The 144,179-nt window shown below is 47.8% G+C and overlaps 1 protein-coding gene, 1 long non-coding RNA gene and 1 pseudogene across 3 annotated transcripts; 1 reads left to right on the top strand and 2 right to left on the bottom strand.

The window, feature by feature from the left end:
* Positions 1–30,853: 30,853 nt before the first annotated feature.
* On the bottom strand, positions 30,854–66,356 carry LOC139051353 (sulfotransferase 1C2-like; annotated as a pseudogene).
* An 18,988-nt stretch (positions 66,357–85,344) lies between these two features.
* LOC139051292 (uncharacterized) lies at positions 85,345–94,922 on the bottom strand. Its single transcript, XR_011509316.1, has 2 exons — positions 94,733–94,922; positions 85,345–85,885 (listed from the first exon to the last, which is right to left on the bottom strand). It is a non-coding gene; the product is annotated as an uncharacterized lncRNA (long non-coding RNA).
* Positions 94,923–138,316: 43,394 nt separating this feature from the next.
* LOC139051303 (uncharacterized) lies at positions 138,317–139,688 on the top strand. 2 transcript variants are annotated; one of them, XM_070528305.1, is made up of 2 exons: positions 138,317–138,405; positions 138,659–139,688. In XM_070528305.1, the coding sequence occupies exons 1-2, from the start codon at positions 138,332–138,334 to the stop codon at positions 139,596–139,598; spliced, it is 1,014 nt and encodes a 337-aa protein (XP_070384406.1). In that variant the 5' UTR covers positions 138,317–138,331; the 3' UTR covers positions 139,599–139,688. The 2 variants fall into 2 exon arrangements, with proteins under 2 accessions (XP_070384406.1, XP_070384407.1); XM_070528306.1 differs by lacking the exon at positions 138,317–138,405 and adding an exon at positions 138,480–138,581.
* Positions 139,689–144,179: the final 4,491 nt, after the last annotated feature.

Genomic DNA, 144,179 nt, shown 5'->3' with positions numbered 1-144,179 from the left:
ATAACTGAAGCGCTTCTTCTGGATTTAGTTTGGTAGCAATAACTGTCCAGTCAATTTTGTCAATTGCATCAACAAAATTTATGATATCAAGACGAGACGTAAGATAACAGGGATCTGACCTAGGAGGGTTAGATTTGAATGTGACGAATACAGGGTAATGATCTGATATGTCTATGTCAATTACACCAGACTCTGGTGAAGGCGAAATATTAGTGAGGGCATGGTCTAAGAGGGAGCTGCTTCCTTGAGTGGAAATCCTGGTGGCCGAAGTTATTAATTGCTCAAGCCCAAAGCCAGAAAAACAGTCCGAATAAGCGCATACAGTACTATTGTCGACATCGAGCAAGTTAATATTTATATCACCTACAATTAGGACAGGCTTGTTTTCACTAGTAATTGTTTGAAGAACTAAGCTGAGATGACGAAGGAAATCAGGTATGGAAGAAGATGGAGAACGGTAAATACAGCCAATGATAATTCCGCCACAATAATTTGGAAAAGACAAGGCATCGGTTTCGATCCAAACAGTTTCGCAGTGAAATAGATCTATGGGAAGGGTCCAGTCTACTTTTATATTTAATGTGGGGTGCGACGAAAATCGCGCTACCACCATGTTGATATGCAACACGGTTACAATACTCAGCCTGATAGGCGCGGAACCTATATAAATTGCTATCAGCCGGGCCAAGCCATGTCTCAGTTATGCAGATGGATGAAAAAGTGTGGGAAAGAGAGTCAATGAATGAAAATATGTTATCATGATTCTTACGCAAACTTCGTGCATTGAAGTGAAGCAATGAACAACCAACAGATTTAAGCAGTGACGTAGCTTCAGAAGGTGAAAACAAAGACATGTTTGTGGGAATGATTGGATGCCTAACACACAGACTAATCGCAAATCAGGTTAAGTGATGACGCTGAGGTCAGACTCAGAGCTTATGAAGAACACTTTGCTATTTTCAGTCTTCCGTGCTTTAATCTGGCAGTTGTCTGTCCAAAGGAACTGCCACTTATGCTGCTTCTTTAGAGCAAGAGCTCGGCTGAACAGACGTTTGTTCTCAAATGTGAGATGCCCATTGACATATATAGGGCTATCATTATTACCAGAGAGCCCAATCATAGAGGTTCTCAGGCGCGCCTTACGAGCCTTACGAAGGAAGTCATTCTTCTTCACACGGGAGCAAAATCGAACGATTAAATTTTTATGGGGTGATTTGCTAGCCACCCGATGAACTGTGTCGATGTCCGCCACATCAATTTGACAGTCAATTGCCTCAGCGACAGTGCTCAAAATGGCGGAGCAATCCTCTCCTTGCGTTGACGGGATACCTTTAATTTCAATATTGTTCAGCCTGCTGTACTGTTCCATTGATGCAATTCTTTTTGTCAGGGATTCATTTTGTGCTGTCAAAGCCTTGTTTGTAGCGGACAGTTCATCAAACGTAGTCTTCATTTCTTCATACTGCTGACTGATAAAGCGTACACTATCAGTAAGTTCAGAAATATTGCCATGGCCCTGCTCTTCAAGTTTTTGTACAATCCTTGCAGCAATCTCTTCAACAACAGAATCCAGTTTGCCCTCAAGCAAGGATTCGAGCCGCTCAATCTTTTTGCATAGCTCAGCATTAGTAGGCATCTCACAACCGAAGAAGTAGACACAGCCAAAAACCAAAAACCAGTGAGCAGCAGTCGCAAAAAGAACCGTGACGTAAGAAAATTTCCAGCAAAAAATGAAAACCAACCTGCAGTCAGTAGAAGTAGCAGGAATTAGTGCTCGTTCTCGTTGTTGCGACTGCTGCTCAATGAAGCTGGAGCGGCAGCGGATCCTTTTATATACTCTCCGTGCCAAGGTAGCGCAAGCGCAGCGTGGTCCAGGGAGGTGAAGCACGTGCCAGATGTTTGTACAGATGACTCGATGATGAATGAACTGCGCAGGGCGCAGATGGCAGGAACCAAGCAGACACGAGGCAGCGGCTTAGAAGAATCTGCAGTCAGTAGAAGTAGCAGGAATTAGTGCTTGTTCTCGTTGTTGTGACTGCTGCTCAATGAAGCTGGAGCGGCAGCGGATCCGTTTATATACTCTCCGTGCCAAGGTAGCGCAAGCGCAGCGTGGTCCAGGGAGGTGAAGCACGTGCCAGATGTTTGTACAGATGACTCGATGATGAATGAACTGCGCAGGGCGCAGATGGCAGGAACCAAGCAGACACGAGACAGTGGCTTAGAAGAATCTGCAGTCAGTAGAAGTAGCACGAATTAGTGCTCGTTCTCGTTGTTGCGACTGCTGCTAATAAATAACATCCTAATAAATAAATAACATCCTAATCCTAATATAATAACATAATAATAATAACCTAATATAAATAACATCCTATTTTCTGCTTTGTTATCAATCACCAAGGCACCACAATGAAAACATTGTTGGGTGGACACTCTCACACAATCAAAGCTGCGAGCACAAAATGAAATGCATTAAGCGTCGCCTTAATATTGGAATAACTGATAAGTCAGTTGATGCTTGCTGCAATGCAATTTGATACACACCCATGTGGCCTGAAAACGATCTCCAAGTGCCTCTCTTAGCATCAATAAACTACGTAACGACCACAAGTTGGCAACGTGTGGGCAAGGGTGCCGTCAAAAATGTTGGCAAGACAGAGCGAGACCACGCTGTCATGCGTGCCTGGCAAAGATGGAAAGAGAAATTGCAACAAGACGCTACAGGACTAAGAAAAGAGCATATTTCAATATTTTTTTTTTTGAATGTACACAGAACGGTGCAAGATGTGAAGCAGCACTGACAATTCAATAATGTTGCTGTGCTCCTGCTGTGATGGTTTGTCAGAATATAGTTTGTTGAATTGCAGTGACAAAAGTGTCCAATGCGAAACAGGACAGAAGCATGAAACAATGAAGAGTAGGATGTACGTTTGAAAGCAGCAGCAACAATGCATGTCAGTGATTGTACCACAGTGTGCAACAGCAGAGCACCATGAGGAAATTCAACAAGCTTATAAAAATATGTGGAACCAGACAGAAAGCCAAGAACACATAACACCTACGAAAAAAAGAAAAACAAGAACAAAATAAAAGAAAGAAAAGTGTCAGATTTAAGCGAAGTTTCACACTGACATTTCACCTACTGTTTAGAATGTTGGCAATAATATTTTTTTTAGCCAGCAGTACAAGAACACATCTGGTTTTCTTTGAAGCCACACACTTGCAACATTTACACCAGGTCTCGCAATAATCATCGTACAGCTTCCCACCTTAACTTGGTGTCAGACACAACTAAGGCAGCAGGAGAGCTGGTGAGTTGAAACGCGAGTCCATGCCACACAAACCGAAAAGGAATGGTTTGTATCCAGGGGACTTGGGGTGAACAGGAGGGGGGTGGGGAAACGATCTCCATGTCACTTGTCAGGATTTTGTGCGGGCATGACCACAGCAGAAAAACTAATGGCATCAAATACAGCTGCCATCCAACAGCAGAAGGTCCGTACCAACAAGATGTGACGTCTCAAAGCTAGAGGGTGGTGTTGCACTAGGACGCGCAGCTTCAGTCGCTGCATCGCCACATGCTTCATTTAAGAGGCATGCCCTCCACACAATCCAGACCAGTGCAAGAGAGATTGCGAGTATGGTTGCCACCTGGGATGGGCCTAGTGAGTCATGCGGTGGGCAATGACTGGGCGCAGGCTTTGAGTCATGACAGGGTAGGAAACCAGTGGCGCTGATGGGCTGCTCATGGTGATTATGGTTTGTGCAAGGCTCTGTGACAGGGAGGCTGGCAAGCTGGATGATATTGGCACTGGCACCACGGGCATCATGGGCGTTATGCTCTGTGGTGTGGAAGTCGGGTTGGCTGTGCCACCCAGTGGTGCCATGGGCCCCAACGCAGCCGCTGTTGGGATCACACCCAGTGGCTGGGTACCAGCGGGTGCCTGCTTGCTCAGCCGCAAAGCTGCGTTCTGGTCCAGCAGAAACTCGTTGGTGGCCATCAGGTCAGCCACCTGCTTCTTCAAGTCATCCACCTGCAAGACGGGTGTTACAATTGTTGAGAACTTTAAATGGCTGTGAAAAATTGGGCGTTCTTTGCCCACGTGAGGTTTGAAGATGGTCACCTACCTTTACTACAACACTTCAGGGATAGTCACTACATTAAGGTGTGGTATTCAATTGCTAGTGCAGTATGCCTGTTCCATGAATGGGCACTTATGACATCTCAAAACCATATGCAAGGATTGCATGCAAAGGCCAGTCTGCTAAATACATGCATCTTCAAGGAGTTTTTTTTCTTTCAACACAGTGACAACTAGGATATCGAGGCAATTGATCTAAGAAAATTACTAATTAAACATTGTACAGGAACATGTGGCAATGTCACAGCTTCAAGCTGTCTTTTTCTTGCCAATGTTTAATTGCAATTTATTTGCAGAGCACACAGGTCAACCCATAGAAGCATCAATGAATCATTTATTTATGCATGCAGCAATAAACATCCCATATAGACTTTTCCAACAGCTCCCTGTTTGTCTCCATAATGTTCCCTGTGCTGCAAGCTTATGTGGGCACATGATCAAAAGCTCTAGGGACTATGGAAGCACATGCCCTATGTGCCACATGCAACAGTTTCCAGAAGTGCATGTTTGTGCTCCGATCAAAGGCTATACAGAATAAAGTAAATTAATCGATTACAATTTGTGTGCACCTTACAATTATATACCAAAACGTTTGTTAGAATTAGATCATCTGCTTCTGATTTCATTAGCTATAGCTCTTTTCTTCTTTCAATGATTTCTTTACTGCAAATTTCTAGTTAGTCTATTTGTCACTTATTCCTTTCTCAACTTCCATGTCATTTTACATGTCCTCATTTGAAGTCATTACACAATAAATTCTGAAGCAATTTTATGAAGAGCAAATGGCAGGGCTGTACTAATGCTTTCATAACATGCAAGTGAACAAAGAAGAAGATAAGAAAAAAGGAGCTTTGCTTAAGTCAACTGTATCTGCTCTCCTAAAATAAGACATCCCTTCATGCCTGTAGCACACACCAGGTACAAAAACTGGCTGTACAAGGGCTGGGAATCTACTACCTGGCATTCCTACTGTTTGTATGTGGTTATTTAGGAAGTACAGCTAGCTTTTTCCCCTTTTTTTGTATGAACGACTATGCTAAACGGAAAGCAAAACCTACACAAGCTCTTAAACAGTGTAAAAAGTGCAGAGTCCGTGAAAGTCAACCAGGTGTTGCCTTGACAAGTGGGATAGAACTAGCACAGAAGCTTGCTCCACCACTGCAAATCGCAAGACTGGGAGTCAAGTGCAAGGGCTTCTCAAGTGCAGTGCTGTCAACTGCTGTGCAGAGCACACAAGCAGCCTGCTCCACTCTATGGGGTGACTGCAGCATCCGAGATTGTGCGCCTAGACGCACGCACAGACTAATAGACATTGCAGAACTCCTTTTCACAAGTGGCGATGCTGATAACCTAACATGCACTTGGCCTTATGGCACTCGCAGTCTTGCTGCACCGCGATGCCGTAGAGCGATGCGCCTGTGCTGACAATGCGTGCCCAATCCTTTTGCAACAAACGATGTGCACTTACTGAATGTTCAAGATACCGTTCCTCTTCCACTGTCAGTCGAGAGGCCATGACAACAGTGGCAATTCATCAGTGGTGTTTGGTATATATACAGTTTTTCTAGCCACTAGAAATCACTAGATGTAGTCACTTGTAGGCTGATAACAGTCCCCGAGATCAGTAAACACAGATGCGATTTTTTTTTCATATGATGGGATGTGAATCGTATGCATTATCAGCCCACACATAATTCTATTGCCCTGTTGCCACAGCAAGACAGTGCTCCGAGACAAAGCGCACATCCGGCAAAACAATAGCGCTTACCAACATCACTGCTGGTTTAAAGCAATGCGTGCAGCTCTACGTTTTTATTAGGTATGCTCCTGCGTGCATCTCGGACCAAGGAACCGGCCCAAGGTGTTACCCTGTAGAGCGAAGCGTCAGATCATGCGCTCTATAAAGCAATGGACGGCACTGTACAAGTCCAGAGTCTAGTGAACAAGATGAAAATAGTGCCAGAACATGAGCTTCCACCTTAAACTGTGTTTAGTCTGTACCTTGTACTTTGAAATTGAGAAACTTGTGCTATACATATGACATGCTCGAAGAAGTTTGTAAAGATTGTTAAAGCCTTGTTTCAGCGGCTGTAGCCTCGCAACTACTACTATCATTCGACGTCCAGGCATATCTTATTGTTTAGACTAGGAAAGCTAAGCCTAGCTGCATGCCTAAATTTCTCCAAGCTTGCATTTGTCATTGAAGTCCACCTACACGACCTGAGCTAAACGAAATGCAATTATTTTATTAATTATCATTGTCATCAGCTTATCTTATGTCCACTGCAGGACGAAGGCCTGTCCCTGCGATCTCCAATTACCCCTGTCCTGCGCTAACCGATTCCAACTAGCGCCCGCGAATTTACTAATTTCATCGCCCCACCTAGTTTTCTGCCATCCTCGAATGCGCTTCCCTTCTCCTTGGTACCCATTCTGTAACCATAATGCTCCAACTGTTAGCTAACCTGCACATTACATGACCTGCCCAGCTCCATTTTTTTCTCTTAATGTCAATCATAATATCGGCCATGCCCATTTGCTCTCCAATTCAAATCGCTCTCTTCCCGTCTCTTAAAATTATGCCTGGCATTGAAAATAACTACCAATACTACTTAACATGGGAATATGCGAGCTAAGTGGGCTACACAGCAGACTTTACAGCTGGGCTTGCCACAGCTGTGGCTTTTTTTTACACGTGGTTATCATCTACAGCTTTCAAAAAACGGGCAACGTTTGTCCTGTTTAGAGCACTATGTCAACATCACTGCAGGATAAAAAAACTACAAATTTAGAATCTTGCAATGGGCCACAAGTTGATAAATTTAGTTGTCGCTAAGGGCACAACCTTATTCCAGGATGTTTTTTTTTTGGCACACATCCAGCGCTTGCTAAATGTGCGTCACGAGATGCCACTGGTCTTCCGCAGATGTCACTCGGACCATAACAGACCAGTCACAGGCAGTAAACTGTTTGTCGCCATAAGTCAGATTTACCAATATACCTCAATATACCTCACTATAGCAGTAAAGAAGCGTTGGCATATCTGAACTTTTCATTTTTAGCACTAAATAAACCCCCTCAACCCCAAAACTATAGAAGGAACACTGGCAAGTCTCAGAACAGCCTGAATAATTTACTATGATAGCTTTACTGCTCACCAGCTTTTGTTTCATTTCCCAGGTGGTCGTCTTAAAACAGCAGAAAATTGATGTTTTGGCACCCACTCTGGCACACTTTGTCTGTTGTGCTGCTACATTGGGCCATGAAATGGACAGCAGCATAACAGACAACTCAGCGAGCCAGAACAAGCGCCAAAATGTAGTGTTATTCACAAGGTCCGTGGGAGACAACTCGTGGGAAACAAAACAGAAAATGGTTTGTAGAAAAGCTATTATAGTAAATTATTTAGGGCATTCCGAGACTTGCCAGTATATTTTCTAGAGTTTCTGGCAGTTGAGGACCTCAAACGTGAGAAAGTTTCAGATGTCGTGCCAGCACTCCAAGCGTGAAAAAGTACATATGTATATAATGAAAGGTACACGTTTATCTTCACTGTAAAAACTACATATAATCGAGAGCAGGCCCATGATAAAACACCATTAGTAATTTTTTTTTCATACACACAGAGGTTAGGTTACTTGTAAATCAACTATCAGATCTGCAGCAACCATTGCACTCTCTCTCCCCCACACTCAAGCTGTTTTAGGGTCGTATCCAGCACAAAGTGTCCTTACGGCCAATAAATGCGAGGCGCAACCACAACTTGCCGGTTTGCATTTCGTGGTGACATGCTGCAGCTTCTCAAGTTGTCCACCGTGCCCCACGCTCACATTGAAACAACTAAAATGATTCCACGTGTGCTCCGAGTATCTCTCCGGGCCTCCTGAATGCACACATTTCTGCAGCATTTCGTCCGCCTTTCCTAGTCCCGGACCTCTCGGTTTTGCAGACCTTGCATTTTTGCGCCGCGCTTCCTGCCACGCTGCTGCTTTCGATTGCCATTTCGCATGCGCTTTTGCCTCTTATCGTCTGGCACCCGGGGCCCCTAGGTCTTCTGTCACCCCCCTCCCCGGGTTTAGCTGGTGGAAACAGGGGTGCCTTCAGATGCATATGACACCCCCCCCCCCCCCTCACTGGCCCCTTGCACCCGGGGCCCATGGCCCCCCGGCCCCCCCTGTTGCTACGCCACTGCCTCTTATTAAGATGCTTCGCCATGCTGCAACGCTTTTTATCGCGCACATGCCCCACAACATCGCACTGCACTTTTCCCATACTTTCGCTTGCGCTCTTGCGTTGCGTTTGCACAATATGCCATAGCCACGCCATTCTGCAAGTGCTCTTGCCCGCCATTTCGCGCGCACTTCTGCTTCTCACTTCAACGCCTTGCCAATCACTACAAGGTCTCCACGCGCGCGTTTGCCGCACTTTTTTTATGCTCTGCATTTAGGCCTATACTGCGCTCTTCACTGCACTGCGCCCGCGCTCGCGCCCCCATCCCAGATAAGAGAGAGAGAGAGAGAACCACGAGGGGGGGGTGGGGGGTGAGTGCCCGGCAGGCAGTGAAAAGGCCTTTATAGCTGCTGCATAAATCGGGTATAGGGAGTGGGACGGCCGACCTTGCGGCGCAAGATGGCATTCTCTTGCTGCAGCACACGATAGCCCATCTCGTCATCCAAGGCCCGTCGCTTGGCCTCGGGTTCCTCCTCTCCTAGGTGTCGGAACTTGCAGCCGCCTGCGCGGCGGCAGTCTCCCTTCAGAAAATCTTTGCAGGCAGGTGGGATCATGCCCACCACCTGTGGTGGCTCAGACACACCCCCGGCAGAGGGCGGCAGACGCCCCGTTGTGCGGAACAGTTCTTCCTCCTGTGCAGAGCACAAACAATCAAACTTGGTGGTTTAACCAAATTGAGTGCTGCAGACATATGTGGGAACGAAGTACTTTTCGGACAAGAACTAATAATTGGGGCAGATTACTAGAAATGAAAACGGGCACAATAAATATTCTGGATATATCATTATCAGTGCGCCTACTTTCACTCGTCCCTTTTATCTATGACAGCACGGCAAACAACGGACCTAAAGCAGCTCACGGAGGAAATACTAAGCTGCACTGTTAGATTACACAACTCAAATAGTGAGCCGGCCAGTTACCTTTACTAAGATCAAAGGATCTTGGTAATCAGAGCAGATTGGAGCAACAGCATGTTCAAATCCTCCAGCTCTCTGTATGCAGTATTTGCAACATCGGGCAAAGGGCAGCTGAATGAAATGATTCACACTAAATCAGAAATTAGTAAATGCTTGACCTAAAAATTCAGTGGCGTTATCCTACACAAGCACAACTCGAACCTGCAAACATGCAAACACAGGCTGCTGTAAGCACTGCAGTTTGGGTGCAATGTTCAAGATTGGACCTTTAGCATTTGCTTGCTGTTAGAAAAGACGGAGAGAGAGAGGTTAAAGGGACGCTAAAGGTTACTATTAAGTCAACGTGGACTGTTGAAATACCATCACAGAAACCTCGAAACGCTTGTTTCGTGCCAAGGAGAGACTTATTTAAAAAAAAAAAAATTCGTTCTGAATCGTCCGCGTACCTCTAGCGCAATTCAAATCGCCCGCCCTCCGATCGAGGAGCACTTATATCATGGTCTCATAGTGACGTTGCGCCATCGATGAGTAGAACGGCGTCCGCAGACGGCGCTACGGCTTTTCTGCGCAAAACGCAAACTCGCAGCCAGAAACAGAGCCAAGACAGAGCCGACAGCAGAGCGAAAGCGGGAGTATGGTTACGTTAGCCACCGTAGTATGGTGGCTAGCGGAAGGAGAAACGAATTACGTCCCACATTACGTCCCACGGCACACGGAGAGTCCGTTTTCGTTAAACTATAGGCTGCAGCGAGCTCGCAGCGTGGTCTGTGAGCCTTTTCGCACTCGCAACAGGGCATAAAAAAGTGCGAATCGACGCAAACCTCGGCCTAGAAACGTGCTTCGCCACAGCCAGGGCTCAATACGACCCAAGCTGGCATGACCCAGATGTCGTTTCCCGCACCGCCACCAGGCGCCGCTACTATACCTCAAACTCCAGCGCAAGACGCCCATAAGCTGGTACTTCATTCTATGACGCAAACTTCGACGCTCGTCACAATGGACCCTGACACCGACAGATTGGCTCGCGATGGTGGGCTCAACTTCAGCGATTTGAGCACCGTCGAGCGCGACCTGCTGCTGAGGGCTCGCACTGCCGGCGTCGTTGCGTACTACGACGGCGGCCTCGACACCGGCTCTCCGGAGCGGGAAAGCAGCGAGGGCTTCCCACGACATCACATGGACGTGGCATTCTCGCTGCTTGTTCCAAATGAAAGTTTCGCGAGCCAGCAGAACCCTCACAGCACGACGCGATAATGAAAGTACTGAAACTCCAAAGCGTGCTCGGCGCAGAGTCGAGCGCGCAGAGTCGAGCGAAAACGAAACCTTCAAAACGTCAAAATACTATTTTTTCTTAGAATCGAATAGACGTAGACAAGCAGCATTTTTTTCCGTCTTATAATTGAATGAAATGATATTTTTAATACGAGTAGTTGAGTATTAGTAACACAAATTATGAGGAGTCCTTTCGTCATCGGGCTAGTACCGGAATGTCGCTGGGGGGTCTCAAATCGTGTCATGCATTTACCTCAATTTCTCGGTTACTAAAGCTCTGTTCGCGATTAAATTGACGCCTTAGACGTTCTAGAACATTGCTCTACCACTTTAACTTGAGTTTCTGGTAAACTTTAGTGTCCCAAATTATCAGGTTTTAGGTCCAAAACCAGGACATGATCGATTGATGTACACCGTAATGAGAAGGGGGGAGGGTTGCGGAACTCCGAATTGATGTTTACCACCTGGGGTTCTTTAGTGTGCACCTAAATATATGTACACGGGAGTTCTGGCATTTCACCCACATCGAAATGTGGCTGCCGCAGCCAAGGATTGAACCCATGATCTCGTGCCTATAGCAATCCAACGCCATAGCCACTGGGCCACCGTGGGGTGGGTAAAAAAAAATTGTTTGTTTGTGCTAGTTGTGAAGTCCCAGGAGGACATCCATCCTGTGCACAAAAGCAAATACAAAAGTATGAACGGTAACTCGCAAGCGAGGAAGCCAAGCGAATCTTGAGATGCCACAAGCGCATAATGCCTGTGATATCCGCAGAAACCTTTGTACCTTTGACACCTCTGCTACAACAACTGTGCCGAAGCGGTATGAATACTTCATCCTTGCAATATTTTCTTTGTTTTCTGTAGTCGCAACACTGAAGAAAAGCTGAAACACTAACGTCTCTTTAAAAAATTTGCCCGCTGCACTCAGCCAGAAGTTACCAGTCTAGCAGTTCTTTTAACTTCCTCATATTGCACTGCCCACAAATGCAAAACACAAACACACCAAGTATAGTCACATCCACACAGGGGATACGGTGCAAATGCAAAAGATGATGTTTCAAAAACAGAAATATGTATGCATGGTTTCATCCCTTCAATATGGTACTATAAGTTTGACGCAGAACGTTGCAAAAGCATCACGCAAGTTGAGACCCACCTATGAAATCTAACAAATAGATTATCCCACATAGCATTACTGTACGAGTGAATATGCCTTAGCCGCTGCTAAGCACACATTAGTACTTATCAAAAGTTATTTCCTCATTTGCACTGTGCACATTTAATCTTATCATTTTTTTCAGCAAAAGAAGAAACTAATGGTGGTATTGGCAATAGTTCAAATGAACACTGTGCTATACGCACCATACTGCGGCTACATGGTTTCATCACTAGAGCCACATCAACATTTTCAGTGTCATAATACAAGCAAAGTGTGCTTGTACACAGTGTTTGCAGCAATGACTGCCATTAGTCGGCAAACTGCCTCACAGAATATTGTGCTTTACAATTATGAAATGCTTTATTATTGTGTGACTCATTGTAAGTACTGGAATATCTTGCTAGAAAGCTGCCTTCATAGACCATATTGTGCCTCACCTCAAGTCCTGGAAAGCTACTCACTGTTGCATCTGATTCGCAAGCCCCAAGGGTAGCGTTGGCCTGGCGGCCTGGGGCACAGCTGGAAGCATTCGAAAGTCTTGGCAAAGGATGAGTCGATTGCTAACAGAACAACTTGTTTATTATAGCATCGCAAAAGAGCGGCCGGTCAGGTCGACCGAAGTGGAGAGATGGGAGACCACGTTACTCGACGGAAGAAATCGGAGCCTCTCTTGGCGTCCGGGGGCAGCTGCTTTTATACTCGCGGAGTCGAGGGCAAGAAGGAACGGCTCGGGATGAGGCGCACGTGACGGCGGCGCACGGACACGTTGAGACGAGAAGTGACGCATCCGCCGGGCCGGCGCCGGTCCGACCTCCTCGCTTCACAGTTGGGGAGCTCCTCTCTCCGGCTGCCGCGCTTTGACAAGCGTAGGCACCAACATGTACACACACACACACACGAAGACACGTGGCCTTGAAACATGCCTGGACGCGCTTGGCAGGAAGCCTTGCGGCAGCACTGAATGGGCCAAAATGTCCTCCGTTGTGAACGAAACCCCGGCGTCCGTTGCATCCGCGCCGGCTATACCGCACGTCGGAGGCGAAACGTAACAGACCGCACCGCTGGGAGAAGGAGATCCCGATGGTCAGGGGACTGCATCCGCTGTCCGGAGGGATGTCACTCGATGATGCTCATAACTGAAGTCGGTCGTCCCTCGGCGTTTCTTGAGCGCAGCGCACCGAGAAGGCCTCGTTCTCACGTTCAGGTTCACACAGGACACTGCAAAGTGACTTCGGGAGAGTTGCCATTTTTGTTCTCGTTCCCAGCAAGCGTTAGAACTACGCCGAAACTCAACCGCTCTGTCAGCAAGCACGACACAACCCTCACTAAGACTGGCCAGGCTCTTTCCCCTTTTATACTACTGCCTAGTTCCTTACAGTAGTCTAGCAGCACTCAGAACGCGTTCACAAATTGGAAAATTGCACTAGAAAGTACGTCATGACTTTGAAACACTAAACAAAAGCAATATGTTAAAGATCCTGCCTCAGGAAGAAAAATATCAGTAACAAACAACTTTGAGGCTGATTCCTACGTTAGGGGCCTCGACTTAAGCCATCGGCGTTACCGCTGAGACTCCCCTTTTTGTAACACACCTCAAAGGAATATTGTTGCAAAGCTAGGCTCCAGCGCAGCAGGCGGCCATTTTTGGAAGAGATGGTCTGCAGCCATTTCAGAGGGCAGTGATCCGTCTCGAAGCATGCGAAGTGGAGACCGCAGCGAGCGACCGTACACCAGCTCAGCTGGCGAAAACCCCGTAGCCGCATGCGGCGCGGTCCTTAGTGCAAACATCACCCCAGGCAGACACAGCTCCCAGTCAGTTCGTTGTTCAAACTACAATGCTCTCAACATGCGCTACATGACGGAGTGGAGCTTCTCAACGGAATTCGACTGTGGGTGGTACACTGAGCTGTGTAACAGCTTTACCCCGCACCTTTCGAGAAAGGCTGTCGTCAAAGCGCTAGTAAACACTGTGCCCTGATCTGACTGGATTTCCGCAGGAGAACCAACTCGCGCACATGTGGACAGTAGTGCATTGACTATCTCAACTGAGCTGAGTTCTTTAAGCGGCACTGCTTCAGGGAACTTTGTCGCTGGGCAGATAGATCACAGTCAAAATGTGTCTGTACCCCGTGGTTGTTACCGGCAGAGGTCCCACTGTATCAATAACGAGCCGTCTAAAAGGCTCCGTAATGATAGGTACCAACTTCAAGGGCGCCCTCGATTTGTCCCCTGGTTTACCCACCCGCTGACAGGTGTCACATGTCCTCACAAAGTGTTCTGCGTCACGAAAACACCCTGGCCAATAGTACTCTTGCAAGAGACGGTCCTTAGTCTTCTTAACTCCTAGGTGTCCGGACCACGAACCTCCATGCGACAAGCGCAACAGATCCTGACGGTAGCCCCGAGGCACAATCACCTGATCGAACTCCACTCCCCTGCGATCTAGATACTTCCGGTACAGGACCCCACTCCTTTCCACAAAACGAGCATTTTTCTTGGCGATACCTTCCTTGACATTGCAGCGCATGTTTTCTAGGCTGCCATCCTTTTTTTGCTCAGCTATCAAAGCCGACCGGCTGACTTTTAGCAACCTATTAATTCCATCTGACGTAGGCGCGATGAGAAAATCTGCAGAGAGCTCTTCTAACATTCCCGTGTCGGGCATTTCCTCTCTAGTATCTGGTGCCTTCAACGCTACAGGCTCAATTTTATTCACTTCGGACGTGCTCTGAATATCAGCTTGCTGCGCCTCCGACCCATTCTCATTGTTCGGTAACGTCGGCCCCGCAACTACCGCCTTTGCAGCGGGCTCCCGAACTCTTGATCTGGTTAAGGCCGGAACGCTAGCCTCACCAAACAAAAGCCCCTTCTCGCGCATGAGGTGATCGGACCTGTTCGAAAATAGGTACGGGTACTGGGGGCGGGGGGGCAGCATAGATGACACTGCGGCCTCCGTCTCAAGTGCTCCGAAAGGTCCTTCAATAAGCACTTTTGCTACGGGCAGACACACGCTATGAGCTTCCACGGCTTGCTTGATCCATGCGCACTCTCCCGTGAACATATCGGGTTCTACGTAAGAGGGGTGAACTACAACCATTGTAGCTGCGGAATCACGAAGCACTCGGCACTCTTTCCCGTTCACGAGGAGGTCTCGCATGTAAGGCTCGAGAAGCTTCATGTTGTCGTCAGTGCTGCATAATGACAAAAACACGACTTTTGTTTTTGTTTCTGGACGCTGCGCCGAAAAGTGACCCGGCTTCTGGCACGTATAACACACGCGCGCTGACCTCGTCTCGAACCGCTTTCTGCGTTCGGCTTCAGCTGCCGCCGTCTCCTTACGTTCGGCCGGACTCCTTTCACTCGCATCCGCACTACGTGTGCCCCCCCTTGCTCTCATGGGTGTGAACTTCGGCCTCTCAAACTTGGAGCCAAATTCACCCTTTTGACCGTCCTTAGCTCCGCGAGCTCGACGCGTCACAAACTCCTCGGCCAGCTCGGCAGCTTTAGCCACCGTACTAACGTCTGGCCAATCCAAGACCCAGTACCTCACGTTCTCAGGTAACCGACTATAAAACTGTTCCAGCCCGAAACACTGCAGAACTTTCTCGTGGTCACCAAACGCTTTCTCTTCTTTGTGCCACTCCTGCATGTTTGACATAAGCCTGTAGGCAAACTCTGTATATGACTCACTTCTGCCTTTCTCATTTTCCCGAAACTTCCGACGGAACGCCTCCGCTGACAGCCTGTACTTTTTTAGCAGACTCGATTTCACTTGGTCGAAATCCTCTGCCTCCTCTCTCTTCAAGCGAGCGACTACGTCAGCCGCCTCGCCGGGTAACAAAGTGAGCAAGCGCTGTGGCCACGTTTCCCGAGAAAACCCCTGCTTCTCGCACGTTCGCTCAAAGTTAACCAGGAACAAACCAATGTCCTCTCCAGGCTTAAACGGCCGCATCAGGTCAGTCATTTTGAACGATACTCGCTCTCCTGCACCGTGTGCCTCACTTACATTACGAGCGCGTTCCATCTCTACCTCGAGACGCTTCATTTCCAAAGCATGGTGACGGTCGCGCTCCTCTTTCTCTTTTTGCTCTTTACGTTCGCGCTCGAGATCGTCTTTCTCTTTTTGCTCTTTACGTTCGCGTTCCTGTCTTTTTGCCGTCTCCCTCTCCTCAATGGTCTCAATGCATTCCGACAGGTCGTCATCCTCAGCTTCTAACTCAAGAATAGCCCTTAGCAGTTCTGGTTTTCTGAGTTTGTCTGAGACATCCAGACCCAACTCTCTTGCAAGCTCCAGCAATTTCGGTTTGCGCAATGACTTCCAATCCATGGCTGCTCTGAATGCTGCTTTCTCTACTGCCTACTATTGTCTTGCCGTAAACTAACCCGGCAGCAACGACAACCACAATTACCAGCTCTGTTTCTGACACTAACAAAAGCCTGGCGAAACTCAGAAGAAGAAAGTCCCGCACTCACCAAACCAAGAATTCCCGCACTCGCAGCCAAGAATTCAGCGCAGTCGTTCCACTGCAGGCAACTAGTCATCGCAGAGGGCTCGTTGCACTGCTCCCGGATGGTCGTTGTGCTGCTCAGAATACAGTCGACCGCATAACTTCCGTGCTGGACTCCGTTGTCGCGATCTCACTGCTGGCAAACAGTTGTTGCATCTGGGTCGCAAGCCCCAAGGGTAGCGTTGGCCTGGTGGCCTGGGGCACAGCTGGAAGCATCATAAGGTGCTGGCAAAGGATGAGTCGATTGCTAACAGAACAACTTGTTTATTATAGCATCGCAAAAGAGCGGCCGGTCAGGTCGACCGAAGTGGAGAGATGGGAGACCACGTTACTCGACGGAAGAAATCGGAGCCTCTCTTGGCGTCCGGGGGCAGCTGCTTTTATACTCGCGGAGTCGAGGGCAAGAAGGAACGGCTCGGGATGAGGCGCACGTGACGGCGGCGCACGGACACGTTGAGACGAGAAGTGACGCATCCGCCGGGCCGGCGCCGGTCCGACCTCCTCGCTTCACAGTTGGGGAGCTCCTCTCTCCGGCTGCCGCGCTTTGACAAGCGTAGGCACCAACATGTACACACACACACACACGAAGACACGTGGCCTTGAAACATGCCTGGACGCGCTTGGCAGGAAGCCTTGCGGCAGCACTGAATGGGCCAAAATGTCCTCCGTTGTGAACGAAACCCCGGCGTCCGTTGCATCCGCGCCGGCTATACCGCACGTCGGAGGCGAAACGTAACAGACCGCACCGCTGGGAGAAGGAGATCCCGATGGTCAGGGGACTGCATCCGCTGTCCGGAGGGATGTCACTCGATGATGCTCATAACTGAAGTCGGTCGTCCCTCGGCGTTTCTTGAGCGCAGCGCACCGAGAAGGCCTCGTTCTCACGTTCAGGTTCACACAGGACACTGCAAAGTGACTTCGGGAGAGTTGCCATTTTTGTTCTCGTTCCCAGCAAGCGTTAGAACTACGCCGAAACTCAACCGCTCTGTCAGCAAGCACGACACAACCCTCACTAAGACTGGCCAGGCTCTTTCCCCTTTTATACTACTGCCTAGTTCCTTACAGTAGTCTAGCAGCACTCAGAACGCGTTCACAAATTGGAAAATTGCACTAGAAAGTACGTCATGACTTTGAAACACTAAACAAAAGCAATATGTTAAAGATCCTGCCTCAGGAAGAAAAATATCAGTAACAAACAACTTTGAGGCTGATTCCTACGTTAGGGGCCTCGACTTAAGCCATCGGCGTTACCGCTGAGACTCCCCTTTTTGTAACACACCTCAAAGGAATATTGTTGCAAAGCTAGGCTCCAGCGCAGCAGGCGGCCATTTTTGGAAGAGATGGTCTGCAGCCATTTCAGAGGGCAGTGATCCGTCTCGAAGCATGCGAAGTGGAGACCGCAGCGAGCGACCGTACACCAGCTCAGCTGGCGAAAACCCCGTAGCCGCATGCGGCGCGGTCCTTAGTGCAAACATCACCCCAGGCAGACACAGCTCCCAGTCAGTTCGTTGTTCAAACTACAATGCTCTCAACATGCGCTACATGACGGAGTGGAGCTTCTCAACGGAATTCGACTGTGGGTGGTACACTGAGCTGTGTAACAGCTTTACCCCGCACCTTTCGAGAAAGGCTGTCGTCAAAGCGCTAGTAAACACTGTGCCCTGATCTGACTGGATTTCCGCAGGAGAACCAACTCGCGCACATGTGGACAGTAGTGCATTGACTATCTCAACTGAGCTGAGTTCTTTAAGCGGCACTGCTTCAGGGAACTTTGTCGCTGGGCAGATAGATCACAGTCAAAATGTGTCTGTACCCCGTGGTTGTTACCGGCAGAGGTCCCACTGTATCAATAACGAGCCGTCTAAAAGGCTCCGTAATGATAGGTACCAACTTCAAGGGCGCCCTCGATTTGTCCCCTGGTTTACCCACCCGCTGACAGGTGTCACATGTCCTCACAAAGTGTTCTGCGTCACGAAAACACCCTGGCCAATAGTACTCTTGCAAGAGACGGTCCTTAGTCTTCTTAACTCCTAGGTGTCCGGACCACGAACCTCCATGCGACAAGCGCAACAGATCCTGACGGTAGCCCCGAGGCACAATCACCTGATCGAACTCCACTCCCCTGCGATCTAGATACTTCCGGTACAGGACCCCACTCCTTTCCACAAAACGAGCATTTTTCTTGGCGATACCTTCCTTGACATTGCAGCGCATGTTTTCTAGGCTGCCATCCTTTTTTTGCTCAGCTATCAAAGCCGACCGGCTGACTTTTAGCAACCTATTAATTCCATCTGACGTAGGCGCGATGAGAAAATCTGCAGAGAGCTCTTCTAACTTTCCCGTGTCGGGCATTTCCTCTCTAGTATCTGGTGCCTTCAACGCTACAGGCTCAATTTTATTCACTTCGGACGTGCTCTGAATATCAGCTTGCTGCGCCTCCGACCCATTCTCATTGTTCGGTAACGTCGGCCCCGCAACTACCGCCTTTGCAGCGGGCTCCCGAACTCTTGATCTGGTTAAGGCCGGAACGCTAGCCTCACCAAACAAAAGCCCCTTCTCGCGCATGAGGTGATCGGACCTGTTCGAAAATAGGTACGGGTACTGGGGGCGGGGGGGCAGCATAGATGACACTGCGGCCTCCGTCTCAAGTGCTCCGAAAGGTCCTTCAATAAGCACTTTTGCTACGGGCAGACACACGCTATGAGCTTCCACGGCTTGCTTGATCCATGCGCACTCTCCCGTGAACATATCGGGTTCTACGTAAGAGGGGTGAACTACAACCATTGTAGCTGCGGAATCACGAAGCACTCGGCACTCTTTCCCGTTCACGAGGAGGTCTCGCATGTAAGGCTCGAGAAGCTTCATGTTGTCGTCAGTGCTGCATAATGACAAAAACACGACTTTTGTTTTTGTTTCTGGACGCTGCGCCGAAAAGTGACCCGGCTTCTGGCACGTATAACACTCGCACGCTGACCTCGTCTCGAACCGCTTTCTGCGTTCGGCTTCAGCTGCCGCCGTCTCCTTACGTTCGGCCGGACTCCTTTCACTCGCATCCGCACTACGTGTGCCCCCCCTTGCTCTCATGGGTGTGAACTTCGGCCTCTCAAACTTGGAGCCAAATTCACCCTTTTGACCGTCCTTAGCTCCGCGAGCTCGACGCGTCACAAACTCCTCGGCCAGCTCGGCAGCTTTAGCCACCGTACTAACGTCTGGCCAATCCAAGACCCAGTACCTCACGTTCTCAGGTAACCGACTATAAAACTGTTCCAGCCCGAAACACTGCAGAACTTTCTCGTGGTCACCAAACGCTTTCTCTTCTTTGTGCCACTCCTGCATGTTTGACATAAGCCTGTAGGCAAACTCTGTATATGACTCACTTCTGCCTTTCTCATTTTCCCGAAACTTCCGACGGAACGCCTCCGCTGACAGCCTGTACTTTTTTAGCAGACTCGATTTCACTTGGTCGAAATCCTCTGCCTCCTCTCTCTTCAAGCGAGCGACTACGTCAGCCGCCTCGCCGGGTAACAAAGTGAGCAAGCGCTGTGGCCACGTTTCCCGAGAAAACCCCTGCTTCTCGCACGTTCGCTCAAAGTTAACCAGGAACAAACCAATGTCCTCTCCAGGCTTAAACGGCCGCATCAGGTCAGTCATTTTGAACGATACTCGCTCTCCTGCACCGTGTGCCTCACTTACATTACGAGCGCGTTCCATCTCTACCTCGAGACGCTTCATTTCCAAAGCATGGTGACGGTCGCGCTCCTCTTTCTCTTTTTGCTCTTTACGTTCGCGCTCGAGATCGTCTTTCTCTTTTTGCTCTTTACGTTCGCGTTCCTGTCTTTTTGCCGTCTCCCTCTCCTCAATGGTCTCAATGCATTCCGACAGGTCGTCATCCTCAGCTTCTAACTCAAGAATAGCCCTTAGCAGTTCTGGTTTTCTGAGTTTGTCTGAGACATCCAGACCCAACTCTCTTGCAAGCTCCAGCAATTTCGGTTTGCGCAATGACTTCCAATCCATGGCTGCTCTGAATGCTGCTTTCTCTACTGCCTACTATTGTCTTGCCGTAAACTAACCCGGCAGCAACGACAACCACAATTACCAGCTCTGTTTCTGACACTAACAAAAGCCTGGCGAAACTCAGAAGAAGAAAGTCCCGCACTCACCAAACCAAGAATTCCCGCACTCGCAGCCAAGAATTCAGCGCAGTCGTTCCACTGCAGGCAACTAGTCATCGCAGAGGGCTCGTTGCACTGCTCCCGGATGGTCGTTGTGCTGCTCAGAATACAGTCGACCGCATAACTTCCGTGCTGGACTCCGTTGTCGCGATCTCACTGCTGGCAAACAGTTGTTGCATCTGGGTCGCAAGCCCCAAGGGTAGCGTTGGCCTGGTGGCCTGGGGCACAGCTGGAAGCATCATAAGGTGCTGGCAAAGGATGAGTCGCTTGCTAACAGAACAACTTGTTTATTATAGCATCGCAAAAGAGCGGCTGGTCAGGTCGACCGAAGTGGAGAGACGGGAGACCACGTTACTCGACGGAAGAAATCGGAGCTTCTCTCGGCGTCCGGGGGCAGCTGCTTTTATACTCTCGGAATCGAGGGCAAGAAGGAACGGCTCGGGATGAGGCGCACATGACGGCGGCGCATGGACGCGTTGCGACGAGAAGTGACACATCCGCCGGGCCGGCGCCGGTCCGACCTCCTCGCTTCACAGTTGGGGAGCTCCTCTCTCCGGCTGCCGCGCTTTGACAAGCGTAGGCACCAACATGTACACACACACACACACGAAGACACGTGGCCTTGAAACATGCCTGGACGCGCTTGGCAGGAAGCCTTGCGGCAGCACTGAATGGGCCAAAATGTCCTCCGTTGTGAACGAAACCCCGGCGTCCGTTGCATCCGCGCCGGCTATACCGCACGTCGGAGGCGAAACGTAACAGACCGCACCGCTGGGAGAAGGAGATCCCGATGGTCAGGGGACTGCATCCGCTGTCCGGAGGGATGTCACTCGATGATGCTCATAACTGAAGTCGGTCGTCCCTCGGCGTTTCTTGAGCGCAGCGCACCGAGAAGGCCTCGTTCTCACGTTCAGGTTCACACAGGACACTGCAAAGTGACTTCGGGAGAGTTGCCATTTTTGTTCTCGTTCCCAGCAAGCGTTAGAACTACGCCGAAACTCAACCGCTCTGTCAGCAAGCACGACACAACCCTCACTAAGACTGGCCAGGCTCTTTCCCCTTTTATACTACTGCCTAGTTCCTTACAGTAGTCTAGCAGCACTCAGAACGCGTTCACAAATTGGAAAATTGCACTAGAAAGTACGTCATGACTTTGAAACACTAAACAAAAGCAATATGTTAAAGATCCTGCCTCAGGAAGAAAAATATCAGTAACAAACAACTTTGAGGCTGATTCCTACGTTAGGGGCCTCGACTTAAGCCATCGGCGTTACCGCTGAGACTCCCCTTTTTGTAACACACCTCAAAGGAATATTGTTGCAAAGCTAGGCTCCAGCGCAGCAGGCGGCCATTTTTGGAAGAGATGGTCTGCAGCCATTTCAGAGGGCAGTGATCCGTCTCGAAGCATGCGAAGTGGAGACCGCAGCGAGCGACCGTACACCAGCTCAGCTGGCGAAAACCCCGTAGCCGCATGCGGCGCGGTCCTTAGTGCAAACATCACCCCAGGCAGACACAGCTCCCAGTCAGTTCGTTGTTCAAACTACAATGCTCTCAACATGCGCTACATGACGGAGTGGAGCTTCTCAACGGAATTCGACTGTGGGTGGTACACTGAGCTGTGTAACAGCTTTACCCCGCACCTTTCGAGAAAGGCTGTCGTCAAAGCGCTAGTAAACACTGTGCCCTGATCTGACTGGATTTCCGCAGGAGAACCAACTCGCGCACATGTGGACAGTAGTGCATTGACTATCTCAACTGAGCTGAGTTCTTTAAGCGGCACTGCTTCAGGGAACTTTGTCGCTGGGCAGATAGATCACAGTCAAAATGTGTCTGTACCCCGTGGTTGTTACCGGCAGAGGTCCCACTGTATCAATAACGAGCCGTCTAAAAGGCTCCGTAATGATAGGTACCAACTTCAAGGGCGCCCTCGATTTGTCCCCTGGTTTACCCACCCGCTGACAGGTGTCACATGTCCTCACAAAGTGTTCTGCGTCACGAAAACACCCTGGCCAATAGTACTCTTGCAAGAGACGGTCCTTAGTCTTCTTAACTCCTAGGTGTCCGGACCACGAACCTCCATGCGACAAGCGCAACAGATCCTGACGGTAGCCCCGAGGCACAATCACCTGATCGAACTCCACTCCCCTGCGATCTAGATACTTCCGGTACAGGACCCCACTCCTTTCCACAAAACGAGCATTTTTCTTGGCGATACCTTCCTTGACATTGCAGCGCATGTTTTCTAGGCTGCCATCCTTTTTTTGCTCAGCTATCAAAGCCGACCGGCTGACTTTTAGCAACCTATTAATTCCATCTGACGTAGGCGCGATGAGAAAATCTGCAGAGAGCTCTTCTAACTTTCCCGTGTCGGGCATTTCCTCTCTAGTATCTGGTGCCTTCAACGCTACAGGCTCAATTTTATTCACTTCGGACGTGCTCTGAATATCAGCTTGCTGCGCCTCCGACCCATTCTCATTGTTCGGTAACGTCGGCCCCGCAACTACCGCCTTTGCAGCGGGCTCCCGAACTCTTGATCTGGTTAAGGCCGGAACGCTAGCCTCACCAAACAAAAGCCCCTTCTCGCGCATGAGGTGATCGGACCTGTTCGAAAATAGGTACGGGTACTGGGGGCGGGGGGGCAGCATAGATGACACTGCGGCCTCCGTCTCAAGTGCTCCGAAAGGTCCTTCAATAAGCACTTTTGCTACGGGCAGACACACGCTATGAGCTTCCACGGCTTGCTTGATCCATGCGCACTCTCCCGTGAACATATCGGGTTCTACGTAAGAGGGGTGAACTACAACCATTGTAGCTGCGGAATCACGAAGCACTCGGCACTCTTTCCCGTTCACGAGGAGGTCTCGCATGTAAGGCTCGAGAAGCTTCATGTTGTCGTCAGTGCTGCATAATGACAAAAACACGACTTTTGTTTTTGTTTCTGGACGCTGCGCCGAAAAGTGACCTGGCTTCTGGCACGTATAACACACGCGCGCTGACCTCGTCTCGAACCGCTTTCTGCGTTCGGCTTCAGCTGCCGCCGTCTCCTTACGTTCGGCCGGACTCCTTTCACTCGCATCCGCACTACGTGTGCCCCCCCTTGCTCTCATGGGTGTGAACTTCGGCCTCTCAAACTTGGAGCCAAATTCACCCTTTTGACCGTCCTTAGCTCCGCGAGCTCGACGCGTCACAAACTCCTCGGCCAGCTCGGCGGCTTTAGCCACCGTACTAACGTCTGGCCAATCCAAGACCCAGTACCTCACGTTCTCAGGTAACCGACTATAAAACTGTTCCAGCCCGAAACACTGCAGAACTTTCTCGTGGTCACCAAACGCTTTCTCTTCTTTGTGCCACTCCTGCATGTTTGACATAAGCCTGTAGGCAAACTCTGTATATGACTCACTTCTGCCTTTCTCATTTTCCCGAAACTTCCGACGGAACGCCTCCGCTGACAGCCTGTACTTTTTTAGCAGACTCGATTTCACTTGGTCGAAATCCTCTGCCTCCTCTCTCTTCAAGCGAGCGACTACGTCAGCCGCCTCGCCGGGTAACAAAGTGAGCAAGCGCTGTGGCCACGTTTCCCGAGAAAACCCCTGCTTCTCGCACGTTCGCTCAAAGTTAACCAGGAACAAACCAATGTCCTCTCCAGGCTTAAACGGCCGCATCAGGTCAGTCATTTTGAACGATACTCGCTCTCCTGCACCGTGTGCCTCACTTACATTACGAGCGCGTTCCATCTCTACCTCGAGACGCTTCATTTCCAAAGCATGGTGACGGTCGCGCTCCTCTTTCTCTTTTTGCTCTTTACGTTCGCGCTCGAGATCGTCTTTCTCTTTTTGCTCTTTACGTTCGCGTTCCTGTCTTTTTGCCGTCTCCCTCTCCTCAATGGTCTCAATGCATTCCGACAGGTCGTCATCCTCAGCTTCTAACTCAAGAATAGCCCTTAGCAGTTCTGGTTTTCTGAGTTTGTCTGAGACATCCAGACCCAACTCTCTTGCAAGCTCCAGCAATTTCGGTTTGCGCAATGACTTCCAATCCATGGCTGCTCTGAATGCTGCTTTCTCTACTGCCTACTATTGTCTTGCCGTAAACTAACCCGGCAGCAACGACAACCACAATTACCAGCTCTGTTTCTGACACTAACAAAAGCCTGGCGAAACTCAGAAGAAGAAAGTCCCGCACTCACCAAACCAAGAATTCCCGCACTCGCAGCCAAGAATTCAGCGCAGTCGTTCCACTGCAGGCAACTAGTCATCGCAGAGGGCTCGTTGCACTGCTCCCGGATGGTCGTTGTGCTGCTCAGAATACAGTCGACCGCATAACTTCCGTGCTGGACTCCGTTGTCGCGATCTCACTGCTGGCAAACAGTTGTTGCATCTGGGTCGCAAGCCCCAAGGGTAGCGTTGGCCTGGTGGCCTGGGGCACAGCTGGAAGCATCATAAGGTGCTGGCAAAGGATGAGTCGCTTGCTAACAGAACAACTTGTTTATTATAGCATCGCAAAAGAGCGGCTGGTCAGGTCGACCGAAGTGGAGAGACGGGAGACCACGTTACTCGACGGAAGAAATCGGAGCTTCTCTCGGCGTCCGGGGGCAGCTGCTTTTATACTCTCGGAATCGAGGGCAAGAAGGAACGGCTCGGGATGAGGCGCACATGACGGCGGCGCATGGACGCGTTGCGACGAGAAGTGACACATCCGCCGGGCCGGCGCCGGTCCGACCTCCTCGCTTCACAGTTGAGGAGCTCCTCTCCCCGGCTGCCGCGCTTTGACAAGCGTGGGCACCAACATGTAGACACACAGGCACACACACACAGACGAAGACACGTGGCATTGAAACATACCTGGACGTGCTTGGCAGGAAGCATTGCGGCAGCGCTGAACGGGCCAAAATGTCCGCCGCTTTGAACGAAGCACCGGCGTCCGTTGTATCCGCGCCGGCTATACTGCGCGTCGGAGGCGAAACGTAACATCACTCACCACCACGGATGGAGCTATAACGTCACTGGGTGGTTAGGAGCTGGCCCCGCTAACCAGTGATCTGTCGCGCTCATCTTCGCCCTCTTCGTTAACTAGACCGTAACAAGGGATCACAGAAGCGCGCGCACATGCGCTCATTCATTCATGGCTTGAGCAGAAAAAGCGCGACAGAACCGATATAGGATGTGAGAAAGCGGACGGACGAGGATGATGAAATGTCAGCGCCGTTACCTGTCGCTGTCTCCCGGCATGGTTTTTGGGCTATATAGCTCTGTTCCTGCTCAAGGAACGGTCGCACGCCGCCTCGAAAGCGACACTACATTTTCACCATCGCGCAAGGGCTTGTGCTTTGGAGATTCTGAAGGGGATTCTTTCTGCTAGCGATCAGCAACACCGCAAACTTCGAAACACCGCATAAGCTAACGCCGAACACAAAACAACGAGTGCTTTCTCGTACCTCTCTATAGATGTAAAAGCAGGGGGCCCGGTGCCGCTTTTTGGCAGGTTTAACTTTTTTTTCTTTTTCGATAACGAATCGAAGGATCAATCGCAGACAGCGCGATTGCAGGGCAACGAGGCTATAAAGAAAGCAGTGAATTTGGGCGCCTCCTTTTCTTTGCATTTATTGCCCTCTTTGTTCCGCCTTCGCGCTGCGTAACTATAGCCTAAGTGAACAGAATCCCGAACCAAAATATGTTTTTCATTTTGTAGGCAGCAGCGCTCGGCTGCCATTGCAATCTTACCTTTGCATGTACTGGGTGCGTTGGACATGACCATTAAAGACTGGTGAGGAATAAGATTTGGGGTCTCGTCAAGGCTACCGTTATACTTTCACCATACACAGGTCAGGTTTCGTGAACTCCCCTCTTTGCTCTTTGTATACTGAGTAAGAAACAATATTTCCATCTTATCGCCGCCTCGCTGTTGCAAAAAAAGGATATTGGAGCTGTCTTTGAAAAGACCTGCTCTGGCCTTGACAGATGATGTTATTCCTTCCTTTGGGGCCTCGACCTTTGGATTAAGCGTGCACAGGGATGTTATCTCCGCCGCACAGGAATTCGACCTTACTTAGTCCAGCGGACCAATCGCCTAGATATATTTGTATTTCTTTTCTTATTTAGCACTTTTCAAGTAATGATTTTTCATTCCTAATGTTATTCATATAAGTTTAACATTTATTTCCGCATCTTCACATATTTTACCCTATATAGCAGTGCTGAAAATTTATTTACGATTGTCTTTGGAATAATCCATCCATTTCTTGGCCAATATCCCATTATGGCTATAAGTAACATTTTCCTTTTCTGGATAACAACAAGGCTATCAGCCCTTTCATAGCTTGTTATGACATAAAGTCTCCTTAACTGCTTCAGCAACAGGCGCTATAATGGCGATTGTTCGTGTCGTTGGACCGGCATACTTTTTAGGCAGCTATGCATCCTTTGTATCAGATTGACAATGATAAAAATAAAAATGAGGAAATAATAAAATGGAAAATACAGTGACCTTATTCAGAAAAAAAAATAAGATGAGAGCACAAGTTTCGCCGAAAATCGAGTCAATTGGTCTGCGGAACGAGACACCCGGGACAATGAGCATAGTCAAATCATATAGCGCTACTTGCCAGCGCTTTCTCTTTTGCGACAAATTCCGGCCTCTTAAGCGAATAGCCTTATTTCTTTAAGGACGTTAAAAGAATATGCGACCACGCGGCGATGAACTTTGTGTATGCACGTATGCATACGTATAAACACAGTAAAACGAGCTTAACAGAACAAAGTTAGCCGTGTGTTTCCAACTTGGTTCCCAAAAAGATGTGAATAATAAAATCTGACGAAGCCGCAATCGTGTTGACTGCACTCGCTTCGCTGTGGTTACTCCCATACTCCCATCCGTCACCATTGAAGTAATTTGCTCTCTTGCTTACTATATCACTGACAGCATAAGCAACCGTGATATAGTACGTGGAATGTGGGCACAAAGTCCACAAAACTGCTTCGCTTTGTGCCAGTAATGAGTGAGTGAGTGAGTGAATAAACTTTATTGCAGGTCCGGCGAGGACGGGAACTCGTCGCGCACCCGGCTAGTCCCACGTCAGGACCGGCAGGTCTAGCCCACCGGCCCGGTCGTGGGCACGCCGGACGGCCAGGATTTGCTTTTCTAGAGTGGGGCTACGCAGAAGCGAGTCCCACTCCTCCTTGATGTACTTGGGGTATGTCGACCCGCACTCCCAGAGCATGTGAGGTAGAGTGGAGGTCTGGCCGCAGGACGGGCAGGCGTCGTCGCGATACACGTCCGGGTAAGCCTCTTGGAGAGCGGACAGACACGGATATGTGCTGGTCTGTAGAAGCCTAAGCGAAGCGGCTTGCGCCCTATTCAACTTGGGGTGAGGGGGTGGAAAGACCCTTCTGGACGTGTGGAAATATTTAATAATCTCGTTGTGAGTAGTGGGAGTGCGGTCGGTGAGGTCACGCGCAGCCTCGTGCGCAGACTCATTGAGGTTCGTGGGGGCACCCTCGACCGATCCTACGTGAGCGGGAAACCAGTGAATTGAATGGTTTATGAGAGCATGTGGACTCGAGCCGCTAAGAAGACGAACAGCTTCCTTGGCGATGCAACCCTTTTGAAAAGCGCTAACTGCCGTTTTGCAATCACTATAGATTTCGGACCCACGACCGTCTAGGAGGGTGAGGGCGATGGCAACTTGCTCGGCGACTCCGGGGTCTGAAGTGCGAATCGAGGTGCTATTGGAAATCTTTCCGCTCGAGTCGCGACCACAACGACGGCAAAGGTCTTCCCGTCATTGTACTCCATGGCGTCGACGAAGCTTGCTCTAATGTCGTGTTGCTTGATCAGTTTGAGGATGGCTGCTGCTCTGGCCTTGCGTCTGCCCTCGTTGTGGACGGGACGGACGTTTCGGGGGACAGGGGCCACTACGAACTTGTCTCGAATGCACCTAGTGATAGGGGTACTGACAATCGCGAATTCCGCAGGGTGGTAACCCAGCTCTTCGAGGATGCGTTTACCTGCCGCTGTGGTGGTCAGGCGATTGAGTTGCGCGCGTTCTTGGGCTTCGGCAATCTCCTCGGTGGTGTTATGTACCCCCAGCTTCTAGAGATCCTCGGTATTGGTCCTGATGGGTAGCCCAAGAGCCCTCTTGACTATTTTGCTGATAAGAACGTTGAGCTTGTTTCACTCCGCTCTGAGCCAGTTGTGCATGGAAATCTTGTACGTGAAGTGGCAGAGTACGAAGGCATTGATCAGCCTGCAGATTGTTTTCATTCATGCCTCGATGCCGGTTTACAATTCTGCGAACGAGGCGGAAAGCGTTGTCCGTCTTTGCGATGATCTTGCGGCGAGCAGTTCCGTTCCCGCCGTTGAATTCGACAAACATGCCCAGGACCCGAATAACGTCGACCCTGGGTATCATCCCCCCGTCACAAGTGCGAAGTCTGATGCTGCTTTCGGAGACTGGCTTCCAATCTTTGGGTCTGCCTCCCTTCTCTTTTCTGTAAAGTAGGAGCTAAGACTTGGCGGGGGAGCATCGAAGTCCGGTGGGGCGGAGATATTCCTCGATCACGACGATCGCCTCCTGCATGGCTTCTTCGACTCTGCCCTTGCGCGAAGCCGCGGGAGCACCATATGGTGATGTCATCGGCGTAGATGGTGTGCTTGACGTCCTCTACGCGCGCCAACCTCTCGGAAAGACCAATCATACAGATGTTAAACAGTGTTGGGGAGATGACGGCGCCTTGAGGAGTGCCTCGCCCTCCGAGGGGCACATCTGTGGAGCGGAAGTCTCCAATGCGAAGTTTGGCCTTCCTGTCAGTTAGAAAAGAGCTGACGTAGCTGCGGAATCTGGAACCGAGACCAAGGTCTGAAATGGTCTTGACGATGAAGGTGTGGAGCACGTTGTCGAAAGCCTTCTCGAGGTCCAGACCGAGCAGAGCCTTGACGTCTCTGGAACGGCCATCCACAATCTGATGCTTGATTAGTTTCATAGCACCCTGCGTTGAGAGTCCGGCGCGGAAGCCGATCATGTTGTACGTGTAAACCTCGTCGTCTTCAAGGTACCCGTTAAGCCTTTTGAAGACGACGCGCTCCATGACCTTGCCGACGCAGGAGGTCAGAGAAATCGGCCTCAAGTTTTCGATGTTCGGGGCCTTGCCGGGCTTGGGAATGAGCACCGTGCAGGCCGTCTTCCATTTTGCAGGTACAATGCCGCTCTTCCAGGACTCGTTTATCTTGTCGGTCATAAAAGACAATCGCCGTGTCGTCGAGGTTTCTCAGCATTCTGTTGGTGACTCCGTCCGGACCCGGCGCAGACTTGCGGTTGAGCACGAAGATGGCCTGTCTGACCTCGGCAACGGAGAAGTCTTCGTCCAGCTCGGGGCGTGGAGGGCCTGGGTAGTCCGGGAGTCGGGTCGACGGATCTCCGTCGCGACGGACAGGCAGGTACTTCTGTATGAGTTTTGCGACGAGTTCATCGACCGTGTGAGACCTGGTGGCTTCGTGAAGGGCCTGGGCCAACGTATGCCTTTGATTTGACTTCGAGCCACTTTCATCGAGAAGGTACTTCAGCATACCCCAGGATTTGCCGTTGCGCATCTGTCCGTCGATGGATTCGCATAGCTCGTCCCACTGCTGCTGGCATAGCGCCTTGCAGTGGTCATCGATGACCTTGTTGAACTCCGAAATCTTCGTTCGGAGTCTGCAATTGAGCCTTTGGCCCTTCCATCGGCGGAGCAGGGCGGTTTTGGCCTCGATCAGGTGGGCGAGTCTGCTTTCCATCCGCTCGACGTCGAGATCTGTTTCCACTTTCTTGGTGGCCGCGGAAGCGTCGTTCCGGATGCCTTCACACCATTCTTCGAGAGTGGCGGGTGCCCTGGCTCTCCCGGGTTCTTCACGAATCTTACGAAAATGGTCCCAATCGATGAACTTGAATTCCCTGACGCTACTTCGAGATACCTTGAAGTTGGTGTCGAGAATGTAGTGGTCGCTGCCGAACTCCATGGCGGTGTTTTCGCAACCCACGTCCTCGACGTTCCTCACGAAGGCGAGGTCGGGTGTCGAGTCCCGGGTGACGGAGTTGCCGATGTGCGTAGGAAAATTTTTGTCAGTGACCAGAGTGAGGTCCATCTCGTTGGCGCCACAGGTTGCGCCCCTTGATAGTGTCGTAGACGTAACCCCAGATGCCATATGGTGCGTTGAAGTCGCCGACGACGACCAAGGGTGGAGGGCCGGTCAATTCGGTCGCCTTCTTCAGAATGGTCTTGAACTTCTGGCGCGAGTCTCTGGGGTTGCTATATATATTGAGGACCAACCTTATAGCTTAGATCAAGAATTCACAAGTGCGGAAGATTACGTTTCTTTAATAGCTGGCTACTGCATGCACTATCGAGGAAAGAAGGCACAGATCACTAATCTCGTCGTGCTGCAGAGGTTTCGTCCCTCAGAAGGCAAAATCGCCAACTCGTACTCATATTTAGGGCAGGCCCGCGTCTTTCCACAGCTCCATGACATCACTGCCGGCGGTCTTGAGTGCGATTCGTTCTTTCATTCTCGCGACCTGTCCCGGCGAAAGGTGGTTCTTCCAGTCCCCCACGATGCCTTTCCTCACGAACTCTCCCTTGAATGGTTTCTCCACCATATTCCCCATGGCTTCCATAAAAGACTTCACCCCTTCAGGCAGCGCCTCCAGAGGAACGCTGGCCAAATTATTGCTCCAGTCGTTCATCTCGGCGTTAATCTTCTTCATGGAGTCGATGCTAGTCGTAGCCATAATCCTCTCGAAGATATCTGGGCTCTGCCTCAACCTGTCTCCGTACTCCTTACCCAGAAAGTCGGCTATCTTGAGCACCCAGCCGCGAGTGTCCTTCTTGAGGTCTTCGTAAGTGACGAAAAGCACGTTGCTGTCCCCTCGATGTTCGTACCAGGACAAGAGGTGGTCGAAGTAGTCGCCGAAGTCCACTTTTCCTTCGACGAACATGTCGAAGAACTGGTCGAACGTGCCGTCCTCGGATCGGTACATCGGCATGTTCCTCGTGTGGTAGTAGAACGACACGCAGCAGTCGTAGGGGTTGCGGGTGATGTAGACGTACTCGGCCTTGCCCGAGTAGGGCTGCTTGTTGAACGGCAGGTGAGTCTTGATGGCATTAGGTCGCGGCATAGCCTGTGCGACCTCGGCTCCCACAAGCTCTACGAACGGAGCCATGTTCATGAACTCTGTGACGTTCGCAGGGGGCACACCGTCACGGAATACGCCGTACACAATTAATGTATTGCATCCATGTTGTGCCACACTTCGGGTAGCTCACGACAAAGACGTCCCCGTCGAGCGGTTTGTAGGACCGAGCAGAGCGCATGTTTCGATCCGTGAAACTATAGCTGACGTACAGACCTTCGAAATCTCTGTAGGCATTCTTGTACGGAGGTCCGGGCTTGCACGCCTGCAGGGAAAGCACATGACCGGATAACGTAAGAAAGTGCTGTAGAATACAAGGCGTGCTTTTATGCGAAGCATATTACTAGAGCTCAGCCCAGCTCCTCAGGCGCGGCGGTGTCGCCTTCAATACCACGTGACACCGTGACGTCACGACAGAGGAGAAACGGGGCTCCAACTCGCGCCGTCGCTCGCGGCATCGCGGCGGTATATAAGCAGCTGCGCTTGCCTCTGCTCGACACTCACGAGGTGAGATGCCTTCTGGAGGCAGAGCTGCTCGTTGGAATGAGAAGCGAAGGTTGCGGCGTGCTTCAGAGACTATTTCTAGGTGGCTTTGCTACGGCGCAGCGACTACGCGCCCCGCATCGGACGCGGTGAGCGTCGAGCAACGCAGCGTTCGGCGCGACAACGAAATGTGCGCCTGAGCAAGCGCCGCACGCCTGCGCCGACGACACCGGCTTTTCTGCGACACGAGCTCCTTAACGCTGTCGCGTTAAAATAAAGGCTAGTATGCTTCGCATCCTAGGCTTAACCTTAGCTAAGCCACAGCCATTTTTTAGCTGCAGCAAAGTAAAAAAAATTAGAATGCCTATGGCAGATAGCACAATTCTTACCCTTAATCTAAATTATTACTACTACGAGAAATCCAAACACCTACTTGAATAATTAGCATAAGTACGCTAGTGAACGGCTTAATTATTTACGTTGCGGTACATATTTCAATCTACCAATTGTAACTTGCGAGTACGCAAGTCACATCGACTTAGAACAAACTATCACGACTGCGCCAGTTTTGAGCTATTATATTTCAACAAAGTGTCCGACGAAATGCATTGGCGTTCCAGTTACTTTTGTGCTTCAATGCACAAACCAGCGTTTTCTTAGAAAAGTGGAAGAACTGAAGCGGCGCGACTGTCGCCTCAAAAGTAGGCGAAGAAGAAGATGGGCCCACGCACAGGTAGCGCGAGAATAGAACTCGTTAGCGCCCTCGACCTGAGCGACCGCGGTGTTGGCCGCTCCCGAGATCCTGCGGCACCATGGCTGGCCGGCCTAAGTAGACCTTGGTTATAAGGCGGCTGCCGCTTTGCGCCGCCTCCCACAAATTGGTGACCCGGAAGACCGAGCCCAGCCATGCCAGCGTCAACCCACACAACATTGCATTTTTACCCCAAGTTTGACGGCGAAGTCAATATGCCTTGAACACTCATTAGGTGCAATTCGTTGGTAGAAATATGCCCCGTAACGTAATTAACTGAAGCGGTAATTAACCTGATTACGTTTAATATTCAACTAACCATTGTTATTCCTCGTAGGAGTGATCACTGCTTCAACGAGTAAGGTAGATCACGGGTTAGAATTGTGCTCGCAGCCACAGGCAGTTCTCTAAAATTCTGCTCAGCTAAACACCCTCATGAGATTACAACTATTGGGAGCTTCATTAATGTGCATAAAGGGAAGTAAGTACCTCATAAAATGCATTAATATTTGAACTTTGCCTCCGCATACGCGTTAGACCAGAACGATCTGGAAGGGTTAAAAAAATAAATAAACGCGTGTGATTACTGATGTAGGCGGTGTACAGCCACACAACCGTGGTACCCGATCTACTGCAAACTGAAAATACTGTTGCATACCATTCACAGTCTCTTCAGACACTGTGTCCATTCCCGTGAACAATAGCTTTGATCAAAGTTAAACCAAAACTGATAAGCTAAAACATTTTATTGAAACATTAAGAAATAGATGCGGGCGATACCATACGTCAAGCATTTCATAATTATTTTGCCACTTGTTCTCGAGAAAATGGACTATGTGTGTGTGACGTGTACGGCTGCATTGCAACCGACGACTCAAGAATGAATGTATTGTGCATTTCAAATGCCTCCCGATGACACGGCAATCCCAGATGAAAAGGGAAGGTGAAGAACTGCCATGAGGCGCTAAACCTGTATACCTGTGCGTTTGCAATAAAACAAAAGACGCTTTTATCTGAACAAACCGGAGAAATGGACTGTCTATCCACACGTATGCACGATATACTGATGCGAGCAGGTGCATGAGCAATATGATTAAGAAGGTACTTTTTTCGGAATCGTATAAGACCGGTTTACTATAACAAATGGTTTTAAAATGTGTTTGACTAGGAGTTTGTTTTGGTTTTAATTAAATTAGGGGTATTACGCGCCAAAACGACGCTATGATTATGAGGCACACCGTAGAGGGGGACTCAGGGAATTTGTATCACCTGAGGTCCTTTAAGGTGCACCTAAATCTAAGTGCACGGGTGTTCTCGCATTTCACGCCCATCGAAATGCGGCCGCCGTGGCCCGGATTCGATCCCGCGACCTCGTGCTTAGCAGCTCAACACCATAGCCACTAAGCAAGCACGGCGGGTTGTTTTGGTTTCTGAGAAGGGTAGCAGCCGTACTACTTTTATCACTTCATCCAATTATTCTGGCATAACTCTGTTTCGATGGTCTTATGTAATACTTCCTCGGAGGAGCCGCGGTAGGAAACATCACCAAAATTTGCAGTGTTGCGGAAATGAAAAAAAAAAATCTATGACATAAAAAGAGGTTTAATTAGTGCTTTTTTTTGCTCTACAGAACTGCAGCATGCAAATTATCACTCAAAATTAAAATCAGTGAGGGCGACTGCTGTTCGCGTATGCATAACAGTGAAGTGGTGTTCATCGAACAAGAATAACGGGAATGTGTCGTGAGTCGAAGTGACAGATCAGTAGCGCTACCACGACTGGTTCACGAAGTTCATGAAGCTACCTCCAGTGCAGGCGAAGCAACTGCTATCTTACCCCAGAATGCTCACCTCTGTTTTACAAAATTATTAACGCGTGATTTTGTCGCCCTTCAATAATTTGGAAATTAAACATACATATGGCCGAGATTCATAAGGTAGAGGGCGACCAAACCAAATACATACATTAACGGCGGGTTCTACATCTTTATGCGAATAACTGCAGTTGTTCTCACTGTATTTGTTGACTGATGCCCGTTTTGTTTGTGACAATTTACACGTTTAATTTACGTTCTAATGATGTTTTTATTTCACATTCTTCTCTCGTCATTCTTCCCGTTGGGTCGGGTCAATTTACACCAGTATCGTTGAAATGAAGCTGGCAGAAAAAAAAGAAAAAGAACAGTCTAGAGGGCTTTATTTCAAGTGTGAACAGATTGTCATAGACGTGCCTTTTTCAAAGCGAAATAAGTCCAACGTATGCTTGTATACCGTACTGTCTTGGAGGCTATTGAGCGATATACTCGGAAGAACTTGGAAATATCTACCAAACAAATTGTGCGTAATGGCGTTCACATTAGAGGGAACGACTGCTGTCTTAAGGCGGATTGTGCCTTTGTGCAGCCTTCGAACTTTGCTCTATGAGACGCATGATAACGTGTGAAACATACTTGTTCGAGGTCTTTATTCTTCGTTTAATCATCTGTGGGCTTTTTTGATGACGGCATGACAGGCTGATTTCGATTTCGTCACCGATAACTGCGTAAAACACCGACAGGAAGCGATCCTGCATGCTATCGTCTGAAGCAGGGCATTTGTGAGAACAGCACTCGCACCACGAAGGAATGTCCGGTCCAGTAAAAACAGCCTTAAAGAAAGAAATCGCGGACGTCATCAATTTCTCGATCACTGAACTCGATTACTGTGACAACAGCGGGCATATTCACAGCGCACGCCGAAATCTTCTCCATTTTTGTGCGACGCAAGCATCTTGAAGGCATTATTGCGAAAATAAAAGCTAAAAAAAGGGGGGGGGGAAATCGGACACGATGGATGCTGATTTCCTGTTTTAATGCGCTGGCATTCTTAGGGTACTTCACGCACTTTCCGAGAGCTATGTATCTATCTATGCATGTTTCTATCAATGTATCTAACCGTTTTCCGACCTATGTGCGTCACTGGGTAGTCCGTGCTCGAATGGCTAGCGCATCGGGCTTCTGTGCCGAGCTGACAGGGTTCGAAACCAAGCACCGGACCAACTTCGGACACTGAGTATACGCCATTGCGTACATACGTACCTCTCTTCAACGAGTCTATTTCATGCCGACATGGGTGACTGTAGATGCGGAACTAGTTGGCACCGCTGTACTACAGTAGCTGTTCGAATAAACACTTTAACGCCACTTGGAGCACTGGCTATGTGCCACTCAGTCTGTGCTAGTCTTCAATGAACCTCTTTGACGATAACTTGGCTAACCAAGGGAACCTACAACGTTGCAGTAACAAAAAATATACCTTAGTCGATGCTGAACGGAATCGAGCCCACGTCACAAGGGTTCTTCAAGGACAGCAACCTGACGCAATAGCAAGTTGCGCCATGTATGCACTGGGTATGTGCCGCTCTTCAATTAACTTCTCGCCAACTTGGGTCACCGAGTATGTGCCACTAAGGAACAATTCTCAGCGTCCGCAGGAACCGGCGAGCCACGCTTCTCGTCTCGGGGGTCGCACGCGGACTTCTCGGCGGTGCCTCTAGATGGCGCAGTGTGTCCAGAAAGCGAGAGAGAAGCCCAGTTGCAGCATAACGCGTTTCTCAGCGTTCGCACACACGGGCGTGCCATGCATTTTGGAGGCCAAGTGCAGGCTTCGCGGCGGCGCTAGATGGCGCCGAGTGTTCGTAAGAGAGCGCGAAAGAGGAATCTCGCTGTAGTAGACGCCTCATACATAACTCGTTTCGGCGGTGGCAATACGTTGTGTCATTGTATAGTTCAATGCCATTACCATCGACAGTCATCGTCAGATGTGTTCCGCCGCAATTTTATGTTTTTGCTTTATTAGCGTTTCAAGGGCTACAATTATAAACCAAATTGCCTAAGGAAAAAGTTTACTGCTGCTGCTGCTGCCGCTACCGCCGCCTCCGCCGCCGCTGCTGCGTGTTATCGTTCTGTGGAACAAGCTAATGTGAGTGCACATATTATTGCACTCCACATAACTTGCTATGGAACATGTAATTGCATATACTATTCATGACCACCTCAAGTCTAATTATACTTCCTTCTTTTTAATCAACATGCGTTCCGCTCATCTTTCTTATCTGATACGCAGTTACGAGAATTTGCCACTAACTTGCACTGCATTATAACCTTCAAAGTGACTGACTTTTTTCTTGACTGCTCCAATGCATTGGATCGCGTCGCTAACTGCTTTATCTGCTCTTCGACTAGGCCTACTAGCGCCATCTTGTACCCGCCGTGGTTGCTCAGTGGCTATGGTGTTAGGCTGCTGAGCACGAGGTCGCGGGATCGAATCCCGGCCACGGCGGCCGCATTTCGATGGGGGCGAAATGCGAAAACACCCGTGTACTTAGATTTAGGTGCACGTTAAAGAACCCCAGGTGGTCGAAATTTCCGGAGTCCCCCAGTATACGGCGTGCCTCATAATCAGAAAGTGGTTTTGGCACGTAAAACCCAATAATTATTATTATTATATTAGCGCCATCTTGTCTGGACAACTCTCTAGCTTTTCGCATAATTCACAGTCAAATGATATTGCTTCTTTTAAGACGATCAACATTTTCGGGAACTTCACGCACATTTAGGGGATTTTCTATCCCACGCGCGGACTTTGTCTGGCTCCGTCTTTAACCGTTTTTCCGTCAACTGGTCACTGGCTATGTGCTACCCTTCAATGAAATTCCCTGACGACAACCGGATATGTGCTGCAGTGCGGCTCTTTATTGGCATAAAAAAACACAAAAAAACATTTTTTTTAGTTCTGGATGAGGAATCGAAACCGCCTCACATATGTTCACATAATCTTGTGTGAATATATGTTCACACATCCCATGCACGGACATGGCGGCGGCGTCGTTAGGTTATAGGCGCCGTGAGCCATACGCATGACATGTTTGGCCGGTGGCAATTCATGACAGCAGTTAGCTTCAGTGCTGATCGCATTAACGTCGACACACATTGTGAGAGGAGTTACGGCTTATTTGGTTGAAAGGGTGTGTAATCTCATGCCGTCCCTATAGCAACTCGAAAACCATTGTATACGTCCAGGCGCATTCATATATCACTTCAGCATCAAACATATATTCGGTAGAAATAACGGCTTATTCACTTCTTCAGTTTTGCTACAAGCTATAGCTTGTAGCAAAATTACTGAGCGATAATTTTTCCGTGAACATATTGTATGCACATTTATTGTACTAAATATGAATAATGATGCAATTTTTCGCTAGTAGCAGTTACTTGTGTTAGTTCTTTTTCATGCTGATTATGTATTTTGCTGTTTTATGCCCCTATCACTCAATGCTCTGAGCAGAGCCTGCGATAAAAAACAAATAAGTAAATAAATAAATACTTTGAGAGCGCTTAAGCGCCGCCTTTGAGAGTGGAACGCGATAGCATACAAAGATGCCCGACTGCTTCTCACGCTTCCTTGCAATTGCACCTTACATAACCGTAATGTTTACCAGAAGACGCTGGCGATGAACGTATGCACGAAAGCGACCTTTCTGGTAGAAACGCGGTCTTTTGCGTAGGCCGATCCCAGAGGTAGCGCACAGCCGCGCCAAAAAATTGTATCATTTTCAGGTTACCGTTATTGTTTCGCACTTTCAGTATTTAACTCTGAGAAGATTTAACGTCAAAGGAATGCACTGTCGGTGTGTTGTTTCATGACATTTGTTTGTGGGCTGTGCTTCTCAAAATTCCGAAGAATAACTTTGTCAAGAATGTAAGTCACAGTATGAGCAATTTTAGTGAAAGAATGGTGTGGCAATATAACCCGCATATACCGCATATGTCATATAGCAACGTGTAGCATATACATATAGCTAAATATATGCGGTGACTTTCGCTCACCGACAACCGCGCGCCGACGCCGACACAGGATTTTCTGCGACGCGGCCGCGGTTATTAACGATATCGCGTTAATAAGTACACATCGTTGTCGGCTGCTACAGTGATGCCTGCTGCGGTCTCTGAAATACACGCATGGTTGCCACCACTCTCAGAGTCTGCGTGGTTGCACACACACATAAAAAAACGCACAAATTTACAAGCGCGAATTTTGTACTATATGATGAATACATGGTACGAGATGAATATATATATATATAATTATCAGTCATAGCACTCGCAGTACAGCCCTCTGGGACGTTCTCTTTATCGAAAGTAGTCTTATTAGTGTTATTATATTTACACGTAGGTATTTCGCCCTCTTGAGCAGCAGTCCTTGAGATAGTTACTCGGGCTAGCTTCCCACGCTAGGAGTGCCGCGCTCGCACCTGTTTAAGCTTTTCCTAGACTCTAGAGCTATACTATGTCCGCGACGCCTTGAGCGATCGGAACGCACGTTTTCTGCGCTTGGCCGGCAGAGAAGGGGGCTTTGTTCCGGCCACAAAGCACTCCATGTCTCAGTAAGGTGCCTGGTTTGGTCTCGTGCGGACGCTGTCCTCTCGGTGAGCGCATATTCCCCTCATCTTTTAAAAAGTTCAATAATTTCAAGCATTTGTCTCGCAAACCATACTTAGTTCAAGGGAATTTTCCACGTTTCAATAATTTCTCTCGTCTTATTCGAGTGCTGATTGGCCTGTTATCGGTTGTTCACGAAACTTTCTCTCAAGTTCATATTTTAAGGAATTACAGCATTATTAGAGGGCAGTAAGCAGGTAAAGGTTGAAGTGTGCGTCGGTGATTGATTAAATGAAAATTGCTAAACCCTTTTTTTGGCCACGTGCGTTGTAAGAAACTCTGAAAGAGTTACTCGATCCATATTCATGAGAATATCATAAACGGCAGAAACATTATATTTGCAAGAAATTATGGTTGATCTATGTGTGACGTGTACCGAAAGTGTGTACCTTAATTACGGGGCTTTCAATATAGTTACTGAACAGTGGTCTCCATCCAACTTTTATGCCTTATATGAGGCGTGTAGTTGCTTTTCCTCAGGTTTTTCAGTGAAATGTGTGAGGCACAGTGTTTATATTTCGTTGAAAGAGGAAACACGTTGCTAGCGACGAACAAGAAATGTTTAAGAAGAGTAGCTTAATTTCATCCTCTGTAAAAAAAGTTACTTATTCAAGCGTTTCACGGTGTCGTACCGCTGGTATCCGCAATGTTTTCCTGATTCGTAAAACAAATGTGCAAGACATCAACTTCAGTGAAAATAAAACAAATATTAAGTTTAATATGTGGCGAAAGTGTAATTAGAACTAGAACTTGGCACAATTAGGAGCGTTGCACATAATTAACGAGGACTCGTTTGCCCCACATATTCATGCGTTATGAAGGGTTCGTAGATTGTCTGTCCAATGTCCTCGGCGAATTAACCTAGATTACTTGTTTATATTTAACGAAAGTAAGGGACACGTTATGGTTCATTCGTAGGAATACTGACTTGTTTGGGTTCATTACGGCCTTCCAAAGAAATCACGCCTGCAAGGGCTCTGGAGCCGCTTCAGTGTACATTGCGAACGGCACAACGTTGAGCACGCTGCCCTGGCGTAACCATAAATTGCATCAAGATCACATTCATCGAACACGGAGGGAACGCTATGGAAAATTTGTGAGCAACATTAAATGCGTGTTAATTGAATACAGCCTTCACATACAATTCGTTTAGGATGTGCTCAAAAGGATTTGATTATTAACTTACGATATGTTTCTCGGTGTCACAAAAGAACTCTATGTTACACAAACTTCATATTTGGCAAAAATAAGAGGCACGTCATGGGTAGTGCGTAGGCGAAATTCAAAGTTTTCGGGGTAATTGCAGCCTGTACAAAATATTACATATTTAGGTGCTCCTAAGCGTATATAATTCAGTTTTACAAGGTTCTCAGTATCTTGCACGCAGACCTGGCATAACTACAATTACCTCCAAGATCACATATGGCGAAAACGGGGGGATACCTAAGTGAAATCTCAGTGCTCAGTTAAATGTGCGTACATTAAACACGGCTTTCTTTTTAAATTTTTAATCAATTGCTTCGAGGTGTCATACTGCCGTTACGCGCAATATTTTGCGGAGTCCTTACATAACTACAAGACACGAACTTCGAATTTAAGAGCGAGATAAAACTTTATTATGTCCTTGATGGGGTCCAGGGGTGGCGGGGGTCGAGAGACTAACCCCCAGTCCCCACCTTCCTCAGACGGCGGCCAGTCCTTGCTTTCTGGCGGCGTCTTCGGCCATCCGGACGGCCCAGAGCTGCTCCTCTGGGTCCAAGCTGAGCAGCAATGTCTCCCACTGCTCGGCCGTAGTTATGATGCGTGTAGCGTTAGTGCGGTAGGTCTTGGTGGGCGAGGTTTTGGGGCATTTCCAGATAATGTGATCGAGGTCAGCGTGGGCCTTGCGCGCTTTGCACAATGGGGAGTATTCATCGGGGTAAATGCGGTTGTATAGCGCGGGGTTCGGGAAAGTTCGCGTCTGAAGTAGCCGCCAACTGGTGGATTGAGATTTATTCAGTGTGCTGGGGGGTAGTGTAACCGCTGTTTGCGGTAGTGGAGCAGAATTTCTCTGAACGTGACCATTCGATCCCGCGCGTGACCGCGATACAGAACAGAGGGCTGGTCGGGATCGGAAGCGGCAGGAGACGGATGATGCGCCCGGTGTGCGAGAGCTCGGGCGGCATCGTGGATGGCTTCGTTTCCAGCCAGACCAGAGTGGCCCAGATGATCTGGACGCGGGCTTGCCTTGAGGGACGAGGGCCAGAGAGTATCTTCTGCGCTTGGAGCGCTATCGGTCCTCTTGTGTAGTTGCGAATGCACACCGCATCATCAGTGACTCAAAAGCTTCAAATTCAAGGAACATACGAAGAATGTCAAGTTACACGCATTTCGAAACTTTCTTGTTCCTGGCTTTATTTCGAATGTTGCAAATAATAACTGAACCCTCGTTTCTTTCTTATTTTTAACTTTCTTATTTGGTTTTCGCTGTGTCCTCGGTGAACTAAACAACAAACTTCATTTAAACACATAAACACGTAAAGAAAATGAGGAACATGGCTTTAAAAACATGCAGGCAAAGTTCAAAGTGTGTGGATTAATTTTGTGTTTTGCAATAAAATGCGCATGCAAGTGATATATACGGAGTGCTAGTAGTGTATTTTACGAGCGGCGCGAAATTGAGTGCGCTGCCTTGGTATTAATACAAACATCACAAAGAACAAACGAAGAAAAATTGGAAATATGTGTTCAATGTCAGATGTCATTTGATCAAATAAAACGTTCACGAAACATTTCTTAAGCAAGTGTTAGCATGTGTCACGCATCTGTTATAAGCTACATTTCCCAACACCCCCAGAAAACTGGGCTGCAGAAAATCTATGTACAGTTGAAATAGGCGCCATCTTACGTGCAATGTTTCGCAAAATTTTAACGTTTCTGGCTCGATTAGGAATGTTATAAACATATAATGAACCCTTGTTCTTTCATTTTTTTATGCGTTATATGCGCTCCGTCCAATACCCTGGGTGAAATAAATGAGGCTTCTTGTTTACGTTCGGTGAATGTAACGATAAGGTGATAGGTAATCTATAGGCAAAATTTGAAACGTGTGGTTTAATTGAGTCATTTGTAATAAATTACATTGCAAGCGCTCCGAAGAGTTATGAATGTGTCTTACCAGCGGCGCAAAATTTATGTCGTTGCCCTGGCAGAACGGCGAATGCCACCGAGAACAAATTTAGCGGGAATTGCGCGAGGAAAATGTTATTGCAAATCTCTGTACGAAGTGAAGTGCGTGTAGATCAACTACAGGTTCTGCAAAAAAAAAGAAAGATGTGCATCAAGTACTCGAAAGTGTCATAAATACCACTGCTTTCAGCTAAGCTTGGCGATGTCCCGAGATAACTCATGAAGTTTATGTTTCATCAAACTGGGGGTCACGTTACGTACATTGTGTGGCAAAACTTCCGTATTCTTGGTCTAATTAGAAGCGTTGCAAGTAATTACTGAGCCCTCGTTTCTTTTCCTTTCTTATACATAGTATATTAGGCTTCTCTGGTGCCCTCGGTGAACTAAACAAGGTACTTTGTCTACATATATTATAAACTGCAGGCAAGTTATGGGTAATGTGTAGACGATAAGGTTCAAAATATGTAGTATATTTACGGCATTACCAGCCACTTACGTATGCAAGCGATCTAGAGCTTTGCAGTTGTGTTTTACGAACAAGCAGTATACTTGTCCCTATGCTTTCGTAGAATTGTGAACGCAACCGAGATCAAATTTAGCGAGAAAGAAAAAGAGAGAGAGAGAGAAGACGTGGACCATACAGCCTATATTTTGGCGAAGTGAAATGTGTACAGATTAATTACCACCTTTGTAAAATTTCTCAAGTGCTCGAAAGCGTTATATCTGGCCAAGCACACCAACAGGTCAGTCATATGCGGGGTACATATTTAAGTACGTGACTTAATTGCTGGCAACTGAAATTTCATTACAATCCCCCAGATTCGTTTGGTCGATCCGCAAGAAAAACGTGGCTCGTGCGAAAAAGCGAAGCGCCGTTATATAGTGCTGTTTGTCGAAGCTGACAAAGAACTGATGAGCACTGCGGTTTCTCCGCTCGCGTTAGATTTTCGCTTCTGGCGTGTGAAGCGAAATTGTGCGAATCAGGTCGCACATACACGTCCCGTGAGAACGGATGAAAAACGTGATCTGAAAGTTGAGGGTCAGGTGTCAATCTGTTCTGTGCGCTGTTTTCTGCCACTCGCGGCCGCAAGGCAAGCATGAAGTTTCCGCAAGGTAGCGCGTTGCGCGCGTTTCTCTCTAGGGTGCCTCGATGCGCGCGTCCTCTCGGACACGGCGGCTGGATCTCTCTCACTCGCGTTGCCCGCGGCGCTTAATTGTCGCACCGCTTTTACTGTACTGCAGGCGCTCGTAAGTATTGAGGGCGCGCTGCTTACAGCTGCTCCGGCTTCAAGCACAGCGTAATAACATGAGCAACCCTGCGAACGTCTTGGTTGCACGTCACTGTACCAGAACCGAAAACGAAGAAACGCACGGTATTTAAATGTCAAAACGGCACGGAAAACGAACGCACGTGAGATTTAACAGCACGCTGCGTGGTGAATCAGCGACAGCTTGCGTATAGATCGCGCGGGTCTCGTTTATCTCTTATGACGTTGGTGAACTGCTGCGAATATGCGTAGTGCGATGTGCAATGCCGTCGTACCCGCTCTAGCATACTTTTTCTCTCTTATCTGTGCTGTCTAGACTTACCAATGAATGAATGAATGCGTGTTATTTAGTGGCACAAGGGCCAGGTATGGCCAAAGAGTGCGCATGTCAGTGAATGAATAAATACTCCATCTGTACACTTGTGCGAATGCGTCACATCTTTTCAGTGATCACTACGCTGTCTTTGAAGCTTCCTTAATCTCTTTTCTTTTTTTGCAGGAAAGTATTTAAAGCAAAATGTATGCCGCAACCACCCGTGAGGTGTTTTCATTCCGGTCGCGAAATTATTTTAGTTTATATCTCTTTCGAGTCCACTAGCGCGCTGGAAGCTACGCGTACAGGAAGGATGGCAAGGGGGCAATGCCCGGGTCAGAAAGTGCACATTTTCGTAATTTTTTTTACCATGATACATCCGGTTCAGGCATGTGCGGCGCTCTCTCGATGCGGGATGGGAAAGCTCGGGCGCCTAAAGCTACGTCACTTACACATGCCAGTCGACACACGGCGGTTGTTTGATCATCTTCAAGACGACAGGGCTGGTCGTGGCACCTCGTGTGGCGCGACAGTGGAATGGAATACAACAAGCGTCGTATTCCATGCCATCAAGTCTTGAGCATGGTGTTGCAAATGGGTCGCAAGCCCCAAGGGTAGCGTTGGTCTGGCGGCCTGGGGCACAGCTGGAAGCATCCGAAGGTCCTGGCAAAGGATGACTCGACTGCTAACAGAACAACTTGTTTATTCTAGCATCGCCAAAGAGCGGCCGGTCAGGTCGACCGAAGTGGAGAAACGGGAGACCACGTTAGTCGACTGAATAAATCGAAGCTTCTCTCTTCGCGTCCGGGGGCAGTGTTGCCAGGTCGGACAACGCGGCGTAGCCCAAACCTAGAGGAACTGTAGCCCAAATGTATAGCCCAAATGTGTAGCCAAATATAGCCATTATTACCTTCAGTTTTACCTGTATATACATTTTCACATTCGACTACGGTAATCCCTTTTTAAACAACCCGTCGTAAAAAATGTCCGTGATGCCATGATGGTCGACCCTTGACATCTACAACAGCTAAACATCTTGAGGGGGCAGCGCAATACAACGAAGACAGAAGGCAGGAACACACAGGACAGCGCTGATGTGACGACTAACTTCATTCGAAGGCATACACAAACTTATGTACACAACCCACAGTGTTACGACCTTCCAACCGGTGCCGCCAGTGTTACGACACCCAACCGGTGCCGCCAGTGTTACGAACTTTGCACCGCTGCACCACGATTACGGCTTTGTGGTCCCGTAGCGCTCGTCACCCGTTTCGTGACAGAGCGTTGGTAGCGAAGACTCCGAGCCTGGCGTCGATGAGAATAACAAAAGGGACTTTATACATTATATACAGGTTATCATACAGGACATGAACGGGTCGGCACTGGGGCCGAGTGCTCACAACAAACGCGACTGTTCTCGCACGACGACGTCCGGCGAAAACGCGTGACACATCTCACCCCAGTCGGGAGCGACACTCTCTCCCGGTGGGTCGGCAGATCCTGTTTTTCAGGCGGCGTGTCGCTGCTTTTATAATCCCCGAGGACCATTGTCACTCAAACGGCCCAATACAAAGTCAGCACACGACGGTCGTCCGAGGGGTCCAACCAGCGACCGCGCTGGCCACCCGGTTCAAAGTTCGCGCGCGCGGTGACCTCCAGGCAAAGGGAGGTGCGGCGCCGGGCTGTCTGGCACACGCGGACACGTCCAAACACGCTGCTCGCCGAGGCTTCTCCCGCACGACGGCGCAGCATCTTGACTTGTGAAGGGAGAATTATGGCGCTCGCAGGATAGATTCCGCATCTTGCAGATTCGGAATCCGGGCTTGTGGTAATGGCACAACAGCATCCCCGCCCTCAGATAAGGCGCCGGGAAGACGAGCTGCCTCCACGTGGCTCGGATGCCAGGCGCGCACGTTCGTCAGGCTCGTCCAAGTTCACGTCCAGTGTCGGGACGCCAGGTAACTTCACGTGCCCAGGTCCGACTCGCCAGGACAGGAGCTCTGCTCACCACGTCGTCGCCAAGGCACCTTGACCAGCTCCGCTCGGGTCGTTCCTAAGACCTTGCTTCTCGCCACTGGTCCCGCTTGGTCGTTCTGCAGCTTGCAAAACCGACCGGCAAAAGGCAACACCCAACACGAACAAGTGCCCTCTGTCTCCCGTCAAACACCAGACAAGGCCATAATTCAAATCAACCTAACTAAATTGCTATCCCTCTTTTTGCTCCCGCTGCAACAAGAGGCAGGTGTACGATCTAGTACACAAGGCTGAAACAACCAGTTTTCAAATTAACAACTCAACAAAATAGAAACAATTATTAATCATCAATAATAATGACAAATAGAATGGTCCCCTTGAAATCGCTTGGACCGAAAGCATACTTCTGAGGAAGCAAATGAGGTCATTCATTTTTCCCGGCGATATTTTCGCGGAATCCAAAGCTGCTTATATTTGCGACCCTGCTTATCCGTGTAGCGGCGGTACAATAAGCCAGATTCCTTGCCAAATGAAACCCTCTTTTTTTTTCACTCCCCGTTTGACGTTCTTCCTCAGATCGGCTAGTGAACAATCTTCCTGTTGCTCGCGAATCCGAGTTTCTCTTTCAACTGCAGCCTGCTCCTGCCGGCTGGCGGAAACCGGAGCGAGTGTGGAGCCCGCGTCGCCTAATTGCGGCGTCGAGTCTATATCGCGGCTAGCACTGCACGCGTCACTCCCACTCACTTCCAGGACCCGCTCGTCTAGGCCAGCCTCCGAGCTCTGCCTCTCCCGTGACTGCTCGCCACTCAAGTTACCGTGATCGGTCCGTGTGCCGCACCGCCTTTCGCTCACCGACGCTAAGTCAAGTTCCCTCGACAGCGGGCGCGCTTTGGATCGCGTGGGGGCCATGTACGCCACGTCGGCAAAGAATGATTTGCCCTGATCCCTCAGCAGCTGCTCCGAGCTATTTGAGAAGAGGTAGGAAAATTGCTCCGGGAGGGCGGCTGACACCGCGGCTTCGGTGTTAAGTTTCCCAAACTCTCCTTCAATGATAACCGTTGCGATCGGTAAACAGACACTCTCCTTCTCGGCCACTTGCCGTATCCTAACGCACTCTCCCGTAAAATCCCTCGAGGAGACGAAAGACGGGTGAACAACGTCCATAGTTGCTGCGGAGTCCCGCAGTGCTCGGCACTTCTTGCCGTTTACCTTAATTTCCTGCACATAGGGCTCCAATAGACGTATGTTTTTGTGAGTTTCCTGTATTGTTGCAAAAGCAATTCTCTCTGGGCAGCTTGCAGCGATGTGCCCTTGCTTTTTACAATTGTAGCAGGTTAACGGTTTCCGTTTTTCAAAAGAACGCGTCATTTCGTTTCGCTGTTTCGGACCATCGTCATCATTCTGAGATGCATTCTGTCCATCCCTTACAGTTTCTTTGGGAAGGGACTCGTCGTCCCGAAACTCGCGACGCGTGATTTCCTTCCGTTCGTCGGGCTTCCCGTAAAACCAATCTCTCCTATCAGCTTTTTCTACGCGCACTGCCTTGCTGTGCAAGCTGCGGCGGGTGTAATACTCTTCCGCTAACTCTGCTGCCTTGTTTAGCTTAACCTCCTTTAGGCTATCTTGCAGCCAGAGCCGGACATCCTCATCAATGCAACGGTAGAACTGCTCCAACGCGATGCATTCGACAATTTTGTCGCGGTCGTCGTAAACCTCTTCGCCCTTCAGCCATTCCACCAGGTCGGCTTTTAGACGAAACGCGAAGTCAACATTCGACTCTTTACCCTTTTTTGCATACCGGAACCTCTGCCGGAAAGCTTCGGGCGACAATTTGTACTTCCGCAGTAGCGCTTCCTTCACATCACTGTAGCTCTCAAACGCCTCTTTCGATAAGCAAGTTATTACGTCTGATGCCTCCCCAGGAAGCAAGGCTAACAGATTCTGTGCCCAAAGGGATCGCTCAATGCTATTCCGTTCACACACGTGCTCAAATTTCACGAGGTATTTGGCCATATCCTCTCCGACGACAAAGGGTGGAAGTTGATCGCGTATTCTGGGAACATTAGAAGTGAGACTAGGCGCCGGCGAGTTATTTCGGATCTCCAACTCTTTCATTTTAAGCTCGTGCTCACGTCGCTCCCTCTCTCTCCTTTCCTCCTTTTCCTCCTCGCGAAGTTCCTTTTCTCTCCTTTCCTCCTTTTCCCGTCGTTCATTTTCCTTCCTTTCCTGCTCGCAACGTTCCTTCTCCCTTTCCCGACGTTCATTGATATCCGCCCAGGCCTCAGCGGCTTCCTCAGCCGTTACGTCCCCAGTCCTCATGACCTCAAGGATCGCATTCTTTCTTTTGGTCGAGCCCAACTCAATGCCCAACTCCTCACAAATTTCGAGAAGTTCCTTCACCTTGTACTTCTCCATCGTTCACACTGTCCTCCTGCTGTTTACCCTTTTTGATTATACCTGCCGTACGCTACTATAACTCTACTAGTAAGACATCATCATCATCATCATCAGCCTGGTTACGCCCACTGCAGGGCAAAGGCCTCTCCCATATTTCTCCAACAACCCCGGTCATGTACTAATTGTGGCCACGCCGTCCCTGCAAACTTCTTAATCTCATCCGCCCACCTAACTTTCTGCCGCCCCCTGCTACGCTTCCCTTCCCTTGGGATCCAGTCCGTAACCCTTAATGACCATCGGTTATCTTCCCTCCTCATTACATGCCCTGCCCATGCCCATTTCTTTTTCTTGATTTCAACTAAGATGTCATTAACTCGCGTTTGTTCCCTGACCCAATCTACTCTTTTCTTATCCCTTAACGTTACACCTATCATTCTTCTTTCCATAGCTCGTTGCGTCGTCCTCAATTTGAGTAGAACTCTTTTCGTAAGCCTCCAGGTTTCTGCCCCATAGGTGAGCACTGGTAAGACACAGCTATTATATACTTTTCTCTTGAGGGATAATGGCAACCTGCTGTTCATGATCTGAGAATGCCTTCCAAACGCACCCCAGCCCATTCTTATTCTCCTGATTATTTCCGTCTCATGATCCGGATCCGCCGTCACTACCTGCCCCAAGTAGGTGTATTCCCTTACGACTTCCAGTGCCTCGCTGCCTATTGTAAATTGCTGTTCTCTTCCGAGACTGTTAAACATTACTTTAGTTTTCTGCAGATTCATTTTTAGACCCACTCTTCTGCTTTGCCTCTCCAGGTCAGTGAGCATGCATTGCAATTGGTCCCCTGAGTTACTAAGTAAGGCAATATCATCAGCGAATCGCCAGTTACTGAGGTACTCTCCATTAACTTTTATCCCCAATTCTTCCCACTCCAGGCCTCTGAATACCTCCTGTAAACACGCTGTGAATAGCATTGGAGATATCGTATCTCCCTGCCTGACGCCTTTCTTTATAGGGATTTTGTTGCTTTCTTTGTGGAGGACTACGGTGGCTGTGGAGCCGCTAGAGATATCTTCCAGTATTTTTACATATGGTTCGTCTACACCCTGATTCCGTAATGCCTCCATGACTGCTGAGGTTTCGACAGAATCAAACGCTTTCTCGTAATCAATGAAAGCTATATATAAGGGTTGGTTATATTCCGCACATTTCTCTATCAGCTGATTGATAGTGTGAATATGATCTATTGTTGAGTAGCCTTTACGGAATCCTGCCTGGTCCTTTGCTTGACAGAAGTCTAAGGTATTCCTGATTCTATTTGCAATTACCTTAGTAAATAGTTTGTAGGCAACGGACAGTAAGCTGATCGGTCTATAATTTTTCAAGTCTTTGGCATCTCCTTTCTTATGAATTAGGATTATGTTAGCGTTCTTCCAAGATTCCGGTACGCTCGAGGTCATGAGGCATTGCGTATACAGGGTGGCCAGTTTCTCTAGAACAATCTGTCCACCATCCTTCAACAAATCTGCTGTTACCTGATCCTCCCCAGCTGCCTTCCCCCTTTGCATATCTCCCAAGGCTTTCTTTACTTCTTCCGGCGTTACCTTTGGGATTTCGAATTCCTCTAGACTATTTTCCCTTCTATTATCGTCGTGGGTGCCACTGGTACTGTATAAATCTCTATAGAACTCCTCAGCCACTTGAACTATCTCATCCATATTGGTAATGATATTGCCGGTTTTGTCTCTTAACGCATACATCTGATTCTTGCCGATTCCTAGTTTCTTCTTCACTGTTTTTAGGCTTCCTCCGTTCCTGAGAGCATGTTCAATTCTATCCATATTATACTTCCTTATGTCAGCTGTCTTACGCTTGTTGATTAACTTCGAAAGTTCTGCCAGTTCTATTCTAGCTGTAGGGTTAGAGGCTTTCATACATTGGCGTTTCTTGATCAGATCTTTCGTCTCCTGCGATAGTTTGCTGGTATCCTGCCTAATGGAGTTACCACCGACTTCCATTGCACACTCCTTAATGATGCCCACAAGATTGTCGTTCATTGTTTCAACACTAAGGCCCTCTTCCTGAGTTAAAGCTGAATACCTGTTCTGTAGCTTGATCTGGAATTCTTCTATTTTCCCTCTTACCGCTAACTCATTAATTGGCTTCTTATGTACTAGTTTCTTCCGTTCCCTCCTCAGGTCTAGGCTAATTCGAGTTCTTACCATTCTGTGGTCACTGCAGCGGACTTTGCCGCAGTGGACGTGCTCGGCAAAGTCCACTAGTAAGACATATGCAAGTATTTCACACACTGCCCTGTTTACCCCCTCAGCATCCCCTGGTTTTCAAAACACTCTTACTAGGCTTGAAACACACAAGGTTATCACAATGCAACACCAAATCCTTCCCTAAGCTACTATAACCTGTGTCAGAGAAAGTCTGGTGTTTGAGGTAAACTTCAGGCACTCACCGCGCCGAGGTAGCTGATGCCGGTCAATCCCACCGCTGCCACCAGTGTTACGACCTTCCAACCGGTGCCGCCAGTGTTACGACACCCAACCGGTGCCGCCAGTGTTACGAACTTTGCACCGCTGCACCACGATTACGGCTTTGTGGTCCCGTAGCGCTCGTCACCCGTTTCGTGACAGAGCGTTGGTAGCGAAGACTCCGAGCCTGGCGTCGATGAGAATAACAAAAGGGACTTTATACATTATATACAGGTTATCATACAGGACATGAACGGGTCGGCACTGGGGCCGAGTGCTCACAACAAACGCGACTGTTCTCGCACGACGACGTCCGGCGAAAACGCGTGACACATCTCACCCCAGTCGGGAGCGACACTCTCTCCCGGTGGGTCGGCAGATCCTGTTTTTCAGGCGGCGTGTCGCTGCTTTTATAATCCCCGAGGACCATTGTCACTCAAACGGCCCAATACAAAGTCAGCACACGACGGTCGTCCGAGGGGTCCAACCAGCGACCGCGCTGGCCACCCGGTTCAAAGTTCGCGCGCGCGGTGACCTCCAGGCAAAGGGAGGTGCGGCGCCGGGCTGTCTGGCACACGCGGACACGTCCAAACACGCTGCTCGCCGAGGCTTCTCCCGCACGACGGCGCAGCATCTTGACTTGTGAAGGGAGAATTATGGCGCTCGCAGGATAGATTCCGCATCTTGCAGATTCGGAATCCGGGCTTGTGGTAATGGCACAACAACAGCCACGTGCTCTCCCATCGATGGCGTCATTATCAGTGCGCAGGCAAAAAACGCAACACCCTGTAATCTAATGTTACACTATGAGGCGGCTTGAAAATTCAAATTCGCTGTCATGCAAATTTAACGATGGCATGCTTACACAACGCTACCCTTTTTTCCTGATATAGTAGGCCTCAATAATCTCCCTCGTGGTCTGATTTCTATTCGCGGAAAGTATTGTGGTGTTTTATAGAGTGGGGTGCACCCATGCTCAGAGCAATGCCGCGCGACATGTGAGTAGACATTACCCGTTAGCGAGCGCCTACGCTCAGACAATCTAACGTTCAGGCAACAACCTGTTTGGCCGATATAGACGTGACCGCAGGAAAATGGAAGCTCGTAAACAACTCCCATTCTACAGTGCACAAACGGGGAAGTATGCTTAACAGTACAGCCATTCCCAGCATGAGTGGAGGCAGCCTGGGCCTAGAAATCCGCGCGTAGAAATCACACCACGAGGGAGATTATTGAGACCTACTATATCAGGAAAAAAGGGTCGCGTTGTGTAAGCATGCCATCATTAAATTTGCATAACAGAGAACTTGAATTTTTAAGCCGCCTCATAGTGTAACATTAAATTACAGGGTTTTGCGTTTTTTTTTTTGCCTGCGCACTGATAATGACGCCATCGATGGGAGAGCACGTGGCTATGGGTTGTGTACATAGGTTTGTGTATGTCTTCGAATAAAGTTAGTTGTGAGATCAGCGCTGTCCTGTGTGTTTCTGTCATCGTCATATTGTGCTGCCGGTTCAAGATGTTCAACCAGTACCAACTCGCCCAAATGTCGATCCTTCTACAACACTTTTCTGTTGACCCCGGAAGCTCAAGTTCCAGCGAATCGCTGCTGAGGGAGAACCTATCGAAATGAATGCCGTACGGAAGCACGAACAAAAAACTTGGAGGACGCTTGGAGGACAATTGGCCAGAAAGTATTGTGAGACGTTGATGGAAATGAACTGATCATGATTTATGGCGATAGAAACAGGTACGCTGTTCGGAATTGAAGTAGTGATTATAATTTTAAATTGGCAAAGAAAATCTCAAAGCCCAGTAAGTGGCGAGGCCTGGCAATGAAATCTTTATACTTCGGATGTAGTTTATGAGATTACTGCAAGTAAGTCGGCTGTTATTAAGTACAACATAATTATTGCTTAATATTGCAGTTGCTATTATTAGACCCTTGCGCCTTTATTCTATGCTTCGTAAATCAAAAGCGCACGCATGACTACGGCAGCACGCTGAACTGCGTATCACGCGTAAAATTGTCGTTTCGTTTTCAATGCGATTGGTTTCGCTTTGACTGTTTAAATACCAAAGCAGATGGGAAGGAAACAATGAAAACACGTAGCTATTACCGCAAAAATACTTAACACTTCGGAAAATATGAATCGCAGGAACGTCGAATTGTTAGACAAAATACTTTGTCACAATTACGGCCGCACTTGTCGTCTGCCTCCCACTAATGCCGGCGTATAATCACCATCGCACTCACCTACCACCGCTGTCAGCAAGCTGCCAGTGAAAGACTACACCCTCACTGCAGATAAAAACATTCTGATAAAAAAATTTCCATGGCGTTTTCCGCGTTACCAGTTCTTGATTACGCACTCTGACCAGTAAAATTTCCATTGCATTAAAATATAAGTACTCTGAATATTGGCTCTCAGCTCTTTAATCTTCGCATTGAAGAGTGTGATGGGATAGCATTCGAAGATCCCTGACTGCTTCTCACGCTTCCCGGCAACTGCAGCGTATGCAACCATAATGCTTACCTGCAAATGCTGGATGCGAACAATATGCACGAAGGCGAGCTTTTTGGTTCTTCATTTTTCATTCCACTCGCATGGCAGGCGCCGCCGCTGCTGCGGAGGCGAGTGCCATCTGGATGGTGCTGCATGGAACCGAGCGGGGCGCGCCGCTCCTGCTTGGCAGTAACCGCTTGTCCTCGTTTTTTTTCCCGTGTCCCCTGTCCTGCCTCGCGATGCACCAGTCAGCCTAATGGAAAACCAACTAGCCCAAACCATCGCCCCCCTACTAAGATGTCGAACGGCAGCTGGAAAAGCTGTTTGTGTTCGGGGTTCCCCGTAACAAACATGTTTTCTCGTATATTCAAATTACAATTCGACGCTACCATGCCTGTAGGCTGAGTGTAAGTGGTACTTTACGAATTTTCTGACGCATTTTACTTTGAGAAAATCAATTACTTCAGTAATGCATATGCGCCAGCCGAAGGGCCTACGTGGTTCGGGATAATTTTTTCACACGGCAATGGCGTCAACGCCGGATTTTCTGCGACACGGGGTCCTTAACGCCTGGCGCGTTACAGTTCATTTCACACGCAAAGGAAAATGGCAGTAAAAAGCTTACCGTGATAAACGCGGCCTAGGTCGAAAACTCTGCCCAGCGCGATAATTCAACCAGACGCCTTCGCCTTAGATACACTGGAGCGTGTCATCTACGCATGCTTCCCCTCTTTCATGTCGGCGTCACGATCGCCCAACCATATTGCTCTCTGTTTCTCAGCATAGCCATGTTAGTACAGTGCACTGTGAAACACCCTCCACTACCAGGCTCATCCCGATGTCCGGTGATTGAGCGTCGGGATAAGACGAAAATGAGACACTGCTGGAATAAATGTTAGCATGGTGAAGCGCGGTGTAAATTTAAGTGCGTCAAGGATAAAATCAACGGCTCAAAGAATGATGCACTGAGGTAAAGGGGGCATTTTGCACACACACGCACAGCCGCGCTGCTGGCTCAGCCAGCTAAAACAGAGTCGTCAAGATTTGTTACTACTCTATGAGAGTCACCTCTGGAGCGTGGATTAAGGTGCCACTCATAGCCCAAACAAAGCCAAGTCGTATATTTTCAGCAGCCCAAACATAGCCACGTAGCCAACTCACACAAGTCGATGCCAAAGATTTTTTTCTGTAGCCCAATTTGGCTATATATAGCCAAATCTGGCAACACTGTCCGGGGGCAGCTGCTTTTATACTCTCGGAGTCGAGGGCAAGAAGGAACGGCTCGGAAGAGGCGCACGGACACGTTGTGACAAGTGACAAGTATCCGCCGGGACGGCGCCGGTCAGACCTCCTCGCTTCACAGTTGGGGAGCTCCTCTTCCCGGCTGCCGCGCTTTGACAAGCGTGGGCACCAACACGCACGCACGCACGCACGCACGCACGCACGCACGCACGCACACACACACACACACACACACACACACACACACACACACACACACACACAAGACACGTGGCATTGAAACATGCCTGGACGCGCTTGGCAGGAGGCGTTGGGGCAGCGCTGAACTGGCCAAAATGTCCGCCGCTGTGAACGAAGCCCCAGCGTCCGTTAAATCCGCGCCGGCTATACCGCACGTCGGAGGTGAAACGTAACAGACCGCCCCGCCGGGAGAAGGGGATCCCGATGGTCAGGGGACTGTATCCGATGTCCGGAGGGATGTCGCTCGATGATGCTCATAACGAAAGTCGGTCGTCCCTTGGCGTTTCTTGAGCGCAGCGCACCGAGAAGGCCTCGTTCGCACGTTCAGGTTCACACAGGACACTGCAAAGTGACTTCGGCAGAGTTGCCTTCTTTTTGTTCTCGTTCCCAGCAAGCGTTAGAACTACGCCGAAGCTCAACCACTCAGTCAGCAAGCACGACACAACCCTCACTAAGCCATGCCAGGCTCTTTCCCCTTTTAAGCTACTGCCTAGTTACTTACAGTAGTCTAGCAGCACTCAGAACGCGTCCACAAATTGGAAAATTGCACTAGAAAGCACGTCATGACTTTGAAACACTAAACAAAAGCAATATGTTAAAAATCCTGCCTCAGGAAGAAAAACATCAGTAACAAACAACTTTGAGGCTGATTCCTACGTTAGGGGCCTCGACTTAAAGGGACACTAAAGGTTACCAGAAACTCAAGTTAAAGTGGTAGAGCAATGTTCTAGAACGTCTAAGGCGTCAATTTAATCGCGAACAGAGCTTTAGTAACCGAGAAATTGAGGTAAATGCATGACACGATTTGAGACCCCCCAGCGACATTCCGGTACTAGCCCGATGACGAAAGGACTCCTCATAATTTGTGTCACTAATACTCAACTACTCGTATTAAAAATATCATTTCATTCGATTATAAGACGGGAAAAAATGCTACTTGTCTACGTCTATTCGATTCTAAGAAAAAATAACATTTTGACGTTACCCTTCAGTAATATGGGTGTTCGAAAGGTTCCGTTTTCGCTCGACTTCGCGCCGCGCACGCTTTGGAGTTTCAGTACTTTCGTTATCGCGTCGTGCTGTGAGGGTTCTGCTGGCTCGCGAAACTTTCATTTGGAACAAGCAGCGAGAATGCCACGTCCATGTGATGTCGTGGGAAACCCTCGTTGCTTTCCCGCTCCGGAGAGCCGGTGTCGAGGCCGCTGTCGTAGTACGCAACGACGCCGGCAGTGCGAGCCCTCAGCAGCAGGTCGCGCTCGTCGATGCTCAAATCGCTGAAGTTGAGCCCACCATCGCGAGCCAATCTGTCGGTGTCAGGGTCCATTGCGACGAGCGTCGAAGTTTGCGTTATAGAATGAAGTACCAGTTTATGGGCGTCTTTCGCTGGAGTTTGAGGTATAGTAGCGGTGCCTGGTGGCGGTGCGGGAAACGACGTCTGGGTTGTGCCGAGTTTTGCGTCGATTCGCACTTTTTTATGCCCTGTTGCGAGTGCGAAAAGGCTCGTCACTTCTCACAGACCACGCTGCGAGCTCGCCGCAGCCTATGGTTTAACGAAAACGGACTCTCCGTGTGCCGTGGGACGTAATTCGTTTCTCCTTCCGCTAGCCACCATGCTCCCACTTTCGCTCTGCTGTCGGCTCTGTCTTGGCTCAGTTTCTGGCCGCGCGTTTGCGTTTTGCGCAGAAAAGCCGTAGCGCCGTCTGCGGACGCCGTTCTACTCACCGATGGCGCAACGTCACTATGAGACCATGATGTCAGTACTCCTCGATCGGAGGGCGGGCGATTTGAACTGCGCTATAGGTACGCGGACGTTTCAGAACGCATTTTCTCTTAAAATAAGTCTCTCCTTGGCACGAAACAAGAGTTTCGAGGTTTCTGTGATGGTATTTCAACAGTCCACGTTGACTTAATAGTAACCTTTAGTGTCCCTTTAAGCCATCGGCGCTACCGTTGAGACTCCCCTTTTTGTAACGCACCTCAAAGGAATATTGTTGAAAAGCGAAACTCCAGCGCAGGAGGCGGCCATTTTTGGAAGAGATGGTCTGCAGCCATGGGAGAGGGCAGTGATCCGTCCCAATGATAAACCTCGAGCCAGCTAGGTAGCATGACAATTTCTGAACAGCCCACACGAGACACGCACACTCTTTCTCGGTGGCGCTGTACGCCTGCTCATGACTGGTCAGCTTACGACTAGCATACAGGACGGGGTGTTCCACTTCTCCATTTTCCGTTGGCACAGTACAACGCCCAGGTCTCGCTCACTAGCATCGCACTGAAACACAAACCCTTTGTGTAGTCTGTCGATCGTAGCACAGGCTGACTTGTTAGGGCGTTCTTTAGGGCGCTAAAAGCTCTTTCCCTTGTCTCCTCCCAGACGACTGTTTGGGGCTCTGTTTTTCTTAGAGCATCCGTCAGGGGAGCCGCGATATCAGAGTACCTGGGGATGTACCTCTGATAGTAGCCGGCGACACCTAAGAACGACCAAATATCGGTCTTCGTGTGCGGTTGCGGGAAGTCTCGCACAGCGGCTACCTTTGTTTCAGAGGGGCGGCGACGACCCTGTCCAATCACGTGACCGAGGTAGACAACCTCGGCCTATGCTAAGTGGCACTTGGGAGCCTTGACTGTCAAGCCCGCTTCGCACAGGTGGGTTAGCACTGCCCGCAGGTGTGCCATATGCTCAAACCAGGATGCGGAGAATATCGCTACGTCGTCTAAATACGGGAAAGCGAATTCTTCCTGTCCCCGCAACACTTTGTCCATGAGGCTTGAAAAGCAGTATGGCGCGTTTTTCAAACCAAAACTCAAAATTTAGGACGGAATGTTCCCATTGGTGAAATGAACGCCGCATACCTACTAGCCTCCTCTGTAAGTGGAACCTGCCAATAACCCCTGACAAGATCTAGGGTGGAAATAAACTGAGCGCTACTGACTTTCTCAAGGCGCTCCTCGATGTTAGGGATCGGATAAATTTGATCCTTAGTGACGGAATTAAGCCTGCGGTAGTCGACGCAAGGACGAGGTTCCTTGCCCGGTACATAAACTAAAATCAAAGGGGAGGTATAATCACTCTCACCCGCCTCAATAACACCGAGCTGTAGCATTTTCTTTACATCAGTCTCCATAATATCGCGCTGGTGGGGTGGCACCCGGTACGCCTTCGATCGTACTGGTTCTGGGGAGGTAAGTTCTATTCCATGAGTAAGGACAGAAGTCCTACCAGGCCTCTCAGAGAACTGACCTTGAAACTCTTGTAAGAGCTGGTGAAGTTCGGTTTTCTGCTCAGGCGACAGCGGTGCTTTACTGATTAAGTCACTAATGACTTGATCGGTGTCTTCCCTGTTCGTCACTGAGCCTAGACCCGGAAGCTCGACCGGAAGCTCTTCGGGAACGTTTACCATCATACACACCACTGCTTCCCGTTGTCTATAAGGTTTGAGCAGATTACAGTGCTAAACTTGCTGTGCTTTCCGTTTTCCTGGCAGACTCACCACGTAGTTAACGTCCGACAGTTTTTGAACAACGCGTGCTGGCCCCTCCCACTGCACGTCGAGTTTGTTTTTTAGCGATGTGCGCAATATCATTACCTCATCGCCCACCTCAAAACGACGGGCCCTGGCTGTCCGATCATAATAAACCTTGGCCCTCTGCTGGGCCTTTGCCATTGCTTCACCTGACAACTCCTGTGCCCTTCTTAAGCGTTCGAGGAGCCTAAGCACGTACTCCACCACGACTGGGTCATCGTCCCTGCCTTCCCACGAGTCTCGAAGCATGCGAAGCGGAGACCGCAGCTAGCGACCGTACACCAGCTCAGCTGGCGAAAACCCCGTAGCCGCATGCGGCGCGGTCCTTAATGCAACCATCACCTCCGGCAGACACAGCTCCCAGTCAGTTAGTTGTTCAAAACACAATGCTCTCAACACGCGCTTCATGACGGAGTGGAGCTTCTGAACGGAATACGACTGTGGGTGGTACACTGAGCTGTGTAACAGCTTTACTCCACACCTTTCGACAAAGGCTGTCCTCAAAGCGCTAGTAAACACTGTGCCCTGATCTGACGGGATTTCCGCAGGAAAACTAACTCGCGCAAATATGGACAGTAGTGCATTGACTATCTCAACTGAGCTGAGTTCATTAAGTGGCACTGCTTCAGGGAACTTTGTCGCTGGGCAGATCACAGTCAAAATGTGTCTGTACCCCGTGGTTGTTACCGGCAGAGGTCCCACTGTATCAATAACGAGCCGTCTAAAAGGGTCCGTAATGATAGGCACCAACTTCAACGGCGCCCTCAATTTGTCCCCTGGTTTGCCCACCCGCTGACAGGTGTCACATGCCTTCACAAAGTGTTCTGCGTCACGAAAACCTGGCCAATAGTACTCTTGCAAGAGACGGTCCTTAGTCTTCTTAATTCCTAGGTGTCCGGACCACGAACCTCCATGCGACAAGTGCAACAGATGCTGACGGTAGCACTGAGGCACGATCAGCTGATCGAACTCCACTCCCCTGCGCTCTAGATACTTCCGGTACAGGACCCCACTTCTTTCCATAAAACGAGAATTTTTCTTGGCGATACCTTCCTATATTTCCGATATTTCCCGCTGCTTCTTTTTTTGTAATCCAGTGCATTATTTCATAACACAAACATGACCATATGCCATGCTTTTTTTTTAATGTGCTTCTTACCGCTCCCTTTCCACTCCAGTGAACTTGCCAGTATCTATAGCATCGACAAGTTCATAGACCATACCATCATGACATTAGTCGTGCAGCGGACTCGGGCGAGCGTCTTAGTGCGCGTTTTTCGAACATCGCAGACCCAGTGCCGTAGCAGAAATCTTCCTCGCGTCTGTGCTTGCTGCATACCCGAGTTCTAGCCGATGACTGTTTGCTGGTTTTATGTTTCGCGAACCAAGCTTCACGCAGCTTCTTGTCCTGCGGCTACGTATGAATAAGGCTGACACCGGGCTCCATTGCGTACGTCCGACACTGCGGCACCGAGCAGTAGCCTACCATGTTGCGCGCCTTCAAAGGCAGCCACTACCTATTGTAGTGCTTTCAAGCGTTGTAAAGGTGGCACTCGAAGCGGGAAAATCTCGCCACTAAATGAGGACCGCAGCGTACGAGGGAATTTAAGCTCTTGTTTTCAGCTCGCTTCGGCGCTCTCGAAGCAGCCGACGCGCCCGCTATGTCCACGTGATCCCTAATAGCACCTCACGCCGACGGAGGCGCCAGCTTTTCCAGTGGTGGAGCTCGAGGCCTAGGAGGAGGAGGAGGAAATAACTTTATTGGGTCCTGAGGAACCCCTCCCCACCCATTCTTGGTTTAGTGGTCGGCAGGGGTCGCGGGCCGCACCCACGTTGGGACGGGAAGCCCGTGAGCCTCCGCCCTTTTGTGAGCCCTCTGAACGGCCCGGAGCTGGGTCTGGTGGTCGTCGCTCCTAAATGCGGAGTTTTTTCTGCACGATGGTGGCGCCAGCTTTTCCAGGGTGGAGCTCGAGGCCAATGCACGCTGTTTTTTCTGCGCCAAATAACACAGGGTGCTGCACTGATAACTTGTGATAAGCGCATGTACACATCTTCTGTCAGACTGTAAGGCTTGGCAACCAATATAAATTCGGCATCGTGGCAAAAACGGCTCACGTCACAAGTTAAAAAAATTTTGTAATAAAGTTTTAATTACCCATTTTAGCGGCAACATTGCATTTGCAAAATTGAAGGCCGACATTCATATCTTGCCCAACAACAACTTCACAAAAATCGTCGTAGGTACTATGGCCCGCAGTATTTTGGCTGTGGACAGCCCTGAACGAAAACGAAAATTAAATTACGTCTCAGTGACGCTGATCTCCCCACCATATTAGGACAACGGAAAACGCCACCTGTCTCACTGCTGCGCGGGCGCCAATGCTATCACAATTACGGGTTCTCTTCATTCTGATCAATAAAGCCCTGTTTTTATTTGCTGCTATAAGGACAAACGTGATTATCCGAGCTGCGGTACTACCAGAAGATTGGGAACAGAATAGAGCACGCTTCGCGTCGATTCTTGGCGTCAACATAAAAAAAAAAAGACCGCGATGAAGCCCGCGCCAGCGAAACCTGTTGGTCTGCACTCGCAAAGGAGAGGCTTGAGGGATCAACGTCACTGGTCCACTATTTCATATTTGTTTCGCTGCTGCCATACTGGGCGCCGCTCGCAGTGCCAATGTACTGTAGGTTGTAGCACCCAAAATTATTTTGTTTAGTATTATAAGTTTTTGTTGAGTTAATAATATGACTTTGAGTCCTCAATTCTTGGAATTGAAGTGCTTCCTCTATAAGCACTAACTAAGGAATTATTAAGCATATGGTTATTACTTATCTGCCATATTTTTCACGCTAGTGAGTTCCTAGTAATCACAATGACACATAACTTCATAGAGTATCGGGAAATATCCTTACAAAATTCACGTTTTTTTTGTAAAACTCTGTGCAGCTGACACAGACACTGTACTTGTGACAGGAAGTCACACAACAACATCTTTCTGAAACTTTCGAGGGTAGGAAGGAAAGCGTGAAACATAACGGCAGGTTTCGCAGCGGCTTCATCGGAACGAGCGGGAGAGGGGAAGTAGTAGTAGTAGTATAAAACTTTTACTAACAAAAATCCCATTCAGGTCCAGTGGGTGAGTCCCTCAGTCCAGGGCCCCACTGGCGATCGCGGCACGCCAGGCTTGGTCGAGAAGGGCCAATTGGTCCTCCCGCACCGTGCTGGCTTGCCACACCTCCCACTGCCTACTGTTCGAGTTTTGCCCCACAAGGGGTGATTGGATTTCTTGTGGCCGACTCTGGCACGACCATGTGATATGGTCAAGAGATGGCCGCCCTCCGCACCAAGGGCAAGTGTTGGGATACCGGGTGGGGTGTATGTGGTGTAGTAGGAGTAGGTGTGGGTATGTACGGGTTTGTAGTCGGCGCCAGTCCCGCATTTGCGCTGAGTGCAAGGATGTGTCTGGAAAGCTATACCGTTGCCTTCCTCGTCTCTGTGCCTCCAAGATATCTTTTGCTGTGATCGGAGATTCTACGAGAGTGCGTTCCGTCGCTCGGATGCTATATTCTCGAGGGAGGCGGTCCACCCTCTCGTTACCCCTCACTCCGGCGTGCGCCGGACACCACGTAATAGCGTGGTGTTCCCTGAGATTTCTTCCTAGGATTTTGATGGTGAGTTTGGGCAGGGTGCCTGCCATGAAAAGGCGACATGCCGACTGCGAGTCGGTTAGTATTAACGCAGAACGTGCTCTATTTTTAGCGTCACGTATAGCCAGAGCCACCCCAGTAGCCTCTGCTGCGGCCACCGACCCTGTTCCGACTGTTGCGGAAATAGTAGTTTGTGCGTTTGTGGCTACCACAGTGAAAGTTTTGCTATCCTGTTTGCACGCGTCCATGTAATAAACCTCCGTATTTCTACCGAACCTGCGTTCGAGTGTCCTGGCCCATGCAAGGCGCCATTGTCTGTGGTATTTCTCGCTCATGTTGTTAGGGATTGGGGACACAGAGATCTGAGCTCGTATGTTCGGTGGGAGGAGTTCTGTTCGGTCGTTACAATGTGCCGGTCTGAGTGGATACCCTAATCGACGGAGAAGTGTTCGACCTTGCTCCGTGGAATTGAGCCTTTCTCGTTGTGCAATCAGTGTTGCAGCCACGAGTTCTTCAAATGTGTTGCTAATACCCATTGCATTAAAAAGGGTCGTGCTAGTGCAAATCGGTAGACCAAGCGCCGCCTTATAAGCTGTGCGTATAAGGGCGTTTATTTTAGTTTCCTCTGAGTTTGATACTTTTTGGAAAGGAAGGCCAAAGGTTACACGGCTTATGATAAATGCCTGTACGAGCGTTATCGTCTCTTCCTCTTTGAAGCCTTTTCTGTTTCTTGCTACTCTGTTTATCATCCAAGACACGCTGTTAACCGTTTTCCGGAGATTTGCGATCGTGTGCCCTACTGCTCCATTTTTCTGTATCTATATATAGTCCGAGTATCCGAGCTTTAGATACCTCCTGTATTGTTTCACCTCCCAGAGCAAGCTTTATCGGAAGTCTATCGTCCTTTCGTGTATAAGGCGCTCTTACTCGGATTAGTTCGGACTTCTCCGGGGCGCAATTCATGCCAGCTTTTGTTACATGATCCTCAACAATGCTAATTGCCTTCTGGAGGGTTTCCTGACGTTCCCCTAAAGATCCCTTTGCGGTCCAGAGAGTTACGTCGTCCGCGTAAATCGCATGTGCGCTGGGATCCATTGGGATCCGTTGTAGTTTCACCGCTAGTCCTTTCATCCCTATATTGAAGAGTAGCGGTGAAAGAATTGAACCTTGCGGCGTTCCTCTTTTGGGGGTCTGTAGAACATCTGAACGGGTGGATCCTAGCCCTATCGTGGCTGTGCGGTTGTCTAGAAAGGATTTTATGTATTCATAAGTGCGCTGTCCGCAGTGCATGTTCGATAGTTCCGTTAAAATGCTTTCGTGCGAGATGGTATCGAAAGACTTTCTGATATCTAGTGCCACTATGAATCTATCTGCATTTCCTCTCTCTGTATTTAATACTTCTTCTTTCAGTAGGAGAAACATGTCCCGTACCGACATATGCTGTCTAAAGCCGAACATAGTTTCCGGGAAAAGGTTGCTGCTTTCTATATACCTAGTGAGTCTCATCTGTATAACCTTTTCAAAAAGCTTACCCAGACATGAGGTAAGGGATATGGGTCGGAGGTTTTTTATGTCCCTCGGTTTCCCTGGTTTTGGTTTTAGAATTATCTCTGCATGCTTCCATGCCTGTGGGATTTGACCTCCTTCAGTCCATACATGTTTGTTAAAAAGATCTGTTAGCCCTGTTAAAGCATTGAGGCTCTGATCGCGAATCATGGCGTTTGTTATTTTGTCCGGTCCAGGCGCCGTATTTTTCTTGAAAGTTTGCGCTGCCGCGAAAACCTCTGCCACCGATATAGAGGCATCTAGCTCCTCATTGTTCCCTCCTAAATATGTGGGAGTATCATGGTTTTGCGTGGAATTTGCTCCTATATACATGTCTTCTAGTGTGTCTAGGAGATGGGTGTCAGCGTCTCGAAATTCGCATTCAAGTAATCGCAGATCTCGGTTCGTCGCTGTTTTTGTACTTGCAGGATCTATCATGCTTCTCAAAATGGCCCATGTATTTTTTGTGTGTAAGGCTTCTTGTAGAGATTCACAGAATTGGTGCCAATTATTGTTTTCTAGTGTTTGTGCATAAGCATTAGCCTCCTGTGTTAGTTGAGCTATACGTATTTTGAGCTTTCTATTTAATCTGTCTTTTCCATCGTCTCGTCAGGCTTCTGCGTGCTTCCCATAATTGTATGAGGCGGCTGTCTACTGCTGTTATATCCGATGTTGTAGTAATCTCCCTCGTTGCTCTTTCGTGTGTTTCGCGTATTTGCTCCACCCAGGTTTCAATATCTTCTGCGAAAATGAGCTGCTCTTGTTTTTCTCGATATACAGTCTAGTCTGTAATGTAAGCCCTCCCCAGGGAGCGACGGATTTTGGGGGAATTGATACCTATCGAGACAATGTTATGGTCACTGCCCAAATTTTCCTCCAAATTTGCCCACCGCGTCTCCCCTGGATGGCTCGAGAAAGCTAGATCTGGGGTTGTATCCGCCGCTACACTATTGCCTAAACGTCTGTAACACCCCGATATTGTAATGAGTTCGAACCCGTATCGATCTGTCGTCTCAACTAGTGATTTCCCCTTCACTGAGTCTTTGTTGTAACTCCAGGCGGAGTGTGGTGCATTGAAGTCACCAACAACTAGCAGCTTGTCTTTTCGCTCCATGTCTGATATTGCATAAATTAGTAGGGTATCGAAGCATGGTGCTCGCTCTCGAGGAGGACTGTATATATTTACGATTACAGTCTTGCCCTATTCCTTTTGCATGGCCACACCGTTAGTATTTGATGCTGTGTGTCGTGCTGTGGCATATACGTGACGCTGAGGGCCAGGTCTTTTCTCGGAAAGCTGGCGACCCTAGGATAATCAGGATTGGAATACGTCTCGTATCCTTTTAGTTTTTGTGTAATTTGCCCAAATTTCTTGTAGGCATATAATGTCGGGTAGGACTGGCGCTGACTGTATATATTGTGCAAGGGCAGCATGTTTGTTACGTAACGTACGGCAATTCCACTGCCATACCTCAAGGTTTTCAGTGTTTTTGTGTGTCGTGTCAGCCATGAATGGTACTATCGCTTTCCGTCATCTCCATCACTTTAGAACGACGAGTAGGAGCTCCTGGGCTATCATTAAGGCGTTTTGGTGTGGTTACTTTGACGCAGCTTAGGGAGTCGTCTACGTGTCTCTTAAGAGCACGCAATTCTGCGAACATTATCTGTACTTGATGTGTGATTGTTTCCAGCTGCTTGCCTATGGGCTCTTCTGATGTTGGTGTGGGTTTACTAACATTTGTTGTAGACGCTTCTTTTGTTTTGTTTGCGAGGTCGTGTATTGTTTGCTTAAGGGCAGCCATCTCTTTCTTCAATTCTGCCAGACTGGCTTTTAGTGATCTATTTTCTTCTATAAGTTTCTGATCCGCTACAGATTTGTGATTCGTATGATGTTGTGCAGTGGGAGCTGCAACTTGCGCCCAGATTACCTTTGGTGCTGCCATTTGTGGTTGGCCAATGGTTTCCCTGGACTAAGGGTGTTGAGGTGTTGCGTTCTTCATCTTGGACTTCTCTGGTCCCCGCCCGGTTTCTTGACGGTGTACTTCCGGGAAATTTTCCTGGTCGAAGGGAATAGATCCTTCCGTGATATATCCGTGCTCTTCTTCCTCCGACTCGAACTACCTTTGTTTACGCTTGAGGCTGCGTTCCTTTGATGGCTTTCGTTCTTGGCGTCCTGACGACGGTTCTGGTCGGCGAACCTGTTTTAGACGCTTTCTGCAGCTTCGGTCCCCCATTAGGTGGGCTCACATTCGTGTCCGTCTGCAGGATCTTCCGTTCCACAAATCCTACACACACACAGTTCCGGTTGTGGGCACACATCAGTTCTGTGACCCACCCTTTGACATGTTTTGCAGACTTGCACTGTATTTCGATACGGATAGCAGGCCATTTCGCCTCCCTCATAGTACACATATTTTGGTACTAGGTTTCTGGAGAATACAATGACGCCACTCTTAGTGTCCCCCAGCATTCCTGCGTGAGCGACTTCCACATTTAGCGTGCGCACTCTGATTTTCGATTTAAGCACGTCTGAGGGCGTATGTGGGGTGAGTCCGTGGATTACCCCCCGAACTGCTCTGTCCTCCAGAGCTACATACGCTTTCACCGCATGGGGTTTTCCATTTATCTTGAGTGATGTAATCTGGCGCAATGTGCTTGCGACTTCCTTTTCTGGGGTTGAAACAATTACAATGTTCGATCCAGGCTTAATACGTAATAGAAACTGCTCACCTTGGATCTTTTCATTGCAAGCCTCTATAATAGCACGGTCCATCACGGGAGTTGTAATTGCTCGAAGCGGGAGTCCTTGATGCGGTCTCACAATGACCTTGAATCGTCTTTTGGTAAGGGTGGTAGTTTCTTTCCGTTGCGTCGCGGGCGGAATCTTGGCTTGTCTGCGTTCTTTGGAGATTCGTTCTTCCGGTGCTCCTGCGCACGTTCTCTCCGTTGCATTTTAGAGCGCAGCTCTTTGGCGTCCGTTCCCGCCCCCCTTTCATCCCCCCAGCGCTAGCAGCGACCGACTGATACCGCTGGATGCCGCTGACGCCGCTAGAGAGTCAAGATAACGTGACTGCATAGAACACCGTCGCCGCCATGCAGAAAGAGGAGGAAAGGGTCCCCCCCCCCTGTTCTTGTGTGGCGGATAGGGTGCTCTTCAGTTGCCGACGCGCAGGTTATTTCACGTAGGCCCCGGCACGTCGACGAATACGTGACCACCTTCCCACGGCTAGACCTGGTTCTTAGCGCTGCGGAAGCGAGGGTATCATATTGTTTGTGTCGCCATCGGCGGCGTTGTCCCTGAAACCAACTCCGCAGCTGGGGTTGACTCACTATCGGCGTCAGCGGCATCAGTCAGTCGCTGCTATCTCTTCCCTCCTCCCTTTATCGTGTTGTCCACTTGCTGCGCGCGCTTCTGCCCCCATCGTTTGCCGCTGGGTGTACACGCCGCCCCCCTCCCCCCTCTTCCTGCGAGTCTCCGGTTGTCAAAGCGCCGGCTCGAACTTAATTCCTTTCTTCGCTCCTCCTCCAATGCAACCCCTGTGCGGTGGCAATCAGAGAGCCAGATCGGTGGCGGCGGTTCTGTATATGTGCACCGCCCGAGCCGAAATTGCCGCTGCCGTTCGCCCTGTGCGGTGGCAATCAGAGAGCCAGATCGGTGGCGGCGGATCTGTATATGTGCACCGCCCGAGCCGAAATTGCCGCTGCCGTTCGCCACTGCGAAATTATCTGCCAGTTCTTTCTGAGCCATGAGCGAGACGACCGATGGAAGTCCTCCGTCTGCTGCTGCTGCTGCTGCTGCTAAACGAGTTGCCAGAGCAGAGGCCCAGCGCCGTCGCCGTCAGAATCCAGAGGTGCGTGCCGCCGAAGCAGAAGCTTACCGTCGCCGCCGTCGAGATGATCCAGGAGTACGCGTCGCTTATTTGCTGCGCTCAAATTTCGCATTAGGAAGTAACGTAATCGTCGGTAATTTTTTTCTTTCCCTGACGGACACAACTGTGGTCCATCCCTCTTGGGCGTCTTGAATGCGTTTGTCGGTCGTATTCTCACCGCTGTTGATGGTGGACGGTGATGGGCTTATCCCTGCGTTGGTGGTCATCGCCTGGTGCGGTCGGATACGCGTGCAATCCATGTGCTCTTCGGTGTTGGAATCATGGCTTGTCGAGGCTCTTCCCGCTGAACAGCTTTTCGCACAACGCGCAGGAGTTTGAGACGCCATCTGCGTCGGCGTCGCGGCGGTGGCGGAGTCGCAGCCGGCGTCGCGGCTGCCGCCGCTCGCTACTCGTCGGTAGGCTTACACTGGCTCACTTGCGGAGGTAGCAATACCTTGGTCGTATTGCCGTGAAAAATGGTCCAAGGGCCAAAATTCTGGCCTCCCTGGCTGCCGCTTGACTTCCCGGAAACGATGAGGTGCACTTTTCGTAGGTTCGAAGAACTGGACCACACGAAAAACATGGAAATTGCGGAGCGTGATGCGAGTGCGCCCACACTCCTCGATGCCTTGGACGCGTCCACTCAGGGGAAGTAAAAACGAGCAGGACATCGCGGCGCCCGCGACTATATACAGCCTGTCGAGTCATACGCCGCCAAACTCTTTGGCCGCACCGAGTCTGAAGACGATCGAGAGAATCCCATTCGCGACTTTTGACGGCCGCACTTATGCAACGTCGCTCTCAACGAACGCTTCGCCGTAAACGCGAGCGCCGGGCGCGCTGGTTGAACGCCCTCTTCCTGCTGTCTTTGTTCGTTGCGCGTTCTGAACGGAAGAGGGACCCAAGAGCCTCAACGCCTTACAACGCCTGACTGTATTTTTACCGACGCCTGCTCCGAGCATGAACACACGGCACGAGCGCACCCCACATGAAACGTTCCGCTAAGGCGAGTAGTTTAGCGACCATTCTGCGAATTAAATTTTTTAGCCCGCACATTCGTGCAATTATTTCGTAGGGTGTTGATAGAGCTGCAGCCGACAATTCTGCGGCGCAACGCATCGGGTACATGAGCTCGGGCTACTGGATATCTTGAGCATTCTTTGCCATTTGCGCCCAGTCAAGCCGGCGGAAAGAGGGCTGTCTTCAGGCGTATGGCACCCCCCCCCCCCCACCCCACTAGCCCCTTGAACCCGGGGCCCACGGCACCCCGGCCCCCCCTGTTGCTACGCCACTGGTGGGTATATCCGGAATAATTTCGATCACCTGGTTTTCTTGAACTTTCGCGGAATGTACGGTACACAGGCGTTTTCGCATTTTACACCCCATCGGAATGCGGCCGCCGTGTTCGGGGATTGTTACCGCATTCTCAGGCTTAGCAACGCGACGGAAAAGCCACTACGCCACCACGGTGGGTGTGTTTGCATTTCATCTGCCTCGGGAAGTACTCAGGGTATTACACGTCGGAGCGGCACACATAATGGCTACCAAGCTCCTTATTTAACGGAGCACCGAAGCTTATCTCTCAAAGCGTACAAGTCGCTGTCTATTTCGAAGTTATTTCTCTGATATAGCGGTCATCGGGGTCCCAATGGCCAAGATTCATTTTCTTTAGCTGGATACAAAGAGCTTCGGGTAGCGGAGCTGTATAGCTGGCTACAGAGAACCGACTCCAAGGCAGGAGATGTCGTAGCAGATGAGAACACTTCCGTTTAGCGGTGTCAGGAGCTGGTGGCTGGTCCCAGTTGCGTCACCACGTGCAGAACGCAGTGCTAAGCCACTGCGGCACGCTGCACGTTCTGGGAACACCATGCCCGCCAGCAATGGCGCTGCAGTAGCAAATTCTGCTGCGCATTTACCAACACGAACGGCAATTTCGTTGAAAAGTAAAAAAAAAGAGGAAGACAATGTTGCCGACGTCCAGGTCCATTATTTCAGTTGAACAAACTCTCATCCAACATTAAAAAAAAAATAACCAACATCGAGCACTTCATAATGTTGCTAATATGAAGCCATGTAAAGAGGCAGTCGCGAACATAAACAAACCGAGTCCCCATTTCTGTGGTTTTGTCTATTCTTTCACCACGCGCAGCTTTACGCCTCCTTTTTTCGTCGTCGTTGAAATCGGAACTGTGGTATGCATCATTCACTTATCATTTTCGTGCTGCAAAGAAAGCATGCATGAGAAAGCATCTGAAAAAAAAGTTGCTGCAACTACGGACAACCAAATATGACCAAATACGGAGTAAATCTCGATATGAGATGTCACGTTGATTGTTTGAAGCTTGAGTTTTACTCCTTGCAGGCTGTAGTGCACCATTTCTATTCCTTCAGTAGGTACGCCGCTGCTGCACTTAAAATATATTTTTTGGTGAGCATCAACAAGCCGTCTTCACGCGCCGATGGATCGGATAATGTTTTTCTATTGGCGGAGATTATGCGTGTTCTGATTGCGTAAGGAAGGCTAAAATATTCGGGAGAAACTAATCACGAATGACTGTACTATGCGAAGGGCCGAAACGCGTCATGTTGAGACGAGCAAATGCAGCCGATCGGCTCTCTCGCGCTTCTCTCTTGGAGTTGTTGTATATGGCTCCCTCTCTAATGGCAGCAATGTACACTAATTCTAATTCCTTCAAACACTTTGTGACACCTAGCGGTGCCACTGCGAAGTCTGCGCGAAGTCCTTTGCCTGCAATCTCAGATGGCGTGGCGTCCAAGGTTGCAGCGGTGACGCGCAGGTGCGCATGAGCTATGTACTACAGCCGGCTTTCTCTCTCTCGCGCGCGCGCTTCTCTATTAATTTCGCTGGAAGCTCCAGTGACATTAGGTTCCATTGACTTTATCACCTGAGGCCACGTTGCGGCAACCAGCGGCGCGCCCCATAAGTCCGCTCATGACCTCAGAGATGCGTGGTGCACCGGTTCATGCGAACGCTGACTATTATACGGCTCCTCACCAGGTCTGGCCACTTTGAGCTGACAAGTGCAGTGCATGCTAACGATCGTGGCTGCTAAGCATTACATCACTGCGCGCCGCGGAAAAAGCTCAAATTTCAAACCAAGCGTCGTTAGCCCTATTCCTCGCGGGCGCCACGCTCCCAGCCGGGGAGTCGACGTATATCGCACAAGTGCGCCTACGAACATGACAATGCTGTGACGACGTGCATAGCGGCACGCGACATTGAGAATTATTCGAGAGAAGAGCAGTTATTTGTTTCATCTGTTGCTTCAATAGACCAATTAAACTTTAGAGAAATAATAAAACCTACAAACCGAATGTCTGCGCGTCTTTGTTTTACTTCGTACATTAGCAAGAGTGATGTACATCCGTTTCGTCTTCTCGTTCCTATAAAGTGCAGTCGTGCGTGCACAGACCAAAACTATGCCACTATGTACCGTGTTCCAGCACGTGATTATATTCTGTGATGCGCTTGCGCCTGCCTCAGTGTTTGTGTAGCGCAAGTAGGCCGCGCAGCATGAAAAGCGAGGAAAAAAAAAGAAGTCGGGGCCCGTGACGTATGCGTCACGCGATCCTCCGGCTCCGGTATGGGGGAACGCAGGGAAGGAATTTCACTTACGGAGGCTGAAGGGGGCAGGTGAAGAGACCGTTATATTTACGATGACGCTCCCCTCCTGAAAGAATGGGGTTCGCGGCACTGAAATATCTATGTGTGGGCCATTCACCAGCCAAAGTGAAAAATTCTTTCGGTCGAGGGCACACAGAGAACGTATAACCAAACTTTTTTTATGTGACCTGTTGAGGGGCGCCTTAAACCCCTCCCTCCCCGTGGGCATCTGTGGCGGAGCGCATAGAAGCAATGGCTTGCTGTGCTTGAGGAAGCCGTGTGACGCTGGTTCGATTCTGCCTAGCACTCAAGACCCTTTAAAGAACATTTTTTTTTGTTGTTCAAGAGCGCCATGAACGATTTCAGCGTCGTATGTTTAGACCACACACCTTCGGCATCGGTCCGCGTTTCCTCTCCTGCACTATATTCGGGATGGGTCCACATTATTGGTTATCTACAGAGCCGGAAAGGAAACTGGTGTGACAACGGCAAGAATGCCGCTCACATTAACAGGAATTTAAAGTCATCATCATCATCACCCTGGCAACGCCTACTGCAGTGCAACGGCCTCTCCCATACTTCTCAAACGACCCCGGTCATGTGCTAATTGTGGCCATGTTGTCACTGCAAATTTCTTAATCTCATCCTCCCACCTAACTTTTTGCCGCCCCCTGCTACGCTTCCCTTCTCTTGGAATCCAGTCCATAACCCTTAATGACCAACGGTTATCTTCCCTCCTCATTGCATGCCCTGCCCATGCCCCATTTCTTTTTCTTGATTTCAACTAAGATGTCATTAATTCACGTTTCTTCCCTCACCCAATATGCTCTCTTCTTATCCCCCCTTAACGTTACACCCATCATTCTTCTTTCCATAGCTCGTTGCGTCGTTCTCAATTTAAGTACAACCCTTTTCGTTAGACTCCAGGTTTCTGCCGCGTAAGTGAGTACTGGTAAGACACAGCTGATCTCAGTACACTATACACTGATCTCAGATAGAGACAACGCTAGTGCTCGCTCATTGGCATAATACAGCATTGCCATTTGTTGGGCGTGTTGGTAAACTGACTTGGAAAGCATATTTAGCGCCAGCAAACAAGGACAGAAGGGAGACGACACCACAATGCGCTAACTTCAACTTGATTTTCAGGAAACACCTATTTAACCCACACACAGTGGCGCGTGAAATTGGTCCGTGAAAGTGACAACGCGAAGTCTGGTTGCCTTCGAATTATGTTTAGCGCGAAGACGCACAAACCCGATTGCCCATTAAGGGCAATGGTTTCAGAAACAGGGTCCCATGGCAAAAGAACTTCGCTCTTGCAAGAAAATCTCAGAATCCTTACTATTGACGACCCATTTTTGGTTAGAAGCTCTGCAGGAATCGTAGATTTCTTGAAAGAAAATTGTGACAAAAGCTTATCAGCTTGCTCCTTCTACATAAAGGACTTGTATTACTCCTTGCCTCAAAAGAAACTAATACCTTCCGTAGAAGAGTGCATAGACGAGTATGGTGTGGGTTCATTTCAAAATGCAGCCAGTTTATCCGTTCAGGGCTTTTTAGGTATGCTTAGTTGCTCTCTGCACTCGACGTATGCAGCATGGAATGACATATTGATTCAAAAGCAGGGGGTTTGCATCGGTTCATGTTTGGCGTCTATACTAAGTGACATTTTTCTAGCTCACCCTAACAAAAACCTGTCTCGTACCTTGTCGGAGCACAGGGTGGTTAAAGTTGTCAGGAACGTTGATGACTATCTTGTGCTTTTCGAACCAGAAGCACGTTTTACAGTAGGCAAGCTATACGAAGTTTTTTCTGCAGGCCTTAGCCCACTTACTTTCACGATTGAAGAGCCCACCGATAACGTGCTGCGTTTCTTAGATATTCCGCTCGAGTTCATGGAACGGCACACGTGTTGGGAGTATAAACCTAGAGCTAATATGCCCCTGTTGCCATATCGGTGTGCCCACTCGAAGCTCGTCAAGAGAAACATTGCCAACTTATGCTTTGGAAATGCAATAAAGAAATCTTGCCACCATAAGATCTATACGAGTCTTATGGATCAGTCGGGAAGGTTATCAGCAGCAGGGTTTCCGGAATCAATGCAAGTTTCGGTCGAAGAGGGGCTGCTAAAAAGATGCGGTTCAAATAGCACAATTCGGAACGCGGCAAATCGACGGACGGAACGCAGAGGGAAGATAGCGGTAGTGCCCTACCTGCATAGAACGGCATATAGTCTTAAGAAAATGGCTAGCAGGGTGGACACAAAAGTGGTCTTTTCAGCACCAGAAAAGCTGTCAAAAATATGCCGATGAACGGACCCGTACCGTAAGCCATCTGTGGGATGCTCTACGAATCATCGTAAAGCACCAATGGGTTGTGTAGAAGCTGTTTATGAGCTCCCGCTGTCCTGTGAAAAAAAAATACATCGGACAGACAGAATGGTGTCTCAGTGACTAATTACGGGAACATTGCCTAAACACGAAAAATAAGCAATGCGGTCATATGTCAACTCACTGTCAGGAATGCGGCTGTGTGCCGTTGTGTGGATCTTGCCGGGTTCTTGCGAAGCACGAAGATAAAGATGTGCGAGAGATTATGGAGGCTCAGGCTATCTGTCGGAATAGTGATACGTGTGTTAGTGCCCTTTCGGTCGACTTGTTAGACAAGGACGAGACGGCTTTTTTGAATGGTTAAGATTTGGATGAGGTGGTGCCACTGTGCATGTGTTAAATGGGTGTGTTTCCTAAAAATCAAGTTGTTAAAGTTAGCGCATTGTGGTGTCGTCTGCCTTCAGTCCTTGTTTGCTGGCGCTAAATGGGCTTTCCAAGGCACAATACAGCTCATTAATTGATTTGTGGCTACTGCAGCATGCTGGGTATCTCTTCGGCTCTTGTTATCTGGCAATATTAAAATACAAAGTGCTGTCTAATGCTTCTGGAGAAATATATGGGCTCCGAATGATGTACGAAACGCAACAACAGTTATTTGCATATTTTTGTCTATTCAATAATTTGCGAATATAGTAACATTTAAAAAACACGGCATAGCCCATCCCTCCGTTACTGTCGACGTTATTGAAATTGGTATTTAAGCAATGTAGCAATGCACCGTATTGCTGAAGATAACGTCATTTAGAATCTGCGAAATATCCATTGCTCCAGCTATAAGCGGCCTACAATCACTCCTGGATTGGCCCACAATGTTGTGACACTCGCTTGCCAGGGTTGGCCATGGCCAAGACGGCATGACGACTCTATGACGACCATGGCATCACGTCTAAGGAACGACGAATGTGTTATGCAGACGACGGTATGACGGCAATGGGATGACGATTCCCATATGATGACGATGGTATTACGACGACAGCATGACGACGACAGCGGGATGACAATGGGATGACGGCGAGTGCATTGCGACGATGGCGTAACGACGACAGTATGACGAGAATGGGATAACGAATCTGGAATGGTGATGATGGTACGACCCCGACCGCGTCACGACGACTGCATGACGACGATGACATGACAACGACGGCATGATCCCGACAGAATGACGAATGCAAGATTACGCTGAAATTAGGTCGATGGAATGACATACTCTATAAAGTTTAACACCCTTACGGGTGTAAATGTCCATGGGTGACACCCTCAATGGGTGTATTGCTACACCCCAAGCATAGGGGTGTAAATTAACACCCCACAAAGGAAAATGTGTTAATATGGCGTCACCTTGCCTATGGGTGTAAAGCAAACAACACCCTTCCTATATGGGTGTAACACAGACACCACCCTTTCAATATGGGTGTAGCATGGACAACACCCTTCCAAAAGGGTGTTATCCCTGCATTTTAGCGTTCACTACAGCCCAGGCACGTACCCAGGGGGGGGCCCGGGGGGGCCCGGGCCCCCCCCGAAATCAAGTGGCATAACCCCCCCCTCCCCACCCACGCCACCACTCCTCACACATTCCTAAAGCGCCGGCAGATCAATGTTGAGACTTCGCAGCAGTTCATCGGTCAGCATTATGCTGCCTTTTTTACTCCTTTTAGATGGCGGTAGTTATCGGCATCTCTTGTAATGTGAAGGACAGTTTTCTCGTAGATTCCGCACCCGCGCGACTAACTCGAGATGCGTTCAGTTGTCACCATCTCTTCAACCGTCACGCGCATAGCTGTTGCTTTTGTTAGTTCAACCTTCTTTGTTTAGGCTGATCTTGGGACCAGGAGAGGGATGCGGCTGTTACTCAGCTGGTCTGTACTCTCATGGAACGAGTTGCGGCCGGAGAAAACGCCAATTGCGTTCAACTTATCCCTTTGCTTCTTTGTTTTCTTGAGTTACGGCTCGTCGCGACGCTGGCAGATGCCCGGAACCATATACACGTGATATGGGTTAGCTAAGGTGGGAAATAAAATAATGTGAAAGAGCGTCTATCATGGAACCCTGCAATAACCCTTATACCCATAAACAAGATGACTGTCGCCCGTTACCTCGTCTGTTTTTCCCTAACTGTATAGCATTTTTTCGTGCAAAATTGGCAACTGCAAACAAAAATCGCAAGGAGTTGAGAAATTAAGCGATCTACTAAGGGAGAGAGCCAAGGCAACAACCAAACTGCAAGCAAAAGCGAATAATAAAAAAGCTAACCGCTGTTTATGAGAATATTTATGGATCAACATATTTTTATTTAAAAAGGAAGTAGAGAAAACGCCGCCGGAAGTGGAGAACAATTACTTGTTTTGAATGACGCTTCTACAGTTATCGGTCGAACCGCCTCACGTAGCCACTTCTTTGCTGTGCTTATGTGGGCGTTTTTCTAACCTTTCGCAGTGAGCGCAGTACGTCTAGAATAACAGAGTCCTGCGCTCTACGTGGTTGTACGGGACTGGCAGCCGCACAGCGTTACGCAATTCGCGGAACTGTCAAAACTGATCAACAAGGCGAAAATAACTTATATTCGAAACTATAACATGAGAAAGACTGAAGAAGCCGTAAAAAATGAACGCAGCCTAAAATCAGTAAAAAAGAAACCTGGCATAGGACAAACCATGATGTATGCACTAAAAGATAAGAAGGATAACATCATCAGCAATCTCGAAGTTATAGTAAAAGCAGCGGAAAAATTCTAAGCTGACCTGTATACAGTACCCAGAGAAGTCACGATAGTTCACGTAGAAACAGTAATGAACAGGATACAGAAACTCTCCTATAACTAGCGATGAGGTCAGAAGGGCCCTGCAAGACATGAAACGATGAAGAGCGGGAGGACAAGGTGGAATAACAGTCTATTTAATCAAAGATGGAGGAGACATAATGCTTGGAAAACTGGCGGCTCTTTATACGAAGTGTCTATCGACTGCAAGGGTCCCAGAAAACTGGAAGAATGCACACATTATACTAATCCACAAAAAAGCAGACGTTAAAGAATTGAACAATTATGGGACCATTAGCTTACTCCCAGTATTATATAAAATATTTACCAAAATAATCTCCAATAGAATAAGGTTAACACTGGATTTTGTCAACCAAGGGAACAGGCTGGCTTCAGGAAGAGATACTTTACAATGGATCACATCCATGTCATCAATCAGGTTATCGCGAAATCCGCAGAGTACAATAAGCCTCTCTATGTGGCTTATATAGATTACGAAAAGGCATTTGATTCAGTAGAGATACTAGCAATCGTAGAGGCACTGCGTAATCAAGGAGTACAGAACGCTTACGTAAAAAGCTTAAAAAATATTGCTACATGCGTGAGGTATTTGTTTGTTTGAACGAGGCGCGTAGGCGCCATCACTCCAGAAAAGAAGAGGAAGAACGAACTGGGCTCGCGCTGTGAATTAACCGGTCAGCGCTGCAACCGTTGTTGTAAATATAGTCTGTAAATAGTTTCTCGTCTTCTGACTCGTCTTTCGCGTTAGAATATCTACAGAGGTTCTACAGCTACCTTAATTCTACACAAGAAAAGCAGGGAGATACCTACAGAGAAAGGAGTCAGACAGGGAGACGCAATTTCTCCAAAGCTATTTTCTGCGTGCTTAGAAGAATTCAAGCTATTAAACTGGGAAGGCTTAGGAGTAAAGATCGACGGCAAATATCTCAGCAACCTTCGGTTTGCCGATGACATTGTTCTATTGAACAACAGTGCAGACGAGTTACAACAAATGATTGGAGACCTTAACAGAGAGAGTGTAAGAGTGGGGTTGAATATTATTATGCAGAAGATGAAGATAATGATAAATAGCCGGGAAAAGGAACAAGAGATCAGGATGGCCAGTCGGCCACTAGAGACTGTGAAGGAGTACGTTCACCTAGGTCAATTAATCAGAGGGAACCCTGATCATGAGAAGGAAATTCACAGAATAAAATTAGGTTGGATCGCGTACGGCAGACATTGCCAGCTCCTGACTGGAAGCTTACCATTATTATTGAAAAGTAAGGTGTGCAATCAGTGCATTTTGCCAGTGCAATATGTCCAGTGCCAATGCATTTGCCAGTGCATTTCCCAGTGCATTTTGCCAGTACATATGGGGCAGAGACTTGAGACCAAGTTAAGGACCACGCAAAGAGCGATCGAACGAAGATTGCTAGGCATAACGTTAAGACAGAGAGTGGTTTGGATCAGAGAGTGAACGGGTATAGACGATATTCTAATTGACATCAAGAGGAAAAAATGTAGCTGGGCAGGTCATGTAATGCGCCGGTTAGATAACCGTTGGACCGTTAAGGTTACAGAATGGGTACCAAGAGAAGGGAAACGCAATCGAGGACGACAAAACACCAGGTGGAGCGATGAAATTAGGAAATTCGCGGGCGCTAGTTGGAATCTGTTGGCGCAGGACAGGGGTAATTGGAGATCGCAGGGAGAGGCCTTCGTCCTGCAGTGAACATAAAACAGGCTGATGATGATGATGATGATGGTGATGATGATGATTATGGAGGTGGTGGCGCCCCCCCCCCCCCCGGAAAAAAATCCTGGGTACGTGCCTGCTACAGCCATATAGTTAATGGACAGACTGGCTGTTGTGAATGGTGCCTAGCCTTAGCTATGATACTACGTTGTTCAGTATGAGCCAGAATGTGTGAGGCGTAGTCATATCGCGCTCCTGGTCTGTCATGTGGTAGCATGTATAACGTGACCCTTTCAGGAAAAAATTTGTTTCACGATCCCAGCAACGCACACACCCGATGCTTTGCGTCATTTTCCTCTGCAGTGATAGTACACTGCCGGCAAGATGCAGAGCACAATAACAACGCACGCTGCACTAAGGACACAGGATCTCCCGCACCTTGGTGCACCAGTACTTATCACTCCATGGAAACAGCACACAACCAAAAGCATGATGTTACATGCATTTCTGAAATAATTAAAAACCTCCACTTTTCTTGGTCAAAAATTTTCGCAGCAACACCAGCTTGACCAGGAGGGAAAGCCAACAGAGCTCGCTGTTGCAGCTCATATTGAATGCAATAGCCCAGGTGGCACGTCAGGTTGGGCCAACGTTGGAAACATATTGGCACTTCTTGGCCCAATGACGGCCTAAGATTAACAGCATGGTTCCAATATTGGCAGTGCCATTCTGGTTCCTGGCCGAATGTTGGCCTAAGGTTAACAGCGTGGCGCCAATATTGGCTGTGCCATTCTGACAGAGATCCAACGTTGGCCCACATTACACAGTCAGTAAACAATATTGGCTGTGCCATTCTGATAGAGATCCAATGTTGGCCCACTTTACACAGTCAGTAAACAATATTGGCTGTGCCATTCTGATAGAGATCCAATGTTGGCCCACTTTACACAGTCAGTAAACAATATTGGCACTGCCGTTCAACAAGGCGGGAATTATTGGACCGACTTTCGTATGGATTTGCCAATATGGGTTACTAGTTGGCTTTCTTTGGAGGACATTGGCCCGTAATAGGCTAATTTTCGCCTTGTCGGCTTTTAGTGCTCTACGACTTGCTGAGATTGAACAACATGTTTTGAAAACTAACGCACTGATCACAGGCACACTGCGCAGGAACCAAAAATATGTTCTCCCATGTCAACTCCATGAATGGTACACCGCCATTATTGCACTTCTCCTTTACCGAAATGTGTCCCCTAAAGAGAAAAGCCAGTGTACCACGTAGCAAGCAGGGGAAGTCGCATAAATTTAGCCGCTGCTTTATTGATCGTGAATAAGAACTTGAGCTTTCCATAAGAAGCAACGGTATTGTGAATTTGCCTGCGCATTGTATTTTTTGCATGTACGCTCCGCGGCTTTGGTGGGTCAGGACTCTGAGGAGAATCGAGAATTACAGTGCCTCAGAGCTGATGGAACCATTTTATATTGCATCGAGATGGAGCGCGTATGCATTAGTGAAACTATTGTTTGTTTGTTTAGCATGCATGGCATTTTGCGGCGACATAATCATCATGCTCCTATTCTAATCGTGAGGATTATAGCGCGTTAAAAAGACAAGGACGAAGGTGAGACGTGACACACACAGGCGCCTGTGTGTGTCACGTCTCACCTTCGTCCTTGTCTTTTTAACGCGCTATAATCCTCACGATGTCTTACCAACAAGCCCAAATCACTGCTTTACACCTATTCTAATATATTTGTTTGTTCGTGCATGTGTAGTAAGCTCATTGTATGAATGCCCCTGACAGAAAAAAAATTAATTGCACGTTTTGGCATTTGCGTGTCAACAACCTCTTGTCTTTGCCTTTAGTAGGCACGGCGCATTCCAGATTTTTTTTTCGGCCTAGCTTTCCGTCCTTCAGCCCCCCCTTGCCTCTCCCCCACGCACCCAGGTGAGCCTGGTCAATGCTATCAGTCAAGCGTTCAAGAAGCGTATCCCCGCAGGCCGGCTGTACCCGGTTTAGAGGAAAACCGGATGTGACGTGAGCCAGTGCCGTACTCCCTGCCCCCAGATAGGTACTTGTACGCCTAGGGAAAGACGCTGCTAGGTGCTGCTGCTAAATCCCTGTGGTTTCTGCCGGCTCACGTAGGTTCGTTCGCGTGGTCTTGTTACGCCTCGCTGGATCGTGTTCAGTCAGGCCGTCCTTGCGCGGCGTCATTGTCGGCGAGTCAGGTTAAATTCTTTAATAGGTCGCGCCTGCGCCTAATTGAGTCTATTAAAGACTGCACATTCAGTTTTGCTGGCTACAATTCAGTGTGGCTGGCGTGGGCTGTCTCCACGATGCGCTTCGAGCGTGTCGATTTCGCCGTTCTTTATGTTGGCGGAAATGACCGTAAAAGCAACATGGATCTACGAGAAATATGCAGCAACATCAAGGTAAGTCTACTGAAATCACAAAATTTGAAACAATAAGCGCTAATAGTTGTGTTTTCTTTTAAATTTTAGGCCTTGATTGTTCAGCGAGACGGCGCCCGTCGTGCTGGTTTTCAAGGTGCTCTCTCGCTGGCTAGAAGATGCTGATGCGGAACAGAAAATGCAAAAACGTCGCTTGCTCAACCGCAAATTGACGGCTACGCTGAAGCGCATGCCGTGTCTGCGGAATTTGAGCCCCGAGGTATGGACCCCTTTTTTCCAGCGGCATGCCGTTACATACCGTCAGGAACACGCTTGGCTTATTTCTGACTCGGTAAAAAAATGTTTCACTTTTTCTCGCTGCTCGCTGCTGAAGAAATGCGGACCGTTTGTCGTAGTTGTCTCCATTACAGGGTGGCATTACTGCGGTGAACAAAGCAAGTGTTGCCGTACATACTGTGCGCACTTCACCCTTTGTTGGGCGGTCGGAAAATATTGGTCCCACTATTCAGGGCAACTTCGCTACTCTGTAGCGGTGAAGTGTAATTTCTACCATTGAACGTTCCTGTGTAGACATGTTTCTGAATCACGTTAAGCACATTTTTTCGTCAATTTCTTTGTCAAACACGCGATAGAGCGGTTGCGCAGATTGTTAACTTCCCTTTCTACAATGTTTGGTTTATTCTGTCGCCGTCCTTCAAACCACCACAGCGGCAAATGGACTCTTTTGATCGAAATTCCGCGTTTTCATAATAGGTGAATTTTGGTGCGGTTAGGTGTCTAAATTTCTCGTGCCCACAGCTACCAAAACAGGTGATCAAATTATTAGCATCGCAAATAAATCGCATTCCTACATATGCAAGCTGCTACATATTTTTGATTGATTGATTGAATAACTTTAATGAGCGGTTCTTAAAACGAAACCCTCTTTGCCTCTTCCTTGCTCAGTGGGTGGTGGCTGCTGCAGTCCTGCCAATATTGGTCACTGTGTATGGCACTGGATATGTGCTGCTTGGCATGTGTCCAAATGGCAAATTGGATTACCTGTTAAGTGCAGCTCAACATGTACCACTGGGTAGACACGTAGAACAAGAGGCAAGAAATTAAGTATACAACAGGAAATTTAAGAAGTCAGCCACAGAGAAGTCGGAAAGTCAGCATCGAAAGCAACCGAGTATGGACAAAAATGAACTCAACGAGACCAGGACATGCATTGTGTGCAGAGTTATAGAAGTGAACGAGTGGTTGCATTTTACTGAACATTACAAAGGCTTCACTTATAACCGATTTTCACATATGCATGGAATCTGCTAACTTTTCTGTGCAAAACTCTACCGGAAAGGATATATTGCATCCATCGGTGTTAATATATTTCCTAGCATATTTTCTCTTTTTCAGCCAACATACACATCCCCGTTAAATCAAATAGATCACTGTAGGTGGCTGCCACAAGCATATTACAAGAACTGTGAATTGGAAGCTGTTGGCTACCTGTGGCACGAAGTCATGCAAGGGTACATGTAGTCTTTGTGTGCACATTGACTTCATGTTTTACTCATTTGACTGGCTCCTATTGCACTCCGGCTGAATAGCATTAACACACAGGCCACTTTACGCTCGAGCTACTCGAAAGCCTGCGAAAGCTGCAGGTACATTCATAAAAGTTCATAAGTACATGGCATTAGTGAAAAAAATTAAAACCTTTTCTGGTACAGCCGTGCGTTGTCGGAAGTGTCTCAATGCATTGCAGTGATTAAACAGGCACATATTGGCTGTACCACTTGGATTTCAGCGTGCACGCGTTGGCTGGATAAAAAATTCTACCATATTTTAACTCCAAACATTAGCTCACGGGTGGAAAGCGGTTTCTGTTGTAAATAGATGTGGCTTGCACACAAGGTATGCTGCATGAACAGAAGGTGCTGCAGCCACATAACCTGACCTTTGATCTTCATTATGCTCACAGATTGAAGGGATGGAACTAAGAGTGTGTCTTTTAAATGCTTGATTTCAGCCAGTTAAATTTGCCAACACGGGGTATTCAAACCACTGGTGTCCATCTGCTGTTGGGCTGGATTCTCAATTTAGTGAGAATACTAACTACTGCGTTCATTGGTGCTGACAGATATCAAGTCAGTTGTAGCTCGGCATTTACTGTATTCCGTTTGTCACCAAAATGCTAGAGAACCACTCGAGATCCTTCGATGTCAGCATCCTCATAATCAGTGGGCACCCCATAAGAAAAATAGGTCAATTTTGGATGGTATCCTTGCAAGTGTGAGAAGGCTAGGCCACAGAAACTCTCGTTTCTGATTTGTGCACTATTCAGCCACGTTAAAATGTGAGGAGCCTAGACATCTAAAAGACGAGGAGCAAGCAAATTGAATGTAGCTACCAAGCAAAAAATGTGGAAGCGTAAGCTGTTGATTTTTTACTCTAAAGGCACGTTCACACTGAAGACGGAGCGGCTAAACCGGGCAAAGCTCTTGGCCAGGCGGATAAAAGCAGGCGTTAAACGAGGCAGCAAGCCCGATCGCTCGCGGACCACTTTTTTTCCTGCCCGCCAGAGCTGTCCGCTTTGCTGCAGCCAATTGGAACACCAGACGACGCTGGCGTGTGCGCGATAAGGATGGACGACCGGTGCCACGAGACGGCGACAAGTGCACCACAAAAACGTAAGATACTCCGCCTCGGCGGTGCGGGCAGCCAGGCAAGCTGTCCAGTATACACGGTGTTTCAGCTAACTTGTGCCGAGGCTTTAAAAGAGAAAGACCGAAAGAAACTAGGCCTGCAGTACTCAGATGCAATCAATTCAGTAAACTACCCTTTTGAGCAACTTTAGTACTTACGGCTCATTGAGAGACATCTGCTTTATTTTTTCAAGACAAAAGAAAGTGCACAAAATCGAAAAAAAGTACCATGCAACTATGCACTTTTTAGCAGTGATGAACAATGCGGCATGCAGACAGGATGTAAAAAATATGCAGTTGCGACACACTGTGAAAATTATGTAAGCAGCTTTCTTTGCTGCTTCTGTTCGTTGATGGCATTTGGCAGTGATGTGTTAAATGTTACCTTGCATGCACCACTTGTGTTTGTAGTACACAGAGCTCACAGACAGACGTGCGCTCCGATGCTCAAGGTGGTGTTGTGCACCATCCATATCCTGTGACAGTAGTGGCACTGTCATTCCCTCACATGGCGCATCGCATGGCGGGTGAGGTAGAGAAATCCGTTTATTGAATCCTTAGGAGAAATAGTTGCTGCCACGTCCTGTGCCCGACAGAGCAGTGCCTGCTGGCCACCCAGGCTTCTGTCACGCAGCATGGCCTCCCAGTGTTGCAGTGTAGGGACATTGAAGTTTTGATGCTGGACCACCACTTGCATACTGTCGTTTTGACGGCTTGGTGCTGTATTGCAGTTTTGCATCTGCACATCCTGTGTCAATTGTTGGCATGGACACACTTGCCGTGTTTATTTTTTCAGAAATAGCATAAACATGCCATACCACACCTTGAACTATCATTATATTTTTAGTTTGCCCACAACTGTCACCATGTCTAGTTGTAGTGTTTTTCTTTTAAAGAGACTCCATACGAAAGATGCTTTCTGATGGCATCTTTACCTTCTCGTGTGATCATTCAGCGAGCACAAAGTACTGCAGCTTCTGCAATGCTTTTGTCTATTCCTTCCAGGCACACTACTCTCAATGTATCATTAGCGCTGAAATAGAATACCACCTGTTGCTCAAAGCAGCTTCGATATAGATTCTAATCGGAATAGGCAGACTTGTGGCAGTATACAACTTTCTATAGCCACAAAAGGCAAGCTAGCATAGTGGGGCATCTCAATGCTCGTAAAAGCATTCAACTGCATGTATCTCCAAATAACTAAGCTCAAGCAGACACTGTCAAAATCTTTGCTTGTCACGGTGAGTTGGTGCGGGAACTTGAAGGTGTCGCTTTTCCTTCATTTTTGTGTCTCTTATGTTTTTGCTAAGGCTCTTGCCACAGCAAAGTTGCTCTTGTGGTATTTTAGAAGGGTAATTTACTAATCACCTAGGCGATGTCATTTCCTACATTTGGTTGCACCGTGTGTATCAGTGCAATAAAATGGGTCAAACGGCTTAATACGAGATGTTGCCAGGCCTTTTTGGCTCGACACTTGTGGATAACATTTTGGTGTGGCTTGGGCGAGACCGAAAGAGAGAAATTTACACATACGAGCACAAAGGCCAGGCACTGTTCCCTTGTGGCCTGCACAACCACTAGAATAGCAGCTAGTCTTATCAATTCATACTGAGTATCACAAAGTGGAACATTGCAAGAACTGTAGCTTGGTTGAGACAAGGCACTTACAGCTGCAGCTGAAACATGTGGTGTGATCAACATGTACAAGGTTACAATACTCTTCACCCTTTTTGTATTTAAGACTTTTTAAACTTTGCCCGCAATTTGATTACAGCTTTCCAGAGTTCCTTGGAAAATCCTCCCATGCACCTGCCATGTACATTGACCCCCCCCCCCCTTCCTCGATGTGGCATGCAAGATGGCAGCAGCAGCTGTGGAACAGTTGAAGAGGCGAAGAAAGGTCCACATTATAATAGGTTGTATGTAAATAAAACTGATCGAACACAACCGATTCGGCTTCCACTTTTGTCAAGACAATTGTCAGCAAACAAATGGAGTAATTTCAGTAGGGCGATACTAATAGTGCATAGAAATTCTTGGAATCCTCGTCAGCTTTCTTGCTGTTAACAGGCTGTCTTGGTGAGGTGGTTTAGGCAGGGAATGCCAATTCATGAGGGATGGTCATGGCCACCATGTTCAATGTATGTGCAGCATCAATCAGTTCTCTAGACCGAGTGCACTAATGTCATGGCAGGCCAGCACTTCGTCGCATGATATATTTTCAAACCTCGCATGCTTTCTTTGGGGCTCTGAGAAAATTAATGAAGCATGAAACTAAAATCGGCATGTTGCAGTTTTCAATACAATCATCACTGCATTTGTCCATTCTTGAAACAAATTTTATTGTACCAAATGCATACAGAATTGTGGAATATCCGAAGTACATTTTGCTTGTTTTGGTCAAGCAGCTGGCAGAACAAAACCACAAAGTTCCAAAGCAGGAAGGTAACACTTCTTTTGAAGTACACAACGAGTGCAAAACTTGCCGCCAATTAAAAAAAGAAGGGAGCTGCTACACACCATTTCTTGGTTCTTTGACCATTTATTTTTTCTTTTGTGGCTGATGTTTAAAAATCCTTGCTATAGCAAATGCAAAGACATCAAAAATCAACGCACGACAGATATTGGTACTATGGTGTAAAGTAATGAAGATATAATTTTGCATGCACATTATTTCGTCTGAAATAGAGGGATATAGCACAAACGTTGCTCTTCAATCCCAATAAAATATAAGGAACTCGTGGGCTACAAGAGGGCTACGGATGATTGTTGAGGGCCTCGGATTCTGTAATGTGCAGCTATACTTAAGTACACAAGCATTTTTGGAATCTGCCTCTACCTGGGTGCAGCTTTGTGACCTGGAATGAAAAGCCACAGCCATCGAGATCGAGCTGCTGCAGTGGCGACATCACAGTAAAAGGTAATAGCGAATTAAAACAATATTATGGCCATGCAACTTGCTACAAATCAGATAGGTCACCTGAAGCTTCTATTTCCAATTTTTATGGTGTTGCATAGAAGGGCAAAAATCTTGAAAAGTGATAGTGTACGACTTTCATGCATAAACAATTGTGCATATCTACTTTTTTTTAACCATGCAGATATTTAGCAAAAAGTTTTGAGCACGGAGAGCCCGGCGTTTTTGCAAAGGAGTTTCTAGGTGAGGTGGACACACTATGCTGCTAATAATGCGAGTTTCAGAAAATTAATTTTGAAAAATTCAGTCACTTTTTTATTAGTAACTTGGCGGCAGCCTTCTAAATGGCATATTTGGAGGCAGTCGCATGTGAACGCACACCCTTTCTTTTTCTAAATCTCGAAAATTGCACTTATTTTGAGATATTCATTACCGCGCTCAATTCAGTACAATCAATACTTGGTGCATCCTCCTCCACATCAGGCGGCAGTGCCTTGTCAAGAAGTGTGGGACAAAGCTTAAATGATAGCCTGATATGGCACACTGACGCACATGCTTGCCAGGCAAAGTGTGTCGTATCAGCAGCTACAATGACTGGCCAAGATGTTTCCATCTGATGAGATAGCGGGACCTTCTTTTCTGCACTCCCAGCACACTCAGTTCCAATATTGCCTCGATTTACCAGTGAAATTCAATGATGAATATCTTGAATTAGGTGCAACTTTCAAGATTTGTAAGAAATGAGAGTGCATTAGAGGAATTCCTCTGCAAGAGTGCCACATTTTCCACGCTCATAACTTGAAAACAAGAAAATCTGTATGGTAATAAAAGACACCCTATACGTATACAGTGTGCATTGGAGCATTTCATGCAACCAATATTCAAGCACCTTCTGTCTACAAATAATTCATAAAGCAAATTTATGCATTAAGACTTGAATCAGTTACGAGCACTGGAAATGCAAACACTGTTACGAACCCTTGTCACATGCCAGGCATTGTGTTGCTGCTCTCTGCGTAGGGCCTATGAATAAAAACCACCTTCAACATCGCACAGTAAGCTACTAATTGCTATGTGTAGGAAGACTTACAGTTCTTCAAATGCAATTATGACCTAGACATTCTAAAGCTTTTCTAATAATGTACTTTTAGTGAACAAGTCCCCAAAACTTGGAACAACTCTGAAGCTATAATGCCATTATTATCTGAAAGATGCACTACACATTTTTTTAACGCAGTAAGGAAACATTCATAATCGACAATGCCACCATAGACATGAGAGTCATAATATTGCACTGCGTGCAGCAAGGATAGCACAATCTCGCACAAAAGATTAGTCTCTCCCGCAGCCTTTGAGGCCCCCTTTATTATGTCTCGCTTATGATGCCATAACATAGTACGAAACCATGATGACGTAACTTATGATCATGAGTTACTCTTGAAAGAAAGCTTGTGCACACATGCATATTCCGGCATTGTAACTCTGGAGTGTACTTACAGTAAGGACACTGTGAAAAGAAGAAAAATAAGGCCAACAGCAAGAACCAGGCAGCGCAGTGCTATTTGCACCTTCTCGGCTGTTGTCGGTTTAAGTCACCTTTGCTGCAGCAGAGTCGTGTTATTCGGCGAAGCATATTTATCATCATGCAGTGAAGCATATCTGAAGTTAAAGGAGACACTGTCACGGGGCCCCTGCGGGTGCTTATGGTTACCCGACACTAGCTTAAGTACCTATACTGTGACCTCTTCATGCATTTGGACAACACCAATCGCCATGTGAAAACCTCTGTGTTCACTGCTAATCTCGCCAAGAGCCTAAATTGTTCCAAACTACAAATTTCACCAAGTGGCAAACTTGGCAATGCTTCTGGAACCTCATTCTAAAGTACTTTAATACTACCAGGATGCTTCAATGTCAAACTGGATTAACAACCTGGGATGAAATTGCGCCAGCTTCTAACTTTCTGAATGTTTGCTTCACCTCCTACATCAGTGAGTAGGCAGTGTTCAATTGGCGCTCCCGCTTCACCAAGCAGACGACCGCTGACGAAAGCACAGTGATGGCGAATAATGAGAGCGCAAGCAAACATTCAGAATGCGAGATCTCGCCCTTGGATTTAGAGAAAGGAAGGGTAATTTCATCACCAAGGAACCGAAGTATGCATTCAACAACAAAAGCTTCTGAACGGGCCACTTCCACATCAGCACTGCGGAAAGACTCTGATGAGCTTATCAACCAGCAGAAATTTTCACTCGTGGCAGAAATTTTCACTACCACAATCGCAGGTTCAAAGATATTTGCATGATGACATTTTGGTCCAAAAAGAAGATCCGTTTGAGCGATGGTGTAAGCGTGGTGCCCACTGTTGGCTCGGCTTGCGAAGAGCGACCTGCTGATACCAGACACTTAAGCAGCTCTTTTTGATGTCTGAATCGATGGTGACATGCACTAGGTGTCACTGCTCTTCGAACATGTTGAGCTGTTGTCCTTGCTTCATGAAACATTAAGTAACTACAATTATGACATTGTCAAACAAAAGTGTTGTATTAGAGAATTTTGTTAACCACGAAGCACAATATCCCTGTACATTATTTGCTATGCAGTCTATGTAGTATAACTATTTTGCACATCTGGTTGGTGAAAAGAAATGGATTTTTGCAATACCAATAGTATTCATATTCGAAAAATATTCGCTTCGCACTAAGGTTTCATTATTCGAATTAGCTTTGAAATTAAAAAATTGATATTTCCACACCAATAGTTTTTACTCAAATACCTGGAGCATAAGTCATTTGAGGACGTAACTTCAGGAATAGCAACAGTATGCCACCAGAGTCAACACAGTTCAAATTTTTTTTACATTCTTTTACAATTGTTTCCTACTGTACATTCATTAAAACCATCTTAAGCCTCAATAATTGACTAAACTAAGCTTTGATAACAGCTGCATGCTTGGAACGAACGGTGCATGTTCCAGCCACTCTAGGGTAGCAGTTTAGGGTAAAAAATACCTGTTACTTAGGAATGCCACTTGGTGACCTTGTGCAGAGAAACCCAAGCTGGACTTTGCCATCTGAAGCTGCTGCACACAATGGCTAATCACTGGCTTCTTTGGTCTTCTCGATGGCATCTACTTGCTTGAGAAGCTCGACCTCAATGGCGTCTGACCACTGGCAGCACATATTTCTGTTTATCACAGATAAAAATTGCCTATGAGCTCTTATTTCGCCCAAAACACAGACTTTTGCCACATTTAAGAAAGTGGCACTCTCCAAGTCAGTGTGGTCAGCATGTCTGGCATGCACTTTCATCTCCTGCGTCAGAGTGGAGTTACTATCCTAAATTAATGTGCTACAGAGATGACAGAGAGGTTGGCAAAGAAGTTATGTGCCCAGACAGAAAGAATGATAATATTTATGTCTACTGCAATTCAAAGCCATCTATTTGAGCACCTTGCACCACCAGAGAAATCCTAATGGCTTCCTTTTCTTGCATCTCATAATGTGGGCGGTAACACCCTATTAAATGGTCCCTAAGATGGTTTTTGTCAACCCTGAGGAAATCTCTCACAGAAAACTTGTAGACAGTCTTGATAAGTGTTGTCAGATTACCTTTCAATGTGTCCTTTATCATCACTGTGGTGATCGTGATTTCAATTGATGTGCAGCACTCACACAGTGTGCACTCCTTGCAGACATCTGTAACTAGTGGCAGTTTACCAGCATACTTGAAGGGAGGAAAAAAGAGCATGGCCACACCAACCACATCACAGCATGTGCATACATCAGATGACATTGTGGAACCTAATTCTATGTCAGCAGGAAATGCATGGCTGCTGTCGCTATTTCGAGTGCAAATATTTGTCCCACGGGTACAGAGAAGTCATTATGGCAACCACATAATCCAGGCAGCTTAGTGCTGGGCAACTGCAATATTTATGAAGCAGCACACTGCATTCAAAGCCAGGCACTGTCACACTTGTCTGGAAAAATCGGTGCTTGTATACACAGGGGCTGGACCATTCCAAACCACAGTCACATTGGAACTCTGTCCACTCTCGTAGGGTGCATTTTCTGTGTAGTCACTGCCACTGCAGGAATAATTTTCTTCGAACTGCACAAACAGAAAATTGTAGCACTGTGCTCTGCAGTGCTTGGTGCAAAGGCAGAACAGCCGTGAGCCTTCTCCCATCCACAATTCAGAAATTCGCCAATACATAGATGGCTTACAGTGGCATCTCTACAGGCAGCACACACCACCTATATGCTGCCACTTAGATTGCAACACACTGAGGGTCTCCATGCCTTTATGTAAATGCTCAAATATACTACAGGACAGGATCTTTAGGGAATAAAGGTTGTTTCACGGTCCTCATATCTATGCTATGACAAAGCCAACTCCAACTGCACAGGTAGAAATTGCTGTGGAAAATTAAATTTTACAGTTCCATGTACCATATTTTCCATACAGTACTATAGTCTGCAGGATCTAATTTGGGCTGAAAAGCCCCTCTCATTAAGCACCATGGCAAATTTTAGTTATAGGTACATTGGAAGTTGTAAGATGCCGTCAAGGGAGCATTTCGTCAAACAAATATTTCTAATTAGTTCATTATTAAAGGAAATGGAAGAAATTGAAATGTTGCATTTTCACGCTGCCAGGAGGCGAGTGCTAAAAGTGACGGCACTCAACCCCTTTGCCTCCAAGTGATCTTCCTTCTTCATCTTCCCCCATGACGGAGCCAAGGGTTCACGTCACACTCGCATGACGAGCCGTCTTTTCTTTCCTTTTTTTCTTCCCTTTCTTTTTTGCTGTGGGGCATACATTCAGGGATGGCATTTAACATTGGTTGGCTTACGAAAGTCACGTGCCATGGTTGGTGATATTGCAGGCAGCACGTTTTGCATAGAGACATTTGTGCATGTAACCTTGACTCTGGCTGAAGCAGGGCTTCGTTGAGACCATGATGGCTTTTGTTTAAAATTTCATTTGTTTTCCCACTGTGCATCATTTTGATAATTTGGAGACAGGATTGTTAGTGTGTGATCTATGCACTGCACTTGTCGGTTTGCAACTTCCAATCTTGGTGAGACGCCTTTTCATATAACAAAGTGCAACTAAACTTCCTGAAGGCATTTGCCTCCCATGTTCAAGGGAAGCAGCCCACATCTGCATACCTTATTCACAGATGTCAATTCTTTTTTTGCTGCTGCTCCGTATTAAATATGGGAACCCAAGACTGTGGAAGTAGCGTGGGCTTGGTGGTCTGGAGCTTACCATTGGTTGTCGGATCGTGCCGCTGACTGCATTTTGCAGCGGCTCATGAGTGCCGAGGGGGCCAGGCAGGAGATACGGCAACAATTCAACGAGTAGCAATGGATGTTTACTTCACATTGTTACGGAGTGGTCAACTCTGCAAGTTACCCGATGGTGAGCGACAGACATGCTAGTTTGCTCAAAAACTGAAGGCTGAAGTCCATTAGCGAAGACGTCCTTTATAGTGTTTGGAATACCCTCACTCAAGAAAAGGAGAGAGAAAACACTCTCCACGCTGGCACCTGCCGCTCGATACATGGAAGTGTTCAACGAATTTTCTAACCCCCACTGGCTCAGTAGAAGGAAAGGCACTGACATGCGCATACACACACCCACACAACGCTGGCATCTTCCCTGCCGAGGACGAAGAGAAAGAACGAATGCTCACACGAAGCTTAATCGTCCCACTTGCTAAAGGGAGACAACACTGTGGAGACTAAGCAGACATCAGGGTGTTGTGCAAGCCGTGGGTAAGAAGGCGAAAATGCCTGCACAAATGATAAGGTCTTATTGCTATTGGGGCCTCCTAGGCGTTTTCCAATGGTTGCAGGCGGCTCGGCGTATCTAAAGGGTCCAGCCTTTCGCTGTTGCTTTGGTGGCGCGACACAAATCGTTGACCACACAGGCCAGTCATAACATCAGTTAGACTAGTTCTTGTGCACGCTCAAGGACACTGAGCTTGAACGACGCCGTGAATGCTCTGTCTTTTCAGTGCTATTAGAACTGTTCTTGTATTTTCTGTGTATACGAAGTCGATTATAAATCTCTTGTGCATTTTGCAACGTGGCCTTCAATATCCAAGCACTGAAACGCAGCCACATGATCAGAGTAAGCAGCATTCACTTGCATATCGTGAGTTGCCAGAATAAATTGAAAATATTGTGCTGCGACTATCATTACTGCGTCATGAAGCAACCAGAAATGACAGTACCATGCTTCACAATGCGACTTTCATTTCTCCCCTGGTGCGCTTGTACTTCTCTGGTCCCCTTTCCACTGTGTAGAGCTCCCAGAAAAGCTTTTCTCAGGACAGGGGACCATACTGTGCGCTCAACCAGGTGGCACCCATCACCACAACATTGCCCCAATCAGTCTCACCTTGTCATCTCTCGTCCTGTCCAGTGACATTCTTCACATTTCAAGGATGAAGGTTTAGCACTGTGCTTCCGATGACTCTTTAGAGCTCTGGGACAGTGCTTCCGCTGCCAGGGATAATGCTACAGAACAGCGAGTCCACTGACGCAGGTACGCAATGTTTGAAGAGACAAAGATAAAACCTTGTGCAGGCTGTCCGACATGCATATACATCTTTTTCTGCGCCTCTTTCTAAGCAACAATGCTTTCACTGGGGAACAGGAAGGCAGCCTTTGTTTCTTTTTTCATTATCGTTTCTCAGTTTTACAAGGCCATAAAAAAAATAAGGAAAACAGAAAAGATTGCGAACCAGCCCTGCAATTTTCTTGAATTATTGGAAACGAATATGTGCGAACAGAGGATGCCAAATGAAATGAACAGCCAGGTGCAACAACAAGTGACATCATTCAGGTGGTGCAGGCGGTTTGGGAGGCCCATAAAATGCCTTAATAATGGGATTTATTTGAGCGTAAACATGGTGGGAAGGCTGCTTCTGCCTTGCAGTGGTGTAAAGACTGCTGCATGCCTGGAGGTTAAATGCTCATCATTCTATCATACATGGAAGTATTCCGACTATTATTGGAGGCATGGGAAAGCCACTCAAGCCTACATTAGCAAAATGTGTGGTACTGATTACAGCGAACGCACTCCCTCCATGTTCATGCAACCGAATGTAAACATACTGAAAGCTGAGGTGTACCTGACGAGTGCAGCATTGTGATGCTTGCCAACAGCCCATAGGACAGGAAATGCAAATCCCTGTGCACGCATAGTGAATTCGTCACTACTGTGCATGCTCATTTCGGCAAACTGGCATAACAGATGTATTGCGAGTGCAATATGTGACTGTAAAGCATGTGGCGCGTCTTTGTCACCATAGCTTGAGCTTGGTGAGAATCAAGTGGTTTGATAAATGTACAACAGAGTCAGCAATGGTGGGACAGTTCTTAGAAACTTCACAGCATGCCCGTCTGCCTCTACAATGTAAAAAAATGGCTTTGATCCAAGAGCCAGATCTTTCTGACTGGGCAACATTCATGCACCAGCTTTGTCAGTTTTTTTATGCTCCTACTACTTGTGCTGAGGTTGTGAGAAAGGCCTGGAGAGAGTATACAATTAGAGAATCATGTACCTCTTACATTGTGGATGTCCTGGAATCGTGCTAACGCATGAACACCACCACGTCTCAAAATGATCGAATGCGACATATTAAAGGCACAAGCACTGTTACCTTATACGCCCTTGGTATGCAGAACCCCAGCACCTTCAGCACTTCTAAGGAACCGCTTTATTCTTGCCGAGCTAGAGCTATGGCGAGGAAGAAGCGACACACTACGTACGGATGAGGAAGATGAAGGAAAGCCACATTGCGCTCACAATATCGCTAACGTGGTAGTTTCCCAAAGGAAGCGGTCACACCACTGCGTATAAAGTGTATGCACAGGGATACTCATGTCTTCCCTGTCCAAGGGATTGGTGGCAAGCACCACAGAGCAGCACTGGTCAGGTGCATTCCAGTTAAATTCTTAAGAATTGAGAAAAGGCCGATTCCACACAAAGCAACGACCTGACACCCTTGCCAACAAATATGTTGAACTGGCATTGAGTTTCAGGTATTTGCGGCCACACATAGGTAAACCAATGGGCAAGGTTCTGACTGGTGTTGTAGAAGTCGCGGGGCGCTTTTTTCGTTGCGACGATAGATCGGATTCATTTACAAGTAGTGCTCCAGGAGGGCACATGTAACCGGCAAACAGAGGCCTCAGGAGAGCATTAGATTATAATCAAGGAGGCGGCAGGGTACCCAAGGGGTAGCGGAGGGATCAAAACTGGAAGCAGGGCGGTCCCAAACTGGAAGCAGGTTATGTTGCCCCAACCCACGGACCACCCTGACTCCTGCTTTTTTGTCCGCGAAAGCGGACAGCTGATCTTAAAATGCGTCAGAAAATTCGGGAAGTACGACTTACACACAGCCTACGGGCATCATAGATATACTACTAGCACGCGCAGGCCTCGGCGAGCCCCAACCCATGGACCAGTCCGGGTTCTAGCTCTGGTGTCCCCGTTACCGATTTGGTGTCCTGGAGACGCCGCCAATAATATGAAGTAGTGACACGTTGTTACTAGTAAAAAAAACACGATTTAAGCCGCTAACGCTACGTTCAGCACTGCCGCGCCCAACAACTTCTGCAACGCCTGTGAGAACTTCGCCAATCAATGGTTGTTCTTGGCAATACTTAGAACTTGTGAATTTTGTGTACCGTTCATGCTTAACTTTGTAGTGCACTGTGGCTTAATGAAGCACTACGCTTGCGTGTAGCATACGTACACATCTTACCTGATAGACGGTGAACGGGGTCTTGTACATATATCCGCTGAAGAAGAAAAGACTACACCTTCACATGTGTTAAAACACATGCCAAACTTGAAAAAACAGACGTACAATGAACCTCCACACGTTAAAATCGCAAAAGAATCACTTAAAAGGCGAAAACTATTGAAAACTTCGCAAGCGCCACGGCAAGCGCAAATCCGCCATTGCTGCTGATATTGATGTTGATCAGGCTGTCCCCTTGCGATCGAGTCGGCAAGCGCGCGGAAGCGCGTTTCTTTATTCTATGGAAGCGCAATTGGCGCAATGTAGCCAAAATAAGTAAATAAAGTAAACTGTGCATCAACTCCAAATACACACACGCAAAAGAAAATAGTCGGGATTCTCTATAGCGATGTTTCCAACCCCTTGACTGATATTTCGTACAGCTCGTTGCATTAATTAAAATACCTGCAGTGCATTGTTTTCATAACGCGCAAAAAAAAATTCTGCGCTTAAGTTTACCCGCACAAACACGCGGCGCAAATTCGTAGAACGCCACCAGTGCAGCCCCCACCCTCCAAGAATATATGTAAAAGACTAGTCAATAATAATAGCATATAATTATAACGTGAGCGTCGGTGCAATCAATGGAGAATTCGATTTTATTTGTTATGGAAAATCAAATGCAATGCAGTAGTAAACAATGGATAGAATTAAGCATACGGCTTCCTGGAGTCTAAAAAAAAATCTGCCTTGAAACTTGACATGGTGACGAGGCAAATTGTGGGTATACGATTGAAAATAATTGCTATAATGTGTTCGCGTATGAGTAAACTTCTCAAAAGGAGTTTCAAGTGTTTCCATGGTATGGCAAGCTTATATCTTGATTCATAAAGTTTTTTTTTATTCATATTGGTCAATTATGTTTAAAAAGAGAATTGCAAATCCCAATGGTTTTGTTTTTTACCGGGGGAACACAGAGTTGAGCCACCGTTTTGAAACAAACTTTTATTTAAAGGCAGTTACAAGTAACGCCGACACCCTCACTCATGACAAAACAACTTTCACTTGCTTTGTCCAGACACTTGGTTCAAGTTGCATGTGATGCTTCATCTCCAAGCTTTGCGTGGTTTCTTAAAGGCATTGTGAAATCTACACGGTGTTTTTATTTTACACCTCCTAATCTCACAGCACAAGATCTGAAATGCGTGATTAAGAAGAATCAGGCCAGCACATATTCACAGAAACGAACTCTTCACAGTGCAGTTGACAAGTGAAAAAATTACAGCAGAAACTGTCAGTCACATGATATGAGCAAAACATAACTGTTCTTTTTGCGGGAAAGCCTCAGTCCCATGCCGACATTAACCCATATGGTGGTCATCACTGGCAATGTTTGAAAGATTTTCATAAATTAGAGACTGAATGTCTGGAGTATTTATCATAAGGGAAGTAGAAACTCACACGTCTTCTAAACAGCACTTTGCAGTGCTAAATGTATGCTGGCTATTGATAGTAATAAATAGTATGACTGTTACAACTGTTAAACAAGACAAAAGCTCACAGGAATATGAAGGCTTGAAGTGATAAACAGTGTTTGGAGGGGGAATGTAGCTGTAATGAACCTTTTGACAAAGATTTGTCTTCGTCAGTGCTGCAATTAAGTTCTGCACAGTAATCTTTATGCACACTTAGCTCACTTTCCCACACCATCAATGTAGGATGAAGAGGAGAATAAGATAGTGCGTAGAATGAAGTTGAAGTGAAGAAAAGAAATGGGGAGACAGTGAAAGAGAAGGTAGGAGCATTGTTGTAGATTATTCTTCCAAGGTTGCTCTTCCAAAAGAAAAAAAGAAAAATATTAAATGTGTAAGGAAGCATTGCCAATTATTATTCTGCCACCATAAGCACCATAAAGGATGCAATATAAAACTGATCTGATATGTAGAGTGGCCTAAAGCTTTCTGCATAGTCTTTACTATCATTATGACACTGTCTGCTGCAGCCAAATATGCAGAAGTTTTCATTGAGTGCTCATGACCAGAGCAACTTATCCAGACTGCACACAACACCACTGCATATACCCTCTATTTTGGTAATCTGAAAAATAAAAGTTTATTCAAATGGGCAATAAAGAACATCACATGGAACACAACATCTAGATCGAATTATGAGGCATGCCACAGTGCGGGACTCAGTATTATTTTGACCACCTTGGGTTCTGTGATGTGCACTTGAATTCAACTACACGCTTTTTTTTTCATTTCACCACCACTGAAATGCAGCCACCTTTGCTGGGATTGAACCTGCAGTTTGAACTAGTAGCTTAGCGCAAATAAAACCACGAACACAAGGAAGACAGACAAGGACAAGCGCTACTCACAACTGTTGTTCTTTATCAAGAAGAATAGAGATAGATGTGTGAGTGAGCCTTCTATCACATTACTGGATGCCGAATTTAACTTCTTGTGCGATCGCCTTTGATGTGCATGTTCCGGCTTCACTTCTGCTTGGTAGGCGCATGCGTGACAAGAGGATATATATATATGCACCATCCTTCCTTTCCAATAAACAGTTGTGAGTAGCGCTTGTCCTTGTCTGTCTTCCTTGTGTTCGTGGTTTTATTTGCGCTAAGCTACTACTTCAAATATGGACGACCAACTAGCCCAACAGTCAACTCTACCTGAACCCGCAGGCTTGAGCTCAGCAGTGCAACATCATGACTACTGCACTACTGAGTGTTTACACAAATTTATAAGTAGCAAAACACATTGTAGGCTTTTGCACACTGAAACACTACACACCGTCCAATGCGCTTCCTATGTACAGACATACTTACCAGCGGCTCATATGATAAGCATGGAGGCGTGCTCTAACACACTACTATCCAACAGCTGCCACATACCAGAGATAACCACTGGGTCTGTACCTATTTTCACAGAACACTTACCAGCAGCTCATACAACAAGCATGGAGGCATCTCTCGTGCTCTAACACACATACCATCCAGCTGTGACATATGGCTGCACACCACAGACAAAAACAGACGGGCTAATCATCAGAGACCACATGTCATGATTTGTTTATATGCGAGCCCTCAACCTGCTTCTATAAGGCATGACAGCACAGCACTACTGCACCACTTCTCTCTTCCTAACTGCACTGGAGGCTTGTTACCAGTAATCGTGCCCTGCTGACGTGGTTATCTCTTCAGTTTCTATGTTACTGTCCCTAAGCTGTTATTTAAGGACTTCCTTTTGAGCTTCAGTGGGCCTTGAAAGGCTAGATGATGGCTGCGACAATCTAGGGTTTTTCGTAGAGTGAAATCTTAACAGGTGCACAACTTTTTTGTTGGCTGGTTCATTTGAATGGTCTGGCATCTTTCTTTTTGGGTCACTTTCACTTTCCACAAGCATGAAAACTGGCTCAAACAAATTGTTTGCCTTCTCAGCCACACCCTCAGAGACTTCACCATCTGATATTGCCTGTCTGACTGAGTCCATTTTTGCTCTTAAGAGTGTTGAGCTTGACACTGCTTTGGCTGCTTCCAGCTTTGTTATACTCTGTACAATGTGCAATGCCCGACTTGCCTCACATGCTTCTTTGGGTGAGCTCTCATGGGCCTTGTTGCTGCTAGTTGGATTAGCGATGACCACACAGTGACTGTGCTTGCACACACACTGCGCATTCCTCGCACCTCAAAGGACAGCAAGCACCATCTTTCACTTTTGACACTTTATATGAGAGCCCTTTAATAGACTGTAATGGCACAGTCCATATGCCATCTTCATTTATTTTGGCACAAGCTGCCATTTCACTGCCAGACCTGTGGTTCTTCTGAATTGTTCTCAGCTCCTTACCCTTTGTCCCTTTCATCATCTGGCTAGCCCTTTTCATTAAAAAATGATTTGTCAAGTCCATGAGGGCAGAAATTAGTTTGTCACCATGCTTATTCTGTTTTCTCTCCAGCATAGTATGCTTTAACGTCCTGTGCTTGCTCTCAAGGTGCATGTTAGTGTTGACAGCTGCTCTAGTCCTAAAGCGATAGGCCCACTCTTGCGGCCTAACTGCATAGTGGTCTTTGAAGTACTTGAGGAAGTCCCTCAGTTTTTCTTCCTCACTAGAAAGGAATTGCTTAAAATAATCTTCAAATGCCTTTTCCGCGAGGAACTCTAAGAGTAGCCACACACTATGGTAAACATGTGGCCTTAGCTGTCCCTCTACACACTCGAGTGTCTTCTTACGCCAATTGTTATCCACATGCCAGGCACAGAGAAGTTTCTGTTTTGCGGCACCCATGACCCTGGACCATGCTTTGTAGAATTGCGAGGCATCATCAGATATCAATGTCTTAGCGGCCACTTTTTTGGCCATGGCCGACTCCAGATATTTGAAGAATGCTGTCAAAGTTTGCTCGTTCATCTGGTTGCAGATGAAATAAGCTAGAGCTACAACTGATGCTACTTTATCTAGCACCAGAAGCGTGGTCAGCTCAAACAGGTACTCTATAGTTCCATGTGTGGAGACAAGACATACAGTCCCTGCAGGGCCCAATTTTTCTAGTAGCTCCTTCTGAGGCTCTGTCATCAGAACAAGAGCAAAGTCTGCTGAAGAAAATGTACCACTTGGGTCCACTGCACCTTGTGCCTTGTACAGGCGGACAAGTGTTTCACCTTTTTCTTTCATCACAAGCACCCACATGTCTACACTGACAGCGTCATTAGTGTGACAACGTTCAGGAGCAGCAATGTTAAACTGCCGTTTGATGCTATGCAGGGTTGAGCACTCTGCCAAGTGCACTGGCCTCAGCTTGGATGCAACAGATGTTCTTATTTGCTTTAGAATGGTTTTCATGGGCACACCCCTTTCTAGGTTCTCTGCTACGCTGGCCTTTTCCTTGTCACTCATTCCCAAGTGCTGAATTTCTGGTTTATGACCATAATGGTTTCTTTGATACCTGACTTTTATGGTGGTGCTTTCAGGTGTCGGACTCTGAGTGTCGTCCATTGTGATGGTAATAAATGAAAGACATATCTTACCAGACTTACAGCTCCCCTGACTTTTCTCCCGACGGTCACTATGACCTTCCTTTTTCCTTGCCTCGCCTGATCTATTACAGTAATAGTGGATCCTTGTCTCTCCACTGGCCAGCTTTTTGGGGTCCCTGGGCAAAATGAACCAGCAGTTTTGGCTACCCTCTTCTTCTGCTTTCCATTCATGAAATTCTGTAATAAAAGCACAAAATAGCATTAGATGGTGACAAGTACTTTGGGGAGAGAGATGCAAACAAAAATAATCACTTTGAAGGCTTTGGACACGGGCTAACGTAGCATTTATTTTACTCCCTCACCTTCAACTCGACTGTGTCATGAGGTCACCCTTGATATTGCTCAAATTTCTGTTAAAATTGAATTTCAAATATGCAATGCGCCATAACTTCAAAACATTTATCATATTAGTTTTGTTTTAATAAGAAACAAGTATGAAACTTAAGCATGATCTATGCTCACTCCTTCCTCAATATTGAATCAGACTGTACATTCACAGCAATGCTGTTACGATAAGACAAAGACGAACTGAGAGCACGTGGTGCAAGCTACGCCCCAGAACAGTGTGAATCCCTTCCCTCAGTTTCTTCTTGAAAAGCTCCTTCTTTTCAAGAAGAGCTTGAATTTTTACTGTAGATAGGGGCTTGGCGAGGGAGTGTTCCATGGTCACGTGGTTATGATCTGGCTTGGGCATGCGCCTGGTTCGAAGAGGCAGCATTATGTGTGATTTCAATAAACCAGTTGCTAGTGTGTGTTCGTCCTGTCTTCTTCTACGTTGGTGTCTTTTCCCAAGCGCAGTTTAAGTTCACAAAAAGATGTCTTACCAAGTAGCCTCCTAACACACTCTTCTTAAAGAAAAAAGGATTGCGCGTGCGTAAAATTTGGCTCTATTTTATGAAATCTACAACCAGAGTTCTTCAATTGAAGGACTGTGGTACTACTAAAGAATTTTCCCAAAGTACGCCGGGAGACCAAGCCGCTGACAGCCGCAATTGCAAGTGTATTGCGGTAGGCACTGAGGCGAAGACTGTACCACGCACGCAAGTAGCGCAAAGCAACGTGAGAACGCAGAGCAAATCCCTCCTCTCGTTTAAGGAAAAAAAAGAAGGGGGCGGGGAGGGTGCGCGAGCGTCACATTTCGCTCTATTCTATGAAATGTACTACTAAAGAGTTTGCCAACAATACGCTGGGAAACCATCCCGGCGACATCCGCAAATTCAAGTATGGTCCCGGTTCTGCGTCTCTGCCGTATTGCAACGTGCATTGAGGCGAAGACTAGGCCACGCACGCATGTGGCACAGAGCAACGTCAGAACGCAGAACAGCTTACTCCTGTCGCTTAAAAAAAGAAAAAAAGATGTGCAAACGTCAAATTTCACTCCACTTGCTGGGCAGGAAAGCAGACCATGCCAAACGTATGTCATGTAGCGCATCGCTGGGAACGCGCACACATGACTATACTATATATAGATGGGTAAACAAACAAATTATATTTAACGAGGATACAAACTTCAACATACCCCAAGGAAATAAATTAGGCACGTGCGCAAAAGATACTCTTCGCGAAACAGATGGAGAAAGAAAAAACAAAGGCCCGCAAGGTATAAACAACTGCTTTTGGAGGCACACTGCGCAACAAGAAATTTAAAAAAGTCCGACATATAATATTGCGTTTAAACGTCATTTGCTTACGATGACTGAGAATAAACGTAATAAAACTGTTCCTCACCCTTATTGTTCCGGAACACAGGTGCACGTAGTCAGCCTCGAAGTTGTGCGCAGCGATCTGGTGCACCGAATACTTCTCCATTGTAGGCAGGGAAGTGCCACATACGTCGCATTTCATCAATTTCTTGACATCCACGGCCATTCTGTGAACGTTCCTGATGTGTTGCAGCATGTTCTTCCTCTGCATGAATAGTTGGCTGCAAAAATTCGCAGCGACGATCGTCATCGCCGATGGCAGCTCGATCACAGACGTGCGCCATTCCGAAGCGGAGAGACGGCGTTTAGAAGCACGTGGTTTTGCGTCATTGCACGCGCTAGGATTGTTGTATATTCCGGCAGTAATACAGGGAAGAAACCTCCCCAATCACGTGACACACTAGGTATTCAGTGGCCTCATAGGGACAGTTGGAAACCAACTTAGGGAACCAACATCCGGGAACGCAGGGTCACGTGGATGCTGCCTTCTATTGTTCACCGGCCTCAGCCGGCCTGCGGGGAAACGCTTGTAGCGTTCAGACAGCCATAAGCTGCTGTGTCGAATTGGGTGCTCTCGGAAGCATGGGGGAAAGCGGCGGGGTCACTATTGTCCTCCTTGTCGCCCCCCATCGCTGCCACCCCAAAACCCGTTCGGGCTAGGTCCAGCGGGTGAAAGTGGCGTTTACGCCGTATTCTTCGTTCACCCTTTCCTTTCACTCTTTCCTTCTATGCGTCGCTAGCACGCCGACTGGGTGCAACACCGCCTGAGTGCTTGCCGTCCGTTCTTGCCAGCGCACTCCTCTCGTGAAAAATGCTCGCTTGCGGTCGTCATTCCTACTGAGAAGCCTACATCTTGAAATACGCAGCAATGTGGCCACGAATTTTTGTGAGTGTTAGAATTGACCACTTGCAGAAGTACGACTGGGGTGGCCAGAATTGGGAGGTGTGAAGACCGCGGCGCCGCCGCCATTGCCTAGGGAGGCCCCGCTACGCGTTCCTCCCACTGGGGTAAAATTTGGCGCTTCCGTCGGGGGCGCGGGTAGGGTGGCTAGCGCGGGGGCGCCGTGAGCTTGTCAGTCTCGTAGGCTACGGTGCAGTGCGAAGTAACTCTCGTGGTCTGTATAGTGCAGCTGTACTTTTCTCGCGCTTCCTAAATTTCGATCGCTTCACAACACAGCGAATCTAAGTGCCACAGAATGGTATGACGTGAAGGTCAGAGTGCGTGAGCGCTTAATTCAGGGTTTGGGGCAAGCTTCGAGCGCACAGGGAGAGTGGGGAGATTAAAATCGTATCCGACGCGATCCTCCTGCTCTCGAGGCCACTTTCCGGCGGGCCTGGTGTTGCTTCGGCTCTGGCCTCTCTCCGAAAGGAACTTCGGATTCTCCTGCAGCGACGCTGGGACGGTTTGAGGGCCACAGCCTGAGCAGAGCTGTGGGAAATGGAAGCGTGGTGCAGCAGAAACGTCCTACGTAAGCATCTTTCAAGGAAGAACACAACTCTGTTTTCCCTGATAGATCCAAGTGATGGTAGCATAGTCGACTCACCAGATGGAGTTCTTGCACTGGCAAGGCAGTTTTACATGACCTTGTGTGCCTCTCCAGCTGTCTTTCCGTTTGCTTCACCAGCTGAGCCGCCACAAGCGTGCGACTCAGCCATAGATGAGGACGAGCTGTTTTCGGCCTTGGTCTATGAAGCGTAATCGCAGTCCAGGATCCGATGATATGACAGTCGAATTTTATGTTAAATTTTGGACGCTGTTAGTGAAGCCGTTCACATCATTGGTGAACAGGCTACTATAGGTGAAGGGACTTTGTCAGCGTCTCAACGAGAGGGGCTAATCACTCTCCTTTGTAAGGACGAGTCGAGGAGCTCCGATCTGAGAGCATGGCGTCCAATCACGCTTCTGAACTGCGATTATAAGCTCATAGCAAAGTGCCTGTGTACGTGACTCACACCAGTGCTCAGCACTTCTTTGGGTCCATATCAGGCATGTAGTGTCCAGGGGCGCTCTACTCAGCTTCACGGTTTAGCAGTGAGGGACCTTCTCCTGGAGGGAAATACCAGGAAACTTCCCGGTATTCTTTGCTCCTTCGATCCGGAGAAGGCTTTCGACATCATTAGCCATAGGTACCTTTTCCGTGTTCTAGAAGAGGCTGGTTTTAGTGTGGGTTTTCGGCAGATGGTCCAAGCTTTGTATTCTCGACCGACTTCTGCTGTTGTCATACGAGACCACGTCTCGGGTGGTTGGGGGGGGGGGTGCTTCTGTATCCCTCAGCATGTCTATACAACCTCATTCAGACACTCGAGGACCGGTTCACTCGTGCATTTAGCACTACGCGACTGCACGCAAAAGGTGTCAAGAATTTCTTGCTTCTAGCAGCCAATGTGCCACAGATCGGCTGCAGGAGGCATTCCGCTGATCTAACAGGATCGGTGTCTAGGTTTTATTGTATAACAAATATATTCACTTTTTCCTCAAAAGCTTAAATCTATGTGTCATCTACAACAAAGCCAAGAAGGTTAAGCCCTGCGTTTTTTTAAAAATGGTATGTTATGCAATAACCGTGTTATTTCCAATAAACATGTATTAAGTCGCAAGCGCTTTGTACTTTCTAGAATTTCTTCACCACTATGCTGATATATTGCATGAACTTCCTCCATTTAAAGTAATGTTACAATCCCAAATATGTGACTTATGTGCGGGCGACACATTCAAGGTTATTCCAATGCGCTGGCCTTGCGTGGCAATTCCTATGAACTATATTTTCGGTAAGGCATAAGCGCGCGAATCTCGGCAAGAGGGGGTCGCAAAAAGCGTTGCTGTGTCGGCTGCGTAGTCGGTGCTCGCTGTTTCCATGTGGAATGAGAGCAGCGAAACATCACTAAATTCTCTCAGCATCTACAATGTAGAGAAAAAAGTCTGGTCAGATTTGAACGCATTCAAACGCAAAAACTAAGCGCTACCAAATCATTTTCCCGCCCGCAGGTATGCAGACGCCCCGAGAAACTACGGCGCCCTAAACAGCGCCCCGGCCGGCAGCGCCGTCACGTGGCAGGAACGCGTTTTGGGGCCAGCTTCCGGAGGCCGGTCTTCACACCTCCCCATTCTAGCCACCCTAGCACGACTGCGCATGCGCCGAAACCGGCCGCGGGGCGGCGCTTCGTGAGCGCGCTCTCCGTGGTTGGAAAGCAAACTGCGCAGCTCGGGCGTGACATGCCGGCCAACTGCGTCGCTTTCGGCTGCATGAGCTATTATTTTGGAAATGGAAATAGAATTTCTTCAGATTTCCACCCGCGAAGGTTAACGTGGAGAGGAGAACTTTGTGGACGGCAGCGGGGAAGCGGTCGAACCCAGACGGCACGCCATGGCAGCTAACAATACATTCTAGGATCTGTGGCCAGTGCAGGCGACTTCCATTCCCTTGTCATCTTCTTCCTGTTCTGTAACGCTGAGCAGAAGGCCAGCGACGTGCAGGCAGGTCTCGCTAAGGCTGTAAAATATAAAGGATGCAGTTTTTCTTCGCGCTAGTCACTGAGTGACTCTGAGTATATGCGAGTACGATTGAGTGATTTGTGAAAAACGACGCCAACAGATGCAGCCAGTCTATGTACTTCGTGTCATTTGTGAGTCAGCGCTCGTCTTCTTTTCTTCCGTACATGTCAGTTAAGTTGCGCTCTATTCCACCATGACTTCGAACCAATTCGCCCAGCTATCGGCCTTGATGAGTATTCGCGAGTGAGCGGGAGCACACTGGCCTGCGGACGCACGAGCTGCCCATATTTAAGCTAATATAACGTATAATAAAATAGGTTGGCGTAAGCTTTGAGGCCTTAGCGCTCGCAAAAACACACTGAATAACATACCGCGTACATACAGCGCATGCGAAATTTGGGATACGGTTTGGTACAGCTACAAGCATGGAACACAGCAGTTTGGCGAAACAGCAGCAAACGAATACCAAATTTGCAAGCTAGAGCATGTACATCTAATGTTCCTTGCAACAACTAAGAGTTCTGGGAATGCGACAGGCCTAATGTACTCATCCGGTCGCACATTCACAGTGCTCTCCGGCAATGTCGCCAATCACTTTTGTGAACCATGCTGTAACCACATAGATACCCGACTTCATGGATGGCGTGCACGTAACTCGTGTGAGGCCAAGTGCAGGGTCCGAGGTGTTTACGTCAAGTTTTATGTTCTTAACCTTCTTTTAAAGCCCATCGGCGGTGTGCCTGACAAACGGACAGAGTGTTGGCTTGAAAATAACCCCACGCATTGTCGCTCGTTGCCCGGCACTCTGAGAGGTCAATTTTCTGTCCCATTTGCAAAAACGGCAAGGGAATGAAGTCCTCGTCAATCATATTTGAGGCAGGTCATATGCAACTACCAAAGAACGTCGACGCTTTCCCAAAACGTGAAAAACGCTCTGCAAACACAACGTCCCCACTCGATGCCGTCGTACCAAAGCAAAGCTGGAGCCGGGATGTTTTCCAACCAAGCGACGAGGCACAAGCTTCCTGTTTTTCGCGCTAGGTGGCGCTCCGACTTCTGCAAGTGGTCAATTAATATAGGCGAAACAACAATTAGAAAAAAAGTCGGCGCTTGTGGCCACCGTCTTCTATGTGGGACGAACTCGGATACAAAGAAGCATGGATCATACAATGGTGAGTGCATTTGTTTTGCGCATAAGTTTTATCTGAAGCAATATCACCCAAGCTATATCACCCAAACAATACCACGCGGTATATATGTTACTGAAACAGGCCTGGCTAATGTAGAGTGCCTGTAATTAAATAGCTCTTTTTATTTGCAGCCTTTGAATAGTGCCTGGAGTAGAACCACGTGTAAATCTCTGTGAATTTCACCCAAATTCCAGGACTATGATTTTATCAAGCCACGCGCGCGGCCTGATCCTGCTAGTGATACCGAGGAACCACGCTTCTTCTCACTGGTATAGGTCAAGCATCATTTCCAGCTGACAGTATTTCTTTCTTTTCGTATAATAAATGCTTCTTTTACTAGTGTTTCTTGACGGAACTTCTCGGTTTCCACATTAAAAATTTCGCACGAAGGCCGCATTGTGTCTACACAGACTGAAACTAGGCTTTTTGGGCTGCAGCAGGTTTTGCTGTAATTTTTAATCATAAAGTGCTACGCTGAGTAGGTGTGGGCTGTAAACAAAGCGGACGGATCCTGCTCATTTTATGTCTGCTCTAAATATTACGTTACACCTTGTACAAGGTATGCCATAGATGTCGAAATATTAAGAAGTGTTACTTGACAAATCTCTTGCAAGAAAGTTTCTTGATTCACCCCTTCGAACTCTCTGCTCAGACTTATAATATTGTTGCAGTATGGCGATTTTTCAAATGAAAACTCTCCCACATACATTTGTCATACCAACATCTCTGACAATGTTTCTTTTCATTTTACAGTGCAAACATTTCCTCCAAGTAATGGTGAAGTCGCTATGGGATATGGTGGCAATATCAACGAAACCACCGCGTTATCGTGGTCCTCGGGGGCCTGATAAGCCCGCTGTCATCCAAGCACTGACAAACCTGCCTACCGAAAAATCTTGCCTCAGGAAGAAAACATCAGTAACAAACAACTTTGAGGCTAATTCCTACGTTAGGGGCCTCGACGTAAGTCATCGGCGTTACCGTTGAGACTCCTCTTTTTGTAACGCACCTCAAAGGAATATTGTTGCAAAGCGAGGCTCCAGCGCAGGAGGCGGCCATTTGTGGAAGAGATGATCTGCAGCCATTGGAGAGGGCAGTGATCCGTCTCGAAGCATGCGAAGCGGAGACCGCAGCGAGCGACCGTACAGGAGCTCAGCTGGCGAAAACCCCGTAGCCGCATGCGGCGCGGTCCTTCATGCAAACATCACCCCAGGCAGACACAGCACCCAGTCAGTTTGTTGTTCAAACCACAATGCTCTCAACACGCGCTTCATGATGGAGTGGAGCTTCTCAACGGAATTCGACTGTGGGCGGTACACTGAGCTGTGTAACAGCTTTACCTCGCACCTTTCGAGAAAGGCTGTCGTCAAAGCGCTAGTAAACACTGTGCCCTGATCTGACTGGATTTCCGCAGGAAAACCAACTCGCGCAAATATGGACAGTAGTGCATTCACTATCTCAACTGAGCTCAGTTCTTTAAGCCGCACTGCTTCAGCGAACTTTGTCGCTGGGCAGATCACAGTCAAAATGTGTCTGTACCCCGTGGTTTTTACCGGCAGAGGTCCCTCTGTATCAATAACGAGCCGTCTAAGAGGCTCCGTAATGATTGGTACCAACTTCAACGGCACCCTCGATTTGTCCCCTGGTTTGCCCACCCGCTGACAGGTGTCACATGTCCTCACAAAGTGTTCTGCGTCACGAAAACACCCTGGCCAATAGTACTCTTGCAAGAGACGGTCCTTAGTCTTCTTAACTCCTAGGTGTCCGGACCATGAACCTCCATGCGACAAGCGCAACAGATCCTGACGGTAGCACTGAGGCACGATCAGCTGATCGAACTCCACACCACTGCGGTCTAGATACTTCCGGTACAGGACCCCACCTCTTTCCACAAAACGAGCATTTTTCTTGGCGGTACCTTCCTTGACATTGCAGCGCATGTTTTCTACGCTGCCATCCCTTTTTTTGCTCGGCTATCAAAGCCGACCGGCTGACCTTTAGCAACCTATTAAGTCCATCTGACGTAGGCGCGATGAGAAAATCTGCAGATAGCTCTTCTAACTTTCCCGTGTCGGGCATTTCCTCTCCAGTATCTGGTGCCTTCAACGCTACAGGCTCAATTTTATTCAGTTCGGACGTGCTCTGAATATCAGCTTGCGGCACCTCCGACCCTTTCTCATTGTTCGACAACGTCGGCCCCGCAACTACCGCCTTTGCAGCGGGCTCCCGAACTCTCGATCTGGTTAAGGCCTGAACGCTACCCTCACCAAACAAAAGTCCCTTCTCGCGCAGGAGGTGATCGGACCTGTTCGAAAATAGGTACGGGTACTGGGGGGTGTTACGACTTTGCACCGCTGCACCACTATTACGACTTTGAGGTGGTCCCGTAGCGCTCGTCACCCGTTTCATGACAGAGCGTTGGTAGCGAAGACTCCGAGTCAGGCGTCGGTGAGAATAACGAAAGGTATTTGATACACTATATACAGGTCATTATACAGGACAGGATCGGATCGGCACTGGGGCCGAGAGCTCACAGCAAACGCGACTGTTCCCGCACGGCGACGGCCGGCGAAAACGCGTGACACATCTCACTCCAGTCGAGAGCGGCACTGGCTCCCGGTGGGTCGGCGGATCCAGTTTTTTTAGGCGGCCGCGTCGCGGCTTTTTAATCCCCGAGAAACCATTGTCACTCAAACGGTCCAATACAAAGCCAGCACTCGACGGTCATCCGAGAGGTCCAACCAGCGACCGCGCTGGCCACCCGGTTCAAATTTCGCGCGCGCGGTGACCTCCAGGCAAAAGGAGGTGCGGCGCCGGGCTGTCTGGCACTTGCTTGCACGTTTGAACATGCCTGACGGCTCAGCATCTTGACTTGTCAAAGGAGAATAAGGGCGCTGTGCCTTTCGGCGCAGCCCTGGGTTTGTCCAAAGGGCGCTCGCAGGATAAATTCTGCATCTTGCAGATTCGGAATCCGGGCTGGTGGTAATGGCACAACAGGGGGCAGCATAGATGACACTGCTGCCTCCATCTCAAGTGCTCCGAAAGGTCCTTCATTAAGCACTTTTGCTACGGGCAGACACAAGCTATGAACTTCCACGGCTTGCTTGATCCATGCGCTCGCGGCGTCGCGGCGGTATATAAGCAGCTGCGCTTGCCTCTGCTAGACACTCACGAGGTGAGATGCCTCCTGGAGACAGAGCTGCTCGTTGGAATGAGAAGCGATGGTTGCGGCGTGCTACAGAGACTGATTTTCTAGGTGGCTTTGGCTCAACTCTTGCAAGATGGGCTGGGTGGGAATCGAACCAGGGTCTCCGGAGTGGGAGACGGAGACGCTACCACTGAGCCACGAGTACGATGCTTCAAAGCGGTACTAAAGCGCCTCTAGTGAATGCGGTGTTGCCTTAGAAACGAGCTGTTTCTAAGGCTCAGGCGTGCGTCGCTTGCTCAGGCGCATATTTCGTTGCCGCGCCGAACGCTGCGCTGCTCGACGCTCACCGCGTCCAATGCGGGGCGCGTAGTCGCTGCGCCGTAGCCCATTGTCTTGCACCCCTTGGCGGGTCGACGGGAACGCTGTCGTGTTCCACTTTTGAAGGCGAAGCAGAGTAACGCATGAGTTGTTTCTTCGTCTAGCCAAACCAAATATAGCCAAGCAACAGCAGTTCACCAGGCTAAACAGTGGTTCAACAACTAAAATAAAGGCTAGTATGCTTCGCATCCTGCGCTTAACCTTAGCTAAGCCACAGCCATTCTTATATATATATATATATATATATATATATATATATATATATATATATATATATATATATATACATGTGTTCTGTGCGCGCTTCGCACAACAGGGCATGTCGCAGTTCTTTGTCCTTGTGCAACACATTTTCCTAGCGTACGTCTGTGCATTATTTGATACCGGTTTCACACGGGGCTCTTTTATCCGCTATCCAGTCCATTACAAATCGAATTTCTCGGTCGTGATTGGCTCCTCTGCAGAAGCTACGAGAGTGAGCCAGTCGCATCGATAATTTCGATCCGGATCGGGCTTGATCGCGATCGAGAGTGGTCGTGTGACACCGGTTACGACTTTGAGGTGTAACCGGTGTCCACACCGGGCTCCCACATAGGGAACACTTTCAGTTCAATGCTACTGAATGAAAAGCAAGTGCATGTATATGCCAGTGGTGGTATGTGGGCAAGTTTTTCTGGTGAAGCCAATGCTTCTGCATTCAAAACATTTCAACAACCAGCGTAGTGCATCAATGTGTCTACTTCGCCAAAATGGAGCACCAGTGCAGATATCTGAGCATACCTGTCCAGGGCAGCAAGTTTGTCTACATTGAAACCACTATCAGCATGTGCGGCAGTTCTAGTTCCAGCAGCGGGACTGCGCAATAATCAGTAGGGTGCTCTCAAGCTGTTCATCTATGAAGCTCTGCCTGGACTGTGTGCCAAATAATTTTGGACGTGAAAGTGGGGGTGAATTGGTAAACATCAGTGGAACTGTGCCTGGACTTTGTGGCAAATGTTTTTGGATGTGAAAGTGTGAGTGAACTGGAAAAGAATTTGCTCTGGGCTACGTGTGTTAAACGTTTTTCTCATTCAGAGTGTTTTTTTTTTACTTTAGGAGACTGGAGATGCGCGCAAAGTGTGACATGTCAGCATGCTAATTAATGTATTTGCTGGTTTGCAAATTATTCGTTGCAACTTTGTTTTTGCCAGAGAGGTACAACTTTGCCTCTTGTAAAGGGCTTTTTAGATAAAACACTTACTATTTATTATGACCATTGCTTCTTATGTTAAACAAATGCAGCTTCCAGTGCATTCAAGTTTATTTCCATGTTTACGTAAGTTTCTAATATAAGGCTTGCATGTTCATTTCTCACGTTCTGGAGTGGCAAGATGCAGCATTACTGTCTCATCGTTCGCTGTACTACAGTAGTGTTCACTTGTTACACTGAATCCCCCGTTTAAGTATTCTGTACTAATTTCACTTTATTGCTTTTTTGTTGTATGGTTATTTTTTCTCGCCGTTACCTTCTTTGATATATGCTAAAGGCAATATTTCCTATTTTGCATTGTTCCCATTTTTTTTTCTGTCACAGGATTGTTTCATGATGGTATGCGGTGGTATTTATTTTTGTGCTTTTTTCAAGCTTCTAGCTGATTGGTAACATTGCTTGGAGGCAGTTACCATCCGATTCATACTCTTGCATTTTTCTGTCTACTTCCATTCCCTCCGATGTCACTTCTGCATAACTCTAGTCATTCTAATAGCACGTGCACTTTACTATGATAAATTAGACACTTTAGTACACTGCAGGTTTTTCTGTTCATTTTTGTATGTGTACTTGGAATTTTGTTTATGTGCTAGTGAATGTTCACTTTCGAGTTCATTACGAATCCTTTCTGCGACTTTTGTCATTGATGATGTACTTTTACTTCTAGTTGCATTTCTCACACAGTTCGTTCGAGCCTTGCATAAGCATTACATTTTAATGAAGTGTTTTTGCTTTGTCACAATGCTCTCATTTCATGCACTCTTGGCATGAAGGGCTTGGTCTGGCCACCTGCCAAGACGTGGCCATTTGTTCTTTGCACGATGTCATTCCCATTGTGGTTGTAAGCATCGTAGCTTACTAAAGGTGGTATTAAGGATTTATTATTCCTAACAGGCTCATTTTCCGGCGACTTGGTAGAGGATGCGCCGGCCATGCGGGGAACAGTGCTTGGCACTGCGCCATGGCTCTTACAGTCAACACCGACGCTTCTACTCATCTGGGGCGCGATTGGAGATCGTTGTTCAAAACGCCCGATCAGTGTCACCTCACGCGATTGGCCTAGGCCGTGCCAACGGGTGCGGCTGACGACGTCTGCGCGGCATAGGCCAGTCGCGTGAGGCGAAACTAAACGCGTGTTTTGAACAACGATGTCTGATCGCACCCGTCACCCGCGAAAATTAGCTTCAGATGATCGTAAACCTTTCAAGACCGCTTCTAGACCAGCTTTTTGATAACGTCCTAAAAACGTTTAGAATTTGGTTACGAATAGTTTTGGCAAAGGGATTACTTGTGTTTTTCCCAATCCTATTTCTAGACCAGCTTTTCGAATGCGTCTTGCAGACCTGTTCTAGATCATCTCAAGAAAGTAATTAAGCCGGACATTAGCATAGATATACGACGTTTTCCCGCCGAATTATTTCATTCGTGTCTTCTTTAACCCGTTTTTATCGTCTTGGATAAACGCTACGAAAACGTTACGTATCTCTTTTGTGCTACCTGGGTTGTCGTTCATTTGTTAGGTCCTTTGTTACTTGGGAGAGCTCTGCCTCCGAAGCCAGCCTCGTTACGGTTTCATTGATTGCCTCTATGTCATCACCATCATCTCTCTGTTCTAAGGCTGCATATTTGTTTGCAAGTACCAGCCTAAATTTGTCTACTTTCACCCTTACTGCCTCTAAATTGACCTGTATTTTCTTGACCAATTTTACTCTTTCTCTGCTAAAATTGAGGTGAGCCCTAGCCCTCAGTAACCTATGATCACTGCACTTTACCCTACCTATCACTTCTACATCCTGCACTATGCTGGGATCGGCAGAAAGTATGAAATCAATTTCATTTCTTGTTTCACCATTAGGGCTTTTCCTAGGTCCACTTTCTGTTGCTGCGTTTCCTGAAAAAGGTGTTCCGTACTATCAGTTTATTCCTTTCTGCGAATTCTACCAGCATCTCTCCTCTAGCCTTTGTATAATCGACGCCGTAGTTGCCAATTGCCTCTTCACCCGCCTGATTTTCCCCACTTTTGCATTGAGGTCACTCATTACTACTTTATACCGAGTTTGCCTTTTCTCATCGCTAATTCAACATCTTCATCAAACTTATCTGCTTCCTCATTGTCGTGACTGGATGTTGGCGCGTAGGCTTGTACTACCTTTAATGTATACCTCTCAATAAGTTTGATTATGACTACTGCTATCTTCTGATTAATGCTATAGAATTCGTCAATGTTGCCCGCTATGTCCTTATGGATTTGGAATCTTACCGCTTATTGCTTCTTATCAGGGAGACCTCTATAGCAGAGGACATGGCCGTTATTTAGCAATGTGTGAGCCTCGCCAGTTCTTCTAATCTCACCAAGGCCGAGGATATCCCAAACAATGTGTGCTAGTTCCTCAAAGAGTCCTGCTAAGCTAGCCTCAGTCGATAGGGTTCGGGTGTTATACGTTGCAAGGGTGAGTTTTCATTGGCGGCCTGTACGGACCCAGAGATTCTTAGCACCCTCTGCTGCGCTACGGGCCTGACCGCCGCCTTGGTCAGATGCTCCGCAGCTGCTGGGGACTGAGGGCCATTGGTTAATTGTGGATATCATCAGGGAGGTTGTGGCCAAATACTGCACCAGGGAGGCCAATTCCTGTTCTGGTGAGGGAGCGTCTTTCTTCAAGCTTAGTGAGCCTCCCAAATTTGGTTCTACCTGGATTAGTATAGACCCACTCGCTGTCGCCATCTTTCGCGTGTGTGCGGCATGACTCCAAGCCTGCAGGTGTAGTGCATTCATCACCTCAAATTCCTCACCTCACCTAATTTTATGCCGGCCTCGACTGCAATTCCCTGGCCTCGGTACCCATTCTGTAACTAATGGTACACCGGTTATCTTCCCTACGTATTTTATGGCCTGCCCAGCGCCAATATTTTTCTCTTAATGTCCCCTAGAATATCGTCTATCGCCGTTTGCTCATATATCCACACGACTCTTCCTGTGCCTTAACGTCACGCTACACTCTTTATCAAAATTTCGCCCCTTTGAGTCGTATCCCGCCACACAACAACAATCGTCATCCGTCCTGTCCGCGCCTCCCCTTTTTAACGCTGCCAGCCCGGCACATCGAAGTCCCGAACGGCATGTGCGTTATCAGCATGACAGAGCATTCTCGACAGGAAAGTAGCTAGCGCAGCGCTTTCAAGAAAGGAAATGCAAGCAAGACAGATGATGACTATCGCTGTGCGGCAAATATACACCACAAAGAGTGTACATTTGTTCAAGAGTGTACTACATCCATTGGGCATCCGAAATCATGTCTCAATGTCTATGTGCCATTTCGGATACAAATAGAACATCCGCTTGACGTCCACTTTCGGGTATTCTATAACGAATGTCTAAAGGTTATCCCAGATAAGGTCCTTTTTGACATACACGTCAATATCTGCCCTCGAATTTCGGCTTTCTCTTTCCTGGTTACAGAATTGTTTTCTCACCTGTTCGAATTACAATCCCAAGGTAGCATGTCCGTATCTCGTGTGTATGTCGTACCTTACGAATTTTCTGGCGCAACTATGAGAATTTCAATTAGTTCAATAAGACTATTGCGCTTGGCGAAAGGCCTCGAAATATTCGACGATGCTGCACTTCCGCCTACGTGCGTGCGTGCGTAACGTGTGCACTGTTAGATATGGCGCCGTTTCCTGAGGCTACTTCGAGTTCCCCAAACCACTTCGAAAGGCAGCACAGCTAATTGAGGAATGCAGAAGCAGGAAAGCACATTCCAGAGGAGCACCAGACAAGTGCAAACAAGTTTGCGGCCCCCAGGTCATGCGCCGCCGGGATTAGAAGGGGGCCTCGGACAATGGAGCTCAATCGTCCCCCTTCGCCTTTGAAGAAGGCATTTGCCACCACTGCGGAGCCGAGCCACCGGGGGCAGGTGGACCCTTGTACAATAGAGCATGAGCGCCCCCCCCCCCCCGCCTTCTCCACCTTAGAAGTGGATTGCCAGACTGCGAGGCAAGATCGCAGGGGGTTCAAGTTATCAAGAGAGGAGGACCAGGCGCCGACTCTCTTCGCCGGGTATGACACCATCGCATGGGCGCCTACCATTGGCTGAAAGTGGCGTCATCGGAGCGGACTCTCCCATTGGTCAAACATGACGTGACTTACAGTGCTCGAAGGATTTATAAGAAGCCTTCCAGAGAGACCAGGACATTCCCTGATTCCCTGATTCACCTCTCTCGAACTTCTTGCCGTGGGCCGCAGCGTCCGAGTTGCTGCCGGCCCGTAATGACTGTACTACTGTTACATGACTCTCACCTCCTTGTAAATAATGTAGAATAAATCCTCCCAAGTTTGGTATTTCATCCCGAAGTCCGTGCCCCAACCCCTACATCTGGTTGGCAGCGGTGAGATCGTCTCCGAATACATCAGCTGGTGGCAGCGCTACGGATAAACCTTCGTCGAGAGAGATCCTAAGGAACCGGGAAGAGCGAAGAAGAGAGAGCCTTCGTCGAAAGAGGTCCGAAGAAACTGGGAGTAGCGAAGAAGGAGCGAGCCTTCGACCCAGGGAGTCCGGAGGAACCGGGAACAGCGGACAAATGAACCGGATGGCAGGGTGCTGCAACCGTAAGTGAGCGCGTGGTTTTTTTCCTTTTGATTCGCCAGACTCTAATGTTGTGTGTTCATTTTGATAGTTCTGGGAATCGGGAGTTTGTTGCATTGTGTGTTTGCACAAATTAATTAAGGAAAACAGTTTTAACCACCTGTCGGGGCAGCTGCCATGGATCTTAGAAGGTTGACGAGGTTAGACTTGTTGTTGGTGTGCGACGATTTGGGAGTTGAGGCGGACGAACGGATGAAGACGCCAGCTATCATAAAGGCGATTCAAGATAGTGGCAATGATGACAAAAGCATTGAACTTGCTTGGGAGGTGATACAGGAGCCACGGCAGCCTGAGCGTCGTGTACGTTTGCGGGAGCGTCGTGAACTTAGGAGTGAGCTTAAGCGTGAAGAACGCGAGAATGAACGGAAGCATGAGCTTCAAGAACTTACTCTTAGGTGTCAGCGTCACGAACGTGAGAATGAACGCAAACGTGAGTATCAGGAACGTAAGCTTGAGCGTGAGCAAAAGTATGAGAGAGAGAAGGCAGCACTGATCAAAGAGATACAGCATTGTGATCAGTTATTGGCACAGAGACAACGGCTGTCTGAGAATTCTGTAGGTAGTACAGAGCGAAAGAATGAGGCAGCATCGAGCGGATTTTCGCCAGAAGCCGACGAAAAGAGTAGTGCCTGTGAGATTAGCTGCAGAGTCATAAGTGAAGTGAAAGGGCTAGCTGCTAACGATGCCTTAGTGGCAACAGAGGCCGTTAAAGGCCGTAGTGAGAGCGACGAGGTGCTGTGCCAACAGATGACTGTGGAGACAGCTAGGCCAGCTGCGAACAAATTGGCACAGTCACCGCGTGTGTGCGTCGCTGGTAATTTTAGCGAGGTTGCTAGCGAAGAAAAGGGTACTGTTGACGCGACAGACGCGAGCACCCATGTCAGGTCAGATCTGCGTGCAGAAGTGATGTGCGAACTGAGCGATGCAGTTGAGAGTAGTTCTCGGGATGGCGAGCTACGTAGCTCAAGAGAATACAACTGCATTGTTCAGGGATCGGTGCGGCTCTCCGCCAGTCTAGATGGCCTAGATAGGGATGATTCAGTTGTTAATCATTCGGACTGTGCGCGTGAGACAGCGATCGATACCGACGGGCTGTGTGCCGATGCACAGCGTGAGCTGGGCAATGTAGTAGAGGGCAGTTCGCAAGGGTGCGAGTTGTCTAACTCGAGTAAAGCCTGCTGCATTGTGCCAGAGTCGGTTGGGCTGTCCGCCAGTCGAGGCAAAGTGAGAGTAGATTTAAATGTAAATCACTCAGACTGTGCGGGTAAGAGACCGATCCGGGCCGACGAAATGTGTACCGGCCAGCACGAGGCACGAGAAGGCGACATGAAGGCGAGTGCAAAGAGAAAGCGCCGTAAAAAGAAGCGCGGTAAAGACCAAAAGACGGTAACTAATGTCGCGCCGCCAAAGATGGCGACAAACCCAAATGGGCAGGGCGCGAGGAAAAAGGTGCGGTCGTCACGGACGATGTTGACGCATCCAGAATGGTCGAGCCACCGGTCAAAGGGGGACCGCGAAGAATGTTCTGCACGGACGCGGACAAAGGGCACGAGGCTGTTAAACTCCTCGTCGTTCCGTAGTTCTTTTCATAGCTCAGTGAGCAGTTTGAAGAAACGCAAGGTGGCAGGACGAGACCAGGTGGGGAGTAGCGACGCGGTCAATCGAGTTCGTGATGAAAGCGGGGCGCGGGGACGCAAATTGGCAGGAGACCGTAACGTCTTGGGGGAGCTGATAGTGAATCAGCCCTTTGTTGTCTCTCGGCAGCCAGAGTATCTTTGAGACCACGCCCACCTCGGGTACGACTCAAAAGTGAGTCAGACATAAGCGTTTGGAAAGGGAGGCCAAGAGAGCTTCCGTAGAAGTAAAACGTGTTATTTTGTTTTATTTTTGAGCATCGGAAAGTTTTCGCTATTTGAGACTAGGATTTCTTTCAAGGTGTAAGGTTTGAGCTTTGTTTATGTTTTCGTTTGAGAAGCTCGAGATTTGAAAGATGCGTTTTAAGTAAACATGTAGTCTCGCGAGATGCTCATTAATAAGTAGATAGGCTTTTTTGTGTGTGTGTGAGTAACCTGAGGGTCAAGGTTATCGTCGAAAGGCCTATGGTAAAGCGCGTGTGTTATTTAACCTTCTTTCTTTTTAAGTCTTTTTGAATTTTCTAAGGTTAAGCGCGTAGATTTTCAGTGAGTGCATGATTTGCACGGAGAAGCGTTCTTAGTTCCATTAGCGCGTGTCCTGTGTGGACGGAAGGAAGCAGACTTTATGACTGGGTTGCTAGTGTGTGTGGAGGGCAGCCGTATTCTGACTTCTATTATAAGTACGCGTGGAACGAGTTATTAAAAGACGCATTAGTTTAAGGGTTCTGCGGAGTGTGTAAGTCCCGCAATTTTAATTGTTCGTTTACGTCACGTGTCCTGTAGGACTTTCAGGGAAGAAACGTGAGTAAGCGTAAATGAAAAGTTTGCCTACAACGCAAGTACGCGTTTTGTTTAGTGACCACAAGGCTAGTGCGCTTGTGATTATGTACTTGTGAGGTTGACCAGATTGTTCAGTGGCACCATTACGTGCGATAAGTACGCCACTGCGATAGATTCGAAACATGCTGTTCGTGTAGTTAGGCCACTTAAGTTATGTTCGGCTGTTTTCATTTGTTGTTTGCATCGTCAACGACCCTTTTGTTTTGCAACAACAATAGTACTCTGGTCTTGTCGGCATTCGAGGAGAAATGGATAGCTGTTTGGAGGGGTGGTTGGAACTGCTTTGTCAAAATTGGGGAAATAAAAGATCAGGGTTCATTTTGACTCAGTAATAGCCTGGCGAGTCAGGGGTGAAGAGCCTGCGCTTAAACGTGGGGCAGCGCTGTGTTGTTTGGTTTGTTTGACGTTTGTTTTCCAGGGCCTAGGATCCCGAAGTTCGTCAAACGAGGCTCGAAACCAATACCCTGCATGTTCTTTCAGCGTTCCTCATGGCCAGCGAATTGAGTTCACCGGCCATTCAGAACAACTGGGGCGAGGACGAGCTGTGAGATATGGCGCCGTTTCCTGAGGCTACTTCGAGTTCCCCAAACCACTTCGAAACGCAGCACAGCTAATTGAGGAATGCAGAAGCAGGAAAGCACATTCCAGAAGAGCACCAGACAAGTGCAAACAAGTTTGCGGCCCCCAGGTCGTGTGCCGCCGGGATTAGAAGGGGGCCTCGGACAATGGAGCTCAATCGTCCCCCTTCGCCTTTGAAGAAGGCATTGCCACCACTGCGGAGCCGAGCCACCGGGGGCAGGTGGACCCTTGTACAATGGAGCATGAGCGCCCCCCCCGCCTTCTCCACCTTAGAAGTGGATTGCCAGACTGCGAGGCAAGATCGCAGGGGGTTCAAGTGATCAAGAGAGGAGGACCAGGCGCCGACTCTCTTCGCCGGGTATGACACCATCGCACGGGCGCGTACCATTGGCTGAAAGTGGCGTCATCGGAGCGGACTCTCCCATTGGTCAAACATGACGTGACTTACAGTGCTCGAAGGGTTTATAAGAAGCCTTCCAGAGAGACCAGGACATTCCCTGATTCCCTGATTCACCTCTCTCGAACGTCTTGCCGCGGGCCGCAGCGTCCGAGTTGCTGCCGGTCCGTAATGACTATACGAATGTTACTTGACGCTCACCTTTCTGTACATAATGTAGAATAAACCCTCCCAAGTTTGGTTTTTCATCCCGAAGTCCGTCCCTCAACCCCTACAGCACACAATTGATGTATCCGTTCTTGATGTGTGGGCGCTCTGCCCGTTGCATGACACAACGCGTGATGCAGGCACGTTACAAAGGGGGGCCGAGGGGACCCGCCCCCCCCCTCTCCCCCGAAAGTAAGTGGCATACCCCCTCTCCGCCCACGCCACCACTCCTCACGCATATTACTAAAACGCCGACAAATCAATCAATTCGGCGGTCTACATTTTGCCGCCTTTTACAGCGAAAGTTGTGTGTGACTAACCTTTCTAGTTTTTTCGACGTCCGTCAACAGAAAGAATCATCATGTGGGCCGATCCTGGCGATACCCTGTGGGCTCGGGAACCTGTACCGCGTCTTTCGGGACCTTCTGGATGGGGCAACGTATGGGGAGTGCGCAACGCCTGCTTTACCTCCAGCGGGGGTCGGCCCGGTTTTGCACTATCTTCGGAATCTGCTTACGTATGGGAAGTGCTTAACGCTTGCTTCACCTTTGCCATGGGTCGGCCCGGCATTGCACTACCTTTGGTATGGGCCCACGTATGGGGGGTGCTTGGCGCCTGCTTCACCTCCACCGGGCTTGGCCTGGTGTTGCACTATCTTCAGGCCGACTCGCGGCGAAGGTGAAGCAGGTGAAGCTTTGACTGTCGTCAGCTTTCGCTGTCATTCCGTATTCACAGAATGGAATGGTTGTCAGTTTTTTCACTCCTTTTGGATGGCGGTGGTTATCGGCACCTTCCGGGGTTTAAAGGCCAGTTTTCTGATCGACTCGGTGCCCGTGCGATTAACTCAAGATGAGTTTAGTTGTCACCAGCTGTTCAACGATCACGCGCATCGCTGTTGCTTCGTAAGCTCAATCTTCTTTGTTTAGATGGATTCATGGACCAGGAAAGGATTCGGTCCGTAGTGAGGTGGTCTATGTGCTCGTGGAACGAGGTGCGGCCGGAGGAAACGCCAGTTTCGTTTAACTTTAACTTTTGCTTCATTATTTCCTCGAGTAACGGCTCGCCGCGACGCTGGCAGATCCTCGGAACCATATACCTGCGATATGGGTTAGATAAGGTAGAAAATAAAATATTGCGAAATAATGCAAGGCCTTCAATAACCGTTAAATCTATAAGCAATATGACTGTCACCCGTTACCTCATCTGGCTTTTCCCTAATTGTACAGCACTTTTCGTGCAAGATTGCCAACTGGAAACAAGCGTCACAAAAAATTGAGAAAAAAAGCGATCTACTAAGGGCAAAAGCCCTTAGTAGTAGTAGTTAGCAGAGGCAACAGCCAAACAGCCAGGAAAAGTGAAAATTAACAAATTCAGCCTTCATTTTTGTGAAGATATTCATGGATCAATATATTTTATATAAAGGGGAAGTCGAAAAAACGCCCCCGGAAGTGAATAATAATTTCGTGTGTTTTGAATGACGCTTCTACAGTTATCAGTCGACCCACCTGACGTAGCCACTTCTCCGCTGTGATAATGTGTGCGTTTTTCTAACCTTCTGCGGTGGGCGCAGTACGTCTAGAACCGCAGCATCCTGTGCTCTACGTGGTTGTACTGTACTGGTTGCCACGCATCGCTACGCAACTTCCCAAATAAGAACACGAGTCGGCTTTGGCCTTTAACTTGGTAGAGCAGTAAACGAGGGATCCAAAAGTACTGTGATTGTTCCGCAAATATATGTATTTCTCTATAATTCCTCCAGAGCTAATTCAAAAAACGCTACCCGCAATCTTAATTTTACACTTTCGCTTGGTTACTTGTTCTTGGCAGTGGTCTTCCTGCGCTTCTTTCATGCGCGAGTCCATTTGATGTGGTTCCTTGTTTGCCAAGTTAAGGAGAGGTGTATCTCACAGAAGTACCTGTGAGATACACCTCATTTGAATTCTCTTTTGCGGGTTTACGCGTCTTTATGGCGAGTGGTGGGCAATATTCACATTTTTTCTAGTAAAGGTACCTCCCCCCCCCTCATTTGCATAGAAAAGTTACCTTGGGTTGGAAACAAGCTGGGCAGATGTTCTTCAACTATAAAGTTGAACCTATAAAATTCATCAGTCACCTGATTAGTCAGCCACTTACGTATATATGCAACCTGATTTTGAGTACCGGAATATTTCTAGATAAATTAAAAATTGCAAAACTCTCTCTCATAAACAAGGGGGGTGATGGAAATGACGTAAATAATTATTGGCCAATTTCAGTCCTACCAATCCTCTCGAAAGCAGTCTAACAAGTCCTAAACATCAGGCTACTAAACGCCTGCAAGCGAAACGATATAATCGCCGAGCAGCAATACGGATTACAGAAAGAGAAATCTACTAAAATGGCGCTAATAAAAATTAAGGACAAGATAATAGACAACTTTGAGCAGAAAATATATACAATAGGTGTTTTTTAAGGCTTCAAAAAGGCATTCGACTCCATTGAGCACCCTATTTTACTGTACAAGTTATAGAAATATGGCATTAGAGGAACGGCTCGCACACTAATAAAGAATTACCTCTGAAATCGTCACCTGGGGCCGTATTCTGTAGCGGTTCGCTTTGGAACCGGTTCGGTTTGGCTGTTGTGTCTGGATTACGTCACTCGGAGAAAGAGTGGAACGGGGCAGCGTGAGGAAACCAATCAACGAGCGGCGGTCTGCCGGAAGATCTCGTCATCATTTTTCTTCGTACTTGGGGGTGGTATAGCAATTGAAGGATGTTGCTGGTTTGATGAAAAAACATTGGTTTGTATAGAACACTTGCAAATATATCTTCAGTAATAAATGTGAGCTTGCGGCGCAGACGGCTACTGGGAGTTGTAATTTTATTTGTGTTGTTTTCTTATTTAGTCGCTAGGTGGTGTGCCATACGTTATGCAAACAAGTTGCCTCGCTTTGTTTAGGTTTTGGACTTGCCAGTTTGCGCGCCGAATCCGAAACGATGTCCTTGCACAAGGATAGGCGGCTGGGTCCTCATGTTTCAGCGAGGCAGCGCGATATACTTGTGCCATTTGTTGAAGAGCACCCCTACCTTGCGAAGGCGTCGTGTGTGCTGACGGCGGCGCGCTGCCGGCGGCGCGCAAGGAGGAACTCTGGCAGCAAGTGTTTGCTGGGATCCATATACTACAGAACTTGTAGATAAAACTAGAAAAAGTGCAGAACAGAGCAGTTCGGTTTGTCCTTGGCCATTATGACAGGATGCTTAGCATGACAGAAAGAAAAAAGCATTGAATTGGCATCTTCTTGAACACCGTCATCGAAATCTCAGATTAAAATTTCTTCATAACATGTACCACTCTAATACGGAGATAGCCAGGAAATTGTATTTTCAGCCACCCACATATGCTTCTAAAAGGCGAGATCACAAATTAAAAATAGGTGAGATTCCTTTTGACCCTCTATTACATGAATTATGACAAAGTCATTTTTTCAGCTTTCATTATTGATTGAATGAACCAACATACAAGAAGTTCCAGAGTTATAGCGTCTGTAATAATAAAGATAAAGCTTTGTGCCAAATATGGCACACCATGAAGATGGCTGAGCGCTCTTGCTGCCATGGGAGGAAAACAAAGCTTCACGGACGGTGGTCTTTCTAGTGCGATGTGGGGAATGAAATGAAACAGTTGTTTTCGGCGTTCAGGCACAGATGAATGTTTCACTTCCTCTATCTTACCAACGACTTGTTTGTGCAAGGTGGCCGCTTACATCTTTGTGGCTGCGTATTCTTTGTGCATATATTCTGAAGGTATCTGATAAGTCGCTGCTTGAGGCATTTTCTTTTTTGCACTGATTCCAGGTATGTATGGCATGATTTCCAGTGGGGACAGTTTCCATGGTGAAATGTTTCGCGGCATAATTTGTGACGCCTGAGCAGGAATCGAAATAGATATGCTTCCGATGGCCTGCCCAAAGCTAGATGTAGCACGGGTTCTGGAAATATCCTTTAAAAAGTGAGTCTTCGTATTAATGACATGGCGGAGGTGTATCCGAAGTGTCTCCTGCGAACATAGCACTTCCAGAGGCCGTCATCCAGCTTCTGCTACAGTCCCTGAGCGGGACGACCCCTTCGGAAGGCCAAGACATACACACATTTTCACAGATGGCTCTACAACTCCACATCGTTCATCATGCGGACTTTTTGTTCCCTCTACAGGGCAATGATTCTCGTTTCGTCTTGAGCGAGCGACATCATCTGCTTCAGCGGAGCTATATGGCATTAAGGAGGCCCTTGTGTATGTACTTGGACAGCAGCCGTCAAAGACGGGTGATTTTCACAGACTCAAAAACAGCCCTACAAATTATGTGGAACAGGCACAAGCGTTGTAATAATCAACCAGCAGCATTTGACATTGCTTATCTTCACCACAGGGCTAAGATTGCTGGGCATTGCATAAAGTTCCAGTGTATACCTGACCATGTCGGCATTTCGGGAAACGAAAGAGCGGACGAAGCTGCCAGAAATGGACTCTAATATCGCAAGTTCAGAAGAACATATTTTACAAAAGCCGATGCTTCAACCATGGCAAAAAAATATGCCTATCAAGAAAAAGACCGCATCTTGAATCTGCCGCTTCACCAAGATAACTTCCTACGTTACATTGACCCAGAAATGAGACCGAAAATTCCACGACCACTTCCTCGACACTTAGAGACATTGTACCATCGTCTTCGACTGAACGTGGCATACACGAACAATTATCTGTACCGCATAGGACTTACTACTAACCCATACTGTGATAACTGTCGCAACTTAGAGACAATTGACCACATATTACTAGAATGCCCCGCGTACCGCCACGAGAGACAATTTTTTGAGCACCAAATGGACATGATTTGCCACGAACCGTTAACGTTACCGAGCATCTTAGGTCCAATGCCCAGCCCTTCAAAACAGCGACGGGTTTTGGATTTATTGTTCAAATAACTGACAGAAATTGGTCAAATAGGAAATCTTTAAAAATTGCATCCTTCCTATACAAAAGCCTAAATTTACCCGCCATGTCACGTGTAAAAATTAGTATCAGGCCCACTCGGACATTTCATATTTATTTTTATCGTTTTTTCCTCCCACTCTTTTCTGGAATCTTTTGATCCCATTCCCCATCCCTATACAGAGTAGCATGCCAGCGGTTATATACGCGCCGGCTAAATTCTCTGTTTTTCTATTAAAGAGCCCTCTCTCTCTCTACATCTTTGTTTCTTCTCGTCGAATTCTGGCCAGTGGCCGACTTGGTCAGATTGGTCGTCTTTGGGTGTCATTGCGGCCGCTGGTCCCTGTGCTTTTTTGACTTGAACCTGAAATTCGATGTCTTGACTTGAAGTCCTTCCTGGTCGCTTGTTGGGTAGGCCCTTGTTATGCGAGGTAAGGCATTCTGCAATTTCTGCTTTTAATTGAGCCAATGGTAGTACTTGTCTCCTCCTAAGCTGCTCCTGCACCCTACTATACAATATCCATGCTGTTACTACCGATAAGTCTAGCATAGGCGTGAAAATTCGAAAGTGCCATTTCTTCGACCTCTGATATGTATGCGGTAAAGTCCAAAAAGTGAGTCCAGCAGGTCGACACCACCCATGTGCCTGTTGTGGATCTTTACTACGCTGGGGCAAACAATTTCGCGAAACACCTTGGTGGAGGTAAACCAGCGCTTAGTCTTTTGGACTAGATCTCTCCCAACAAAGCTCGACAGAAATTTCACGGCACGTTCATCGTATCAACGCACACACAATAACTCCACGTTATCTATCGCGCTTGTGAGTGCCTCTGAAGCACCACATCCTTGACATTTCAGTTCCTTTTCGCTTTTCAGGTGGCTGTTTGGTAGACGATTCGCCCTCACCGTACCGATCGCCAAAATTCCATTTTGTGATAGAGTGACTTGCAGCTTCGGGTCTATTGAACAGATGGCAGCATGTTACCATATTTTGTATTTCAAGTTCATACTGTGCCAAAAATGGCACACACCGATTTCGGTTTCTCTGCTGCAGCTGCAGGCAAAATTGAGAAAACTAGTAACTGCCTTGAATTGGCGAGACCAAAAAATATGCCAAAATAATTTTTCTATGTTTCTGCAGTCAAAATTTTCAGAGAAAAAAAATTGCTCGTGTTGGCCCCCTCCGAGTTTCACGTCGCTTCCCAAAATCTACTTCACCTCTGTTATGCGTATCGCTCAAGAGTTGGCAGCAGTTGCCCATAATAAGTGCGCATAACTATGAGAATTACTCTGACGGTATCACATTCTCAACTGGGAATCTCCGACACGTGAAAAAAGAATGGCAACCGGTATGTGCCAAATATGGGACGCCATGCAATAAAGGGTTAAAAGCGACGCTTTCCGCTACTCTTTCTATGTTCGTACTATAAGAGATTGAAATACTCTACCACCTGACACTGTCTGTATTTGTTCAAATGATGATTTCTTCCATGCTTTATGAATGTAATTTTGAGTGTTCATTTATATGAGTTGTACCCTCCCTGCTGTAATGCCTGAATGGCGAAGCAGGTACCCAATGAATAAAATAAACAAAGAAATGGTTCATTGTCATGATTTTGGTTATATTGTGTTATACACTCTCAGGCAAACTTACACCCTTTGGCTTGCCCCTTCTGCCACACAAGAACAATCGTTATCTGCCTTGATGCGTTTCCTTTCTTTAACGCTGTGAGCCCGGAACTTTCCAGTAACGAACGGCACGCGCATTATCAGAAGGTGCACTCGAAAGGGTGTAAACTGCTCTACGCTGATAACACGCGTGCCGTTCGTTACTGGAAAGCTCAGGGCTCGCAGCGTGAAAGAAAGGAAGCGCATCAAGGCAGATAACGATTATTGTCGTGTGGCAGAAGGGGCAAGCCAAAGGGTGTAACTTGGCCTAAGCGTGTAGCGTAGTTGCACCTTGTTAAGCAGCAATTACGAGCATTATGTGAAATCAAGCTTGCAAGAAATGCAATGTTGAAGCAACTCTTGAGTTTAAACAAAGCAGTAGCAGGCATGAGTGTCTGCTATTTAAAGAAATCCTGCTCCAAAAAGGGCTTGACAAGCCTCGTTTGTTGCTATACGTTTCAGTATGTGCTATACAGATTGCTCTGAACGACATTTCAGTCGCTGCGTAACTCGTGCTGTGCTTGCGTGTCACACATGAACAGACATCTTCAGCTTTGGAACAATGCAAACTGCACAGTAAAATAGGCATCACAAAGCAATCTTCAACAATGCAAGATTGGTTTCCATTCACCTTGGAAATAACCTTTATTTAAAGAAAATTCCCTGGCGAGACAATATTCAAAAGCACAGTAAACAAAGCAAAGGAGTAACACAATGGCACATGGTTATTTGTCACTGCATGTGTATCTGTCATGCTCAACATAGACAGATCATGTGCTGTTCACTACTGCAGTATGCAGCATACTATGATTAGCCACATGTGAGCACACGCAATGTGTTATGTTGAAGTGCACGGCCCATTTACTTTCATGAAAAGAAAAATAAAACATGTTACACCTCCACATGTCTCCGCCTCATTTGCCAGCGAATGCGCCGGCGCACACTTTGCAGGTAGGCAATGCGCAAATTTCTGGCCAGCCGAAACACACCGACTATGGATTCGCACACCGCACGGCCTCTTCGAAACAAAGCTCGAGAAGGCTGTACAGGGTGCGCCTGCGGTGGCACCTGTACTTGCAGCGGCACTTGTGCCTGGGCTGGCCCCTGTGCGCTGTCGTCATGTGCACCTTCGTCATCTGTGTCGTCTGGCAGAGGCACGCCTGCTGCAAGGCAGAGGTTATGAAGCGCTGCACAAGCTACAACAATAGTGGCTGCTTTCCGAGGCGAGTAGTGGAGCACCCGATACCTCTTCAGGCATCGGAAGCGGCTCTTGACGACTCCTATGCACCGCTCAACGGCATTTCGCATTGATGCGTGTGCCTCATTATAGCGCCCCTCTGCCGTGAGGCGATTTGGGTGACCAGGCACAGGAGTCATGATCCATGGCTCTAGCGGGTACCCAGAGTCCCCTGTAAAGTGTTGCATTTCAGTGAACGAACATGGATACATTAGGGCACAATGCAAGAACACAGTTTACGCCAGGGCCATTTTACAACAGCTGCACGTCTTGGATTTATTGTTGCAATATCTATCAAACATTGACCTTCCTGGAAAGTTGTAAAGAAAGTTGGAATAATTTTAAAGAAAAGCCCAATTTCACCTGTTGTGTTGGCTGCAAATCTCCTTCTCAGTTCATGTTGGACATGTAATATTTATTTCATACTCGTGGTTTTCTCCTCCGTTCATCCCATTAGCCCCTCCCTAAATGTACATCCTCCACTAAACCTTATTAGTTCTTCTCTCTTCAGAAGGGTTATTTTATAAAACACTTCTAAGGTCTAATCTCGAATATGCTGCCAGTATCTGGGATCCTTGCTCTACCTTTCGTACCTCTTCTCATGAAGGTACCCAAAATCGAGCGACCCGTTTGATCCTTTCTAATCACTCCAGCACCACATGTCGCTGCAACAACAACAAAAAATCGCACACACTGCGACACAAAGAAAAATAGCGCAACTTGCACCATTCTACAATATATACTACACCGATCACTAACGTCGATGCCGAAAGTTTCACGCACACGCTTATTCCCTTATTCCAAGGACAGTGACCAGGGACCAGCTCCCCGAGTCCATTGTCACCAACCCTGTTCCACTATACTTGAAGACTGCCATTGTGACGTGTTCTGTAGAATTTTACGCCTGCCTGTAACGCTCCACTTGGCATTCAGTGTATTGAAATTAATAAATAAACAGCATAACATATCAGCTGTTGTATACATGCTGGTACAAATATGTGGTACAAAGTATGGACAGCTGGGCTAGTTGGTTATGATTAGCATTATGAAACATTGTTCCAGCGCACATTTGGACACGGACGAGGAGAGAAAGACAACACGAACGCGGGACTTCAACTGCCTTTTAAGAGAGACTTGTTTCTCTCGAAAGTCGCTGCAGGTTCATTAGGTACTGCTGCATTCACAACACATTTCTAGCAAATCACGCTTTCTTAAAGCTTGCTAGGATGCAAAACTATTTGACTCTGTATGTTTTACATGTGGAAGAAGCACTGCTACTTTAGGTGCACTTACCAAGCAAGACTTCTCCATTAAGTAACAGGCCACGAGTGAGGCGGCGGCGAAACGCAGAATGCCTCCAAACGAAAGAATCGTGGCACGATCCGGGATACCGTGGGCCAATTGCCAGGATATTCAGCTTCGCGTCGCACACCTCATAAGGGAAAGCAAAGAGAATGTGTCAATGCCACTGCAACAAATATCTGGCACAAGCTTTTGCTTACAACACTACTTGCCAATCAGTTACTGTTCAGTCAGCGAACACAATTACAGAAAAGGAGATATCAACATACGCAGTAGGCAGTGGAACTAATGATCAGCATGATAACAATGTCATCTTAACCTACAAATGTAATGTTGGCATGTGTACAAATGCTCATGTATGGCGTGCGGTCACAACACAATTTGCAAATTAATTCCTTTGGTTTCTTCCGTCCATATTGTATAAGATTCTGCTAGAGAGTGCCACCTGTGTTTTTTTCTTTCAGACAAAGTGCCCATTACAAGCGAAAGAACGCGGAAACAGCATGTGCCGTATTAACAGCTAGTGCAAATGGGTGTCCAAACATTCTCAATCTCCCTCACACCATTTTCATTGATGGGATGCTGTTTTTCACGTTTACAGTCTGTTGGCCACAATGCTTTAGTTTTACGTCGAATAAGAATCCCAAGTCTTCTGTTAGGATCGCTCACAGACGAAGACTCCCTTCACTGCTACGGCGTCTTTTCCGGTTTAAGTCGCGCGTAATGTGTTTACATTGTAGCATCGAAAAGGCTATTCAACTGTGATTAGAGAGCACTGAAAAAGTGCGGCCGTGTTCTATGCAAAGATCAAAGTCGTCATTACACATACAACACAAACGCTACTTTCTCGAATAGGAACGCAAATATTACCGGCAATTGATGAAAAATAACGAAGCGAAGTATTTTACAACGCGCACTTGCGCAAACACATATCGAAAATATTTGTCAATGAACAATACTCACGACCATGCAGTTGAGGGCGTAATACCCTTTACGGCTCCAGCACGATTCCGTTTCGCCGGGGCCGAGCTTCTTAGGGTGAACGATGGCTATTAGACTACCGTCCACACATTCTACAACTCCTGGAATTTTTCCACGGCTAAGAAAGCCTTCCTTGACGGCGGATTTCTGTTGCGCCGAGGATGGGAATCTAACCCATCCTTTTTTATCGCCCACAACCGTAATGGCCTTGGCGATCTTACGACTTTGCACCGCTGCACCACTATTACGACTTTGTGGTCCCGTAGCGCTCGTAACCCGTTTCGTGACAGAGCGTTGGTAGCGAAGACTCCGAGCCAGGCGTCGATGAGAATAACAAAAGGGACTTTATACACTATATACAGGTCATTATACAGGACATGAACAGGTCGGCACTGGGGCCGAGATCTCACAGCAAACGCGACTGTTCCCGCACGGCGACGTCCGGCGAAAACGCGTGACACATCTCACCCCAGTCGAGAGCGGCACTGTGCTCCCGGTGGGTCGGCGTATCCGGTTTTTCAGGCGGCGCGTCGCGGCTTTTATCATCCCCGAGGAACCATTGTCCCTCAAACGGCCCAATACAAAGTCAGCACTCGACGGTCGTCCGAGGGGTCCAACCAGCGACCGCGCTGGCCACCCGGTTCAAAGTTCGCGCGCGCAGTGACCTCCAGGCAAAAGGAGGTGCGGCGCCGGGCTGTCTGGCACTTGTGTGCATGTCTGAACATGCTGCTCGCCGATGCTTCTTCGCAGAGCACCGCTGCCTGAGGGCTCAGCATCTTGAATTGTGAAGGAAGAATTAGGGCGCTCGCAGGATAGATTCTGCATCTTGCAGATTCGAAATCCGGGCTTGTGGTAATGGCACAACAGCGACGGCTGTAATGATCCGGCTGACCGAAGGCTGCGACAGTGCAATCGCTTCATCATTCCCGACGCACTGTTGAAAGCTCCCGGTGGCAAAAAACCGAAGCGTGCACAGCACTTTCATCGTAGTGTCGACACCACGAAATCTTTGAAGTCCGAGATGTCCTTCCAGCTCATCGCAAAGACGTCGCACTATGTCTTTGGAGAGCCTAAAATGCCTTCGAAACTCTTCTTCGGCGATGCCGAACGCGTCGCGTCGTTGCCTCTCGTCGCGTCGTTGACTTTCGGCGCTCGCAAGCAGCACAACCAAAGGAGCCGCCATTGCCGTTTCTGTCTTCTCTCGTCTAGGTGCCGGCTCGTCAGCTGGCGCGAGACTAGCCGGCAGTCACGGTTGCCCCAGCAACCCTCGAATTCATCTCGCCACCGCGCGCGACCATCGAGCGAACCACTTCTCCGCGGTTGCTCTCGTAGCAGGGAACCGGTTCCTTTCCAGATGATTGACAAGCTGTGTGACGTCAACAAAATTTGTCGTCCCGCCGACTGGGGATGACAACGAAGCGCCGACCAATGACAACAGTCAAAAGGAGCCGGTTCCAAAGCGAACCACTACAGAATACGGCCGCAGTACACGAATATTGCGAATGCACAGTCCAGCTTAGGTCAGATACATTATGGAGTTCCACAAGGATCAATCCTTGGGCCACTGTTATTTCTTCTTTATATAAATTATATAATTAACGTGCTCTCTACACCAGAAATAATACTGTATGCGGATGATACCAATGTATTCATCTGCGGACAAGACCCAGAAGTCATCCAAGTAGAAACCAATGTATGGCTGGAAAATTTGTCCACGTAGTTCCACGGTAATGAACTAGAGTTACACTAAAAAAACTATGTACATTATATTCAACGCCCGTAACAAGTGTATAAAACAAAAAAATACTTATCCAATATCGCAATGAATCTATCGAACGTGTAGCAACACATAAATTTCTTGGTGTCATATTTCATGAGCGTCTTTACTGGTCACCTCACATTGAAAAAGTTCGCACTGGTATATCTAGGTCCATTGGTATCATGTATAAAATAAAGAACCTTTTGCCTATCTGGCTAAGGAAACAACTACACTACACTTTGGTACATTCGCGTTTCCACTTTTGTCTTTCTGTCTGGGGGGCACAGCACCTAAAACAGGCATAAAAAAGATATATTTAATACAAAATAAATTTTTGCGCCTAATAGATAAAGCACCATACCTTAGCCACACTGCCCCATTGTTTAGAAAACATCAACTGCTTACACTGTGGAACGTTATGGACAAAAAGATAGCGTTAGCTAGTTACCTACAAATGCATTCCGATCCTACGGCTTTTTTTCATCAGTATCTAACGAAAACACACACGTACAACACCCGGCAAATATGTTACAATAAGGAAAAAATACGTATGAACTACGGCACCCAGAAACTTAGCTACAGAATTTCCAGCTTTTTAAACGTTCACCATCCTGCTGTAAACGTTATCCATGAAAGTAAATCATTCAAAGCTTTCAAAAATATCATCACTATGTATCTATTGTCTCTGCAGGCATGACCACTCTTCTTCTTTTTGTTTTTTTTCTGTTTCTTACAGCATTTTCCCAATTTTACATAAATGTTCAATATGAAATAACTCCCGTTTCAATGTTCACCAACCACTCTGTATTTCCATCTCGTTTAGTGTGTGTTTTATGCGCTGAATGTCTTGTGCTCTCGAATGGGAGCAAGAAGGGCGCAGACTCCTTGTCAGGCATCCACTTGCCTTTTCGTCTGCGCCCTAGGCAACTGTACAATGCGTTGTCTAAATAAACTCTTCGACTTTGACTATTTTATGTTCGCAGGACACCAAAAGTGTGGCCACACGGTCGTGCGAGGGGCGTATTTGACACATCCCTGTCATGGTAGCGGATGTCCATAGGATATCTATAGGATGTCATCGTTGTCACGCACCGGTAGAATATAGTGATTGTACGCAATGACTGGTAGCCGCAGATCTAATTTTGTTGGCTATGAATTACGAGAAGATAAATTTATCTGATGCATTGAATACTTTAGCGAAGCACCGCCGCAAGACGGTGCAACAGTGATCGCTCCATACGTGTACGCCGACTCACCAATGTCTACGCTTCCACTGAGACACTCTCTGAATGTTGTGACCTGTGCACGTAATTTCATTTTTCATTATACTCCTCTGCATGAGCACGCTGGGCATGCCACCAGGCAAAGGTCTCCAACATCCATTAAAGAACCCATCTCTTTGAATGGATCGTGGCTTGCGGGCCGCGGCTATCCGGTAGGGCTGTTTCAAGCTTAATTTAGCAACCTGCTGCTGATTGAAGCGTACCAAAGCCAATAGCAGCCCGATCGAGGTCTCCCGAGATGTCAAAGCTTCGTCATAGCTTCGTCTCACCATTTTTCAACGTGCTGCCACCTGCAGCATGCAGAAAAAGCGCCGTGCGAGCGTCGTCCCGCGGCTTCCTGAAAGACAGTGGCGAACGTGCACCCGGCGCGCTCTCTCGGAATGGCGGCACGCTGCAGGAACAAACACGTGCCCGGTGGCAAAGAGGACGAAGCGCCCTACGATTTGGGCGAGATTTGGGTACGAGAAGAAGAAGAAGCTCGTGAAGATGGATTCCAATGAATCGACGCATCCAGCGTCTGAGAATCCGGAGAATCCCGAGAATCCTGAGAATCCCGAGAATCCTGAGGTTCCCTGAGAATCCACGAAGAAGAATCCACGAAGCTGTGGAACCTCGCTCGGCTCGGTGGAACTGCTCTTGCCTCGCAGGGTTTTGGCCTAGAATTGCATAGCTGTTTTTTTTTTCTCTTTTATCGCTTCTCATCAGTTTTGCTAGTCCTATTATTATTTGGCTAATAAGACCACGCAGATGTCCTTTTCTTCACCAGGGCCAGGGGCCTCCCCCTGGTCCGCTTCTATTCCTCCGCAGGAGTTACCTGTGGATCTGTTTCTACGCAACGGCGTCTCATCAGTTCCTGTGGCTCTTGTCCCAACCAATAACGGAGTCATACGGATGAAGAATCCGAAAGCGATTCAGGCGGAATTGCGCTCGGCGACGGCCCATTTCCAGACCATCTCTGAGGTCCGCCAGTTTGGCAGAGGTGGAGTCCTCTGCTTTTCGGCAGACCAGTCCTGTGTACAAGACCTGTTAAAGTGTTCGCTGTTTGCCGCCAATCCGGTGAGCGCATTTATTCCTCCCCACTTGGCATGTGTGAAAGGGCTTGTCCGCGGCGTCGACGTGAACATGACACCGACAGAGGTATTAGAGATGCTTTCACCCGCGGGTGTAATTTCAGTTTATCGGTGTGGACGTGTGGTCGAGAAAAACAGGATCCCTACTGAGTCGATCATAGCCACATTTGCAGGGACACTTCGACCCTCAGAGATAAAGGCATGGCCTCTAATCTACAGAGTGGAACCCCTGTCCCCTCGTCCCCTCCAATGTGTGAAATGCTGGCGCTACGGACACACGTTAAAAGGATGTAGATCTGCTTCCAGATGCCGAATTTGTGGTGAAGAACACAATGCAAGCGAATGCAAAAGCAAGGAAGAAAGGTGCTGCCTTTGCAATGACGCGCACCCTGCAGATCATTCTAATTGCTCAGCAAAGGCACGGGAAATTGAAATTCTGGCAATCATTGAACGAAGACGTTGTTCGCGTAGAGAAGCGGTAGCGGAAATTCATTCTAGGACACAGGGATACGCCGGCGTCACAGCACGCCAGGTGACAGCAACGGATGCGGCTCTTTCAATTTCTATTGCTAATGCCATCGAAAGGGCAATGGAAAAATCTATGGAGCGCCTAGCTGGAAACCTTTGTGAGTCCCTGACACAAATTCTCACTAGCCAGATGGCGCAGATATTCGCAGCAACAACAGCAGTTGGTATAACTTCAGGAACTACTGAGTGTCTACCTACCTCAAACGAGGAAGTAACCGCCACTTACACGTCGCAAGATGCCCAAATTGTAATCCCACCAGTCGATGTTAACCAGACCCAATGTACAGGCTCCAACGATAATACAGAGGGCGCAGAGGAAATGGACATGGATCCTCGGTCGTTAAAACGATGTAGATCCCCTTTGTCTAAAAAAGCTACGACTCGAACTCAGGCAAAGACAAAAAAGTATCCGAAAGACAGCCTTACCAAGGAAGATTTTTTAAAGGAAAACATTTTAGATAAGGCAGTTACTGAGTCCATACTTACGCAACCATAGGTCTCCTCAAAATTATTCATTGGAATTGCCGATCAATTTACTCAGCAGCAACAGATTTATTGTATCTATCTTCGAAATTCTCCCCGGATATCATTGCTTTGCAAGAAACATGGCTTTCAGTACATCAAAGTTTTCAATTGACGAACTATCGCTCTTTCCGACTGGACCGTCCATCTAAGGGCGGAGGTTTAGCTTTCTTTATCAATAACAGAATTAGCCTTAAAGCAAAGATTTCATATAAACATATGTCCCCCGAAAGTGAAATTCTCGCATTAGATATAACTATACCAGGGTGTCTACCTTTCTCCTTAGTAAACGCATACTTTCCTGCGGGTGTACAGAACACTCGATGTTTGAATTCAGCTATGACTTCATGGTGTAAGGATAAAATTCTGGTTGGAGATTTCAACTCCCATCACACGTGCTGGGGCTTTCGAACTGACCAATGTGGTAAACGCTTGTGGGATTGGACAATAGATAATAATCTGTGTTGTCTGAACTCTAAAATTCCTACATATATTTGTAAACAGTCCCGCTCCGCATTGGATTTAAGTTTTGTAAGTTCGTCCTTCACTAACTCATCCTGGACAGCCTTGGACTGTGCAACCAACAGTGACCACTTTCCAATAATGGTTGAACTTGCTTGCCCGATTATGCCAGCGTGCTCCCAGGTACGCGTATTCGTAGATTATGTTAAATTTAAATCCGATCTTAAGGTACATTTGGCTTCTCATTCTGAAGAGCAGGAAGACACCAAGGCTATGAAACTTTGTGCGGTAATTAAAAGAACATACAAAAAGGCTGAATTCAGTGTTACATCTGCAAAGCAAACATCTTACAACCCTTGGTGGAATACAGACTGCACGCGAGACCACCGACGCCGACAGGCGGCTTGGAAGCAGCTCCTCTACAACCAATGCCCCAAAAATTGGTTTGATTACAAGTTTCAAGCTGCAGTCTTTAAACGTACAGTTGCTAAAGCTAAAGAGGATTATGATAGGAAACACTATGATTTCCTTTCTAAATCTAAAAACAAAAAATCGTTGTTTAGATATATGAGATATCGAAAAATTCTGCCATCGCCAGCTAATATTGATTATGTCAATCTGTCTCCCGATGAAATGAAAAAATCTCTTGAACTCCTGGCTAAAGGCTTGGAGAGTAGATTCACGTCATCGATGTCGTACAATTTGCAAAAAGTAGCCCCATCCTTAGTGTTTACTGAAGTTACATTGCCTGAATTATCCCAAGTGATTCGAAACTTACCTTTGTCAGCCCCTGGTCCTGATGGAATTACCGTGCACATGATAAAAATTTTATTTGATCTATCTCCTGGAGACCTTCTAAACGTTATAAACTATTCCTTACACAAAGCCTGGATACCTAACGATTGGAAAGTAGCTAAAGTAATCCCGATACCTAAAACACAAGGGCTAGGGTATAACATAGAAAACATCAGACCCATTTCTCTTACTTCTAATATGGTCAAAGTCATAGAGAGGGTATTACACTGCCGAATTACTATCTGGATGACGGATAATTTAATATTAAGTCCAAATCAAATAGGCTTTAGAGCTAATTGCTCAATATGGTGTGCCCATGCTGATTTAGAGAGCCGCATCCAACTTGCCCGGAAAAGGAGAGAATATTCTGCTTTGATGAAATTAGATATAGCTAAAGCTTATGACAGCGTCGAACATTCAATTCTACTTGATATTCTGCAGCGTCGTAATTTCCCCAATTATATAACCGCGTGGGTGGCAGAATTTTTGCGATCAAGAGAATTTTATTGCTTCAAGGACGGATGCTCTTCGTCTAAATTCAGACAAACCCGCGGACTTCCCCAAGGATCTGTCCTATCCCCACTATTATTTAATATATTAATGAGCTCTATCCCCACTTGTCAGGACGTGCACGTTTACGTGTATGCAGATGACATTGCATTTTTTGCTGCCGACACTGACATTAACACATTATACCAAAAATTACAAAGATACATGAGCATGCTAGAAGTATGGCTTCAGACAATATGTATGTCATTAAACGTAAGCAAAAGCGCCATTTTAGTGTTCTCGGTCATAGATCCGGTTTCAATTTCTATAACTTATAAGCAAAAACCCATTCCACAGGTTGAGTCTCTAAAATATTTGGGAATCACATATAATGGAAAACTCAACTGGAGCCCACACATAGAGAGTGTAGCAGGTAAGGCACAACGTGCTTTAGGTATTCTGCGCAGACTGAGTAACCGGAAATATGGACTACGTAGGGATACATTGTTGATGATTTATAAAATGTATGTGCGCCCCATATTGGAATTTGGGTGTGTCTTGTTCTCAGGCGGCCCTGCGTATAAAATAAAGCCTCTGGTTCTTTTGGAGCGTGAGGCCCTACGCCTGTGTCTGGGACTCCCCAGGTTTGTGGCTATTAATGTTATCTACCAAGAAGCGCGCCTTCCAACATTGCCCTGCAGATTCCGCATCTTAACAGTTCAAGCATTCCTGAAATTTTACAGCTTGCCGCTTAGACGATCTGAATACGCATTCATTAATGATCCAAATTCCTTCTTCCTTGCTCATTGGCCTCGATTTCACACTCCACAGATCATATTTGTCCAAAAACAATTAGATAGCCTGAATGTGAACATTCGAGAGGTAATTCCGTCAACCGAATCACATCAGAATATTAAGATAGATTTTGATGACATTTTCCCCCCAAACTCTAAGTTTCAATCAGCCACTTTTTTAAATAACCTGTTGCAAGACTACCTAGCACACGTGCAAACAAATAACATAATAGCTACGGACGCTTCAGTGAACAACGAAAAGGCGGGCGTAGGCATCTTCTCGCTTCCGCTTGGCTGGTCATTCTCCCTGAGACTGCCAGACTTCACACCTGTTTTTGAAGCCGAGCTTTTAGCAATTCTATTAGCGCTTCGGAAACTACCGTCGAACTCAATAAGTGCGGTTATAATAACAGATTCCCTTTCGGTCTGTACTTCGCTTACGGCTTCACCCAATTCGCCACCAATAAAGACGTTTCTAACATTAGTTCCTCCGCAGTTGAATTCTCTAAAACTATTATGGGTACCTGGACATTGTGGCTTACATTTAAATGAAATGGTAGACGCATTAGCGCGAGCATCCCTGAGTGGACCTATAATGCAGGTTCTTCCTTTGGTGGCCCACATAACAGCAATCAGATATAGAAAATATTCAATTCATAGAGATGTCAGTGAATCAATAACAACATGGACAGAATATCAGCACCTCAAATTTCCGTGGAAAATCCAGTGGTGTCCATCAAGACAATCAGAAGTAGCGGTCACGAGATTACGCTGCCGTGTCCCTCCATTAAACCTATATTTACACAGGACTGGTCTGACGCTATCACCTCTGTGTCCATACTGTCAAGAAACAGAATCACTAGATCATTATTTTTTGGCATGTCGACGATACAAATTGTTAAGAAAAAGACATCTAGAACTTCCGTTCGCAAAATTAGGGTTAATGTTATCACCAGAAACCATACTATCTTTCGGTGCGTCAGTTATAGGGGTCAGCCACAGGGACGTATTTGATGCCGTTTGCAGTTACATAACGTCAACAAAACGAATAAATTTTTAACTTTTGTCTTGTATTTTATTGGTTTTTGTATGTTTTCTTATCTCTCTATCGTTATATATATATATTTTTTTATCATCGAATAAGTGGCACTTCAAAAAAATAGGTGAACGTTTCAGCACGCAATTCTTGGCCAATCCCCCAGTGTGGGTATGAGCCATAATATGAGGCTATCATCATCATCATCATTTGGGCCATGGAGGTCACGTCGTCCCAGCTTCCAGAAGACGCTGACCGGCAGCCCTGCCAGGAGGCGCCCTCCAACACGCGGTGAGCGGAGGAGGCCAATGATCCCAACATAGTGCGCGCCTGCGGTGGCCGCGTCGACGCGTGCGTTGCATAATCTGGGTCGCTGCGCTCGGGTGAGCCGTTCATAGCATGGCCGACAGAACGAAGTCGGGTTCAGGGTCAATAGCGTCGCAGAACCTCCGGAGCCAAAGGCGACGGTAGCGTCCATTGACTGACTTATCGCATTTGCGGTTGTTTAGGTTATGTCGACTTAATGTACAACGCGTTAATGCAGCGACGTCCTGCTGAAGGCGCCGTGCTCTACAACTACCGGCGGTGGCGACGAGTATGGCAGGACCACGGTCCCGGGCCAGCCGCAGTGGTCGTACCCCTCGGGCGAGGACGGCGACGTCGAGGCCAACCAGTCACAGGCCGAAAGTGGCCTGGCTCCGGCCTGGTCGCTTCCTTCGCTAGACGTCCGCTGCACGGTCGACATCTTTCCGTGGGAGGGCGACGAGGCAGAACCGAGTCCGCCGCCTTTATCGATCGAGATGTCGACGAGCACCACCAGCGTCGTCTCGCCGTCCTCCGGCGAGCAAGAGGGCGACGATGAGGACGACGAGCAGCCTATGGCGCGCGTCCTGGACGTGAGCGGCCAGCGTGCAGACTTCCGGACCACGCCTAGCGCAGCGTCGCTCCTCAGCGACTTCGTCTTTCAAGGCTACCAGAGCCTCAGGAGCAGCGAGCACTTGTCCAGCCGCAGCAGCGGCAGCAGCTACGGGCCAATCACCAGCGCCAGCCCGACTCCTCCACAGACGCACGTCCGCGTGCTCCACGATGCGTTTCTGCTGTCCACGAACAAGTTTCTGGAGCAATGGCTCGAAAGCCCACTCGAGCCGCGCATCGAGCCACGACGCCGACCGACGTGGGCGCGCCTCTGGGCGGGACTGCGCGGGAATTTGGAGCAGATGGTCAAGTGCTTCCGTGACCGAGCAGGACGACGTCACCTAGCGGGGCGCAACTTGGGACGTCGCCGACGTGATGCCAGCCGTGCCGGTCGTGAGCTATGCAGCGATGGCCAGGGCGAGGGTTCCGGGCACAACATGGACGAAGTCTTCACCAACGTCAGCTCCGACGACTTCTACATGGCCGGCGCCTGGTGCTGGCACGTCCGAAGGATATATCAGCGGTGCGTCGCCTACCTGCACGCCCTCTGGTGCTGGCGCGGCCCGTAGGAGGCCCTACCATGACGCGCTGCCCTGGGCCTGGGCAGGCGGCGTGCACTCTTTTGTCGACAAAAAAGGTGTCCTTGTTTTTGTTTTAAATGTGTCCTTGTTTTTGTTTCAAAGGTGAACACAGCCTCGTCTCATCTCCTAGTTCTATAATTCACTTGTATTATTTTTCTTCTACATCAATCACAAACACGTCTCTGGGCACAAAGCACGTGCCATATGATAATTGCTCACCTTCTTCCGGTCGCGCTCCCCAGTCCCTTCTCCGCCTGGCAGAGGAGGTGCAGCGCACCGCACACAAGGCTTCCAGGGGGGGAAACACGGCTTCCAGACACGCAAACACACGCACACACACGCACGCGCACGCACGCACGCACACACGCACACACACGCACACACGCACGCACGCGCACACATGCACACTCACACGCACACGCGCACGCACGCACACGCACGCACACGCACACACACACACGCGCACACACGCGCACACACGCACACACACACACACACACACGCGCTACGTTTTCAGCCTATCAGTGGTGGTCACACTACACAGTGCTTTGTATCACCGTTCGAGCACCCCTACCCCCCCCCCCCCTTCGGGCCGGTTGCGACCTCAAGCCAATACAGCACTCGCAGGACCCAGACAGAGAGAGAGAGAGAGAGAGACGTAGTACGGGGCACCCGTGGAAAAATACAGGAGAATCTCGGAACCCTTTCACTCCCTCAGCTAGGCCCGGTTTCGTGTTTGTACTGTTTGCGACGACGTGGCGCAAGCAATAGGCGCTGAAAACGAGTGGTAAGAGCTGCGCTACATCCCTGGGACGGCACGTCTTTCATATCAAGCAGCGCAGATGCGTAGCACATACAATGCACGCTGTGGCACAGCAGCATATTCCAGGAATGAAACACTTGCAATAAACTTTGACTATTACAGTGAGACGAGGAGTGAAAAAAATGATAAAGGTGTCTATGACTCATATACTGAATATACTAGTATATATCTAAAAAGCACAAGTTTTTACTACTGTAGCAATCAATCAAACAATTAATCAATCAGTCAAATGTTTATAATAGTTCACAGAAACAGCTGGGAAGACTTCGTACTGGTGCTCTTAAAAAGCAATATGAGAGACAATATGTACAGAAAGCATGAGTGCGGTAGACAAAATGCGAGACAAAAGAAACAAATAAGGAAAGTGAGAACGAGGAAGGGTAAAAGGGAGTTATTCGCACATGATTATCTACAGACACACAAAACACAGGAAATAAACTATGAGGTATATCAATACAAGTACAACCCTTATTGCTTGTTTTTTGGAGTCCCTTATGCAAAAAGGCCAGACAAAGAATGCGGAATGATGCCTGGTATACTGTTGCGGAACGCACATTTGCATATGATCAAGAAGCTTTGGTTAGTGTATAATGCCATGGACTACCTTATACAGCAAAAAAAGATCTGATTAATTAAGTCTTGAATCTAGAGATGCAAGTTGAGGTATATACGAGAAGGCTGAACTATGGTCGTCAGAATGGCAAAATTGGCGCTTCGAGATAGATATCAATTTATTCTGGGCACGCTCAATGAGGTCGGAATTAGATTTGCAAGTTGCATCCAATCTACAGAGGCAAACTCTAGTAGTGGAAGATACACAGCACAGTGAGTGAGTGAGGAGGAGGAGGAGGAATAAACTTTTATTTTGGAAACAGTATTCCGGAGGAAGCCCCGGTTCTACTCTCGGTGGGAGGTCTCCTCATTGCAGTAACCCTCTGGCCTTCGCTGCCTCCTTGGCCCTGGCGACGAGGCGTCGTTGTTGTTCCAGGTCCTCGGAGACGAGCTTGGCCTCCCACGTTTCTATGAGGTCTTCGCTTTTTCTGGCGTTGTAACAGTCTCTCGGTGAAGGTAATGTGTGTTCGTCTATACACCAGAACACCGTGAAATCAAAGGGCGCCGCCATATTGATGAGCGCCGGTCGCGCCATCTATCCCGAGCGCCGCGAAGTAGCAGGCCTGGGCTGCCACGCCGGGAGATGCGACCCAGCGCGAAAGCGAAACTTGGGCTTTTTAGCTGGGCGGAAGGCGTGTTTCGCGTTTTTTCTAACCTGTCATTTTCGCTGTTTGGCATCAATCAAACTTCAAGACCTCATGCAAGTCCGCAATGGCCACACTGAGTGCTGTGCAGACTGCAGGAGCGAATACATCGGGTAGGTACGCTATTACGTTTGCACAAACCGCGCGCTATATGCTAGAACACCTGTGAGCTTTTTGGCACGTAACCTGTGAAGGAATTTACAGCACTGTGTTGGTGCCATATATTATTAAAGCACGCAGAAGACTGTCATCTGCACTTTCAGTTTGGTCTTGTTTGTCATGGTCTCTACTGGGTTGGCCGCGTTTGGCAACCAACTGGCGAGGTCGTTTGAATGCCTGGTTAGCAGACGCCTGCCCTTCACCACCTGCACATTGAAAACAAAATAGATGTTATAGTAAGAAGGGCTGTAGTTCTTTCCCATGCCATCACTGTTGCGAAGATATAGGTCCTCTCAAAATGAAATAGAAAATACACCAGGCCAATTGTATCCTGGAACCTACCATATCCAACCATATCCTAAAACATTCAGAACAAAAGCCTACAGCACTCGAACAAGCAGCATATGATGCTAAACCTGCACTCATTTGAAAATGAGGTACTACAGTAGTTATAGTGTTCAACTACATGTGCATTCAAAGCCCGTATAACAGGGAGAGCATGAAAGATGCAGGTGTTGTACAGTTGCACAAACCATGACAGGGCACGTAAAATTACCGTCCCTAATTAAAGCTGCATCATCAGGACCCCTTTGGTACAAGACAACAACCGCACCTGCATTCCAAGAAATTAGCCCCACCAACTGCAGCTACCTTGTACCAGACCTGTTTCGCTTGTGCGGGGCCATCGGATTGTTGGCGCTCCCTTAGAAAAGAAAACAGCAAAAAAAAAAACTAGTGAGAACGATCAAACTTTTCTTACAAAATACAAGAATAATTAAGCACCTTATTTTCCTCGCCATATGAACGGAAATATTTTGCGCTTTGCCCCGCATAACAGCCCGCACGCAGTTTAGAGCTCAGGAGGCTCAAGTGAATTCGTTACGAATGACACCTGCAACACCAGCTCGTAAAGGTAGGTGCGCTGCAAGAACACCTTCGGCGACGAGTAGTCGTCGTTTACGTTTTTGTGGACGCATGCTACGTGACGAGCAGACTTCGGTTTACTTTCATTAGCAATAACGCCCACCAGCAAGGCCTACAACTTGTCGTTCACGCTTAATGGTGATTCCGTGCATCAGCTGCAAGTATCGCTAACCGCAAACTCAACTGTTCCGCTTAACCGTCGGGAGCTCTGCCTGAATGAAAACACGAAAAGGCTTGCCTTTTTGTTATAGCCAAGGCGAAGCACCGGCGCGGGATTCTGCTCTGTAGGATTGTTGCCCAGAAAGTGCTCGGAGCAAACCTGCGTGTTACACGTATTACGTTCGTAGGGCGCAAAGTTGAACGTGGCACCAAAATATACACAGATCGAATACTCACTCGTGCATTTTCACTGGGCAGGTACTTCTTCCTATTCACTGCAGCTATCCACCGGTGGCGCAGCTTGGCATTCTTGGTTGCGGATGGAAATCGGCGCAGGCTGAAAACACCGCACCGGCACGATTCCCTACGTATGTTGTGCTCTTCGCAAACAGAGCAAAGCGACCTGCTCCTTTTCCGCTGGTTGTTTTGGCATCCAAACACGATGCAATGATGCCCAGATGACTTCTTCTACTTTGGATCCATGTGAACGGGCACATTTCCGCACTTTGGAGCCCTAGAGCTGGCGCTTGCCATGCCTACTGGTCGCCGGCGAATACACTTAGCGCCGGTCGACCGGGCAACCCGGGTGAGAGAGTATGCGTTCGGTTAGTCTGGGTGCGAGACTAGCGTGTTCTGGTCTATATGCCATGGAAATTCGATGATCAGGTGCGCTAAGGTGTCCGGTACGCCGCACATTGGGTAGTGGTATCCTTGTAGCGTTGGGTACAGTGTATGCATGATGATTCCGTGGATGTAAGTATTACTTTGCCGTCGTCTGAGTGTAGTGCTTTCTTCTTTGTTGAGCTTTGAGTGAGGTGGTGGGTACACCCTGCGTTCCAGCCTGTGATGTTGAAAGATCGCTGAGTACGTGATGGGTACGGTCTCTGCCTCCACTGACGCAGACCGGGCGTCTCGAGAGTAGGAAGGGTTGGCCTGGCAGGTGTGGCCTCGGGCCGCGGCATGTGCCGCTTCGTTCCCCTCCGGCCCCTCGTGCCCAGGAACCCATGTCACGCAGGTGCAGGGGATCGGAGTACTGCGGTGCTTCAAGATCTTCAGTGCTTCTGTCGACGCGCGACCCTTAGCGTAGTTCCTGACGGCTGCTTGAGAATCGGAGAAGATGACAGCTGCGTCCATGCACGTGGTAGTTGCTAGGGCGATCGCCGTCTCTTCTACAGTCTCGGGGTTTTGCGCACAAACTGTGGCAGACGCTAGCTTTGTGCCCTGAGAATCTACGACGCTCAGGGCGTA

The sequence above is a fragment of the Dermacentor albipictus genome, unplaced genomic scaffold, assembly GCF_038994185.2.
Source record: "Dermacentor albipictus isolate Rhodes 1998 colony unplaced genomic scaffold, USDA_Dalb.pri_finalv2 scaffold_11, whole genome shotgun sequence".
NCBI classification, from domain to species: domain Eukaryota; kingdom Metazoa; phylum Arthropoda; class Arachnida; order Ixodida; family Ixodidae; genus Dermacentor; species Dermacentor albipictus.
This window is presented reverse-complemented; position numbering and strand designations above follow the sequence as displayed.

Excerpts from the sequence above, each read along its gene's own strand:
- LOC139051303 (XM_070528305.1), top strand. The coding sequence starts at position 138,332 with ATGGAGGTCACGTCGTCCCAGCTTCCAGAAGACGCTGACCGGCAGCCC. Across the intron at positions 138,406-138,658 it reads GAGGCGCCCTCCAACACGCG|CGACGTCCTGCTGAAGGCGC; the intron begins GTGAGCGGAGGA and ends GCGTTAATGCAG.